The sequence below is a fragment of the Xiphophorus couchianus genome, chromosome 23, assembly GCF_001444195.1.
Source record: "Xiphophorus couchianus chromosome 23, X_couchianus-1.0, whole genome shotgun sequence".
In the NCBI taxonomy this organism is placed as follows: domain Eukaryota; kingdom Metazoa; phylum Chordata; class Actinopteri; order Cyprinodontiformes; family Poeciliidae; genus Xiphophorus; species Xiphophorus couchianus.
In genome coordinates, this window is record NC_040250.1 from 2,524,549 (window position 1) to 2,646,444 (window position 121,896).

At 37.9% G+C, this 121,896-nt stretch overlaps 1 protein-coding gene and 1 long non-coding RNA gene across 2 annotated transcripts; one reads left to right on the top strand and one right to left on the bottom strand.

Annotated features, from left to right (window-relative positions):
• The first annotated feature begins 14,115 nt into the window (after nucleotides 1-14,115).
• On the top strand, nucleotides 14,116-118,266 carry rxfp1 (relaxin family peptide receptor 1). The gene is made up of 18 exons (XM_028009831.1): nucleotides 14,116-14,470; nucleotides 23,729-23,866; nucleotides 73,670-73,753; nucleotides 80,661-80,766; nucleotides 85,159-85,230; nucleotides 85,703-85,774; nucleotides 90,185-90,256; nucleotides 90,412-90,483; nucleotides 90,656-90,724; nucleotides 90,865-90,936; nucleotides 91,152-91,223; nucleotides 96,793-96,864; nucleotides 97,375-97,446; nucleotides 98,080-98,151; nucleotides 100,118-100,347; nucleotides 108,519-108,929; nucleotides 109,221-109,439; nucleotides 110,889-118,266. Exons 1-18 carry the CDS (start codon nucleotides 14,428-14,430, stop codon nucleotides 111,314-111,316), a joined length of 2,376 nt encoding a protein of 791 aa, XP_027865632.1. The 5' UTR covers nucleotides 14,116-14,427; the 3' UTR covers nucleotides 111,317-118,266.
• On the bottom strand, nucleotides 25,894-26,426 carry LOC114139740 (uncharacterized). The gene is made up of 2 exons (XR_003594500.1): nucleotides 26,149-26,426; nucleotides 25,894-26,039 (listed from the first exon to the last, which is right to left on the bottom strand). It is a non-coding gene; the product is annotated as an uncharacterized LOC114139740 (long non-coding RNA).
• Nucleotides 118,267-121,896: the final 3,630 nt, after the last annotated feature.

The window sequence follows — 121,896 nt, forward strand, 5'->3', positions numbered from 1 at the left end:
ATCACACAATATGTTAACATGAAATACTTTTTCATCTTCAGTTTATATATATAGTGTCGCCTGCAATTGATGGATAGTTGGACTTATTCCAGAGTAAAAATTAAACTAAAAGTTGGAACTATGAACTTTTTTATTCTTGTTGGGACTGATGTCTTAATATGACATTCTTATATTAAATATTAATTGACTGTTTTAACTAAAAGTCAAACAGTTTATTGTGTAAAACATGTTAACATGATGGCTTAATTCAGGCACACAGTAGGGACTTTTGGCACACTGAATAGCTACAGAAGAATAAAATAAATGCTAACCTGACAGGCTGTATGTCTCTCTAAGAAAGTTATAGAAGACATCATCAGGGCAAACTCATAATGTCTTCTTAATGAATTAAGAGGAGCGATTTCCATCTGCGTCACAAACTGAAGTCTAAACATGCTAAATCTGAGACAGGAAAGCAAAATGTAAACTGCAGTATGTTCCGAATTTATACAACGAAGACCACGGTATTTAAACATTTACTGTTAACTTTAAAGTTACCTTTATTTATTACTCTTAATCATAACAACTGTTTAAATCTGTGTAAATAAATCTCTTTATGATTGTTTCGACATTAAAACAAGCTTCTTACGTTGAATAGATGAATGTTATTTCACTATGAAAACCAAAGATGAAATCTCATGATACTTTAGCTAACCACTGCATCAAGTCCATTAAATAGCAAATTTCCATCCAACTAAAAGTCTCCAGGTTCCTGGTGGTATCTGGAGCAACTCTGTGTCAAATATTTAATAATCTGATTATGCTGAAGTTTCGTGAATCAATTTCACAATGCCACGAACTGTTCTGTTGCTGGACTTCTGTGCTCGCCATGGATTGTCCATAACGAACACCATGTTCAAGCATAAGGGTGTCCATATGTGCACTTGGCACCAGGACACCCTAGGCCGCAGTTCGATGATCGACTTTGTCATCGTTTCATCGGATCTGCGGCCGTATGTCTTGGACACTCGGGTGAAGAGAGGTGCGGAGCTGTCCACTGACCACTACCTGGTGGTGAGTTGGCTCCGGTGGTGGGGGCAAAAGCCGGTCAGACCTGGCAGGCCCAAACGTGTTGTGAGGGTCTGCTGGGAACGTCTGGCGGAATCCCCTGTGAGACGGAGCTTTAACTCCCATCTCCGGCAAAACTTCGAACACGTCCCGGGGGAGGTAGGGGACATGGAGTCTGAGTGGACCGTGTTCCGTGCCTCCATTGTCGAGGCGGCCGATCGGAGCTGTGGCCACAAGGTTGTCGGTGCCTGTCGCGGCGGCAACCCTCGAACCCGTTGGTGGACACCTTCGGTGAGGGATGCCGTCAGGCTGAAGAAGGAGTCCTATCGAGCCTTTTTGGCCTGTGGGACTCCGGAAGCAGCTGATGGGTACCGGCGGGCGAAGCGGCATGCAGCTCGGGCGGTTGCTGAGGCAAAAACTCGGGTGTGGGAGGAGTTTGGAGAGGCCATGGAGAAAGACTTCCGCACGGCTTCGAGGCGATTCTGGTCCACCATCCGGCGTCTCAGGGGGGGGAAGCGGTGCAGCACCAACACTGTTTATAGTGGGGATGGTGTGCTGCTGACCTCTACTCGGGACGTTGTGGGCCGGTGGGCAGAGTACTTCGAAGACCTCCTCAATCCCACCAACATGCCTTCCACTGAGGAAGCGGAGCCTGGGGACTCTGGGTTGGGCTCTCCAATCTCTGGGGGCGAGGTCGCCGAGGTGGTTAAAAAGCTCCTCGGTGGCAAGGCCCCGGGGGTGGATGAGATCCGCCCGGAGTTCCTTAAGGCTCTGGATGTTGTAGGGTTGTGTTGGTTGACGCGACTCTGCAATATCGCATGGACATCGGGGGCAGTTCCCCTGGATTGGCAGACTGGGGTGGTGGTCCCCCTGTTCAAAAAGGGGGACCGGAGGGTGTGCTCCAATTATAGAGGGGTCACACTCTTAAGCCTCCCTGGCAAGGTCTATTCAGGGGTCCTGGAGAGGAGGGTCCGTCGGATAGTCGAACCCCGGATTCAGGAAGAGCAGTGTGGTTTTCGTTCTGGTCGTGGAACACTGGACCAGCTCTACACCCTCAGCAGGGTCCTGGAGGGTGCATGGGAGTTCGCCCAACCAGTCTACATGTGTTTTGTGGACTTGGAGAAGGCGTTCGACCGTGTCCCTCGGGGAGCCCTGTGGGGGGTTCTCCGGGAGTATGGGGTACCGGGCCCTTTGATACGGGCTGTCAGGTCCCTGTATGACCGGTGTCAGAGTCTGGTCCGCATTGCCGGCAGTAAGTCGGGCTCGTTTCCGGTGAGAGTTGGACTCCGCCAGGGCTGCCCTTTGTCACCGATTCTGTTCATCACTTTCATGGACAGAATTTCTAGGCGCAGCCAAGGTGTTGAGGGGATCCGATTTGGTGGCCTCAGGATCTCATCTCTGCTTTTCGCAGACGATGTGGTCCTTTTGGCTTCATCAGATCGTGATCTGCAGCTCTCGCTGGATCGGTTCGCAGCCGAGTGTGAAGCGGCCGGGATGGGGATCAGTGCCTCCAAATCCGAGGCCATGGTCTTGAGCCGGAAAAGGGTAGAGTGCCTTCTCCGGGTCAGGGGGGGTGTCCTGCCCCAAGTGGAGGAGTTTAAGTATCTCGGGATCTTGTTCACGAATGGGGGAAGAAGGGAGCGGGAGATCGACAGGCGGATTGGCGCAGCGTCTGCTGTCAAGCGGGCGCTGTACCGGTCCGTCGTGGTGAAGAGAGAGCTGAGCCAAAAAGCGAAGCTCTCGATTTACCGGTCGATCTACGTTCCCACCCTCATCTATGGTCATGAGCTTTGGGTCATGACCGAAAGAACGAGATCGCGGATACAAGCGGCCGAAATGGGTTTTCTCCGTAGGGTGGCTGGGCTCTCCCTTAGAGATAGGGTGAGAAGCTCAGTCATCCGGGAGGGACTCAGAGTAGAGCCGCTGCTCCTTCACATCGAGAGGAGCCAGTTGAGGTGGCTTGGGCATCTGGTCAGGATGCCTCCTGGACGCCTCCCTGGTGAGGTGTTCCGGGCACGTCCCACCGGGAGGAGGCCCCGGGGAAGACCCAGGACACGCTGGAGGGACTATGTCTCTCGGCTGGCCTGGGAACGCCTCGGGATTCCCCCGGAGGAGCTGGAAGAAGTGGCTGGGGAGAGGGAAGTCTGGGCCTCCCTTCTGAAGCTGCTACCCCCGCGACCCGACCTCGGATAAGCGGAAGAAGATGGATGGATGGATGGATGGACGAACTGTTTCATGTGTATTCGTCTTGAAAATTGGTCTGCAATCTTCTCTACAGAAGTTGCGGTCAATATTCCACAAAAAGCCACTGCTTTTCACCATTATTACTTCTGTAAACGAAGTGCTGCTGAGTGATGAATGTTCTTCTGCGCATGTTTGTCACTTTGGGCTCATTAACAATTCACACTGAAGTCTGGTTTTGGTTGCATTTAACTAGTAGTATAAAAAAATGGAATTGAGCTTTAAGACCTGCTGTGTAAAGATAACATGATAACTGACCTGCTGCAATTGAAAAGCACAAAGTAAAAAAGAAAAAACACAACTGTTGATTCAATTAAAAATTAAATTTGCTTTTAACAAGCATATGTTATTAAACTCATGAAAGACCTACAACATCATAAATATTTCCCAGCAGAATCAGACAGTTTTGGAAAACAAAAAGGTCATAATGATGGAAGACTTACTCATTAATTTCCCAAGTGTGCATACCTCTTTCTCTGTGGAGTGTTTAAGCCCGTCTCCATGGATCTTCAATGACCCTAATTAACGTTTCTCAGGCAGATGTCTACTAGACAGTTGAACTAAAGAACTAATTTTCAAGTCTCAAACTGTTCTACTGCCAAACAAGAGGAAACAATATCAACACCTCTCTCTGGCACATTTTTTAGTTCACTTGTGACACTTTTAATCATCCCTTTGCTTCTGCCCTCAACCTTTAAGCTACTTTATTCAGATGAATGAAAGTGGATGTGTTCCAGAAGAGCTGTGGCGTTCCTATTGTCAGCGGTTTCTCATTGTGACAGGCAGTTTGTGCTCTGTACGCGTCTATAAGAACAGTATTCGCAGTTCATTCAAATTAAGTAGTATTAGAAGTAATAGTAGTTTGACTTTATTGAACGTAGTGTAATAAAGGAACAAACAACACGTTCAAATAGCAAACTATGGCAAATTCAAAAATAAAGAAATATTTTATATGTGGAACTGAACTAATAAATTGTGTTCATCTTGCACATGGAGAAAAAGGAGGATTGTTTCCTGGAACATTTATTTCACAACAGTGTTTAATGGGTCTGGTGGAAAATGAGCTGTTATGAGGAAGGAAGGGTGTAGGACAGGAAACTTTGTCATTTAGGAAAAAAAACATTCTTACAGCTGAACGTTTTATTCTCCTTGCTGTATACAAACTAGCATGACTTGTATGATGGAATAAGTGTTTTCATTGCAGTTCTGTGAAATACACAAATTTTGATACTGCTGAGAACCCACCTCATCCTAGAGCAAAAACCTTTTCTTTTTTTTTTTTTAGTTGAAAAAAAATTGTAATTCTATTTCACACAGTCTTATGGTTTGTGGAAACACAGCTAATATACTGAACTCAGTCTGTCACTCCAGATTACCTTCTGGCCGTCGCTGCGGCCAGAAGGTAATCTATGCTACGTTAGTAGCACTTCACACTTTAGGAAACGTGCTGAACAAATCTTCCATTTCGCGTCATCCCTCTGTGATCAATCTGTCACTCCAGAGTCTCCTGTCAACAGCCAGCTGTTTGGTTGCTGTTCTCCTGTATGTCTCTCACCACTGCAGACCAGAGCAACAACCTACTTTTAGCTCAGTGCTTACTGTGTACTGTGGCTGAATTTCTGGGTCGTCTGTGTTGGGTAACAATTTCCTTTTTCCTGCTTGGTTATTGCACAGTGCTCTGTAATAAAGGGAGTAGTCCATAATGAGATGACTGCAGACTCAGATTCCCTCAAATTATAATTGATCGTTTCAATGGAAACCTTTCATCATATTCAGACAACTATACATTTTCTGAACACTTACCGCTGACTTGGACTTTAATAACGTATTCCTATTACTCTGCTGCTCTCCATTAATATTCATTTTGACTTTATTGTCTGTAGCAAAAACTATTATAAAATGTTATGTTCTTTACTTCATTTACAAGAGACATTTTTATCCAGCTGCAAACACAAAATGTTAACTACTGTATATTTAAGCAGCACTTTTCTTATGATCCAATGAATTCTGTTTAGTTGAGCAGAAAAGGTGATGGAATCCATTTTGCAGTTTTTTATTATTCAAACATCTTAACAAGAAAAAAAATAAGAAGCTATAATTTGTTACATTGGAACACCCTGGTTATGTGCAACTAGGGTTTAAAATGATTGAGGTGTGACAGACCAACACAAAGTAGTGCATAATAGTGAACTAATGAAAAAAAGTTTAATTGTCTTTACAGATAAAAGTGCATTTTTACTGCTGACAGCCCAGAACTACAGGGAATCCCACTGGAAATTTGTGGCATAACTTAATAAATGTTTACAGATGCCCTTAATCCATAAAGCTAAAGATAGTTAAAATTAAAAACATGAACAAGTTAAATTGGTATAGATACTTTTGCAAGGCAATAAGTAAATGTTTTCATTTAATTAAGGAAATTCAGATGTTTTTTTTACTAAGCACACAGACCCTCTAGTTTGGTGAACAAACAATTTCCTTATTAAATTAATCAAGTCATAAGTGATTAAAATCAATTTCCTGAATCTTGAGAGACTGTTTTCCTGGCTGCTCACTCATTTTCCTTAGCTTAACTGCTTTCCTGAAGTGTTTTTGTATTCATCACATGCTGCTGAACCAGAAGAGTTCTGAACTGTTGCTGAAGAAGAGAGGTTACAGCTGCTTTCCTCCACAACAAACCCATCTCCAGCAAAAACCTTTTTAACAAACTTCTGCTTCATCTAAACTTTGTTCTCCTCTACGAAGCTGATTTTTCCGCTGCACGCTACTTTTTAATTATAATTTTACAAAAGTGCAATTTTTCCTTTTGACGAAACTATAATCTCAGAGAGGATCTTAACAAGCAAGAAAGACCAAATTCACTTAAGTATTTAATGTTTAATTCTTTTTTTCTCTGAGTTTCAACATGATCTTCAATAGAATTTCAAATTAAAAGTACAGATATCAAAGTGAAATTGCTAATCATTGAAATGCTAATGCAGACTAGGCCTGTTCTGTATCTTTATAAACTGTTTCTCACACATCCCACTGCTGGTCACACATTACAATGAGAATACCTAAGTGGAAAAGCCTGCTGATACTTTGCCTTTTTGGGCTAATTAAAAGTTAATTTACTAAAAGATGCTTTCATCTTTTTGTTTCTGGTTTATTGTCTTTTTCTATCATTTCATAACAAATTGACAAGCTTCTGTAGGTTGCATGGAAGTTTCTGACGTCAGTGCATTTTCAACTAATACTGTTATGTTAATATGTTATGGTTGTAACTGAGTTTTACTCCAGGTCTGAACCCAAAGGCTGTATGGAACCAGAAATATTAACATTGTATGTAAAGTTATCTATCCCGCAAGTTTTCAGTTGAGCTCCAGGATTAATTTTCAGATTTTATTGCGCAAGTATAAGGTTTAATAGTTTTTTCTCTCTCATTTCCTTAAAAGTTCAAAGATGCTACAGAGACATGGTCATCCTGTTGGTAATACAGAGCAATGGCATAATCTATATTTTGTGTATATAAAACAAATTTCTGCTGAAATATTGAAGTTTTTCAAATTTATTTGTCCAACACAATCTTCTGTAGTTGATGATTTATTTATTTCCCAAACAGGAAAGATTCAAGTTGATCTAACATCAGATAGTGATAGGGGGGGGGGGGTATTTTTATATAGTATATATAAATATCTGGTTCCTATTATGCTGTCCATAAGTGGAGTTATTTATGTAATTTTTTTCAGAGTTCTGTAAATAATTAGAATAAATTTATGTATTTCTCATTTTTGTCATATATATTTCCTCTTTCATAGCTCACAGGCAGACTTCACTCCTTGCTATAAAACAGTGTTCACCAGTAGATATTAACTCTGCAGGACTGTATTAAGCTGTGGCATTAACAATATAACGGTAAATATGTCTTTGACATTTAATAAATACCAGAGAGCAGTAATAAAGAGAGTTTCAAGGACAGAAACAGCTGTAAACAGATAACTCTTTGAATCTGGGTACTAAACCAGCCATTAACTAGTGTTTTTACTTTCCAGCTTCCAGACGAATGCACCAACAAGCTTCTGAGGACGACACTGTACAGAAAGCGCAGGACTTCCCCGCAGTCTAACTGCATGGACAATTTAATGCAATTTCTTTTGTTATTAATTTACTGACTTCTTCATTTTTGTATCCAGTTGTTCTTGTAGTGAATCTCATAATAAAAACCACTCAGTTTAATTAAATCATGTGACTGAACAAGTCAGATTAAAAACTTGGTGTCAAAGATGACAAAGGAAGAAGAAGAGCTTCAGAGAGATTAAGAAAAGGATGGAAGCGTGACAGGAAAAGTGAAAAGTGAGTTTTGCCCATCAAATACCCCCTGTTGAATATTAGATACACACCAAGTCAGCACTACATTGAAAGTGGCAGATGAAGTCAGTGGTGGCATGGCAACAGTGATCCCTCAGCTGGACGTTGTGCACCACCATGCTGTGAAAACTACTAAGAGAACAACCTGATGCGGCTCAAAGAGCATGTCAAGATTTAATATGTGGCATTATTTTTCTGATGACATGGTATAACTCTTCCAAATTCTGTTATCTATCAATTGGACATTTTTTGTTTTGCATGGTTGCACTGTGTGCTGCTTAGTGACCTAAGAGGAGTTTACGAACAAAATAATCAATAATGCAAATGCGTATTGCGTAAAAATAAAATGTGATTTCATCTGTTTACTCTTTTCCCCGAAGCATCCAGCAGTTTAAGGAGGCTACTTCTTTGAAGAGCGAATTCTTGCAGCTGCTCTGGGGGATTTAAGATCAGGCAGGTGGTTTTAATGTTTCTTGGCTCATGGTGTGATGTAGCTCTGACCTATATTTCCAAAACCATTCCATATTTACATCAGGTTGCTTCAAGTTATGGCGTTATATCTCATAGCAAGAATGATATAATCTTTCTGACATTCCATATATTATATCTAATGAAAGAAAATTATTGAACTAGTATCTTCCTTACGGCGTAGCCAATGAAACATTTGGGAGAAGAGCAGATATCTGTAAGAGAAGGACGTGCAGAACAAAAAACTTTGGACTTCTTTTTTACTTTGTGATGGAGGCAGGCTGCATCGCAATCCAGACAGGACAATGTTGCTTCAGAGATCAGCTCCAGACCATGGATGCCCTTTGTGAAGCTACTTTCACCAAATTTCACACACTTTCCTCTGTGGTCCTACTGCCATCTGCAGAAATACACCACCATCAGAACCAACCAATCAGAGCCAGCAGGAGAGTGACAGTGAATAAACAGTTTTCCTGGAACTGTAAGTTGTTTTTATTTATTCATTTTTTGCGTGTCTTCTGCTTGCATTTTAAAAGCTCAACTTACGACCCAATTATGATCCAGCTGCATGAAATGCAAATATCAGATTCCTGTACCATCTGTCCAAGTGTACACTGAATAACTTTCCAGCAGTAACAGTAACAACTCTTCCCTAAATCTTCACCAACATTCTCTGTTAAACTTTCTAATTTCACATCCTTTTACTTTTTTTTCAAAGTTGGTACTACTGAGCTAAATTTTCCATGCAAACCAATTTTCTGTCTCCTATTTCAGTGACACTATGCCAAGTGCATAGCATGTGGTCCATCTGTGTGACCTTCCTCAGGTCCAATACTTCAACTAGTCTTGCTCTTTCTTTTTGAAATACATCTTCAAAACCATTTCCACCCTCTTGATAAAACCCACTGCCATCTGTCTTTTCTTATTTATGTTCTTGGCACCATACCTACTTACCTCACACCGCTTTCACCTTCTTCTTCACTGAAATCCTCTCCACCCGCTATTCTTTCTCTCCTGGAAAAAATGTCGCTCCATTAACTCTTTAACACCAGATGTGGCTTTAAGGATAATGAAGGCAATTAGTTTGGTGATTTATGAGATTGATGCAGTTTAATATTTAACTGCTGCTTCTTTCATTTATATTAAATGACAAGAATCATTACCTTCTGCAATGTTGAGCTTCCACAGACAGGTGAATGAGGACCTGCAATTTTATATGTCTTTTCACCCAAAACACTAATGTCCTCTCTGCATTAGGCTTCTGATCAGGTTTTAATGTGTAAAAGGCAACTTCAAGAAGCTCTTTTTGATGATGTTTCCTGTGGGACTGAAACTTCAAACTGTGAAAACCTTAATGTCAGTTTTGATCAGTGGAACGCCATTCATCAAATGTTGAGACAGTGGCAAATTCGCAATCAATACCAGGGATAATTTTTATTTGGTTCTTTCTGTACACATGATCAAATGTGGCAGCCACCTGGCGTAATCTCAAAGCTAGTTTCAGAAGAAGTCAAAAAATACTCTAATGCATGCTGATGTTTCAATTTGGGTTTCACTTATAGAAGTATGGTGCCCTGCTTTTTCACATTTCGTCATGTTACATCTACATTTTAACTGAATTTGTATCACTGCACTAGGGATAGCATCTTGTGAAATAAAAGAAAAAGATGTTTCTTCAACCCTTTTTACAAATAAAAGTAAAAAAGTTTATTAGCACAGTTAGTGCTTTCTAGAACCTCCTTTTGCTGCAGTTAAGACTGAATTTTACGATCCACTGGAATTCATTTTCATTTGTTTTGTTTATTTCCTTGTTTATTTCTGTTTTATAGATCTTGCCATTGGAGCTTAGTTGCCTGTGTTCATTGTTAGTCTTTCTTCACTAGTTATTTCTGTTGTGTTTAGTTTCTCAGTTTCTGCCTATGTTCTGTTGTTTGTGCATTTAGATTTAGATTCAGTTTTAGATCTGGCTCTACTGTGTTTCAAGATAGACGTGGAATGGTCAGGGTGATGTTTGGTTAGTTTTCCAAACTTAAAGTACGATTTTAGTCTCACCTGATCAAAACAGCTTCTATGGACGGTTTGCTGTGTCCCCTGCAAGGCTTGAAGTTCACTTGAAACTGAACTTCAAAGGTCTTTCTTTCAGCAAAGGCTTTCTTCTTTAAAAACTGGAGTTGTAGAATGCAATGCTAATCGTTTTCCTGTTGACATTCTCCCACCCTAGCTATGTACCTGTGAAGCTCTTCCATGTCATTCTGTGATTCCATTTTCATTTGACGGATAGAACAGTCCTAAATTAGATATACAAATTTTCTGTTATTTCTGTATTACTAAGCCTAAGTAGACTTCTCCACAATCTATATACTTTTATTCCTAACCTGTCTGCTGTTTTCCTTAGTTTTCAAAAGGTTGTTTGCTATGTGCTCGAAGATTGTGATTATAATGTGACAAAAGTTGGAAAAAAGCAAGGCCTCTGAAAACTTAAGCAAGGCCCTATAAATAGGTTGCTCCAAACCATTCTGTTGAAATCATATGGAAAAATTTCAAAGCATATTACGATTGATTAAAAAAGAAAAAAAAACCTCTGAGGTATTTTTAAATATTTCTTTACAGAAGCTAGTTCCTTTATGTTTAAAAACAAAGTCCAGTTCTGAAAAAAGAACTCACCCAGAGTATGGGAACGGCTTAATTGGACATGGTAGTAGGAAATCCCAAATCGGTTAATGAATCAATGTTTGCTGAAACAATATGGAACCAATTATTTACTACATCCAGGATTAAGTAAGAAAGGTCTGCAAGCTGTAAAAACAGTTTAATTTCCTATTCCAATGTGTAAACTAAATTGTGTGTTTGAAAGACAGAAAATTTGTCTGCTATCCAGCCTTGAATGAAATCTCCAAGTCTTGCAGGATAACCTGTTTTAATCTAATGAAACTCTAGAAGGGAAGGATTAGTTCTTGTTAGATTGAAGCAGACTTTTTGTCAAAGTGGAAAACTTATGAACAAATCTAAATACGAGTTAATTCTGACTGACCTGGCTGCTTCAGACAGCTGAAGATAAAGAGGGATTTTATTTTTCAGCATCACTCTGATTTCAAGCACACTTGGGAATTAGTGATAGAATTACTTAATCAAAATTGGTCTAGTTAGAGTTCAGAACAAAATCTGGCAAAAATAAATAAATAAAAGAAATCTGAAAGGTCACATAAAGATCCCTGTGGGTAACTGGACCTCCTCCTGTTTCGGTACTCTGCTCAAACATTATGAATACTGTTCCAAGTGATCTTTAACAGAAAATAAGCTGAATGTTGTTTTGAAAAAAAATAAATAAATAAAATGTAGTGCGTACAGTATCCTAATGGCTAGTTTACAAAAGTTGCAAAGATTCTGATTTGATGTCAGAGACTCTGACTGCTATGGGCAGGAGGGTTAAATGCCTGAACATTGGGGTGGCCACTAGAAGTGTGAAAATGAATTCTCATGCTCCCTGAACCAATCTTTCCTGGTTTAAGCCCAGAAAATCCTGCTATCAGCATTCCTTAAGAACTTGTTCCCTCCCTAAATAACCTTGTTGTTTAAGGGGTGAAAAATCCATTTTCATTTTCACTTTGAGAAAGATCACCTATTTGCTTTATCAAGGCTCTGTGGCGTTTTTAACCCAGGCAGTGAACACATACAACCCATTTTTACACCCTAATTTAAACTCTATTTGACTGATACCACACGGAAAATAGTCATTCAATCTCTGCAGAACTACACGCTTCACATGTCTCCGCTGCTCCGTCTGAATTTGAATCTGAGAAATCAGACCAGCATCATGCATCCAATCTGCATGCTTGCCAAGCAGAAAAGCCTAAAAATAAATATTCTACCTCATCTTCTATGAACAGAAAAAAGATTAGAGGGTGTGTTTGAGTGCATTTAGAGGTCGAATTCATCAGCTACCAAATACTGCAGCTTCATTTCTTAGCTAATCCCCAGCAGATCTGATCACACCAGGTTCCAAAAGCTGAGACTAAAAGTTGTTTAATTTTGTAAAAGTGAGGGACCAATTATTTGCATCTGTAAAATCTGTTATTATTATATTTTTAAGACTGTACAGCACATTAATTAAAGACTCTAATTTGTCAAACTGAGCCTTTTTAAGAGAATCAACCTGTGGCGTTGTATTACCCAGCTATCAGAACTGGAGATGAATAATTCTTAATGTGAACTTTACAAATATCTAAAATTATCTGAAATGGTGTAGTTGATGGAATTCATGCTTAATTAACTCAATACTTCAAATATAATTGGCATAGTTCATGGACTCTTAGATGAACTTTTTAATACCCAAAAGGATTTGATTTTCTTAAACTCTTCATGAAAATATATGAATTTACAAACAGCTCTAGTTAGGGGTTAAAGACAAACAGAGATATTTATGCTTTGAAAACAAACTCCCAACTGTTGTTTTAAACTTAAGAACAGATTTTATGTCTTTGTGTTCACCCTATGTTAGAAGAGGTTTTTGCTGATTCCCTGTATCTGATTTGGAGAAGAAAATGTCCCCTTGACTCGTTACATCACCAGATTTAGGTTTTTAGACAAACACAGACAGAGTAGATTAGTACTGTTTTCTCCTGCGGTGGCTATGAGCATCATTTTGCATTTGTCTAAAGTAAACCAAGAAAGATATTCAGAAAATGAGAGCAACTGAGGGTCAATGGGATGCTTTTAAATTCATTAGTGTGTGTGCATGTCTCAACAGTCTGCAGGTTTACTCTATAGCATTTTACTGTTAGTGACTTCTACCTTTGACCCAAATAGTCATCAAATATTAGATGTAAATGTTTTTACATCTTTTAAAATATTTTTTCTTTTACTTTATTGTAGTTTGTCCTCAAGTCAGTTTTTTTTTGTCCTTTTTTTCAGTCAAGATCAATATTCAAATTTATTGACGTTCATAAGCAGATTATACCACAGTGACGCATCCAAGATCCGTCACACAGACTGCATCTCAAGACATCAAGATCCAGTCAGTGATTGGTGCAAAAAGTCCAGTGGCAAGATTTCTTTGCATATATTTTTCCACACACATCAATAAAATCTCCAAATGAATATGACGGGTGATAATGATTGTATTGAGTCTTCTAATAGACATTGTTGTATATGATATTCTTGATTTGACTCAAGGCATTCTAGCCAATATTGTTGGACAGATAAAGTTTTATCCCAATATATTTCAGTTTGTTACTATGCCCAGAGGCCATTTATTATGGTGGGATGAATTCCCCTCTGACTGACGCTTACATCCATGTGAAAGGATAATGCTGACAGATAGCTCCTCCACTCTGAGCCTTTGAAGATACACAGAGTCCCATCAGTTACTAAAATTGGTTCAACCCCAAATACACTCGGTCAATTTAGGTTTAAATGGTAAAAGCGGGAAATAGTGAAGAAATTCTGCTATGTTCTCTGAGTTTATGAGGATGATGGCTTTGGGTCAGGTTCTTTTTTCCTGATGCAGCTGCAGGATAAAATGAAAGCAAAAGCCAATCAAAGCAACTGATCCTGTAATAGCATTGAGGTAAAAGAAGCGCCCAGCTTGTCTTATAAATAGCAGCTTTCCTTGATAATAGAAAGAAACCTGCTTACTGAACATAATGCTTGACTTTAGAAGACTGAAGAGAGATTGCCTTTAATATTCGATGTGAAACTGGAAATTTTCGAATCACACAGAGAACATGACAAATGCGACAGAAGGAGAGAAAATGAGAGAAGCTCATACGAAAAGTGTGAAACAAAGAATACCTGAACCCGAACTGAAATTATTCGGGTTTCAGTTCTTTACAGTCTGAATTTCAAGAGTGTGCAAAGAAAAAACAAAACAATTTCATTTGTGGGATGTTAAAGCAATAGAGTAATCAGTCCTCCTGCTCAGCACCGCACTGGGAGAGTTTGGTGTCCCTAATTAAACAGAGGTGCATTTATTGAGCGGCTCGCGCTCAGACGTGGTGGTACGTGAATGCTGCTTGTCTGCGCGCGCTGCCGCACCTGTGCCGCCCGCTTCTCCCCGCACGTCAGAACATGGCAACTCTTTAAACCTTTCCGCCACACGGGAGGAGGCTGCACACCGCCTCGGTCCTGTGAAGCGTTCACAGGTTTCTCCTGCTGCTGCTCTCCGGTTCGAACCGCCGTATTTACACCGTCAGCGCGGTTGATACCGCACAGCGTCTCATTTAAGAACTTCCGGTGAGAATTTGACACCTGGGAAGAGTGGGACGAGATAATTACTGCTCCTTTCTCCCACCAGCGCCGTTTTAACAGAGAACTTCCAGAGGCATCATGCAAGTTTACGTGGCTGTGATATTCGCTTGTGGAGTGTCTGGTAAGTTCAGCAACTTAATTGACCGGATTATGATTTGAACTCTTTTAGGACATTTCTTTTACAGTTTACATTTGCAATTTAAATAGTTTCACGTTTGCATTGATAATCAGACAGAACTGAAAAATTGGAACATGATTGCACCGAAGGGATGTTACTGTAAATGTATGTCGAGTTTTCATCCATCTCAGAGTTATGGTGTAAATTGTCTTTCATGTAACAGCTGGAGATTTACTGAAGCACTGCTCCATCCAATAATCTGATTTTTTTTTTTTTTAAATCGCTTATCTTTTCTTGATAATAATGTACATTCAGATGTTTGCCTTGTGTTTGATCCCATTTTTCTGTTATGTTGTGGATTTTCTGAGGTAGGCTAATCTGTGTATTTGAGGCATTTTTGCTGGATGTGTATGTGATATAAGCTTATTTATTCCATACTGTAGCATCAGCTGTGAAATGAAGCGTCTCTAGCCATGAAGGGAACCTTTTTCATTCAGTTACTGTCCTGCTGCTCCAGTGGGATTCTGTTACTGAGGGAAGCTACTGTTGTTAGATAAGGGGAAACCAACATACAATTTACTGTTGTATAATTTCACTTTAAGTAACAGCTTTGGAACAATTTAAAACTAAAACCACTAGAGAACTGAAACTCTTCAGTTTATTCAGTTTGTTATATTTTGTTCTTTTTTGTTATAACGTAAAGGAACCCATTGATAGAATCAACAGATTAAGTTTCTTTAAATAGTACAGAACTTATCAAGACAGTGGCAGTGGTTTATCTTGACTGGCAGGGGAGCATCTGTGGTCAGTTTGCCTCCGTAACTTGAATAATGTGCGCACCACGTTCCTTATCGGTGTTTACTAGGTTTCAGCATGTGCTAACAAAGGGAAAGGCTGTTAGTGGGGAGTTATCAGACTGGCCGTTCATCCAAGGAAGTCATAATGCAACCTGTTTTATAGGATTATGTTTCCATTTCCCTTTTACATATTTCTGTTGGAGATCTTCATCCTAAACATAGCTGTTTGGTTACAGTTGATCAAACAAACAGACCTTTTTCTACATATTTTTGTAAATTGGCCAGACATCAGAAACAAACGATGCTGTTTTTAGAAGCAAATTGTTAACAAACAGGTCAGAAACTGAAAAATGAGGGGGTGTTTTCAGAAGTAACATCTACTATTATTGTTTCTGATTGTTTGAATTTAGCGTTTTGCTGAAATGTTTCAGCTCAAATTTTCATATCAGTGAAAGATGAGCTGAATAAATAAAACAAAGGCCTTCAAATTATTATTTTTTTAATGAAACAACAAAGTGTTTCCACCCAACCTGCCCCATAGATAAATTTAACACATAAAATATCTGTGATTAATAGAGGTGGTAAATCGTTTTGAATTTATTTCTCACTAAACCAGTCCATTCACTTGAGTCATTTAGTGAGTGTTGCTTAGATAATTTGTCAGAATCAGTAAGTCAACCTCTTAGTGGACTAGTCAAAGTCCAGACTTCAGCTCAGATGTTCTGTTTATGACCTTAAACAGGCCATTCATATGTGAATGAAAATAATGTATCTAAAAAGGTTTGGCCAGTTTAATTTCTTTCAACACAATTGATTCAATTTAGTTTATTTTCTTTCCATTTTATGTATTCTATACTATTTTGACGATAAACAAGTTTGACTCCGTGACCAAAGACAGAACGAGTCCTATAATGGAAATCAGCTTTCTTTTATGAGGTAAAAACACATTTGGCACAATTTAGACACTTTTTGGCACAATTGTGTTAAAAATGACAGCTCTGCTTGGTACATCTTTCACTAAAACCTTTGTGGAGCAAATACGCTTCAGCTGATTCAGTCCTAATCTGATGATGTTTTAACCAATTTATAGATTTAAAATTCTGAGCCATTCTTTTGTGTCTGGACAAGAATTGTTATTGTATTTTGTAATGTTTACTTAGACACTTACATTTTTTCTAATTTACTGTTTAATTACTAATAAATCAGGTAGGGTAACAGCAACATTAGTGATGATGACACTATCAAAACATTCTTATCTTTACACATGTACCAAAAGTTTGCATTTTTGATCTGATAACTGTGGAGCTATTCTTAATTTTTTTCTTGTATTATTTTGTCTTCTGGAAATGACTTCTGAAATCCTTTAGCTTAAAGGGTTTCAGAAAAAATAAAGAGCTAAACTAAAACATTTATCGACATATTCAACTTAAAAGTTCAATCTCTGGCTTTTTTGTTGCCATATCACTTTAGGTTTTGTTTAGATAATGAAATCAAGGATTTACATTACAGCATTAGGCATTAAAAAGCAATAATCCTGTTGGATAACTGACAGAAAAGCATATATTTCAGGGAAAATAAATATTAATGTGAATCGTGTCACTTTAGCACCACAAGTTGTCTAGTAGATTTATCATCTCTCATATCAGCTAAGCCGTTAATATTTTAGGCATGGTTGGGTCTCAGGGTGTGTTCACACCTGGTGGTCCGGGTACCAAAATTGCAGCATTTGTTACACTTGCTGTCACTTTAAAACTGCAGTGTCAAATGAACCAAACCCTTTGAGCAACCTGTTCCCCCCTTTGCCTGTGGTGCACCAAGAACTACTGAAGGAAACGACATGAAAACCAGACACTCAGTCAACTTCCTTCTTCACAAAATGTAAACAAAAGTGAATTGTGTCACGTCAGATTTTAATTTCATATTAATGTGATGGAAACTTAAGACATCTATGCACAAAGACACTTTTCAAGGCTGAAGCAGGGTTGTATGTAAATAAGCCCCCAAAAAGCTACTCCAGCTTACAGTACAGAATGTGCTGCATGATGTTGTGTAGTTGAAGTTAAAACCTTTCAGAAGACCATGTAGAAGGCTTTCACATTGCCCTGATGCATTACATTTTTTTTAACTTAAAACTTCTATTGCTTTTATAAATGTTTAGAAATAAAATAGAACATTTGAGAACAGCATAAGTTCCACACATACAAACATGAATCTCAACTTACAGTAAATAGAGCACTATTTTTTATATACAATGTGAGAATGGAAGGCAGGGATGAGAAAACTGCGTCTGCTAAACAGACATTGAGGACATTTTGGTTTGATCTGTTTTCTGATAGCTACATTTCTTCTGCAAACGTTAAAACCTGACCAGCATGCTTCATTAGAGATGCAGTACAGACGGTAAATTACAGCTATTGAAATGGTTGATGATACTAATAACTCCTTAGGTCAGGACAAATCTAGCCCATAATGGTTGTTTTCTGTGTGCTGTGCCTGTTGACTCCAATATTCTTTTCTGTCATAAAACTACATAGTTGTAGCAAGATGAATTTTGCAGCTTTATTTTTGTTCAAGAAAACACTAATTGTATTATTAAATGATAATGGATGTTTAAAGAAACTTTAATAAGCCCTTTTGATAGTTAGCTGTGGAGGCTAAGGCTTTTAAAGCTGAGCCTCCATGAATTATTCTTTCCTTCAGTTTTATGACTAAGTTTTATAGCCAGTGCAGAAATGACATTTTAAAAGAAGAATTGTGAATTTGATTTAAATGGAAGCCAGTTGTTCACAACAATTCCTTGTGTTTTTTGTGATGTATGAGTTTTTGAGAAGCAAAAGTATTTTGACCTTTGTAGCAACATTAAAGTTTACTCTGGGTTTTCCTCATTTTATTTGCTTCAAGGGGTATTTTAAATGTCCCAATAGGTCATTAAATAAGAACTTTGTCCCTTTTTGTACATTTAGTATGCATAAATGTTTAAAATATCCTTAAATCAGGAGTTAAGTAAAAACAGAATTATCCTTTAGAATGTTATTTCCTGATGCTTGTATAGAAAATGAAGATTCAGCTTGCTCAGCATCGGAGCAATATAATAGCTGTTTCCCTGCTGTCTCCCTCAGCTCTGCCTCACATGTGGCTGCAGGTCTGTTGTAATTTTTAACATCAGTTCCTCTTAAGCTTAAAAATGCAGCAGCTCACATTTAAACAAGGTTGAGGATGCCATTCTCTTATAATTTTTCAAGGTACCGTATTTTCCGCACTATAAGGCGCACCTAAAAACCTTCAATTTTCTCAAAAGCCGACAGTGCGCCTTATAATCCGGTGCGCCTTATATATGGACCAATATTGAGCCACAACAGGTCTCGCAACTATGGTAAGCAGCCGCCGACTTCATTTTCCCCCGTGGAAGAAGAAACGGGAAAGCAGACGCCGACTTTATTTTCCCCGTAGGAAGAAACGGAGGAAAGCAGACGCCAACTTCATTTTCCCCGTAGAAGAAGAAACGGGAAAGCAGACGCCGATGCAGCCAGCGGTGCAAGCTGGGTTTTGTGTAAAGACCCCAAAATGGCTCCTATTAAGAGACATGCTTACAACGCAGAGTTTAAGCTCAAGGCGATCAGTCACACAGTAGAACACGGGAATGGGCTCTTTGCACCTGCCGCGCTGACGTCGCAACCGCATGCGCAAATGCGGCTCTCTTTTTTCGAGTTTGAGTAAAATCCCCGTTACTTGGTCTCTGACACTAACGACAATAAACCACGTAATATACTTGAAAACAAGGTAAAAACATTGTCCGTTAATGAATGATGAAAAATGTTTAGATACATTTTTACAAGAAAAATGTCCGGCATAAGCTAAAGCTAATGTTAGCCACAAAGTTTAAAGAAAGTAAAACTCACCTTCGAATCTGTGTATAACGAGGCGAACATCTTAAAACCTTTCTCCAGCTTATTGTCGGGGCTTCGGCTCGATGTACATCATTAAGCTGAGGTGCAAAGAGCCCATAGAGCAGCAGCGAGAGAATTTAACATGAACAATCAATGGTGCGGAAGTGGAGGAAGCAACAGCTGTTCATTTTGGGAATGAACGGAGTTTTCAGAACGCTGGTTTGTAATCTATTAATAAAGTTTGACTGACCTATCAGACTATTTTGTCGACATTCCCTTTATCGCAGTTCCATCTAACGGATGCATAACATAACCCCAGCCTCTACTGTAGCGTCTATTCTATGCGCCTTATAATGCGGTGCGCCTTATATATGAAAAAAGTTTTAAAATAGGCCATTCATTGAAGGTGCGCCTTATAATGCGGTGCGCCTTATAGTGCGGAAAATACGGTAGTTTAAAATCACAACAGCTTGTATAGTGCTCTGCGTTCTTTACAGGCAGTTTCTGTCTGGGGCCGACATGCGTCCTGCTTGATCTGATTACAAGTAAACAGCAGAGTACAGGTGTGAATGCATCCAGGACACATTGAGGACACATTCAGATTCCAGAGCTCAGGTCACATTTGGCATTTGGTGAGGTTTTGGACATATTCTGCAAACATAAACCACCTCTTTGCCTTTTGTTGCTCTTTACAAGAAACCAGGTTTCCATCAGAATCTTTTTTCTAGCTTATCTGTTTTTTGCAAACACATATTGTGCATTAAGTTAAGTCCAAACAAACAGGCGGTCTTTTCACAGAAACCCCCGCTGCTACTTATGTGAACAAGTAGATGTGGTTGCAGTGCCTCAATCCAGGAAGCTGGCTTTTTGAGTCCAAAGCTGTATATGTTATGTCATAACTTATTTATGAAAACATAGCAAAATCCAGAACACATCTTGTTTAGATAATTGAAGCGTAGAAGTAGTCATTACTTTATTGTGCAACATTATTCATTTATCATCCTACTTGCAAGCTTCTGACTGTGGAAATGCTGATTCTGAAATGATGTCCTTAAAACCAAAATATGATCCAAAATAATAAGTCTTTTTATAAATTTATCCACACTTTAAGGTTATACTTATAGACTCAAACATATGTTTATATTTGGCTTACCTTTGACAAAAGATTTAACAAGATTCAGAAATAATTCTTGATTAATACACAGTTTTAGTAGTATTAATAGAGTGTGTATTGGTTCATAGTTTCCTTTTAAGCCTATGTCTTGTTTTCACTGAGTAATATGGCACAGATGGATGTAGATTGGTATGTTTTTTTGTTTGTTTGTTTCTTTGGGGGTTTTGTCTGCCTGCGATGTAAAAGCGACCCGGACCCCACCATCCCTGGGTTGCCTTCAGTTTCAGGTCATGGTTAGGGTGGAGCTGCTGGTGTTACAGCACAGTCACATTGATAGGTGAACTGAACTAAAATCCTGCTTTCGATAAAGAAAAGACACGCTGGTGCGTCACGTTTGTCGTCGCGCTAACATGACGCAGCAGTAGGCGTTTGGGTTTAACCCCCTCCTGCCTGGTGAAAGTCTGGTGGTGGAAACATTATCCTGAGTTCCTCGACTATAAAATGGCGCCCTGACCCATACCGATCAACAGGAACGAAGCAATGGACATTTTTTAATGGAGTTAAAAATTTGGGAATGCTCGATGAACTAGTCAGTCTAATAGCGCTGTACTAGTGAAGTGTTGCTCCATAGCTAACGTTGTACCTGTTCTGACATGTAATACTCAGTCCCAAGGGTTTTGTTGGTTTGCAGATTCAAAATTTGGTGCAAAAACCCAATTACTGCAAAGTACCTCCAAATTACTCCAGATTACACTGCAACAACACGGACAGCGGTCAAAACTTGTCTCCCCTTCTGCCTGCTATTTGTTTCCCCTGATACACTGGAGCCTCCAGCCCCACCTAGTGACCAAACAGGGAACACTTAGCATTTTTTGTTTGAACTGATGCATTTCAGTTTCAGCTTTAACGTGTGATCTGGTCTTGTTTACTGCTTGGCACCTCTAAGTTTATGATGTAAAAGTTTTCAGCTTGTAATCATTCCAACTAAGTTAATAATTTCTTTTCATGTGAAGGCAACAGTTTGGGTTTTCTCTTGACCTTAGCAAAACAATCATCAGAATTATTCATATTCAAATTATTTTTGGCTGCACACTGGCGCAGTTGGTAGCACTGTTGCCTTGCAGCAAGAAGGTCCTGGGTTCGATTCCCGGCCGGGGTCTTTCTGCATGGAGTTTGCATGTTCTCCCTGTGCATGCGTGGGTTCTCTCCAGGTTCTCCGGCTTCCTCCCACAGTCCAAAAACATGACTGTTAGGTTAATTGATCTCTCTAAATTCTCCCTAGGTGTGTGTGTGTGTGCATGGTTGTTTGTCCTGTATGTCTCTGTTGCTCTGCGACAGACTGGCGACCTGTCCAGGGTGAACCCCGCCTCTCGCCTGGAACGTAGCTGGAGATAGGCACCAGCAACCCTCCCGACCCCATTAGGGAAACAGGGTGAACAGAAAATGGATGGATGGATGGAAATTATTTCTGAATTTGCAGTTCAAATTCTAAACTACTTTCTTGATTCCAAAAAGAAATTAAATAATTATTATTTAGACCTTCCCGCCCTGTACTGGATCAACAGGTTGGATGAAGTACCTAGCTTGAGTATTGACCAAGCTGATTAGCTATCTGCTAATTGCTAAGCAGATAGCCTCAGGCCCTGTCCTGTCTTTGAACATTCAGCCCTACTTATGGACAGATTTATATAAAAATAGTCATATTTAAGCTCATATATTAGTACTTTGTGTTGATTGAAACTTAGGAAGCCAATGAAAGATGTATAATCAGTCCTCTGGCAAACAAACAAAAAAATAAATTAGTTAATGTAATTATGCTTCCAGAATTATAATTTTTATTTACATAACCTTCTGACTTAAACTGCACTGGTGATACAATATTTCTAGGATAAATAAGGACATAGTAATGTCATCATATGTCCTATATAAGGATACATAAGGACATATCCTTTTATAGGACACATACTGTACATCTCTGCAGCACAGAAATGTATAGTATTTCTGTGCTGCAGAGATATTGTTAAAATATAAAAAGAGCTTCTTAAAAATCCCCTCTTTTATAATCAGATCTATCAGAATACTTCTTAGCGCTGGGTGCAAACAATCTCTTACGCACGCAGCAGATCAACCTTAATACTTCAAATTAATAACTGGTTTAAAAAATTGGCTGGTTATGGATCTTAGGCCCATTTGGATTATCATAAAAAGACTTATTTCTTCTCTCTGTAGCTCATAATCTGTTCTGCATCAAGACATTTCTAAACTTCAAGCTTAGAGCTTATTCATTTGCAGAACCTCAGCAACAGTTAATTTTCACTCACAGTCATGAGAGACATGGGCTAAAGTAAAATTACGTGATTATGCTGCTGTTTATGTGAAGATGTACTAATTAACCAGAATGTACTTCAAGCCAACTGCTGGAGGGGCATTTTAGAATGTTTTAAAATAATTTTTCATCTAATTGTTAACTAATCCAGGTAAAGAGTTAATCAAGTACTGTATTTGGAAATATTTCTTCAGCAGAGCTATTTCACACTTTCATTAAAAGTAATCAACAGTTCATGTTTTATTGTTAATGTTTTGGTGGGCTGTTGGGTTGTGTACATTTTCTCTGCTTTTAACCATAAACAGAACAGATTGATTGAAAAAAGCAGAAAAAGCAGAGACTATGAGTCACTACTGGAGGAGATGATTTATCTGTCATTGACGAAGCCTTTTAATTTATTGCAGCCGTTGCTGAACATTATTGCAAGTGCAGTTTCATTGTTGTCAATCTTTACTCAATTTTCTGTTATCTCTGGTTTTTCATGGCAGTAGCTGCATAAAACCTCTAAAATATGACATTTCATGACCATGAAGATTGCCATTGCAGTTGTTTTATAGATTTAACAGATAGTAGTCAACAGATAGTTCATCTGTTGACTACTGTTTTGATTAATCATTTGATATCAAAGGGTGCTTAATAGATTTTTCCTTTTTGTACAGAACTGGTTGAAGCTAAAATTGCCACTTGAGGTGTTTTGGGTAGAACATATTTACAGACAGAAGCTTTTTCATCTTAAATGCAAAATGTATATATTTTGGTTCAGTTTTAATTTATTTGCGGCTGTGTGTACGTTCTTTCAAGAAGTGGCCTTTTGAGTCTTCAAACACCAGATTTATTGATTACTTCACTAGTTGACAATTATTTCAATCTTTGATTAATCACAATTAATCCAGATAATTGCTTCAGCCCTACATGCATTTGTCAGACTTTTACTTCTTTTTGCAGCATGTACAACAGCTTGGCCAGACAAACTATAAGAAAAAACACAGTAGCTTGACAAGAGCTGCATAAAACTGAGCATTTCGGTTCCTCTACATAAACATTTTTTAGGAAAGAATCTTTAGAGCATTTAATTAAAACATTTTGTGAAAGCTTTGATTTAAGTCATATTTTTGTGACTTTCTGTTTTGATTACAGCACTCAATACCACAGAGGAGAAGGGTACATGCCCACTTGGATATTTTCCCTGTGGCAATCTGACAGTCTGCCTCCCGCAGCTCCTGCACTGCAACGGCATTGATGACTGTGGAAACCAGGCAGACGAGGAGAACTGCGGTGAGTTTTGTTGTAGTTTCACACTGACTGCCAAACGGCTTTTTTCCTAATGAATAATGGCTTTTATATAATCGCAGTATATTGATTAAGGAATTGAATGATGACTATGTCAGTTAAATGTCACATAGTCCATATTTTGTGTTACATCAGTCCATTCTGCAGAGAAACATCCACATAAAATGATGCCAACATCCACATATTTCACAAGTTGGATGATGTTCTTGAATCCTTTTTTTCTCCAAATGAAATGATTGGAATTAGGCAGCATTTCCAAACTGCAGTCTAGCTCACTACATTGGTTTTAAGGGTTTGTTCTTTCTGATCGGTACATGACGCTCAGCCTCAGGCAGAATCCTCTCAAGGTCTTTGGCTTTTGTTCCAGTCTTCATGCCTATGTTCTGCACCTAAACACATTCATCTATGGGATACGGAAGCAGTCTCCTTTGTAAACACTCTGATAGCTGGAATTTCTCAGGGTGTTTAGACTCGTGTGTAAATGTGACAGATGAACGAGAGACTCTTAAGGATCTGGAATGTTTCAGGATGAATCAAATGAACCCTGTGGAGGTCCACAAATCCTTTCTTGATATTTTAGCTGATTCCTTTAAATTCCTCCTTGATGTCACAAAAGGGAGCATTGTGTTTAAGGTGTTGCTTCAACATAAATCAGTTAAACTAGAATGTTGCGAATTAACCTGTCAAACACTTGCAAGCTGTGATATCATTGCCTGGGCTTTCCCAGCGTTATTAACCTTTTATGTCCCAAATGTAAAATCTCTGCCTGGATATTTTTGCTTATTTTAATTGTACGCAGTTATTTAAATGTCCTGTGAGTAAATATATTTGCCCATTTATCAATAACTCGACAGTGGCTGGAAAGTGCATCATCTCCCCTTTCAGAAACCATTTGAATTTCTCAGATAGCGCAAAGTGTGGCGGAATTACGGTTCTGCAAATTTGGCTGGATTGCCGCCGCTGCGTATAGGACATAAAGGGTTAATGGAGTTTTGGTAATCCTAAATATTAAGACTGATTTAATATCAGATTATGAGAGAGTTGTTGTTGATTAAAAAGTATCAGCCTGTATATTACTTACGACTTTTAATTATTAAACAGTCATTTCTTTGTGCATATCTTTCTTGATACAAAACAACAAACTCTTTTTAATTATTTGAATTTCTTTTTCATATTTATTCGTATTTATTTTAATGTTAATCTGGTTTTGCAGTGAAGGAGTTAAACTGACACTTGTTTCCTTTCAGCCCATTACTTAAAAAAGGGATTTGGATTTTTATGTTGAATTTGAACAGAGCTTATTGTAAACCAACATATTTTTTGTAATCATCTTATGCTGCCACATTTGATTTATAAGAACATTGCACTGAAATGAACAACTTTACTATTTGGAGCAGGGGTGTCGAACTCAATTTCACCAAGGGCCACTTCAGCATATTGGCCACCCTCAACGGGCCACATTGACCGTATAAATCAGGAATGCCCAAGTTCAGTCCTCCAGACTGCAACTTTTAGATATGTCCCTGCTAAAACATACCCCGGACAAAAAGTTGACTTCCCTCATTAGCAGCAACTCAGTTCTGTAGAGGCCTATGAATGAGTCAATGATCCAGGTGTGTTAGAGAAAGAACACATCTAAAGTTTCAGTGATAGGTCTGGAAAACTAGACTTGGGCAACCCTAGCATAAATGTATGGAAATACAATGTTAAAAATAAATTAAACAACACCTCATATTGTTAAATAACTGATTTTATGTATTCAAGTTTTAAATATTACATTTGAGTTTGCATGGATGTAAAATTACTGCTCAGTTTAAAAATTACAATATTTTTTAAACTGAGCAGTTTAAAAATATGCTCAGTATTTTTAAACTGCTCAGCTAAACTTCGCTCTTTAGCTTGTTAGCTTGTCGATGTTTCAGTTTTATTCGCTGGGAAAATTAATCTTTGTCTGCTTTGAAGATAAGCAGACAAAGAATAAAAACAAGTTTTGATATTAACTCTCAACTTCATTCACAAAACCTTTTCGTTATTTATTACACAACGAACATGTATTTCACATAAGAACCAAACAATTAGGTGATGTTGCCTGTCCTTGAACACAAAGCTGATCCTCTTCACCCCGTCACCAACTCACACATCCTGATTGTGTTGTGTTCTGTAAATAAACAAAACACAAGCAAAATCAATAAACTATATGCATATTCCAGTATACTGAGTTTTGGTTTTACATTCATTCTATTTAAATTTAGTTTCTTCATGCTTACCAATGTTTTCTGGCCGGATGTCTGGCACCGTTTTCCCCTGGTCAGTTCGTCCATGTCCGGTTTTAGTTCTATTCTGTGGTGATCCGCAAAACGGCGTGTAGGTTTTCGTCAGTAATGCGCGATCTGGTCTTGGTCTTGTTTAAATTCATTATTGAAAACATCCGTTCGCACAGATCGGTGCTTCCAAACATGGACAAAACACGAGCTGCGTGGAGTCGAAGCTGTGGCATCAAATCAGGGGCAGTAGACGGTAAAATTCCTCGATTGAAACATCACGGAACTTCGCTGTTTAGCTTGTTAGCTTGTCGATGTTCCAGTTTTATTCGCTGGGAAAATTAATAATCAGCTTGAGGTGACTCTGCTGCACTCTAGTGGCGAGAAGCCGTAATGTTGGCTGGTAAGAATCGGACGGCATTATGGGAGATGTAGTTTGTAGTCAATTCGTGCTCAAAACCTATTTTAAGTCAATCAATGGGGCTGTAAAACGGTGGTGGGGGGAGAGGGCCACATAAAATGACGTAGCGGGCCACATGTGGCCCGCGGGCCTTGAGTTTGACACATGTGATTTGGAGTAAAATATTATTTCAAAAATATATCCCTATTATTACCTGGGAGTCTTTTTTCATTTATGGTTTTTTCTGTCTGTCTTTGCTTCCTCTTACTGGCTTTTGATTAACCTATGACATGAATTTCAATATGAGAGCGTTATCCTCTATTAAGCATGTTAGCATCTTGGTAATTAGATGTAATTTATTAATTATTTTTCATATAGCCTTGCTTCTTGCAAAGAAGTAATATGAAATGCTGCCACAACATTAAACAGTTTTGAAACATGCAGTTTCATTTTTTTTTTTTTGTTCTATAGAAATCTCTTGACTTGCCAGTGATTGTGTGCACGTTCTCGCTGGCTCATTTATACCCTCAATTTGTTCCTGAGATTTACACAGAAAGAAAAATTTTATGTTTTTTTGCACAGAAAATCTATTCATTCTGGCCTTGGAACTTTTCCACTTTTGAAACATATGGTCTATATCTATCTGCAAGTTCCCATTATGCCTCTAGATGAAAAACTATTTCCTGTGGCAAAAGAAATCTTATGGTGAAACTTCAAAAAGATGGAAGATGAGAAGGAAATAATAATGATCAACCAAAATTCGGTGGAATTACACTTGTAGCATTATTCACCGCAAATGTGTACCACCTTCAATCTAAGCTGCTCCGACTGACCTTTTGAACTGATTCATTGATAGTATGTTACTGGGAAAGGGGGAATAGAAATAAGGCTCTGATTTATTGCTCAAACACTACGAAGGTCAGTCGCACTTTATGAAAACATATTTCACTGACAACTATTAAAATAATCCCTCTTGCTTTTTCTGCAGAAAAAAATCATATTTTTTTTAAGATATAAGGAAAATGTCTCATTAAGATTTGAAGCATTTCCTTTGGATGAAAGACAAAGTAAATTTGCTCAACTCAAATGGATCAGATGAAGACTTTTCAGGAGATGTAGTGGAGATTGTATTTAGAAATGGTGAAGTAACAAACTGGCTGACTTGGTTTTTATTTCAGAAAAAGGACAGTTTCACTCTGATGGCAATATTAAAAAAAACAAAGCTTACTGAAACAGGAAACTTGGTCAAACACGTTGCCCAACTCTGACCCAAGAGAACAGCTTTAGGATTCTGTTGAGGTAAAGAGTAGAGCAACAAAATCTTGCCACTGAATAATACAAATACATCCATCCTAAAATAATAATAATGCTGACATTTTCTATTTGAGCAGGGTTAAGCCTGGATGTCAAAACACTGAAAATAAAACATCTAAATTTCCCTGGGTGTTGGAGCCTGTATTTTTCTCAAGTGATCTATTGCAACACATCACTAAACAATCTAAGAGAAGCAGCTATGAATTATTGGACGTTTTTAAGTGACAGTTTGTTGGCATATGTTCCTGCCAATGGTTTATGTCAGGAGTGTCCTGGTCCCGTCTGGCCCGTGTCATGCCAGTTTTAGTTCCAACACAGTTGACGCAAATGGTCCAATATGTGTTAATGGGCCACGATCCCAACTTGCTCTGTGTTGTTGTTAGTAATTATTGAAGCTGCTGTCTGAGGAACTTCACTGATGCAATCTCTGAACCGACCCGATTCTCTGCAGCTTTCTGTGAGTGACAAGTTTAATGAACCCAGGATTACATCATTTGTGAAAGGATGAGTATGGAAATCAAATTGTTCTGCTGTCAGTTCTTCTGTGATTTAGTATTTTTCTGTTTTCTTTCTTTAACAGAAGTACTAGTACATTTAAAACAAATTGAATATTGCATGAAAATGAAACTCCCATATATATCCCAAGCCTTTGTTTCTAGTAATTTTGATGATTAGCGCCTAATCAGTTAATTAACACAGAATACCTGTAGAGTTTTCCAGAACCTTTAAATGGTCTCTCTCTGGTTCACAGTCATGGGGAAAAAGATGGCTGACTGGACACATGTCCAAACCAATCCCAGAAGAAAAATAAATATCTAAAATATTTACAGCAGAAGGGAGCATGGGTTGAATTGAATTTCATGCTACACTTTTCAAATTGTATTTGTGAAATGAATTTGGAAATAATGTAATCAACAAGATGTATAAATACTTTTGCTTGAGTACCTGATAATGATGCGATAATCTTGAGAATTTTTTCAGTGTTTGGTAATAGGAGTCCAAATTTGACAACCCAATTCAGAAAGTCATGGGGAGCTAAAAATGTTGCACCTGCAAAGCACAGAGACGTTAGATGACCTGAACCCAAATGCCATACGCTGGGAAAGGTACCGTGACAAAGGAAAGAGTGCTGAGTTACTAAGAAAGCATGATTTGAAGTTTATAGCACCGTTTGAAGCACCGTTATAAAACAAAATTGCCTGACTCTTTTCCTCATTCGATGGATATCGCTCTCCACCATGAAGACTAACCTTTTACTTTGACCTTCACATCTAAACCTTTAAAATCTATTTTTGTTGTTGGACCTTTTAATGTCTTTATTGTTGACTTGACCTAAAATGTTGCCGCACTGTTTGCTATACTGCTTTTGTCGTATGTCTTTATTGAACCAGAAAATGATATTTAGTTGGGGGTTTTTTACAGAATTATAAATGTAAAGGAGACATTATGAAGTGTTTTAACATTTCAGCATAATCTTCTCACCTGATCCACAACCTAAGTTTTGTCACATCAGGCTTATGCAAGACTGCTTTCCTGACTGTTATCTTTTAAAGGACAATCATCAGTCATGACAGCCTGTAAAGCAGCTCTCAGATTATAATACCTTTTTTCAGCCCGGTCGGAAATGAAAAAAGGTATTAAGCAGGCCAAGCTCCAGTACAAACAGCAGATTGAGGAACATTTCATCAACAACAACCCCCGAAGCATGTGGAGAGGCATTAGAACCATGACGGACTACAAACACAGCACTCAGCTGACCAGCCGCGACCCCACCCTGCCTGACACCTTAAACAGTTTCTTTGCCCGCTTTGACACGGCGGGCAGCAGAGAAGCCGTACATCTACCCCAACTGGAAGAGCAGCACCAGCCCCTCGTCTTACAGAAGCATCAGGTGACGTCCACCCTGAGGAGGATCAACACCCACAAAGCTCCAGGACCGGACAAGGTGTCAGGCCAGACGCTGAAAACCTGCGCCGACCAGCTGGCAGGAGTGTTTCTGGACATTTTCAATCTGTCCCTGCAGCTCGCCATGGTTCCTGAGTGCCTCAAGTCTTCCACCATCATCCCTGTACCGAAGAAGAGGTCCATCACCAGCCTGAACGATTACCGGCCCGTCGCTCTGACCCCGGTGATCATGAAGTGCTTTGAGAGGATTCTTCTGAGGTACATCAGAGACTTCATCCCCGCAAACCTGGACAGCCTTCAGTTCGCCTACAGAGCGAACCGGTCAACAGAGGATGCTGTCTCCATCACTCTGCACACAGCCCTGACCCATCTGCAGCATCCCAACACCTACGTCAGGATGCTAGTTGTAGACTTCAGCTCAGCATTTAATACCGTCATCCCAGACAAGCTGGTGCTGAAGCTACTCGAGGTGGGGCTGCCCGCTTCACTGTGCCACTGGATCAGAGACTTCCTCACCAACAGGCCTCAGGTGGTGAGAATAAGTGGCTCAACATCGTCCCCACTGGTCCTCAACACAGGCACGCCGCAGGGCTGTGTGCTCAGCCCAGCTCTCTTCACCCTGTTTACACACGACTGCGTGGCCATCCACCCCACCAACACAGTCGTAAAGTACGCGGACGACACAACAGTAGTGGGTCTCATTTCAGACAACAACGAGACCCACTACAGAGAGGAGATTCTGCAGCTCACTCAGTGGTGTTCAGCCAACAACTTGGTGCTGAACACAGGGAAGACCAAAGAGGTCATTGTGGACTACAGAAGGTCCAGGAGGACGGCTCACACCCCCCTTCTCATAGATGGAGAAGTGGTGGAACGTGTGGACAACATCAAGTTCCTGGGCCTCCACATCACTTCTGACCTCTCCTGGAACACAAACACCTCCCACCTGGTGAAGAAAGCACAACAAAGGCTCTTCTTCCTCAGGAAACTGAGACGGGCTGGACTTTCCTCACGGCTGCTCGTGAACTTTTACAGGGCGACGATCGAGAGCATCCTCTGCCTCAACATGACTGTGTGGTATGGTAGCTGCACAGCACTGGAGAGGAAACAACTGACACGGGTGGTGAGAACAGCACAAGGCATTGTGGGATGCCCCCTCCCAGACCTGGACTCCATTTACACAGACCGGGTCAAGAAGAGAGCTGGATCCATAGCGATGGATTCCAGCCACCCGGGCCACAGACTGTTTGTGCCGCTGCCATCAGGCAAGCGGTACAGGAATATACGGACTACAACAAATAGACTGAGAAACAGTTTCTTCCCCACAGCCGTCAGAGCCATTACTCCCTGCCGCCCCCCCCTCCCACACATATCATAACCTCGCAGTCACACATACACATCCCCCACCCCCACACAGCCATATTGTTCTGCACTTTGCACATTATCACATTATCTGTACTTTGCCATAATTGGACCTGCTGCTACTTCTTTGGTGTGGTTGAGTGCCTTTAGTTAATTTAGTTGTATATATTGTTATTATTATTATTGTGTGTTTGCTTATTTATACTGTATATATTTGACCTTTTGCACGGGAGCTGCAATGGAAATTTCGTTGAATTCTGTTCAATGACAATAAATGCTATCTATTCTATTCTATTCTATCTATTCTATTCTATTCTATAATAAATTAATCTTCCCTGTTGGCTGCCATCTGTGTCCCAGCTTTTATTCAGTCACAGAAAATTATGGTCTGATGTCAGATATTTGTCAGGAAATGTTTATGGGTTCAAGTTAAAATAACTTAATCTTTTTTTTATCCAGCCTGACATGTATGTTATAGGTCCATTCCAGACTCTCATAAAATAAATCCCCATAAAAATTTCCGTTTCCCATCTTCTTCAGTTTTTTGTGTTTGTCCTTTGATGTTCTCTTTTATTACTTGTGACGCCACGGATACTTTCTCTGTTCCAGTAGCACAGTCCACTCACACTCCATGTAATGAACATCACCGCAGAAAAATAACTCGGATGTCTTCAGCTGTTTTGGAAAAGGGGAAGTGGATGCAGTTTGACTCGTTTAACAGCCAATGTGAATCCACGTTGTACCAGGTTTTGGCAGCTTGCTGGTTTGTACCTGCTGGGCAGAGTTCCCAAATGCCAACTACAATTAATTTCTGCAAAGAAAGAAACAATCAGCAATAACCTCTTTGTTATTAATAATTCACTCATCACACAAATTCACTTAGTGATATTCTAATGGACTTCCTCTGGAAAATACGAACATTGTCAGCATTTCCTCTGTAGTTTTATCTGTAGTTTTTTAGATTATTTCATGGAAGTTTATGCCTCACTGAATTTAACAAAGACACTGCAGTGTGTGCTGTAAATGCAGAGGACAACTGTTCTAACTAAAGTTGTATCAGCATTTTTTCACATGATGGATTTCTTTAGTTTATCAGGGAGCCAAAGCCTCCTGAAAATCTCCCCTATCAATATGATAATCAAGAAATATTTAGGACTTAGTTTAGGATTCAATGATCAGGAAAGTTTTATAGCAGAAAAATAACTTTTTATTGAATGATCGAATTCTGACTACATGTAGCATGACCAGCCAAACTATGGGAAAAAAATTGTGGCTTATTGACTGGGAGAGATTGTAATTTAATGTCTGATTGATAACTGTAACACAAGTAATATATATTTTTTGTATAATTTTATATAAATTCAGACAATAAAGAGCAAAAATAACACCCAATTTGCAAATTGTTTTGGGGTAAATTGAAGAAAGAAATGTTGTCGCAGGGGCCGAGGAAATATTTCCTCAGAATATTTTCAACAGTATGAACAACATTTTGGTAACTCTTTGAAAATAGTTGCTGTGTTTAATACATGAACTAAAACATCTCAGTTTAGATCTGACCCTATTATTAAATTAATGAGAATGGTTTAAAAAGTCTGATTACTAAAAGATGAGCACCTTTTGCTGTACCTTATATTTTCCATTAATACAAGATTTTCATTTGTCAGTATTATTTTTCTCCCAATTAAAATTAAAAGTCTTCATCCACACAATTTGCACAGTTTGAGTTGCAGTCACACAAAATCAGACCAAGGGCATCAAAAGACTCCCAGGTCGCACTTTGGACATCCCTTATTTGGGAGTTTGTCTGATTCAATACCTAATGAGTTAATTTGCCGGCTTCCTTTTTTCATTAACACAAGCCAGACATAAAGTCTTTTAAGTATTACTGTGGGAACTGAAATAGCCCAATTAAAAGTAAAAGCTCTTGAACAAAATCACTTGCATAATAAGTCCTACTAACAGATAAGAGTATGAAAAGTATTATGGTTAGGCTGCTGTTTATTGTCAAACACCATCTGTATCACAATCTCAGCTGCCAAGGCTTTGTTACTGGCAACAGCTTGGAGATTAAAAATCAGCCCCATTTTATCAAATAAGCATAAAAAAAGAAAACTCTGTTTTGCAAAAACAGGTCACAATATATTATGCAGAAGGATTTTCCTGTAAAGCCACCCACTTTTCCCTGAAGTGTCTGTGGTCTGTACAGTGGAAAACAGAACTCATCCTCAGCCGTTTGAAATATGGTGTCAATACCTCAAGACGGAGATTTGGGACATTAATAAATGCTTAAACAAAACCTTTTACTTTTTAGCTGATTCTTCCCGCGCTGGAAGCATGAGCGCTGTTAAAAGTAACACTGACTCATGGTCTATTGTTTGGTTACTGTGGCCCATAGGGAACCAGTTGTCAGCTCTGTGTTCTAAAGGACTGAGTGATGAGAAGTGGTTTCTGTCTTTTGAACAATCCGTATCTAAACCAATGAAACTGTCAATTTTCTGGTACTCTAGAACCCCTAAATGGGCCGCTTTGACAACCGGATAGTGAAAACGACTTAGCAGCTACAAAGAAAACTTTTATTCTTATTTTTATTGTTTGATCAACTTGAATTTAAATTATAGAATATCATTTAGGCCCTGGTTAGACGGAGCTGATTTTCGGTGGAAGCGTAATATTTTTGTTACAATCCAGTCGCTTGTTTACACATCTCTAGTGATCAGAATCTCTGACTTCAGCACTTTTTGAAATGAGGTGCCAGAGTGAAAGTTTTCATGAACACCCCTCACAGAGGTGTGAGGTACTCTGCAGGTGTGAAAGTGAACATGTGCTGATGGCAGGGTTTGTTCTGCACATGGATGGACAGATGTCAACAAAAACAATGGAAGATAGCGTTGTGCTTTGTGTGCTACTTAACCAGTTTAAAATAACTCCTGATACAGAATGTATGCTGCTATTTTCTAAATGGGGTGGAAGCCTAGGGTCAAAAGCTTATGTGTGTTTTGACAACATGCTAAAATCACAGCGCCATACAGTGGCCTGGCATGACAACTACAGCAGACTCAATGTGTGTGATTTTGTCCAAACATGGAACTTTTTCCCAATCAGTATCTGAAAATACCGGCAGTTTCCAAACAGCAATTTCATGTACTTGTGAACTTAGAGGGAAATAATTAATAATGCCTCGCTTGACGCCTCTGTCGCATGCTTGCATTAGTTTAAAAACTGCAGTAAAAGCAAACAAAATTACAAAACCACTCATGCACAAAGCATACATTAAAATCCATTACACTGTGCATACAGATACTTATACCTAACAGCGGTTTTCTATTTGGAGTGTTTCTTGTATCAGCCTGAGGATATATATGTTGCGTAATGATGTTAAATAATTAATTCAATGTAAGAATCAAAACCTACAAGTGAAGGTCTCACGCAGATTTTCCCCAGTGATTTCCAGTAGTTACAGCCTCAACCAGCCACAGCTACACTGGAATATTTATATAGTTATTTATATTTATATAGTTAATTTTTAGGATTTCCACAGACCTTTTGGTACGCTAAATTGATTTCTGACCTAATTTTCTTCAGATTCTTGCATGAACTAAAGCAAAATTCTGCTCACTCTGGTTCTTGGTAGCTAATCCACAGCAGCAGTCTCTTTAAATGTGCTTAAAAAACAAGATGCCTTACTGATTACATGAATTAGAGAAAACCTTTCCTGTTTATTGTTGCAATGATGGCAACCTTTAATTATGTAGTTGATCATTTCCTGCTGCCATCAAACACCAAGGTTTACATGAAGTAAAAATCTGTCTGCTTTAAGCATTTCAAACTGAAATGGTCTGTTGATAAATTGACTGAATTTAATGTGTGGGAAAAATGAGTAAGGGTTATAGTATGATAGATCAAGGTTACTCTGGTACAAACGAGGAAAAATTAACTCTGTAAATGTAAAGAGTTAAACGTATTTCTGTAGAGCTCCTATTAAATTGACCTTAGTAGTGTAACATACAGCTCAGTTTTTTTATGAATTGTGCATCAGCTTTTTTTGACTACAGAGAAAACATCCAACAGTAGAAGAGTAAATATTTGAACATGGTGTTAATATAAGGCAACTTTTAGGGTAATATTGGACTTGAACAGTAGAGGGAAAAATAAGCATTCAGTTTTCCACCAAGTTTTCAAGTTTCCCCACTTACAAAGAATGGAGAGGTCTGTAATGTTCATCATCCCAATAGTGAGAGACAGAATCTAAAAAACATTCCAGAAAATCGTGATTTTTAAATAACTGGCATTTCATTGAATGAAATAATTTATGATACAATAGGAATATAATTATTGCAGAAACATTCATTTTAAATTCCAGACATCAGACGTTTCCTGTAGTTTTTGACCAGGTTTGCAGACACTGCAGTAGACGTTTTGGTCAGAGTAAACAAATATGGCCGACTGGGAAAAAGGTAACGGCGATACTTTGTGGACTATTTTTAACAGAGGGAAAAAAATGACCCAAAACAGAAATCTGATGTCAATGGGACTTTCTGGTGCGCCATGGGAGTTATGTTATCTTCTGTATTTTAGATTCGTAACCTCACTTTCTGATTGACTGAATGTCACATTCATCAGGATGCATTCTTGTTTGTCCTCGGGGGACACCCAAAACTCTGTGACACTGGCTCAAGACAACTCAACATGTTGAATATCTCAGATGAGATTTTAGATCGGAGCAGTCCCATCTCTCCAAGCAGGTTAGATCACGCTTATCGTGTGAGATATAGAGCAGGAATATCTCCTGATCATTTTGGACAATTAAAATTGTTAGAATAAAACAATCTGGAGAAAAATCAGCATAAATAGGTTTCTGAAATGACAGGTTTTAAGATCCAGAAGCAAAACAGACATTTGTAAAACCACCAAAATGTTGCAGAAGCAAACAAAAACCAATACTGACATCTTCATTTGTTCCACTTAAGATCAGCAACATTTGTGTAGCTGAACCAGCAGATTGTAAAAACAGTGTAGCTTCATTATGCATTAGACCCAGAAGACTTCTGCCTTCCTCGTAAATGTGCTGAAAGCTGCAGCCTTTTGTTTATACCTCTGTGTGCATCTATAATGCACACAGAGGTATAAATCACTTGTATTGCTAAAAGACTGAAATCAATTGAATACATGTGGTGAATATTTTAACATTAACAAGCAACCATTATAAAAAATGTACATTTTTGAATTATTATATATTTTATTATCATTATTAATTGTCTTAAGCTGCTCAGGAAGAGCTCTTCATAAATGTACAATATTTCAGATGCTCCAAAACTTTTTCTACTTCTTCTCTCCGTGTGGAGGGACAGACGTCATGAACTACAACAGCTGTGTAGCATAGCAACATGGTGCAAAAATGGTCAACACAAAAAAACAAAGCAATAAATCACTCAGCCTGAAATTAAGTATTACACAGAAAATCACCCAGTGGCTTCTTCTTCCATATTTAGCGGGTGATCCGTCAATAAGTTGTGTGTTTAGGGCTTAAGATATGATCTCAGAGTAGAAGCGGTATTACACAGCAATGGAAAAATAATTTGATCTGTAAAAGATTCAAACTAAAAAAAAATGTGATGGTAATTTGTAAATGGTGTAAATGAGCTCATTACTCTTTAGTCCCTGCAGGTGCAGGTTTCTTCCATTTCACAGATGTTCACTATTCCTTGATCTGTTGTGGTTTTCAGCTTATTTTAAGATGCCTAGCTATTTAATGTCAGCTGTTAAGAAAGAGACATTTTCTTCTCCCTCCTCTGGTATTCTTTTTTGCCATTGCCAGGTTTCTGGTGCAGATTTAGAGTTTGAGTGACGGAGCATATGCCCAGGAGGGGGTGGAGCACAGCATGGTCACAAGCTGTGATTTACATCTATTAGAGCCCCCTGACTTGCTCTGATTGGTTGCCTTTTTATATAGCGTAGATGGATTTATAGGAATCACATTAGACTACGACAGTAAGAAGGCAACTTATTGAAATGACTTATATAAGAAAGCTTATTACTTTTCAAGCTGCACAGTTTTATAACCATTCTTGTGTTTGAAGCAGAACTATTTTTGCTCAGTTTGTCTTTCTCTGTTAAATTCTCAACAACATAGCCTGACAGCATAAATATGATAAAGGGAGTAGCAACATCAATCTTGGAATGTATGCTCATTACAGCAATGTAAGGTGCCTTAGTAAGAGCATTGCTAGCAATTCTCTGACTGTGAAAGACTGGATCAGAAACTGAAGTCCTGATGAGATCAGTTTGATGTGAGTTGGTTTGAACATCCAGATCTGTTTATCGTATTTACAGTTTATATTCACCTGGTTACTAAAGGTTGGGACCCCTTACCAGAGCAAGCACTGCTGTGTTCCTTTTATTTGATCAATAAAACCAACAACCTGCTCATGTGGGTGTTAACCTTGAAAGTGTTGCTGCTGAATGTTCTCGCATTTTATTCTGGGGTAGAGCAGCATTTTAAAAATGATTCATTATTTAAATTTCTGGATAAATATAGACTCAGACCACAGGCAGATTCTGACCTTTTGAATTGTTTTTGTGCAGATGTCAAATTTTGGCTAAATTTGCACATGGGCGTATCACCTCAGTTGTACATGATTAGGAAATTGTTACTCAGCAAGAACACCATAGTAAGAGTAAAAGAGCAGTTTGAGGCGTTCAGCAAAAAGTTTGAAACAGCTTTGAAGTCTTAAAGGAGATGCTAAAAAAAGTCTCCAAAAATCCTAAGATGTCACCACCAGGCCTACAACTATATTTACACTAGAACAGGGGTCTGCAACCATTATAACCTAAAGAGCCATTTTGTTCTCAGGCCAGCCAAAGAAATCTCATTAAGAGCCACCGATGTCACATAATGTTTGGGAAAAAGACATTATGCACACCCTGTTCATAAAGGGAAATTTGTTATTTATAAATATCCACCATTTTATCAGTGTTTTTAGGGTTTGAAATAAAGATAAACATAATATTTTGCAAAGAGCTGTTGGATAGTTTTTTTTGTGTGTGATAGAAAATTGTGTAAAATAAAAAAGCACACAGATTTCAAACTGACCAGAAAAAAAGGATCTGAAAGCATACAATCTTTTGACATTCTTTGTGGCAAGGTGCACTAACCATTTTGAGGGAGCTCTAGCATGTTGACAAAATATTTATAAGTTTACATGTTAACTTTAATTGGAGATGTCCAAACCATTTGTACTGGGAAGAACACAAAATGAATTATTCACTTAAATTGAGATAAAACATAAATGAAAATTTCCAGCAGCTTTGCTTCCAAAGTTTTAACACAGAACATGAATAGACAAATAGGGAGTGAAAAGCCTCAGAATAAATTAAAAGTGCCAGACTGAAAACTTTGAGACATGTAGTCTTTAATTTAACTATATTTATTCATCAGAAAAAAATAAATAAAATTTTGAGAAATAATTGCTTTTGAAATTTCTACATTTCTTCTTAAAGTTATTCAGATGTTTGTCAAAACTTCTGATTAGAAATCCAGGAGATTGTTTTTTTAGGCTACAAATATGAAGAGACACAGAAGCTTGTTGCTTTTGGACTCCGGCAACAAGGCTGGACAAGGATCCAGAGTTATTTTGCCACCCCAAGCAGTGAACAGAATGTCAAATGAGGCATAAATATCTCAAACACTCAAAGTTAGAGAGCTGCAGCTCAAAGGAATGTTCAATTAAAAAAATTCCAGCTTACCCACAGTTGGTGCTACGCCATTTCTTAACCGGATCCATAGGACCAGATTCTGAGTCTCATCATTACTATAAAATGTCAACAGTGTACATTGTACTGGTAATTTAGTGCTACCAGTAAATTTGTTAAAACATTATTCTAGGGTTGCCACAAAATGGTATGTGTCTATACAATAAAGTTGACAGATTTTGATTACTTTCTTTCAAGACATATTAATCCAATCCAAGTTGCCACAAATATTTCCAAGCCAAACTATTAAAACAAAAGTAGCATTTATTTTTTGTAAATATCTCCAAATCACCCTTTAGACTGGTTTACATCCAGGGAACAATCACTTGACTCTGTCTTATTGTTTAAGCGACTGAGCACAAATTCAGTATGAGTCAGTTTTCTCCAAACATTCATGTCTTTCTTAAATTCTATTTATTTTATATCTGCATCCCATAAAGTGTCTCCTTAAAGAAAGTGATTTTCGTCTAAGGTAAATATAATTGCATACAAGAAGTCTATGAATATAATGTAATGTTAGCAGTTAATGTGATAATGCTATTTATGAGTTGAAGTTCATCTTTATCTGGTTTAGATAAAATGGTAAATCTTAATGTTTGTGATGGTTAACTAATTGTTGTGGAAAGTGATGCATGTTGTTTTTTTTCTCTGAAGCTTCTAACATTACATTTAAATTATGGTTAAGATCGGATGTAGTGGTGAAAAGTGTCTTGCATTCAGACTTTTCTGCTTTACAGTTTAATATTTTTTCAAGAAATTAATGCATAGAAGGAATAGAATAAAGAATTAAAAGATAAAACAGTTGCCGTAAGTCAGCACTTGCTCATTAAAATGGATTAGTTGGTCGTTGTCAGTCTTGCTGTGTCAGCTTAAATGAATCTTAATTCAGGGGCGAGTTACTGTAAGTTAAGCCTGAAGACCTTGTTCTGATTTCCTCTGAGCTGCTAAGTGCATTCAGGTCTTACTTAATTCAGCATTCTTTTGTTTTCAGAGGAAAAATAAATGATCAGAATGAGTCAGTCATCAAAGAAACTTTAGATTTAGCCAAAACCACAACTTTCTCTTTGTAAGAGAACATTCATACTTTCGTATTCTATAAAAAGAATCCTGGGTTTAGTGGGTATATCTTTAAATATGTTAATAAATAGAAATGTTTGCTGTATGAAAATGTTAAGTTCATAAATTATCTATGAAAATCAGTCTAAATAAACATCAAGAAAAACTACAACAAAGCAGATTTTAAACTGTTTTTTCCCTTCTAACAGGAAAATAAAAAATAGCCTACATTACCATATGTTTATTAAAAGATTTTTATTTTGGATATTAGACGCATAAATTGATAAGCAACTGTGATGACAAACCGATGTGGAGAATTGCTTTTTTTTTTTTTTTACCCCTTCAGGGGTCTTTTTGTGGGTTCTAGTGTCCTTTATACGAAAGTAGGCTGACAGGAAGGGGGAAGGAAACGGGGGAAGACATGCAGCAAATGTCGCCGGGTCCGGGAGTCGAACCCGTGCCGGCCGCATCGAGGATTCAAGGCCTCCAAATATGAGTCGCGCTAACCGCTACGCCACCACGGCACGCTCGAGAATTGCATTTTTAACTTTAGAATCATCTCAAGATTATAAAAATGGTTAATAAATGAATGCTTATATAACTAGATAACAATACAATTTAAAATGAATGACAACTGAACATGCTGGAACAAAACCTGTCTATTTTTATCAGTACCATTTTTATGTAATTATATTTTATAAACTAAATTTTAATCCCCCAAATATGAGCCATTACTAGAATTCACTGTTTATAGCAGTTTTTATTGAAGGTTATATCTATGTTCTTTTGTAAAATATTATATATAATACTTCAAATAGTAAGTATGAATTTGAACATTGAACATTATTTTAGTTTGATTTAACCATCAATGTTCTGTTACAGACCTACTGGTCTTCTCTCCATTACTTTACCTGCCAACTTATGGTTAAACATTACATTTTTATAAAAAAAAATAAATAAAAATAAATAAATAAAAATTTAAAAATCTAGTACCAACCCACATTTCTAAAATTAAAAAAATGTAATCACAGGTATCATTTTGTCAGATGGTTAAATTAACTTACATCAAAAAAGAAATCCATTAGGGCCCTTCGTTTGCAGTCTATTTAAAACTTTTGATATTTGCCAGTGTGAATATCTTTCAACTGTGATCTAGACATTTAAAATCAAATGTCTTTCACAATGAAACAGACATAACATGAACATATTCAGTTTAAAAAGTACAAGGATCCAAATGAATCCCTTGATGGTTGAGCAAATTTATTGTGGCCTGAATTGTGATCGCTAAGCATTGACAAAACTAGTTGTAAAATCAAATTGATTTGATTAAACTGGCAGTGAATAAACCACAGAGTTGATTTTACTTGAACATAAAATATTAACTCAAAAGTTTTGCTAGAACTAATTAAAAGTTCATGCAAACCCATTTTTAGGGTCCATAGGAATGGCTGAGGTTTAAATTAATTCAGCATCATTAATTATTTCTGAGTTCAGGTTATTATTGTAGCTATTAAACTAACTAAATAAAGAACTTTCTCTGACTAACTTTCCAAAATGGGATCTATGATTGAGAAAGTAATGTAAAAAATAAAATAACAGTCCCTTCAGATTATACACTATGATAAGGAAGTGCTGGAGACACCGACTTTCTCCAAGGTAATTGTTGAAGCATAAATTTGTAAGCAGAGGTTTTACTAAACATACAAAGAGCTGCACCTTGCTTTCAGCCCAGCATTTTCTTCCACAGATGTCTAACTTGCCTTTTTGTAAAGATTCATTTCTTGCCCTGCAGTCAAACAGTGTTTTTGTTTTTAGCTTATCCACGTTAGCTGATATCTATTTGACAGCTCATCCGCTCCGTCCTATTACTGAAACCCTCAAGGGTTGAAGAAGCACGAACACCCATGACAGTTTCTTATCTTGAAAAACTAACTCTGACAAGACGGGGAAAACATAAGAGAGCCAGGCAGGAAAGTTAAGAGTAAAATGCCTATATAACCACACCTCCGATAAGCATGTTATTGTACTGAGGCCTCAGTGATGGAACTGGAAGGCATAGGAACCATCCAAGACCAGAGCTTTTTTCTTTTGCAGACACTGATCAGTTATGAAGCAAGGTGATGCTAAGGGACGTCTCTAAATTAAGATGTTAATATTTTTATTAAAAGAAAAACACAAAGAAAGTTTGCAAAGACATTTTTTCTGTTCATGCAAATAAATCCTAGGTGAGCTGTTCCTCAATTTAGGGTGGTTGTTAAAACTTTACACACCCTAGTTAAAAAGGTAGAGATTTATGCCAAGAAAATGAGACTCTGAAAAGTATTTTAAAAAATGTTCCTCGACATATATAATAATCTAGTTGCAAATGGTAAATGTGCACACCCTTAAATAAAACTTGACAGACTTTTGGATTCCTAGCAAGCAGTCAGTCTGTTTTGGTACCAATATCATATCTAATGTTGGGGAAAAGATTGTCCACAGCTCTCCTCAGGGGCTCCACAGGTGTTCTGACAGATTAAGACTTTGATAGGACATTACTAAACTTTATTTCTTCCCCAGATGAAGTTTTTTCTTGATTTGTGTTCACAGTGATCCTGGAAAATGAGATGCCAAAAACTGACTGTCAGCCTATTGGCAGTTTTTCATTAGAGTCATTTCTATCAAGAATTTGCATTTTTTTAACATTTGACAAAAATATTAGTTATTTATATTACTGAGAATTTCTTGTTATATTTAAGCCCTAAATTATTCTTAAGCCTGACAAATTTAGGTTTAAATTTGTCATTTATTTTACCACAAATCTCTATTGCATGAGTATTAGTATTATTTATGATTTAGAGAGGGCCAACAAGAGTCCTGACTTATACCGAGCTCCATCAACAACTTGGATCTCATCACCAAAAATAACATTGTGAAAATACCAGTGAATTTAGAACTGCTTGGAAATTATAAGAAATGTTTGGTAGCTGCAATGCAGATAAAGATTTTTTAACGTATATGCTGTCATTATTTTTGGTATCCTTCTTCTAAGACCTTTCTACAGATTATTTTTGAACATTTGTAAACTTTCAGTAAACTATGGCCTTAAGAAAAAGCAATGGTCAGGAATATCCCATAAAAACTGCTGAAATTTATTTCAGGTTAACCAGATTGACTATCATTCATGTTAGTTTGGATATAAAAGATGAAAAAAAACTAAAATTAAATCAAGAGATGCAAAAAAACAAAGTATTTGTCTGAATCTGTGCACATGCATGCAAGAAAGGTGCTGTACATTTATTTATTTCTTACTTTTTTAGAATTTCCTCTTCTTTGGAATGAATATGTTTGACACAATTTTGAAATTTGTGATGATCTTTTAAAAATTACAATCATGCTAGCAGTTTGACAGGGATGTGAAGACTTTTGAGACCGAATGTATGTTGAAGGAAAAGAATTTTAAAAGTTATTTCCTACATCAAACCTCATGTGAATGGAAATGACAGTGAGGCAGCTGCAACACCCTTAATGAAAGAAAAACCTTTATCCAGTGGTTCCCAAAGATTTTCTGTGCCCCCTATGGATTACAATAGAGAATGTGTTCCCAGGGTGAGGTGGGGAGGGAGAGTCCCTGTTAAAACCTAACCCCCCCGTTCCCAAAACTAGCTTTGCATTTTTAAATTTGAAATATCTGCCAGTGGAAGCTCTTTTTAGACCAATAATTCTTGAATACTGACATAAATCCCATAGTGACCCATAACCTTTAATCTCAGAGGTTGAGAAATTTCCAAACCTAAATCCAAATGAGATTCTGCTGCAAGACATGAAAACTGACATTGACAGATGCTGTCCCTCCAAATTAGCTGAAATATAGCTGTTTTACAAAAAGGACAATGTGTAAAAATGTTTATATCCATGTGAAAAGATGGTAGAAACATGTAACGGCTACAGAAAGAGGCTCATAATGCATTGCCTCAGGAGGTTTAAACACAAATGAAACTTTCTATGTTCCGATTTATTAGAAAAAGAGAAAAAACATTGATTATTTTCCTTCCACTTCAGGATTATACAGTATTTTATATCACGTAAATACTACACAGAAGTTTGTGGTTGTAGTGTGAATAGTTATAGAAGACACTATAACTCTGGTATTTTCTGGGTGCTTCTCATAGATCTGACTGCTGACAGATTGATTGCACAAAGATAAATTTCACCATCGTGTTGTTTTTGTCCTTTTCACCCACGAATTCTGGAAACTTCAAAGCAGTAAACAGTGTATATGTTATTTCCATAGCTTATTGAAAAAACTACACAAATACACACTACTGCATAAGCAGGACCTGCTGGCTGCTGAAGATCAGAAGAGACACAACAAGGGTCTTACTTTCATTTTCACAAACAGACGTGGTCAGAAAAAGGTTAGGTGTTGACATCAGTTGATTGCTTTTTTGACAGAAGCTTGCAACTGAAAATCCTGACTGCTAACCTAAGAGGTTGCCTGTGTGAATAATCATGTAATGCGTTTCCTCCAACTTTGATTGACAGTTGTGATTAAAAGCTGGCAAAACTTTAGCTCTCAATGTCCTGACTTCTTGTCTTGTTAAACAGCTTTATTTGTTTGCACTTTTGAATTTTGTTTCATATGTGGAATGTTTAGTCTTTTTAGAAAGCCTTGACTTTGACTTTTCTTCATTCAGAAGTTATGAAATAAAAATTTTTCTGTATGGAAAGTTAACAGGAAAATGCTGCAAAAACAAAATCTGTTTTTTTTTTGGTGACGCTGGACTAATATTCAATTCGACATAAGGACACCATTCTAAATTTTATACAAAGCTAAAAACAATTTAAAAAAAGAAGAGATCTTCTCTTCTGTTTTTCCCTCAACTTCTTCAAAGACATAAATTTTCAGTCTTAATAACATGAACAAATTTCTAACTTTTCAGAAGCCTAACCTAAAGAGAAGTTTCATTCCAGTAGTCGGCTGCCTGCTCTTGCCTCATTGTATGAAAGCAATTGCAGATTTTTTCCCCTCTTATCTTTGTCCTCTTTAATCATCACCAAACAACATGCCTTTCTGCACAAAGCGAATACCAATGCAGTAAAATATCATCCCTTAAATTGACATTCATGGAAGTCCCTGCTGCTGTGACCTTCTGTATGAATTTGTCATGATCTGTGTCTTTCTGTGTTTATTTAGAGTTTTCTGTCCCCTTAAGTCTCTTTGTTGTCCTGTCCTCCCCTTGATTGTTCCCAGGTGTGTCTCGTTTCTATGATTACCCCCAGTGTATTTAGTGTCACCTGTGTGTCTGTTCTTTGTCGGGTCCTCGTCGTTACTTGCCGCCCTTGTCGTTTGTCGTTCCGTTCCTGAGTGCCCAGTCTATTTTTCATCCCTGGTTTACCGGTTGCTACCGGCGTCGAGCCCTGGCTTTAGCTCGGCCGTGCTGCCCGGCATTGGGACTGTTTTGGACTGTGTGTTGCATTATTAAATTCATTATTCATCTTACCTGGGTCCACTGCATCTGCCTCACCACTCTCACCACCCGCACTCGCTGACAGAAGGACCCGACCAAAAGTACGGTGAGGCACGCTAATTACATCATGGACCCAGGGGGCTTGCGGAAAACCATAAAGGACTATGTCGAAGAGGTGGCAAGGCCATACTCTGCCCGTCACCGCCTGAATATAGCCACACGCTTGGTGATTATGCTGGACGAATGGATCCCGCGACTTCCGCATCTGGGGCTAGCGGAGTTGCAACAGGAGGCAGAGAGGGAGTGCCTGACGGCGGCTGCCGTGCTGAGAGGTAACCCTCTGCCTCCCAATCCGCACAGTTTCTCCGCCAGCCCAGATCCAGCTCCAGCTCCGGGACCAGCACCCCCAACCGGCGCAGCCGGCGCACCCGAGGCCGTTTCAGCCGGCGTTCCAGCCGGCGCACCCGAGGCCGAATCAGCCGGCGTTCCTGCCGGCGCACCGGAGACCGTTCCAGCCAGCGTTCCTGCCGGCGCACCGGAGACCGTTCCAGCCGGCGTTCCTGCCGGCGCACCGGAGACCGTTCCAGCCGGCGTTCCTGCCGGCGCACCGGAGACCGTTCCAGCCGGCGTTCCAGCCGGCGCACCGGAGACCGTTCCAGCCGGCGTTCCAGCCGGCGCACCGGAGACCGTTCCAGCCGGCGTTCCTGCCGGCGCACCGGAGGCCGTTCCAGCCGGCGTTCCTGCCGGCGCACCGGAGGCCGTTCCAGCCGGCGTTCCTGCCGGCGCACCGGAGGCCGTTCCAGCCGGCGTTCCTGCCGGCGCACCGGAGGCCGTTCCAGCCGGCGCACCCGCCGGCGCACCGGAGGCCGTTCCAGCCGGCGCACCGGAGGCCGTTCCAGCCGGCGCACCGGAGGCCGTTCCAGCCGGCGCACCCGCCGGCGCACCGGAGGCCGTTCCAGCCGGCGCACCCGCCGGCGCACCGGAGGCCGTTCCAGCCGGCGTTCCACCCGAGACCCTGACCTCCGGCGTTCCACCCGAGACCCTGACCTCCAGCGTTCCACCCGAGACCCTGACCTCCAGCGTTCCACCCGAGACCCTCTGCGTTCCTCCCGAGACCCTCTGCGTTCCTCCCGAGACCCCGACTCCCGAGACCCTCTGCGTTCCTCCAGAGACCCAGACCCCCTACGATCCTCCTGAGACCCCGACCTTTTGCGTTCCCTCCGAGACCCCGACCTTTTGCGTTCCCTCCGAGACCCCGACCTTTTGCGTTCCCTCCGAGACCCCGACCTTCTGTGTTCCCACTGAGACCCCCTGTGCTCCACCAGAGACCCTGCCTCGGGGGGCTCGTCGTCGCCGTCTGTGGGCGGCCCCCGGGACTCTCCGTTGCCACCTCCGGCGCCGCGGACGGCCGCTAGACCGCCTCCGGGGTTCCCGCCTCCAGCGCCGCGGGCGACCGCCGGACCGCCTCCGTGGTTCCCGCCTCCAGCGCCGCGGACGACCGCCGGACCGCCTCCGTGGTTCCCGCCTCCAGCGCCGCGGACGACCGCCGGACCACCTCCGTAGTTCCCGCTGCCGCGGACGACCGCCAGACCACCTCAGTGGTTCCCGCCTCCTTTGCCTCCGCCCACCCTGTGGGTAGTTTTTTTTTTTTTGTTGTTTATGGACTCTTGGCCCTTCTTGTTTTTCCGCCCACGACTGTGGGTTGTTTTTTTTTGTTAGTTTGGACTCTGGCCCGCCGTCCGGCACCCCTCCACCCACCCTTGTTGGGGTTTTGGGTTTTTTTTTTTTTTTTCTTGGGCGTCTGGTAGCCGCCCTTGAGGGGGGGGTACTGTCATGATCTGTGTCTTTCTGTGTTTATTTAGAGTTTTCTGTCCCCTTAAGTCTCTTTGTTGTCCTGTCCTCCCCTTGATTGTTCCCAGGTGTGTCTCGTTTCTATGATTACCCCCAGTGTATTTAGTGTCACCTGTGTGTCTGTTCTTTGTCGGGTCCTCGTCGTTACTTGCCGCCCTTGTCGTTTGTCGTTCCGTTCCTGAGTGCCCAGTCTATTTTTCATCCCTGGTTTACCGGTTGCTACCGGCGTCGAGCCCTGGCTTTAGCTCGGCCGTGCTGCCCGGCATTGGGACTGTTTTGGACTGTGTGTTGCATTATTAAATTCATTATTCATCTTACCTGGGTCCACTGCATCTGCCTCACCACTCTCACCACCCGCACTCGCTGACAGAATTAGATTGATTTCTCAATGTCAAAGTCAGAAACTGAAGAGCAAACAACCATAACGGCGTAGATTCCTCCCTGCTGTTTCATGTTTTTATTGTAGATATTGCATATTAGCAAAATGCACAAATTATTATTTTTGTATGAATTCTGTTGCAGCCTCTTTTCCGCCTCCTGCACAAGCTTAACCTGGAAAACAGCCTGAGGTTATTTAAGGACTGGGATGGAGGGAGAATCAGAGCCGGCACTGATGTGCAGCTTTTTTTCAGTGTTCAAGGTATTGAGTCAGAACGTTTTTCTTTCAGCTTTATTCTAGAAGTTACGCTTTGTAAGTGGTGGGTTGCTGCACATTTGTGAACAAAAAAACATCTGAGTCAGTGTCTCATCAGCCTAACTGAAGCGCTGATGGATTTTTCAGGTCAGTGAAGCAATCATTTGGGCAATGAAGTATTATTTTTTATCTAGGACAACCCTCAGCCACATGTTATCTTCTTCACTTCAGATTTAACAATCACTGCAAAGTGATTGCAATCACTGCATTTTCAGGGCAAATTTGCAGTGATTGCCCTGAAAAAAAGGCACATCTCCTTCAAAAGGAGGTTTTTCTAAAGTCAGTTTAATCCTGAGGGTCGTGCTTCGTCATAATCTGACATCTCTTCATCACTGTAGTCTGCCTCCTCTTGCTCAGCTGGTTTGCCCTGAAAAATGCTTTTCAGGGCAAAGCATTTTTTATGTATGCAATGTTCAGGTTTGATAAAAAAAAAATCATACTTTCGTAGCTTACACTCAACGCCTTAAGATTTATTTGGTAACATAATACTGTCTGTTGTTCTGCAAATGTGAACAGAAATAGAGTATTAAAAATAGGACATCAGTATGTGTGCAGAGCAAAATATTAATACAGGAAGCATCTTTGTCCCCTTCTCCACTTTGGGTCATTTCTGGAGGCTCACAGTTGAGCTTAACTGCACACTTCAACCCAGGAAGAAGAATCTGCAAAGTCTGGTTGCCTTTAAGTCTGTTAATGTAACACAATAAAGTTTTTATTTAATAAATGTCGAGTCTAGCAAATCTCAATCTCGTAATCTGTTGATGACAATGACAAATAAATCTTATCTTATCTTATCTAAAAAACAAACAATTTGTAAATCAAAATTATGTATCCTAACAAAAGTGAGTGTAAGGTTCCTTTCCAGAGCTCAAAGTCTCTCTGTGAGAGATTCTGCATTCACTCCGTGCCAATTTAAAATTTTCAACTGGGTTCAACGTGTTAAAAAAAAACTGCCTGTGTCAAAATCAGCATTGACGTGTTTAACATGTCTTATTGCTGTGTATTGTATGTGTTTGTAAAGGTAAAACAATTTATTGTTGAGTAATGGTTTATTAGATTAAAAATGATTAAATTTGATTACCTGATAATGTCCGACTTTCTTTTAGTGTTGGTAGTGTGGCTGTAGTTGACTGTTGTAAAAGAAATAATCATGGCGGAGGCATCCCAGAAGAGGAAAGTGAAAAGATCCCAATGGAGTCCAGTGTGGGATGCAAAATGTACTTTAAGTTTAAAAATGGGAAAAAATTAAAACATTTTGTTTATACAGTTAGTGCTTAATAAAGCTTACACAGTTGCAATGAAACTGCGTTTTATTTTATTTATTTATTTTTTTACTTTTAAATTTCTCCTGATTTATAAAAAAAAAAATCTAGCCCTTCATGTTATGGAAACACAGTTGACCCTATAGATACAAGAAAAAATTGCTTCATATAAAATGTTTTGTCCAACAATAAGATCAATCCACTTCAGATTAAGTCATTAATTGATAAGTTGCATCCCTAGTTCATAAAAATGCCATATTAAGAACACCAAAAAGCAACAAACATTTCTAATATTCCATCATCAAAAAGCAATAAATACGAGTTATTAGATTGAAAATGAATCAATATCCCAGATATAACAGACATATTACTTCCCCTGTTTTGATTAATGTCCCATTTCTACAGTCCTCTTAGTGTGTTGTATATTTTCTGCTGTTATATATGTTAACCAGCATTATAAAAACATATTAAAGATGTTTCTGGAAGAATTTTGGGGAAATGGTTAATAAAATGAACATTAATATGGAGCGACAGCAACATGTTTGAGGCAGCGTTGTTCAGCCTGTGGGCTTAAATGACATTTGGTCCAGGATTAGACAGACTTTTATGCAGCGTTTCAGTGCTGCTTTTTAGTCAGAGGTTGTAAAGCATCAAAGCTGAGCTTCAGACTTCTGAAAGCTGAGCTGCTGTTTCCACTCATGTGGATTTCACAGCTAAGTGGACTGAAGGAGATCAGAAAACAATGTATTTTTGTTCTTATGGTGGAAAATGACTGTCAACAAAAATATAACATGACAAACATATTAGTCAATCTCAGACTCCAAGAAAAATATTGAATCATTCTAGTTAGGAACAAACACTGTTCAAAATGGCTCCCATAATACATTGTTTAATCTCTGGCATATAATGTTTAATACCTGGAGTCTGACTCCCTAAACGGGACAAATGAAGATGAATGTGAAGTCACTTCTGTTTCTGCTTTGTGTTTTTCTCTAACATTGCAAAGCAATGCAAAATAAACTGTACAAGCAAGAACAGACTCCGAATTTATCCTTTGGTTATAAAATGTTCGGTACTAAAAGTAAGAGCGTTCCATGAATAATCAGTGGGGCCTTTTAGAGCATCAAACACTGGACTTTATGAGCAGGATTTGTTGGGTGGTGACATTTTGGATGCTAAGCTTTTTACTGTACAATATAGATAGTCATTAAAGAATCGGTATCAGCTTTATTCGACCAAATTTGTGCACACAAACAAGGAATTTGAGTTTGCTTCGGCTTTAATGTTAATACGGACATTTAGAGAGTATGTATTTTTAATATTCTATATTTTTCTTCTTCTAAATGTGTAAAATTAGTCTTTGTGGCGGTTGGTTTGTACAAAAAGAGCTCTGCAGCACTGACCTGATGGTAAAAGTACAAACCGTTTGTATCCAGGATGTGTGGGATCTGCATAGCTGCCCTCCTCCTCCTCTCTGCAGGCCGTATTGTTCCTTGGAATCTGCAGGATATCTGTGGTGCTCCTCATCAATAAGACATGACATTACAATACCTAAGTGGGTAAGATATATCCAGACAGCAAGTAAACAGTTTGGTCAAAGTTGGTGTGTTTAAATCAAATAAAATGTGCAAGTGTTAAGGTTTCAGCGAGTTTGACAAAGGCCAGATTGTGATTGTTAGAGGAGTGGATCAGAGCATCTTTAAAGCTGCAGGCCTTGGGATGTGTTCCCTGTCTGCAGTCATCAGTCTCTAATGATTGTTGTCCCAGGAAGGCATAATGCTGAACCAGCGACAGGGTCAAGGCTCATTGATCCATGTGGTGACTGAGGGCCGGGCTCTGAGTCCGGTCCAACAGATGAGCTAGTGCAGCTCAGATAACTGAAGGAATTAATGCTGGTTCTGATAAGAAATTGTCAGAATGTTTGTTGAGTGAATCTGGTTGTTGGGAAGAGATCTACATGTCCACAGTGTCATTTAATAGCCTAATTCAGAGCTGTCTGAATAACAAAGAAAAAATAAATTAATTAAAGCATTAATGGTTCAAATAATTTGCTTTGTTCATCAGAACAATGAAACCATTTGAAGTTGTGCTTTACTGAAGTTGTGCCTTTTGGTTGACTTTAGGGTTGCTTAACAAAAAAAATGCTGGTTTGGTTTTTAGAGGGTATGTTAAGGTGAAAAGTGTCATTTTAAGGCAACACAAAGGACCAAGTTTTAAATGACTGAAAAACAGAGTTTGATGGATAAGGACATCCAAGCATGCATGCTAGCTTCCAATTTTCATCTCAACAAAAGCAAAACAATTTTTATTTTTCAAGTTATAAACTAATTTTTAACCTTTCTATCCATGTATTTAAGTGCTGTAAATGTGTAAAAGCAAATTAAGTGGAAAAAATCTGATGTGGACAAATACAAATCCATATCAGGTAGTTTTATAACAAGCAGCTGCTGCATTGCTCAACATTGAGGTGAGACCTATGCAATAAATTTGTCATCTTAATGCACTTTCACACACCTAAATACAACTAAAAGAAACTTACAACATGCCAACGTGTATGTTTGTAAAAGGTTGACAAAGTATAAAGTAATATCCATATTAATTTTTCATTAAATGCATGATACTCTGTTAAACTGTTTAGCCAGTAAAATCTGAGTAATAACTTTCAAATATTTTAAGCATACATAGAGCCAATACTTTTTTAAAATTGTTTTTATGTTTTTGTGATGTATGTAGCAGGTCTCTCTTGTAAATAACAGTCTCAAGAGATTTTTTCTCTACAAATAAATAAAATATTATAGAGAAAATTAGTGAAATTTCAGCTGCTTTTTAGTTAACTAGCATTTAAATTCTAACTTAAGATTTTTTTATTATTTAGGAATATAATGCTGATGAAACTTTGACAAACTTTTGCAATACACACTCAGAGGGTGAAGAATAAATGTTACGCTCAGACTAATATGCCTAGATAACATTTTTTAAAATTTTATGACTAGTATTTAATCATTAAAAAAAACTTTATAGTGCAAGTCAGTGACCAAACTGTGAAACATCCTCATGGTTAGAAGGAGCAGAAGAAGCGCAGCAACAAATAAAATTCTTTAAATGTTTCAAGAGATTATCAGCTACATTAACATGAGCACTTCCTGTTCCTGTTGCTGTTTTCCACAACGTTTTACTATGAAATCCGTCACACCGAGCCGAGTTAAATGTAGTCAGCTAGTCGTGTACATTGTTAGTCTATTTAATATAATAAAGCCTCTATTAAAATGATGGTAAATGTCAAGGCAAATGAGCATAATTTAATGTTCTGGTGTCACCAAGCATCATCTGTCCAGCCATGATGTGCACAAATACAAAGACTGTCCAAAGTGACAACGAGAGCCATTAACCCTTTCCTTAACAAAAGGTCTGCTGACCCCTACCGCTGAATCCAGTGTCAAAGCAAAGCTTGCCGTCTTATTCCGATGTGTGGAAACAGGGTTACATTATGACAAATGTAGACTACTTTTTTCTTAAGCCTGACAGTAAACTAGCTAATTTATTGCATGCGTGTCAGCAGAAAGTAAACCCTCTTTTCTCAGTCAGTTTCTCTGGATTAAAATAAGTGAGCAACTCTAAAGCTCTCAAACATATTTTGAAGGTGCATGGATCGAAACCTAATCTCCTAAAACACAATTCTGCTTGTGTTGAGTGCTTTGTTGTTTCGATAGTCAGCATCTGTAGATTTGTTGTTTCTGTCTTATTTTAGCTCCTTTTTTGTGTAAAATCTCCAGTAATAGCTTTTCTCTGTCTGCTTGTCTGAAGCATAAATGATGAAAGCTTCCATAAATGTTTTCAGTGTTTTAAAAGCTTTAGGTAGATTTGGCACTTTATGTTTATATTTTATTGAAATGATCTAATTCACTCCTCCATGGGCTGCCACCTTATCGTGGTGGAGGGGTTTGAGTGCCCCAATGATCCTAGGAGCTATGCTGTCTGGGGCTTCATGCCCCTGGTAGGGTCACCCAAGGCAGACAGGTCCTAGGTGAGGGACCAGACAAAGTGCAGCCCGAAGACCCCAATGATGAAGGAAAACTTTGGACTTGGTGTTCCCTCGCCCGGACGCGGGTCACCGGGGCCCCACTCTGGAGCCAGGCCTGGAGGGGGGACACGATGGCGAGCGTCTGGTGGCCGGGCTTTTACCCATGGAGCCCGGCCAGGCTCAGCCCGAAGAGGAAACATGGGCCCCCCCTCCCATGGGCCCACCACCCGTGGGAGGGGCCAAAGGGGTCGGGTGCACTGTGTGATGGGTGGCGGCCAAGGGAGGGGACCCTGGCGGTCCGATCCTCGGTTGCAGAAACTGGCTCTTGGGACGTGGAATGTCACCTCTCTGGTGGGGAAGGAGCCGGAGCTAGTGCGTGAGGTCGAGAGGTTCCGGCTAGAAATAGTCGGTCTCACCTCGGCGCATGGCTCTGGTTCTGGAACCAGTCTCCTTGAGAGGGGCTGGACATACTTCCACTCTGGAGTTGCCCAGGGAGAGAGACGTCGGGCAGGAGTGGGCATACTTGTTGCTCCCCATCTCGGCGCCTGTACGTTGGGGTTTACCCCGGTGAACGAGAGGGTAGCATCCCTCCGCCTACGGGTGGGGGGACGGGTTCTGACTGTCGTTTGTGCTTACGGGCCGAACGACAGTTCAGATTACCCACCCTTTTTGGAGTCCTTAGAGGGGGTACTGGAGAGTGCTCCTCCTGGGGACTCCCTTGTTCTGCTGGGGGACTTCAACGCTCACGTGGGCAACGACAGTGAGACCTGGAGGGGCGTGGTTGGGAGGAACGGCCCGCCCGACCTGAACTCGAGTGGTGTTCTGTTGCTGGACTTCTGTGCTCGCCATGGATTGTCCATAACGAACACCATGTTCAAGCATAAGGGTGTCCATATGTGCACTTGGCACCAGGACACCCTAGGCCCCAGTTCGATGATCGACTTTGTCATCGTTTCATCGGATCTGCGGCCGTATGTCTTGGACACTCGGGTGAAGAGAGGTGCGGAGCTGTCCACTGACCACTACCTGGTGGTGAGTTGGCTCCGGTGGTGGGGGCAAAAGCCGGTCAGACCTGGCAGGCCCAAACGTGTTGTGAGGGTCTGCTGGGAACATCTGGCGGAATCCCCTGTGAGACGGAGCTTTAACTCCCATCTCCGGCAAAACTTCGAACACGTCCCGGGGGAGGTGGGGGACATGGAGTCTGAGTGGACCGTGTTCCGTGCCTCCATTGTCGAGGCGGCCGATCGGAGCTGTGGCCGCAAGGTTGTCGGTGCCTGTCGCGGCGGCAACCCTCGAACCCGTTGGTGGACACCTTCGGTGAGGGATGCCGTCAGGCTGAAGAAGGAGTCCTATTGGGCCTTTTTGGCCTGTGGGACTCCGGAAGCAGCTGATGGATACCGGCGGGCGAAGCGGCATGCGGCTCGGGCGGTTGCTGAGGCAAAAACTCGGGCGTGGGAGGAGTTTGGAGAGGCCATGGAGAAAGACTTCCGCACGGCTTCGAGGCGATTCTGGTCCACCATCCGGCGTCTCAGGGGGGGGAAGCGGTGCAGCACCAACACTGTTTATAGTGGGGATGGTGTGCTGCTGACCTCTACTCGGGACGTTGTGGGCCGGTGGGCAGAGTACTTCGAAGACCTCCTCAATTCCACCAACATGCCTTCCACTGAGGAAGCGGAGCCTGGGGACTCTGGGTTGGGCTCTCCAATCTCTGGGGGCAAGGTTGCCGAGGTGGTTAAAAAGCTCCTCGGTGGCAAGGCCCCGGGGGTGGATGAGATCCGCCCGGAGTTCCTTAAGGCTCTGGATGTTGTAGGGTTGTGTTGGTTGACGCGACTCTGCAATATCGCATGGACATCGGGGGCAGTTCCCCTGGATTGGCAGACTGGGGTGGTGGTCCCCCTGTTCAAAAAGGGGGACCGGAGGGTGTGCTCCAATTATAGAGGGGTCACACTCTTAAGCCTCCCTGGCAAGGTCTATTCAGGGGTCCTGGAGAGGAGGGTCCGTCGGATAGTCGAACCTCGGATTCAGGAAGAGCAGTGTGGTTTTCGTCCTGGTCGTGGAACACTGGACCAGCTCTACACCCTCAGCAGGGTCCTGGAGGGTGCATGGGAGTTCGCCCAACCAGTCTACATGTGTTTTGTGGACTTGGAGAAGGCGTTCGACCGTGTCCCTCGGGGAGCCCTGTGGGGGGTTCTCCGGGAGTATGGGGTACCGGGCCCTTTGATACGGGCTGTCAGGTCCCTGTATGACCGGTGTCAGAGTCTGGTCCGCATTGCCGGCAGTAAGTCGGGCTCGTTTCCGGTGAGAGTTGGACTCCGCCAGGGCTGCCCTTTGTCACCGATTCTGTTCATCACTTTCATGGACAGAATTTCTAGGCACAGCCAAGGTGTTGAGGGGATCCGATTTGGTGGCCTTAGGATCTCATCTCTGCTTTTCGCAGACAATATGGTCCTTTTGGCTTCATCAGATCGTGATCTGCAGCTCTCGCTGGAGCGGTTCGCAGCCGAGTGTGAAGCGGCCGGGATGGGGATCAGTGCCTCCAAATCCGAGGCCATGGTCTTGAGCCGGAAAAGGGTAGAGTGCCTTCTCCGGGTCAGGGGGGGTGTCCTGCCCCAAGTGGAGGAGTTTAAGTATCTCGGGATCTTGTTCACGAATGGGGGAAGAAGGGAGCGGGAGATCGACAGGCGGATTGGCGCAGCGTCTGCTGTCAAGCGGGCGCTGTACCGGTCCGTCGTGGTGAAGAGAGAGCTGAGCCAAAAAGCGAAGCTCTCGATTTACCGGTCGATCTACGTTCCCACCCTCATCTATGGTCATGAGCTTTGGGTCATGACCGAAAGAACGAGATCGCGGATACAAGCGGCCGAAATGGGTTTTCTCCGTAGGGTGGCTGGGCTCTCCCTTAGAGATAGGGTGAGAAGCTCAGTCATCCGGGAGGGACTCAGAGTAGAGCCGCTGCTCCTTCACATCGAGAGGAGCCAGTTGAGGTGGCTTGGGCATCTGGTCAGGATGCCTCCTGGACGCCTCCCTGGTGAGGTGTTCCGGGCACGTCCCACCGGGAGGAGGCCCCGGGGAAGACCCAGGACACGCTGGAAAGACTATGTCTCTCAGCTGGCCTGGGAACGCCTCGGGATTCCCCCGGAAGAGCTGGAAGAAGTGGCCGGGGAGAGGGAAGTCTGGGCCTCCCTTCTGAAGCTGCTACCCCCGCGACCCGACCTCGGATAAGCGGAAGAAGATGGATGGATGGATGGATGGATGGATGATCTAATTCACCTCCACCGTTCCTTATATTTTTAAACATAATGCATGATATATTTTTATGTTGCCAGAAATAGGTCAGTTTTAAATTGAGTGTTATTTTTGCTTTTCTATTGGTTTAATGCAACTAAAAATTCAACTATAAATGTAATATTAACTTTAATCAATTACCACTTCCAGCATCATTTCACAAGGAAGTTAAATTGTTGAAAGTGTGAATGCTAACTTTTTCCGTTTTAAAAAAACTGTTGCTGCTGAAATGTGATCTTATTCCTCTCTGCCTCTGAGTGGCTCAGCTTGTTGCTGTAACTCCAATCACAAGAGGTTAATCCTCAACAGAAATATGATGCATGAAGCATCTGACTCATTTACAAGCAAATGAAATATTAGAATATTTCTAAAATATAGAAGAGCAAAGATTTTTTAGGAAGATGTCTTCACATATCAATTTCTAATGTTATTATTTTATCTCCCCAAAGAAAGTGATTCAATGTTATTTGTACAATAAATATTTTTTTTCTTTATATATTGAAACAGAACAAAGACAAATCTATGTTTTATAGCCAAGAAAAAAGTTGTTTTTTTTTCAATTTGATTGAAAAAAACTTCAATGAGTCTGAGGAAAGTTTGCCTCAAGCCTTATTTTTTTTTTAGCTCTGATATGTTTGAGCCAGTTTCAAGTCACTCCAGCATATCAGAGGTATATCTATTATACATGGGCTTTTACTAGACCCAGGACTTTTCATTTATTAATTCTCAGCTGTTTCTTAGTAGCTTTATTGGTATGTTTTGTGCATTGACATATTCCACCTTCCAAGTTCTGCTTCAACTTGTATTTTACTAACAATCACAAACTTTTCTGAAGCATCCTTCTGTGGTATAGTTTGACTGATTCTCTGCAGTAAAAAATCCCAAATTCATGTTGCTGCCAGCTTCTCATTGCTGCAGCTCCAGAGTTGTGAAATGCCATTCTGATATCTGATATTTAGTTTAATTAATTACATTTATTTCAACAACAATCCACAATAAATTACATATGATGACAATTTTCTGTCGGGTTTTGATGCCTTTACTCATTAGTGACTGAACAGAGAAAAGCAGAGAGAGGGGAAGACATGCAATGATTGGCCGGGGGCCAGGAAGCGAATCCATGTGAGAGCTAGCAGTCATTATCGCAGGGGTCTTTATCACTCTCTGTAAAGTCATTGGATAAACATCAAACTTCATCAGCATCTGGCATAATGGAAAGCCAATCAAATTTCAGAACTCCATCTCAGTTCATGAAATGAAGATACAAAAGACGGCTGTTTGTTTAGTTCCACAACTAGCAGATGATTTGGTCTGCACAGTATTTTGTTCTTGTTTTGTAGAGTGGCTATATTTAGGGATCAACTGGGCATCAGGGTAACACAGTTCAATGATGTCGTCAATCAGTTATTAGCTGAATAATTAATGAATTGGTGAAACATTTTTCACTTAAACTGTGCATCGTCCTACCCTGTGGAGGCACAAGACAGACATGCAACAGAGAGAAAGGATTATTTGAAGCTTTTATGTTCAAATTTCACCCTGTTCCTGCTCATCCGTTCTTGCAAATTAGTAATTGCTTGAATTTGGCATCAGAGGAAACAAATGATTTCTGATGGCTTCATGTTGAGAGCACCTGGATTGTAGATTAAGAGGCATCCCTTGTCAGTTTTGTGATTCCAAGCGGCTGCTGTGCCAACAATTTTAGGTCACACCTGTTGTTGGAGATCACATTTTATGTGCTTTTTTCTGCATCTGAAGTTAATTTATCTCATTTACTTTGTACTCGTCCTCTTTTGAGAGCTCTGTTTTCTTTTTCAAACTTTTGTGAAAGGCACAAATGGTTGAATGTGACTTTAGCAAGCAGAAAGTAAAACTTTGCATAATGCATCATGCCTCCTTGAATTAAACTTTAAATAGCATAGGAGCTACATCACAGCATTCCTGCAGACTGTCTTGCTGCTCCTGAATCTCTGAACCAGAATGCCATCATTAGTTTTCCAATTCTTGGTTTGATTGAGCATTAGTCTGTTGGTGCTTTTTGACTTGTTTTTTTGTAATTTTGAGCACACAACAGGCGCACGGTAATCTGCTTTGAAGCCAAAGTTCAAAGGGACTCAATAAAAATGTGATAATTTCTCCTTCACACTTTATCAAACCGTGGAATCACATTAATGGTTGCTGTCTGTTCTAATTAGACTGTTGACAGAAAATAATATAAGCTAAGTATAGATTTTCAACAGCAGGGATAAATGAAAAAAACGGAAATTAAATTCTTTAGAAAAGAAGTGGAAAATCTTTACTGCTCTGTGCTTTCAGTTCGTTTGAAAGTTTGCTTCACTTCACTATAAAATTTTACTGTTCATTTTTTAACTCTTGACAAAAAAAAGCAAACTCCTAATTTGTTCTTTGTCTTTCAATGCATCTGTGGAAACGTTGCAATCACCATTCAGCAGCACTAATTAGGCTCATATGAACCCATAGCTTCACATCTGAGAGTCATGAATATTTATTTTTCATTTTTAAAGCAGGTGGAGAGTCCCACCAGTCCTGCCCCATCCTGGTGCAAATCATTTTCATGTCTGAAAGTGTTTCATGCTTAGGGATACATACATGGAAGTCATGCTGGAGAGGGGGATTTTACATAATGCCATCCATATGAACCTGACATATTTCCAAAGTTTCACTTGTTAAAACATTTAGAAAATATTTTTACACGAATACCCCTATACATTAATATATGTATATATGTCTGGTGTTACCCACGTTGCCAGTTTATCTATGAGCTGTCATCAGCACATTAATTTTGCCATTAAGCAGATTTATGTCACTGCTCTCTGCACAGCCAGACATCGGACTGCTCCTTCTTTGGAGAAAAATTGGACATATTCTAAGACTGTGTGTCATGGGAAGTATTCTGCATTTTGTAGATGTCTGACAAATATTTAAATCAGTATGTCAAAATCTTCACATTTAAATATATGATCTTACACTGAACAATCTCTATGGAGATCTGTTTTCACATATACAGTGTTAAATTGAAACTATCACACCCTCTGCATGTTGCATCCTTTGCAAAACAGCACAAGAATGCAACAATCATTTTTTACCGCATAGTATATGGTGCGAAAATTTTAAAATCATGAGGATTTTTTTTCTGTGCGGAAAAAGAATGTACTATAGGCCAAAGACGGCTTGTCCTTCAGGTGTTCACTCAAACCAGAATGATCCAAGCCAGTCAACTTTCTTGCATCCCTCTCAGGTTTTGTTTTCCTATTCTGAGGGGCTCATTGCGTCATTTCCTCACGCATCACTGAATGCTACAAGGCACCAGCAGAAGGCTTTTCTCAGATGCTGCGACATATATTATTTTGATCGGCACCTCTTTGGAAGGAAGACCTTTGTGCATGAACAACAATTCATCATAATTCAGGACCAGCACAAGCTTGTCTGTTTGCCCATTCAAACTTCACGTGATCATCTCCACATGAGTGCTCTCCAAATCAGATACATGGCTTTTTGAATGCCTTTTTGTTTAGTTTTCAAGTCCTAATGCTCCCTGTGGTGCCTCTAGAACAAAGATGCATTGATTTCTGTGCATGCATCCTTCACAGAGCCATGCTATGTTTCTGCATGAAAAACTCTGTTGCATCATAATTGTTGGGATCAGTTATTCTTTGAAGTGGCTCTAAAGGTTGCCAACATTGTTGTACAAAAATCAGAGTCTTTTTAGGAAAAAGGTCTCTTGCACTTTGCATGTTTTTAAAACATATTTATGGTCCTGATTCTCTCAATATTACACAAATATTCAGGCTGTGTTACTATTTAGATCTAGAACAATTTGATAAAATAATGTTCAAATAACTTAATGAGAGGGTTAATCCTATATTTTATGACCATTATCTTTTTGGCAGCACTGTAAACATTCATTGGTTCAGATTTTGTGATTTAACAAATGAGAGAAAAAGATAACTTGTTTCAAAATGTACAAAAACTAGAGAATATATGACTGACAAATGAGCAAATGTTAAGAGAAAAAAGGTTTGAATAACTGTCAGAAACCCTGGACATCACTCCTGACCACAAAGCCTGGTGGCTTCAGATATGAGTTCAATACTTCCTCCTCTATCCTTCAGATATTTATGGATTTCTAAAACCGCAACTGCCATGGGGTCAATTTTATTCCCTGAAGGCTTTAATCTGTTTTCCTCCCTCAAATCCAGACTTTTGTGGTTCAAACTTTTTACTTTTTCTTAAAAGGTTTTCATGTAAAGTCGCTGCAGGTTATTTCTGACAGTGACCTAAAGACAAAGTAATTATTTAAAACCCTAGATGATTCAGTCAGTTAACTGTCATAAAACCAATAGATTTACTGTAATATTTGTGTTACTTAAATTTCAATATTGAGAGACATTCTATCAAGAAAAATTCAACAAAAAAACAAATTATATAAAAGTTAAAACTTTATTTTTGGTCATTATTGGTAATTGATCAATAGATTATTAATCAATTCTCAAAGTGTTATTAAAAAGTTACAAGGTATTGCTTCCACATAATAAAGTTATGTCTGTATTCCAAATACCATTTTAGGTGTTATTTGGAATACATAGCAAATCTGTAGATTTGTGTAACTAATTCTTAATTAATTTAGAGCAAAATGGGCTTACCAACTAAACTCTTCAATACAATCCATGTGTTTTGATCATACAGAGTCACGCTGGAATGTGTTACTATAGATCTTTCCTTAAGATACTTCATGTCCCATTCATTCTGTTAGTTTAAGCTAATTGATATACTCCAGATTCCTCATAACATAATTGGAGTTTCTCAATATTCACAATGAATTGTGACATCATTAATTTAATTGTTTTTGTTTATACTTCACTGTTGTACCTTTTAGTAGTTTTAATTTCATTATTCTTTTATCCTTTTGGAAAATAAAACGGACACTAGATGCATAAAATATGGATGCGTTACATATATTTTACTCTTTCATTTTTCCTGGATTATTTGCCTCCCAAATCATTGATTGAAAGGTGAATTCCAGAGCAGGCTGCCGTGGAAAGATCCTGAGACATGTTTGATGCTGATGTGAGTCACAGTAACGTTGATGGTTTTGTTTCATCTTTCAACAATCAACGCAGATCGATTTTTGGCTCTGTAGCACCTTTCAAACAAAACACTGTTCAACACACAACTTACTGCTCCTGGTTAAATGAAAGTATCGGTCATTTTAGGAGGCACTGTTGGAATTTGGAATATTTATAGAAACAAGAAGTTCACAGGTTAAACCTGGAAGAATCAATGTCTTGACATTGTTGTACAAAAAAGCTTTTAGCCAATTAACTAGATGTTGTTTGTGTCATTTTGTTTTATCTGCTTATCTTTGTTTATCTGAGAGAGGTGCTATATGAATAAAAGATATCTTGTAGCTTTAATAATTTATATAAGGCAACTTAGGCCTTGTTTACAAAACTTTTTTTTTTTTAATTATATATACATAACAGTAAAAATGCTCCATGTCCAGATGAAAACGTTGTTGTTGTCCCTGGACCTGAGTGCATAAGTACAGATAACATGACCATCATTACCGTTTCCAAAGGTTTTCAGTTTATGCTTATAGACATTCTTAAAAAGTTCCTATCTGAAACTCATTCTCAAACCTTTTTTGTTTTTGTTCTGCCAGAAATGCTGTTGCTGTGTAAGTGAGAGGCCAAAAATCAACAAAACATCTGATTTTTTACTGTCCTGGCATTGTCATGTAAAAGGGGCCTCTGTCACTTTGATGGCCCATCTCTGCCAGTTGTATTAAATAAAAGAAGAAAGATTACTTTGCCACAGTGATGACACAATCTCTCTGGGCTTTAACAACTGACAAATATGAGACATTTTCATGTCAATGGCCCTGGTGAGGATTAATCTGAACCCCTGGTCGTCTCTGTGAGACTTATTTAGTGCAACTGAGCATAACCTCAAAGACAAAATGTTCATGGACAGAGACACAGCCTTTATTACACTTTTAAAAGCCCTTCAGATTTTGACAGAACTAGGGTAAACGAGACAAAAGACAACCTGCTAGCTGATAGTCAAAAAACATGTCAGAAGGGACAACATGGTGAAATGTATCTGTAAGCTTCTACAACATACTCAGGCGTAGCAGATCATGCATCTCTGCTCAGCTACTGCCAACTGTTTGTCATCAAGAGAAGAAAAAAACCAAAATAAAATGGTATAGTATTTCTACTCCATTCACCCTGCAAATCTCTGTACCTAAAATATGTTTGAATCCAGAATCTTGTAAACATATTGAAGTTTTTTCACATTGCAACTAACGGACAACAATGGAAAGACACATCTGGCACAACTGCAAACCTACCTAGACATAGTTTATCATTACCAAGTTATCCTTGTGGGGTCATGGGAGGGCTGGAGTCCATCTTCATCAGTCATTAGGCAAGAAGTGGAGAGCAAACTGGACAAGTCATCAGCCCATCACAAGGCAACACATAGACACACAGGATAAACAGCCATGCACACACTCATAACAGCAATTTAGAGTAAACTGTTGACCTAAATTGTTTAGAGTAATGGTTTCCGCTGATTAGAGTTGGCCTAAAAGTCAAAAGTCATGTTTTTGAACTGAGAAGAAGCCAGAGTAACAGGAACATACAAGCTCCATGCAGAAAGACTCTAGGCAGAGATTAAAAACTAAAACCTTCTTGCTGCAAGGCAACAGGGCCATCAACTGCGCCCCATGTTGGGGCTACCATGTGCATCCCCAATATGGTAAATATCTCTACCTAAGCTAGCATGAAAGGTAGGGTACTCACCAGAGAAGCAGCCAAGGGGCCCATGATATCTTTGGAGTTGCTGCAGTGATCTCCAGCTCAGGTGGGATAATCTGTCCTGATGACAGATTATCAACTCTTATCATAGATGCAACAAACCTGGTCTGTATGTAAGAGCAGAAAAAAGAAGGCAGTAAGCCATAGCCTATATAGGGGAAACTGCTACATGAGGAAGATGTACTCCTAGTCAGATTAGATAAAACAACTTTTTGGTCAAAAAATAAACTGCACACCACTCTGAACACACCAGAGAAAGAGGACAGTGGCAACGTTATGCAGTGGTTTTGTTTTTCTTCAGCAGGGACAGGGAAACTGATCAGACCAATGCATACTAATGTGTTAGAATGACCCAGGCAAAGTCCTGACCTAAATCAACGGAGAATATTTTGTTAATTTTAACTTTACAGATCTTCTACACATAGTTTAAGCTTGAGTTATGTTGTACATGTAGAAAGATTGTTAAAACCCTGGTCTCTCTAGTTTCAAAGCTGGTTGAGACGCATCCTACTGGCCTTGAAACTCTAACTGCAGCAGCAGGCGGTTCTTCAGAATATTGACTTGGATAAGCTGAACAGAACTGCACACCATGTTTCTCAGATTGAGTTTCACAAAGACATGGATCACTTTCCTTCCACTTCACAATGATGCACTAGTTTGTGTTATTCTGTCATATTAAGTTCAAATAAAACACTGAAATGTGTGGGTGGAAAGTTCAAAAGTTGTAAGATCCATGTATAAAAAGAGTTCAGTTTTACTTGAACAGAAAAATATGTTTGCATTCTGAGGAAAAAAGCTTTGATTCCAAAGTGTCTGATTTGTTCTTAATGATAGGCTGAATGTGTTCTGCACTAGTTTTTATAACAAATTCACCCATAATCAATTGTTTCCATTTTAGAAACACCTACAGATAATATAAACAAACAGTGTCAGCTTAATAAACAATAACAACAATTTTCCCTTCTTATCATAATCACAAGGCAACTTTACTTTCCATCCGTGCAGCACATGCATCAACACAGCTTCTACCAAAGCTTTTCTTTGATGAAAGAATGAAGACAGAAAGAATTGTTTATAATGTCAACACCAATCAATATGATAATTGATCTGGAGAGCTGAGGCATTGTGATCTAAAAGGAAGTGATCATTTGAGACAATTATAAACCATCAGGAAACAACTTACTCCCAGATATTAGTGCTAACTTTGTAAGATTCTATAATTAAACAGCATCCTTTGGGTTGGAGCACAATTTAATAAATCCAAAAACATTTTTCTACCAGACTCCAAACAATTAATCAACAACTTGCTCATTCGTTTTCCATAAAATTGGCATCAATGAGTTGTTCTGTTGTGTTTTCAGGCTGATCTTTCACTTTCTGCAGTGCTGTCAGCTATAATCTTATATAAGGTTTTTCTCCCAGAAACTACAGAAATGCAGGTGAATCAATTTTCTGCAGTGGCTTCATAACGCTGACCGTGAAGCTGCAGTGCAAGTGGCAAATGAGCCCATAAATCTAAGTCCTACCCAAAACCCCATAACCAAAAGCCATAGTGTTCGATGACACCAGGAATTATCCACTGCAGAAAAACTGTTCCTGGCTTTAAATAGAAGGGAAGTCGACTTTATTTAGTTCAGAGATAATATGCTTCATTGTTGACGTATGCTTATGACCTGTCTCATCCAGAGTTCAGTGGGAGGTTTTGTCTCATCTGTTATAATAATGCACTATTGTGCAAGTTGGCCCTTAACACAAACTCAGAGTTCACAAGTTAATTTGTCGTTATGGTAACCCACATGATTATTCTGAGCTAAATTCAAAGTCCCAACAAAACTATTGCTTCATCATTCATTCTTAATTTAGTTCCTGACATTTTGCACCAATTAGCAAATAATTCTTGGCATCCTGAAGCATTTACAGCCTGACCTTTGACTCTGTATTTACATGTTTCCTTTTCTCTGTTGCTTTTATTCATATAAGCATGTTTTAGGTCAGGGTGCTCCAATCCTTGAGAGCTGCTGTCTTGCAACTTCCCTCCTCCTACCTACATGAATTAAACTGATTTGCCGTTGCCAGACCTCTACATAGCTGTATGACGTGGATGAGGGTATTCAGCCATTTGATTCTGTTGCATAAAATATGCACCTAAATGTTACAGGAAGGCAATACTGAATAAACAACCATGTCCACATTTGTTCTTAAGGGCAAGTTAGTGTTAGTATTTGACCCGAAAAAGATCTGTTTATTCTGCAGGAGGAAGATGGAGTACCTGGAAGACTTGTGAAACTGAATTTATCTTTTCTACAAAACAGAGTTTTTTGAATAGTCTTTTTCTCTTAATAAATGATATCAGGAGCTAAAAAGCTACATTTTTTCCATGTTTGCAATATTTTTCTCTGATATGACAAAAAATCAGAAACATTTAGGTGTGACAAACTTTTTACATTTTTACAGCACCGTTAAATAGAGCAAAATAACCGCAGTGAGGAATATAGAAAATGGATGTTGAGCCTCTTTCTTTTTATGAGAAACATCAGGATGAAAAATAGTTGAGGAGATGAGATTTGATCCCTGCATTGATTAATGTTTAAGATCAGTACCACCTCTCTATTTTTCGAAAAGTGATTATTTTTCCACTTTGGCACTCTTCTGGAAACTTGCATTCATACCATCCTCCCCTATACATTTTAGAACAAGATTTTATCCTTATTAAAATGATGCTAAATTCTACTCAACATCTCAATGTGGGTTTGCAGTGGTCATAGCTATTCATTCCCATTTGTTTTTGCATGTACAAACATCTATAAAGTATTTATTATAACAGATGATTTAAAAAACTTGTACAAGATACAGTAAATTTGTGTATTTTGGATTCAATGCAACATGAAGCTGTTTGAGTAGCTGCCACTGTAAATTCATCCTGCTGGTGTTCAGAAAGTAAATCTGGAAATTTCTGTAGTAAAAAAAAGTGTGGTTATTGAAATTTTAACATCTGGAGGAAAATTATTACCGCAAGATTACATTTTTTATTTATTTATTTATTTTACAGCAACAAGAGATCAGCAAGAAAAATCATCAAAACATCAAAGCAATTCATTAATCAAAGCTGATTAAGAATATCATTTTTTAGGACATTTCTATACAACTTAGAAATGTTTTCTCTGATTATATATTTTTGGGGTTGATCGCCTCAACCACAATCTTAATTTTGCTTTTGTTCTAAAGCATTCGGATCACAGCAAACCTGTTAGTGAGATAAGCATCAATTGTTTCCTCCAGGAACTTTATCCTATTATCACCAATGCTTTACTTACACTTAATGGAGCAACTGTGTTTGTGCAATGAAAGATTTAAATTTCACAGCATTACTACATTATCGTGGTTGTGTATGCAGCCTCTGACCTCCTTTGAAGCTCAGCTCCTTTCTGAATCATGAAATGCTAATTATTATTCTAGAGCGCAAAAGATAAAGGGTAAGGCTTTACCGTCAAACATGAGCAAATTGTTTAGCATCATTAGATATAATTGAATTATTCTTTTGAAACTAATTCTGTAAATGAAAAGATTAAAAATATAATTTCAGACCTTCTATTCTGGAAGAAACCCACATCGACATGTTGAGTAGAATTTCTTTCAGAATTATGTAATTCTGAAAGAAATACACAACTCTGTGTAATCCATAAAGTTTATCCATAAAGTTAACGAGTGTGTACCATAGATGAACGGATGGAAGACCCCTCATTAAAGCTCTCTACACACTCATGTATATCATCGCTCTGGTATGATGCTGCATTAGGAGTTTGGAGATAACACTGCCTGCACAGTGAGAAAAACTCTCCTGTATCCCTCACACCATAAAATAACCAAACCATTCAGTGGAAACAATGCATTATACTACTTCTGGAGGACAATGGATTTAACTTTGCAAAAATAAATGCTCAGCAAGCTCCAGCCCTGCTGAAACAATTCTGATTATCTTAAATTTCCGCCATGTTGGATCAGTCAGGGTAACTGTAAGAAAACCTTAAGACGTGTCCAAATGGTTGGTGCTAATAGTTTTAACCTCAAGTTGTTTCTATTGGTCTAAAATGGAGATATTATGGAATTTTCAGGCACATAGTGCCCTTTTCTAGCAGTAACTGTTACATTCAGTTATTGAAAACACTGCATATATCAAACATGACTTAAAAGAAATTTGACTTTGCAGTTTGATGCGTTTGAAATCAGGCCCTTGTCTCTTTAAGAAGCTCCTTCTCTTTCTGCCTTCAACACATCTTCACAACAATGTTACACTATTATAACGTTTACAACCGTTCTTGGAGCGTTGCACTGAGAAGTAGTTCCTATGATAAGTTAGGCAGACTCATAGGTGTTTGCTAGTTGCTGCTGCTGCTTGTCTGGAGGATCTGTGTGAGGACGGCAAGAGGGGAACGGTTGCTCTGTGAGGTGGAAACTTGGCTGGAATCTGCAGCTCCTAGGAGGAGCTTTGTGGAACTAGTCGGCGCTTTCTGTTGGCAAACATTTTGGCATCCCAGAGTGCGGCTCCTGAAGATTCAAGAATTCCTTAAATATGAAAGAATTGAAGCAACACTCCAGGTGTATTTTTTCTGATAACATAACATGATTGTTACGACCCGGCTCGGCTAGGGAAAAGGGAAGCAACATTAAAGAAACCTAGATGGTAAGGTTTAACAGTTTATAGGTTTATTGTTTGGGTTCAACAAAAATAAAGGGGGTAAAATTAACAATAGTCAAAATGTAGAGACTAACAAAAGGGTACTAAACAAAACAAAACCCCAAAACAATCAGTTGTAAATCAAAGAACTTAACCAAACAAAAATAGACTTTCAGAACAGGGTTCACAAAACAAACTACAAATCTCTAACAGAGAATCAAAGATCCCACACGGGGACAAAGTGAGTGGCACAAGCTATCCAAGCTAACAAAGGTTGTCAGAGCTAACAAAACAAGGTTACAGCAGTCAACCAAAACCCCTAACAAAGTGGCAAGCTGTTTCAACCAAGAAACAGCCGCGCCTTCTCCCAGGATGTCCTTGGTTCTTAAAGGGAGGCCTCAACAGTGATTGGTGGAGCCGGCAATTGATGACCCAATCACGGTAGGCCTCAGGATGTGACACAGGACAAGCAGGGCAGCACCCACTTCCAGGTGGAGTCAATCTGATTAGCCACTGAAAAACAACAAACACAGAAAGAAAAGGCCACTGGCCGTAACAATGATGTAAAGCTCAAAAAAGCTGATTTTATATAGTAACCCCCTTTAAGATTTACTATTTAAGATGCCACATAACATGAAACCATTAATTCCATTTGATGACCTGCAATTTAATTTGCAATAGCATGCATTACTTGGCATGAATTATTTTTATAATAAATATAATTCATAACCAGCTTCACATTATAAATTATTACTATATTGCATGGATGTAAAAAACCTCTGTGGCATTTCAGTAACTGTAATTGCAAACAGCTTTAGCCTGTAGTGTAGTTTCATTTTGTATATTTATTAGTAGATCATAAGCAGCACAAGGACACCGGCATCAAAGTTTCCCTTTTCTACTTTTAGAAGAAAAGTCAGTGATGTTGTTTATTGGGTACAAATTAGCCTGTTTCATATTAATTCTGCCGGACATCACCTCTTCACAAAGAGGACATCTCATTGATGAGACCATGATGAATTAGCATCTCAGTTGGAGGGAAGATGATTAAAAGCTTCAATAGAATTTTGCATGCATCCTCAAGAGCCTCTAGTAGCTATTCAGGCTGAAGACCCATTTGGAGGATGACCAAGTTTTAATTAGTACATCAGTAAATTGAACAAACATGCTTATTTATTCATAACACATATGAGATGTAGCACAGACTCATGAGTTGAATGAGCTCCCTAGTTCTTTTCTGTTAAAGCTAGGAGGGTGTCGGGCCTGGAAGTTTTCACTGTCAGCAAAGCCTCATAATTGTATTTCTGAGTTTGAATGGAGGCAGTTTGACTTCTTTCTTCTGCTTGTTGCTTTTTACTGAAATGCTCCACATTACCATAAAAATAAATAACAAAAATGTCCAAATGGAGCAAATCATATGTTTTGGCACTTACCAAATTCTAATCCAAACATGGATTTCCAATTTGATAGAATTTGTTGAAAGAAATCGTTTTTTACCTTTGAAAGATAAAGAGCAGTGGGAAACTTTGGGTAAAGTGGAGTTAAATTGTTGCAGCAGAATTATTTAATAAGCCAGGTTTTTATACATAAATGGCAGCCTTAGGATTGACACACAGGTCAGTCCTGTGGCAAAAACAAGTTTTTTCCAGACTTCCAAAATCGCATCCATTTTGTCCAGGCAGGATTTTGAAAAGATCATTTATGTCATTGTTGTCGTACGCTTTGAGTATTGTTTAAAACTGTATTCTGGTGTAAGAAAGGCTGATTTTTCTCATCTTCAGCTTGTCGAAAATGCAGCTGCTCATTTTCTAACTGGATCGCAGAGGCTCTCTGGGTGATAAGGAACTGGTTTTAAAATTCTCTGAAGTTTTTAAAGTGTTTAAGGGATCTGTTGGACTTGTCTCCAATCTGCAGCTTTGGAGTTGTAAGTTTGGACCTCCCACAATGGCTCTTAATTTCTAAAAATGATAAAGAACCACAAGAAAGAATTGCACTTTCTTGTGGTTTTGCTCTTTATAGAATATCCAGTAATAACTTTATTGAATTTATGCATCAGAAATCTGAGTGGTCTTCTGAAATAACTGTTGTTTTATACTGTGCAGGAAGACGTTACAGGTGTATATAGAGTATATAAAATTCTATATTGTTTTTCACAATATCAAGACTTTAGCTGACAGTAGTTGTTTTGAAACAGTGATCTTCTATCCCTTAGTAACCAAATAAAAGAGTAATCCCAGTTTAATGACTAAAGAAATAAATCAAACATAAAAAGATTGACGACTGAAAGAGAAGTTCCACCAGAACTGAGAAAGGAGCATCAGAGTAATAATATCTGATTAGGGGTTTGGTTTTTATCTCCAGATCTATCAGTGTCTCTGTAAGGATGTCTCTGAAATGCAAGGTTTTGCAAGTGAATTGAGTTCTTAATACCCGTCCTAAATCTGAGGGAAGATTTAGAGGAGAGGAAAAGGAGAATTCAAAAGAATTAATGAGCTCAAGATGATCCATGAGCTCTCTGCTCTGAACGCAGTTTTATCAGAAAAGCAAACGCTTTACTAGGTGATGGTTGTTATGATCACTTCTCAATAAACCAGACTGGATCCCTGGACCTTTGGTTCTCACTGTTGCCTTTTCCATCACCACTGACACTATGAACAGGCCTAAAGATAATTCTGGGGAAAGTAGTAAAGGGTGTCTTATCTGGCTCAGGTCTTCGAAGTTATGCAGAGTGGGAAACTATGCAAACTATAGATGAAGAAGAAAACACTCCTTAAGAAGTATCTAGGTGATGCTGAGCTTGTTGAAGTGTAGAGGAAAAACAAGAGAGAGCTTTGCTGTAGCTTTAAACAAAGATTAAAGTCTCAAAAAGTTCAGCAAACAAAAGCTAATTTTTTCTTTGCTGAATGCTGAACAGGTTGATCAGACTTGATAAATCCAAGTGGACTGTTTCTTGTTCTGTGTGGCTTAGTCTGCCCAAACTATAGTCAGCATTCGAGAGCTCACAGACGTTTCTCTGTTTTAATGTCATTAGGCGCTGATCCCAAAAACATATGCTCATGGGAAATTAGACAATCAAAGCTGAAAACCCTCCACCATTTTTTAGAGAGGCAGAAACACCAGATAATATATTTTTGGCTAAACAGCAGCCTATTTATAGGTCTAAATATGTTATTATAAGAAAAAATATATGCAAAAATGCATTCCTTTCAAAGCTTACTCTGTTTTAAACCAACAAAGAGATTATTAGCTTAGCGACTATTGTTTTGACTTTTATAGAAAGTCATAAAATTAATAAAATACTACATATTTGTCATAAACATTGCATTTGGACATGTACACATTCTCAGGAAATGATTTTGTGGAAATTTTCATGAATTTACAGCATCTGTTTAAAGTTAATTGGGTAAATGTTAAGCAGATTGCCATCATACCTTTATGTTATGTTAATTCATTTGCAGTTTGAAAATATAAAACAGAAGCTGTACATAATAAAATGTGTTTTCTTGTTTATTTTCTATTTTTTGTATCTTTCTAAAGGTGTTTATTGTACATTTAAGTTACAAAATTAAATGAGTTGACTGCTTTTTTGCATGTCCAATATTTCTCTTATTTATTTACTTTAGCAATTCAAATTATTTTGCTTCCTTCTGAGATACGGCTTCAACTTTGCAGCTTTCTGCATCCCTTAAAGGTAACAAGTAATACAGAATTTGACATCTGCATTTTACTCAGCAAGTTAAAAAAAACAGCTGCCGGTGTTTTGGCAAGGGAAGCTTATCAGGGAACATAAAACGTCCACAGGCGCTGAACTGGAACAACTCGGGTCATTATGAGTTCGGAAGAGGAAAGAAAAATGTAAAGTTAATATCTCCTTTTGTTTCTGAACAAAATCTAAACAAAAATGGCTTCAAATTTTATTCTAATTTTAAAAAATCTGCTCTTAATTTATAGTTTCAGCCCAACACTTTAATATTTACAAGATTTGCATCAGTTCTTACAAAAACACCAACTGAAACCATTTATTGAATCGCCAAGAACTACAAGAATAGTTTCAACTGCAGTAAAGAAATCTTTGCCACACTCTAAGGTTGCCACCAGTGCAGAGTTTGCTGATGAATGGCAGAGGACATGTGTGTTTCTGTTTCTGCACACACCCTGAAACTTTTACACTCTGGACAGTCAAGGAGGGCAGTAAAGAGTCACTTCTCTCCCAGAGTAAAACATAAAGGATAGACTGACATTCTGCAGAAAGTAGCCGGATTGCTCTGTGAAGGACAGGGATAAAATTGTTTTCTACAATGAACCACCCTTTAGACAGCTTAAGGCATCTGGAAAAAGAATTATCTGGAGAATAAAGGTGATCTCGACAACATAATGGAGCAGGCCCACAAAAAATGGCCTGAAAAGGATGAAAACATTCCCCAGCAGCAACTTTTCTCAACAATCCAGATTAAGTGATGAACAATACAGTAGTTCCTCTAGCATGATGCAGTACCTAACTTAAATGGTCGACTGAATAACAGACTTCTACAGCACCTGTGGCGAGCAAGTAACTTGAACCAGGTGCACTGGAGCAGAGACATGGCTGTCCCACACCTCATCCGAAGCCAAGCAGGCACATGGTTGTTAGATTTTTGTATTTTCACACGCAGAAATTTTATGTTATAAGCATTGTATGTAAAATCTCTACAGACAGCCTCTACAAAGGACAGCAACTCTGCAATTTCCATCCAGGAATGTTTAGCCATTTGGCAATCTTTGTGAGTATCTTGTGAAGAATTATGCAAATGTCCATAATTCCTCACCATGTCTCATAGACGCCCTTCAAAAGTATTCATGTCTCCTGCAGAAACATAAGCAAAACAGTGGAAATGGACAAGTTGAAGCAAAATATCATCTTTGCTGTCTGAGAGTATATCTGCATAAAGAATGGCAGTAAACTTCTGACCAATCACACAACACATTGCACAGAGCTCTGTGTGAAATAGTTTGACCCAGGTCTGGTGTCTCTAAGGAAGAGGAGCAGGATGGTTCCGCAGTTACACAGTTTTTAATGACATTTTGACTCTTTGAATGAAGTATGGGTTGTGTTCGGGACAGTGAATCCTGAACACAACCCATCTATTCCTGCTTATCTCTGCAGGGGCTGGTGTCTGTCTCCAGCAGTTATTGCAGGTAACATCCTGGACGGGTCGCCAGTCCATGACGGGTCAACACAGAGACACACAGAACAAAGATTCATGCACAGACATGGCTAAGGACAATTTAGATAAACCAGTTAAGCTCACATTAATGTTTTGGACTGTGAACTTCAAACTCCAAACCAAGACCAAGACCATCTCGCTGTAAGGCAGCAGTTCTACCAACTGTCCCTCCATGCAGACCTAAATCTCAATACCAGTGAGAATCCATTGTCCCTTTGCAGAAAGTTTATGTAACTTTCAATAAAAGTCTTTGAAAGGTATTACATTTTCATCACTCAACTTCACTATACCAGAACAAGATCTTAGAAACGCAGCTGGATGACAGGAAAGATGTGGGTTTGAATAAAACAAGATGAAAGAAAGAGGAATAATTTTATGACTTTCCTTAGCTGACATAAAAATTATTTTGAAGAACAAATAATGATTTCCATTTTTTTTTGTCGTTTTTCTTCTTTTTCAGGAGACAACAATGGATGGCCGCACCTTTTTGACAAATATTTTGGCATGCCGAGTCATAATACCAGGACCAAGTCCAACATATGCTGTAAGTATTCTCTAATGTGTTTAAAGCCATTCTTTACACAGAATGAGGTGAGAATATGGTGTTGGCAGTGTTTTTTGGAAATATGAAGAACACAATTATGTGTGTTATGTATTGTTTTAGGAACAGTATCGGTGTGTGTGTGCAGACAGGAAATTTGCTGGATTTTGGCCAGTTGTGAGAAATATTTACTCATATGCTCTGTTAATTTCTAAAAAGATGAGATACAGCCAGGTTCAGTTGTGACGCTCAGGATTTAATGATAGTTCTGCTGCAGATTCATTTTGTGTAGGTTTTCATTCTGTCTTTAGAGGCCACCCGTTGATGTCGGCTGTAAACAGAGTTTTTTTCTTTGCATTGTCACCAAAGTAAGTACTCAGTTTTTCACAATGTGATTTTTACAGTAGGAGGATGTTCTTTCTTTCATCTCTGAATGTCTCTGTTTCCTGCCACTGGCTTATTTGTGAAAACAAGCAAAAGAGGGGGGAAAGGATTTAGGGTGAGTAGGTTTGCTTTGGTGTTATTGAATGTAAACCCATTCTGAATGTGCATCATGCCTCAACCCACGTTATTCGCTTCAAAAAATCTCCACCAGCAGTGAAAACTGACTGCAGAAAACACAATTAACCAATCACAGCTCTGGTGGTCTTCAAAGCATCTCTTGTCATGTTTAAGAAGATGCATGTATAACACTTTAAACCCTTTCATTTTGTCCATTAAGCATGAGCTTCGATCCATTTTAAAGGAGAATTCTCATAAATGAGTGACAAAAATGTGCTTTGAGTTTTAGGATCAAATTTTATACAGTTGTACATTCAGAAAATCTGAACAGTTTAAGCTTTTTATCAGTAAAATTCATAGTCTGAGTCCCAGTTAACACCAGGAGCAGACTGGCAGTCTTTCTGTTCTGGTCAAGTCTATAACAGCTTTCCAGTGTGGTACAGTGGCCTGCCTGGTTCATTCATCAAAACCGTTAGAGTGCCTCTAAGAGCAGAGAGTGGGTCTGTGTGTCACAGCAGTGTGTGAACGCCATACAGTTACATTTAATACGGTAGAATATGCTTCCTGATGAGGCTCATTTGTTAAAATAAAAATACATTAACTTAAACTAACTTAAAGACTGTTGTTTTGGTCAATCCATGGCATCAACAAAAAGCTCTTAAGTCTGTGTAGCTCAAGTCAAAACCCAGCAGGACTCACTACTTTCCCAGGAGAGGATCAAAGGTTTGCGTCCGCTGAGGATAGCATTATGGCAGCCAGTGACACTAAAACACAGCGCGCTCTCTTTCTCCAGATCCATGCTTTCTCACTCTGTCTTTCTTATTCTAAAATAATTTTCAGCCTCACAGAGGTAAACAAGACTGGAAAGAGGGTTTTTATCAGGTGCTGTTCAATTCCTGTTTGAAATGTGGTTTAATGTGTTGGCTCTGAAGTAGCACCAAGTTTCATTCATTATGTCATTAAAGCTAATAATCGGATGTGCGGCCAGAGAACTGGAGTTCACAAACGTTCTCTACATCAATGACACAGAGTTGATTTCAACATGATAGCATGCAAGTAATTTTCAGTGTCTGGTAAGATTCTCAGCAGGCGAGGCTTTCGGTGTCTCACATTTTCGTGCTTCTGCATCTTCTGAGGCTATTAGAGGTCATTCAGCAGGCTGTGAAAATAATGTCGCCCACCACTCAAGAGGTCTCAGAGCTTGGCTTTGTTTGTGCTTCACAGACGCAAACTTGTTTGTGTCTCATATGAATGTGGACTTCCTCTCCTGGCTGGTAAAAGCGATCGTACAAAGAAGCCACCACAAAGCTCTTAAAGTTGAAGCACTTTGGACTTTCCTCTTGGGCATAATCCGAAATATACTGAAAGTGTTTGGGTTGAGTTGGTATGATTTATGTTGTATTCTAGAAGAAAACAAGCCCAATGCTTTAGCATGTTTTTATTTTCTTCTGTTCCTTCAACTATGTTTGTCAGAAAATCCTGACAAACACAGAAATTCCGTTTTTTGTTTTGTTTTATTATATCAATATGTGTTCATTAAAAAGCATTTCTCAGACTAGACATGTTAGAACCATGTTGACTCTAAGTTTCCTACTCTTCTCTTCACATTGCATAAAGTTGTGCAAATATCTATATAGTTGCAAACTTAGTAAAGTGTGCCACTGTTGTCAGATCTATATTTTTCTGAACAGTGACAACATTACATTTTTATCTGCTTGACAAAAAAAATCTGTTCAAGATTTACTCCAAACGTCTGGAGATATGTGTATATGGATATTAAAAAAAATGCAATTTACGTCTCCAGACATTCTTTTTTCAAATTTGTTTATCTAGAAGATAAAAAAATATAAACATGTTTAAATTGTGTTTGAATGTTTAAGTTGAGCTGAACTGAGCAGGTCTATATGATTACTAAATAACCCTTTTTGGAAATAATTTTTCATTATTCAGATGAGTCGTTTCGTTTTCTGCTGTGTCATGTTGTGTCATGACTGTAACAGAACATTTTGCAAACATGACTTCCACCATTTAGCATTTCGAGTCTGTATCATTGGAAGAGGTGAGTTGCTTATCACCGAGCAGGTCAACATGAGTCAATCTGCCATAATTCTAATACTTGTATTCAGATGAGGTGAATAGCATGTGAGAGATATCTTTCTCAGCTATTTATACTTATCTTAGCAGAGGGATTGTAAATTATAATATGCTGAATTTCTACGTATTTTTTCTGACCAACACAAAGTGCAACATCATTGACACATCTGGAGGATACTTATTTTTGGAAGAATATCATTCCTACATTGTCACAGAAGAAGAAAATATGTTGCAGTATTCATCATGGGTGTCCCTCTTTCCACATGTCATGTTGTTGAGCAGTTTATTGACACCTGTTTTCTGCCCTTTTCATTTCAAAAGGAGTGATGTGTTTGGTGAGTCATGTAACCTTGAGCCTCATTCAAACATAACTGACAATTTTTAAATTCAATTCTTCAGTGACTCTACCTTGACCCATCAAACTGACTTTATCAAAGTTTGATAAACATGACAAATGTAAAAACACCAACAAGGTAATTCCTAAAGATCTGTTGGCTAAAAGATGTAACAAAGTGGATGGATCTGTTTCTTCGTCTTTATGTTCTCTCAGATGGAGAGATTTAACCCCAACAGTCGTTTTGTCTAAACAGACATCACTCTGAAACTGAAAATCATGTTGTTCTCTTGCCACGTAGCTGTGGCCTCTAATCCCCAAGATACATTTATGGAATCAATATTTATTTGTAAACAAAAGCACAAAAATAAATAAACAGCGAGTGAGAGACATGTTTCCATAAACTCCACAAACATGTAGCTTCCAGACTCCATTGGTAAACAAATGGTAAAGTATCTTAGGTTTGATTTTTCTTTTTTAGGAGTAGAGTGTAAAACATTTGACTCAAGATTTAATATGGAGGATGGGAAGATTATAACCCATTTACCTTCTTTCAGATTGTATATTCTCAGTTGTTGTTTCATTTTTATTTATCCAAATTTCCTTATTTTACAAAGCAAACTGCACAATAGTTTCTCAAGACCAGAAAAATCCTAAGTAAATCTTAAATGGCCCAAAAACTATTGTTCAAGACAAATTTAATAAATTATAGTAAAATAATCAGTGTGCAAGACAGATAATTATTCAGAAATTGGTGGTTTAATATATATTTACAGTCGTTCAGGCATCCTGGATAATATGTGAAACACAAACAGAAATCTTTACAATACACAAACAATCTATTCCCTGCCAAGGTTAAAATTTTAACTTACAATGTGACACTTTTTTCTCTGGTAGAAGTAAATCTATCTTTCCCCACAGAGTATAACTAACTTCATATGTTTGTAACTTATTATTAATTGTAATGGATGGATATGCAGTGTCATCTGATGTTAAATTTACACTTCAGGAGTATTTTCCCAACAACACCAAGCCCAAACTTGTTTTTTTGTGTGTGTGTCGTGAAACCAAAATTAAATTGGCTGCCTTCCATCTGCGGCTGATCCACCGCAGCACAGTGAGGTTTGGGGCCATCACTTGTTTATTTCAAACAGCCAACTCATTTATTGCAAGTGAAAGATTCCCCAGCTGCTCTACCCTCAATTACTACTAGAACAGCTGTAATCTCTTATCTGGTTAGCGTGAATGGACCTCCAGCCATAATTGCTTACACTTATTTCAGTCAGGCCAGCGGCTGTTTGGACAGCGATAAAAATTATTGCATTTCTTTTTGCACAGTGAAGATTGGACTGACTAAGATAAAACATGTTGGAGAAGAATCTTTTTAGCTGCTTCTGTCTAACCATATATAGAAAAGTCTGTATTCCTGTGTGCTACCAGTTTAAGTGCAACTTATTTTAGGATCTAATTTATTGACATGTTACTGATTTAAAATCTTTCCATTATGAATTTTTAGCTATTTAAAAATCATGAAGATTATTCTGTATTCTGGTAGGCCATTTACTGTGTTTGTGCTGCTCCACCGTTTTAACACCATAAGCTTTGGTTCAGTTTGGTAAAACATCCCAGACTTTGATCCTGTTCAGTTCACACATTTAATGAATATAAATGCAGTTAGTTAACATTCCTTCACTAATAATCAAGAGTATCTCTTCTTATTGAGAATGCTAATCATGCTGGTTTGAGATGACTCCACGGCTTCTATTTTTTTTAAGTTGGAAAATTTGTGTAATATAGAAAATAAAACTTTGAACCATTTCAAAACTTTTAACATGTAATGTTACATTCATGTTTATTTAGATTAAATTAGCTGAAAAACAAAAAAACTTCCAATAACTTGATTATCCTGAATGTTGAGGCAATTATTTGTTTAAACACCTCCCAAACAGATTAGTCTTCAAAACAAAATGTTTTATTTTCAGACCTACTCTAAGAAAATTGTTTTGATATTTGGATTAGAGAAAATTTTTATTTTAACTTTCTTTTTATGTTTTTTATCATGACATAGATAAAAAACTACATACCTTTCTGTGTGTAGTTTCATATAAAGTGTTGCGTAACTTTACATAACTACTTTTTATATGAAACTACACACAGAAAAGTATGTAGTTTTCAGAAAAAAGAGTGAGCAATAGAAACAGACATCATGAAGGAACCATCACGTACTGAACATATATGGATTTAGATTTTAAAAATGCATCTACATCCTGTTTTACTTAATGTTTCTTTCTTTTGAGTCCTTTGTATTTTTAGCAATCGTTGCTTTGACTGACTTTTTCTTTTTTTGCTCTGGCTGGGGTTAGGGTTAGGGTTAGGGGTTGTTTCCTTGAAAATGTGAAGCTTAAGGGAGATTTTGGCTGTCTCTACCTCTACACTTTGTTTCATAAAACCATAATCTGAGCATATTTTTAGCATATAAGAAGTTTGTTTCTGCATTACCTTTGACAGATTTGGCCAAACCAGCTTATGCCCTTATAAAGGCATGTTGTGTAATCGGAGCATTGTGGAAACGGTCACAATAATTTAGATATTCATGTTGGGGATTTCTGCAGTGTTTTTCTCCAAGCTCAAAATAAAAATATCCATACATGAGATTAAGGCTATGGACATCGACTGAGGTTCTTTTTGTTTTATTTTGTTTGTTCATTCATTTTTTTGTTTCCATTTTGGAGCTGTTCATTTGCAGCTGTTTGTTTTTTTGCCCAATTTTTACCTCAGACTCTTCAAAACGTCCAGGCTGGATGCATCAGGCATATGGAGCTGAAATGGATGTTTTTTATTCAGAGCACATTTGCAACACGCACAATTTAAACCAAATACATTTGTCTAAATTTGTAATCAACATGTTGATTATCCCTGTGATTATTCGGCCTGACTATTCCTTTATTTATCTGCTTTAACTCACATGTGAGAATCAATAAAACAAATATGCTCAGGATCCACATTAATCTATTCAGCAATGCAAAATTGCATAAAAATTTTAACCTATTGCCTTTCAGCAACAACATATTGCATAAGCAGTTGCATACATTTTGCAACCTTTTTCCATCTTGCACCTCAAATGGTTGTTGCTATTTTCATACCAAGCAGTCAGGTGTTAAGCTGAACTATATATATATAACTGGCACACAGTATGAATTAGCTATTTAAAAAGCATGAAATGGAGCCAATTATAATAAAAGATGGGACATTTCCTTCCTAGCACTGTATCTCATTTTGATGACATTACATGTTTATTGGCAGTCTTTTTTAATGCTCTAAGAATTATTAGAAAATGTCACCAGAAATTAGAACTAAATAGAATTTATTGATTGAAGTCAGTAGAGGTTTCATAAAGCGACTAAGCCACAAAAACTCATCACTAAGGAAGTTTGCTGTTTAGAATTATTTGTCCAAGATCACATAATTCCTAATCAATAAATTAGAATACTATTGCTATTATTGAAAAGTCAATTTATTTGAGAAATTTTACCTCGAACTGAAACATATGAAATGTGCTATACAAATAAACTTGATTAATTGAAATGACTTATTGAAAATGTGTAATTATGTATGATAAAATCTGCTGTTCAAATAAAACCTTTCATCAACTTTTTGTGGCTCATGTTGCGCTCAAATACTTCCAGGTGTGACGGATTTTTACCCACTGAGATAAATAAATATCCTGTTTTAGTAAATTTCATCCTCCATATTTAAAAGGTCAAATCCAAATTGTAATTGTTTATAAAAGCTGGGTTAACCTTATAATTAAGGCATTTTTGTAAAAAAAATGTGCTTTACTTTTTTTTCCTCACCTGGTGGTTTAATCTATAACCTTTCGTTCTTCAGTAGGTTGTCATTCCTGCAAGCAGCTCCACTCATAGCTCTGCAGGATGACCATTTGATTGACATGTCCTCTGATGTCCTTTTCCTGTCTCGCAGTGCTGGGCGTCGTTCCTGAGCTCTGCCAGTGCCGAGACCTGGAGCTGGACTGCGACAGCGCTCAGCTCCGAGAGATCCCCATAGTGGCGATAAATGTCACCGTTATGTGAGTAGAAAATAACCCCTTCTGTTTTAGGGATGGTCTTTTTTCAGCTTCATAAAGCTCAACAAGTCATTCATCAAAAGCTTTCACTGTCATTTCTTATTGGAAATGTTGTCATGGATGTCTGTCCTCAAGGACCCCAGGTTGGGGGAAAAGGAGAGGGCCTGTCAATGCTGAAAAACTTATTCAAGAACAAAGAAGTAAAGTCTTACCTTGACAAGTGTTTTCACTTTTTCTACTGCTTAATAGAAAAAATTATGTTACCCAGTCGACTAAATTAACCACAATTGTGTGTACTTTCTTAATTGATATTCATATTATATAAAAAGATTTTTCTTGAGGATTTAACAGTTTCAGTGGAGAGGAAGCTAAACATGATCAGTTCAGTCATCTGAAAAAAAAAAATACACACAAACTTTTAGATTTAGGGTTTTACAAATCAAACTAAAGTTTTGCCTGCTAGAAATCAGCCCATTATTGAGAAATGATTGCTTGTTGGAAGTGTGGACTCTGTTGAAGTTTTAAACAATTAGGCCTGATTTTACCTAATTGCTTTTGGCCATGAGGTACTGTATGTAATTCACTATAGTGCAATGAAGCTTTGCAGCTAAAATGTTTTAAAAGTTTCTCATCCTCCAATTTTAATTGCTCAGTATTTGGAAGTGCGAACAACACGGACTGAATGGCTTCATTTAATTCCTCTGCTGCCAAACTACAGCCGTATAGACAGATTGCAATTTGAAAACAGCGCAAGAAATCAGCATCAATTGTTCACAACAACTCCTTTTGTTCATAGATTTGCCTAAAGAAATCAACCTCAATGGGAGAAATCTAAGATAGAGCACTGAAGGGAAATAAAAATCAGGTGGAATGAGCAGACTGACTAAAATGATTTATAAATCTAGTCTGAAATGCACAAAACACAACAGAATGTTGTTGTTTAACTGCAGTTAAACAGCAAAAAGGAAAAGTGTAAAATAATTATCCAGTCACTTAAATAATCACATTGGCAACAATATCAAAGTATCTGTATGACTTTATCATTGTGTTATGACTGTGTGGAGACTGAAAAGTTGAAGTTGACATGTGTTTGTTGCACGGCTCACTTGCGGTTCCTCTCCAGGATTTCATGGGTTGGCTAGAAACTTGACTGGATCATTTTTCAGCCATTCTGTTTCAGAATTGCTGCTGTGTTTAAGATCATTGTTCTGTTGTTAAAGCAGTTTGAGCCTGAGCTCAAGCTGGCAGGCAGGTGACCTCTGAGTTGACCCCAGAACATTTTAGTATACAGAGAAGTCCATGATGACTGCAAAGTACTCTGTTAGTGTGGCGGCTCATCATCAGCGCTCCTTCACCATGACTGACGGTTGGTGTTAGGTGTTTACTGTGTTTAGTTTTATCCAAACAAGGAGTTATCTATTTTGATTACGTCTGTCCTTTGGACTTATTCACTTTGTTACATTATAACTGCAAATCTTTAAAAACTTTTATTGGCCTTTTTGTAATAAAAAAACATAAAGTAGCATGTAATTGTGACATGGAAAGTAAGACATGCACGTTTTCAACACTTTATTTTACAGTTAAAAGTTTGAAAAGTGTGGTGTGTCTATGTAGTCTACCTAAAATCCAGCTAAACCTCTTACCTTCAGAAGTCGCCTAAATAAAGCGTTGTAATTTAATCTCAGTAAATCTAACTTTATAATTTTCAAATAAAATATACTTTGCTACAAAATGTGAAAAAGAATAAAAGAGCAAGAAGAGTTTTGGAAGGAACTACAGCTGCTGAGTTTTTGTCATTTTCTGAACATTGCTTGTCTGACCTTGGGGTGTATTTCCTGACATGTCCACTTTGGAGAAGATTGACGGCTGACTCTAATGGCCTCCACTTTGAAATAATCTATGTCACTGTAGAATGGTGGACTTCAGATTATTTGGAAACAACTTCATAATTCTCCCAGCAACAATTGCTTCCTAAATGTCACTGCTGGTGTCTTCCTGTTGGCAGTGTTTTCAGACAGCTGCAGACCAGCTACCTGCCAAATCTTCTGATTATAAGAAGGTTGTCACTGTGATCAGGATAAGATACTCAAACAAATTTGATCAGCAGCTAAATCTTTTCCATGCTGGCTTTTGTTTATATTATTGTGTGTTTTTGTACCCTTCTTGTTGGGTTTAAATAATCTTACCACCTAGTAAAAGCAAAGACTGTTTTCCTGATATGTCAGATCAGGAGGTTGTACAGCATTTCTCTGTAACTACCTCCATGTCTCTCTTGCCCTGAAGTCTATTTCTTTCCACAGTTAGACTGTAAAGGCTGAGAGGAGAGCAATTTAAGTCCAGATTGTGCCTCTGCTTCCATATCTTTATAATGACACAATATTGATCTGTTGATTCTTCCAGCTATGTACTTTTTAGCTTTCAAATCTCACTGATTTCATTCATGAAGACACTCACAGTGCATGAGGATCTAAACTCTGATTGCCTTCTTTTCTGTAGTTCACCAGATCTGCATTTATGTTCAAAATAATAGCAACCTATTTATCTTTTTAATTGAGTAATGTTATGGCTTTGATTTTCATACAAATGGGTTGGAAACTGTAAACATGAGTAAAAACCTACCAATACATAAAACCTTAGGAAATTAAACTGTTATCAGCATCTGTTTTTCCATCTCAAACATCTACTGGATAAACTTTTAAATGCTCAAAGATTTTGCTTTTTTCAGCTGAAATGTTTTACCATTTTTGTTAAAGTTGGTCAGTGTGTTCTTAAACAAATGGTAACATCTTTGGGTTGTTCTTTCAACAATAATGGTGCATTAAGGGGTTCTGGCAGATCCTTTACATGCTTATAGATTGAAGCAGAAATTATTATGAATAATAGTTTTTAATTGAATATTGATTTGATCAAATTGTGGCACCAAAAATTCCAATCAAATCTGATTATGACACAGTAAAAGACTCCAAGCCCTACTTAGTTTCTGTTTTTTAGATAATTGTATCTGGGAATGCTATTATGTTCTACACTTTTTTATGTTTTCCTGTCTTCAAATCCTCTTTTTAATTTGGGCCTTCTTTAGTTCTGAATTATATATGGAGAAACCAATTTTACTCCAGGGTTCAGAGAGGAATGTGCTATAACCACCAAGTACTGCCTTCCCCCTGAAATGAGAGGCACTTGTTTGACCCCTGCTGATTCACAGAATGAATGACTTCACTAATTGGTCTCTGTAATCCTGGTATTTTAAACACACCCCTTGTTAATTAATGATTTTATTATACAGAATCAGCACCATGCACGTCTGGTCTTTTGATTTTCAATGGCTCTGCACCTACTGGTGCTAAAATATGTACTTCTGCCATAAACAGCAGTCGATCTGGCTGTGCTGTTGCACTCTGAATGTTTTCAACAAAACTGTGAATCTGCAAAAATTTCTATCAGCTCGAGTGTGTAAACTCCTCTTTCAACATTTGTTGGGTTCCTGAAAAGCTGAGTCAATCAATCAATCAAATTTTATTTGTATAGCACATTTCAGCAGCAAGGCATTTCAAAGTGTTTTACATCATATCAAACACAGAAACACAAAGAGTGTGTAACTCCAGGATGTTTTTTCCAGCTGGCCTTGTCTCACATCATAGCAGATGTTGAACGTAGCCAAAAGCAATGGAGCATATGTCTTTGTCCATTCATCATCAATGCAGAAATTGTCTTTGGTCATTACTTTTGTCAAACAGTATCACACAGAGAAATTGTTGTTTAAAATAGTGGAGAAATGTTGCATTGCATTGGGAAATTGAAAAGATAAAATGTCTAAAGTGGCGTCCTATTCATGTTTGATAAATTACTTCCCTTTCTGTCCTTTCAAAAGCATGCCTGTTGGTGGTCTTTGTGTGAAAAAGTCAACATGCTGTGTTTGACTGTCAGCTTAAATTTTTGCAGTTTGCCAGAACAGAAGAGCAAAGAGGATTGTGTTATAATTTCCCCAGAGTCCACAAGTGAACACATCTAAAAGTCTGGTATGACTACAAGTGATGAAATTACACGTTAGTAACATTTTAATCCATTCAAAGCAAAAACTGAATCAACTGGACAATTAGGAGTCTCTTGATAAAACTGAGTTTGTAAGATAGATCAGCAGCTTGACCAGGTGTATGTGTTTTTTCTAAATAATGTCTCATTTCCTTCCACTTTGCTGACATGCATTACTTTATGCTGGTTTGCCACATAAAATCCCATTAAAATATGTTGAAGTTTTCAGCTGCTACGTAACCCAATGCAGAAAAAATCCCTGCTGATTAATAGTTTGGCAAAGCTTTAATTAATGTAATAATTTTTAATGATAAATATTAATTGGTCTGAACACTAACATGATCATAATTCCTTCCTATTTCTCAGGTCCTTACAAAGAAACAGGCTTCACAGACTGAAAGCAAAAGGATTCTTTAACTACCAAAGCCTTCAGAAACTGTGAGTTTCCATCATCCTCTCTCCATATACACATAAACTAAAGGTACTTAAACCATGCACAGGAGACGTTATGAGGCTTGGAAGGCTGTTGGGCATGCTGGCAGTGTTGAATGTTCTGTTGTGCGTATGCAGATGCATTTGCCACTGACTTGTGCTGCTTATCAAGCTTGCACAGTGTCACTGTGAGGGCAGGTCTAATCCTTTGCCAGAATCTGTTTGGCATTGTTGGGTTTGTGGGTTTAAATAGATTTAAAATGTCTGTTGTGTTTACATAAACAAGATGATTGAATAGCTGTTAGACAGTAAAATATAATACCAATATCCAACAACACTAGGATGTTACCCCTAAATTTAGGCCTTCCTGCAGAGTTCTTTGTCAGTCAGCCCAACATATTTTGGCAATGTGCCTGCGCCTGTTTTTGTTTGCTTATTAATTCATCAGCCTCAAGATGTTTCTGTGGTCCTTTTGCAGATATCTACAGCACAACAATATTCAAGATGTGAATCCTGATGCATTCAGAGGGCTTCATAATCTAACAAGACTGTGAGTAAAGTAATAATTTTTCTGATTACTAGATGTTTATTGTAATTAGATTATTGTAACTTTTAACAGCTCTGTCACTATTCTGATTCTAACCTCAGATCAGTGCTGTTGTTGTGAGAATAGGTTCCTTTGGATTAAAATCCAACTCTTATTTCATTAAACATGACCACAGTAGCTTGTCAGCTCTGATTCCTGGGAGGTAGAAATATTAAATATCACAAGTAAGAGACATGAACTCCTTTTTATTCTTGTTCTAATAGACTGTTTATTGATATTCCTAAATTTTCTTTAGCAGATTTGATATGAAGGGCAGCTAAATAAAAACAGCTACGGTATATGGGCCAAATAAGTTCTGTACTATTCTGTACTATGGCTATTAATAGATAAATTACATCACCTTGGCAACCACCGGTGCTCACAGCCACATTTTCTTGACAAAAAAGATATTTCTAACCCTGGGTTCTGGATGAATATTTACCACTTAATTATAACATAGTTAAGTGTGGAGTGAGCGCCCCTACTTACCCCACAGATTCAGCTACAGGGAAAAGGCTGAAGAGGTTCAGTGCAGTAAGGAGAGAAGACAATGGCACAAGCACCAAAACAGGATATTCTATTCAAAGCACTTCTTCTCAGTCACAGATTATGAAACAAACTGCTGATGTCAGCAGTATGACGGTGGAGAGTTTTTCTGGAAGGAAATATGTTGTTTTTACTTTTCCGTACTCTGTGACTGTACATCTGAAGATGTAGAAGATGTACGTCTTTTTTTCTGTCAGTGTCTGTGCAAAATAAACAAAACTGAATGTGCAGAGATGTTGACTGTATATCAAAATGTGTATATATGTTTTATTTATTCATTAAAAAAAATAAATAAAAAGTAAAACTGAAGCATATTTTAGTTGTGATTTGCATAAGAGCAGAGGGTAGATATTGTGAGCCTTGACTGTGACTGAATAAATAGTTGCTAGTGGTGTGAGTGTGGAGGTAACTTGAATGGCTTTGTAAATAAATAAATAAAAGTTGATAAAACTAAATGACTTCAGTGAGAGACAGTGTCCAGTAGATAATGACTTATGAAGTACTGTAGCACAAAAAACCCTCACAATTAAAACATAGGCTACATTTACAGCAGGCTTTAATAAAAAATCAATAAATAAAATGTAAACAAAAACCATTAAAAATGGAACAACAAACAAAATAAACAAAACTTCCATTCAAAAATATTAATCATAAGAATGAACATTATTGAGCTCATTTTAATTTATCATTTGATTAATTGATTATTTGCTTATTCCCATTAACAATACCGATCAGAAGTGGAGCATAAAATGATTTTATAACTTAGAAAATGGATTTTGTTTTTTAAAAAAGATTTTTGTGTCTGAAAAGGAAATAAATATTATTATTTTGATCTATGACACTGTAACCCATATGCTCAAACTATGAGGCACAGAGTCATTGTCTTGACAAACTATTCTAATAAATACAAACCTTTCAGGACGATTTTAAGTTTTAGCTGTGTGTAAATTTAACTAAACACCTCCAAAAAGGTTTGATTGTTTGAAAAATACCATCACAAAGAACTGAAGGTGCAGTCCAGGTTGAGCTGTAGAGATTTCCTGTGAGTCAAGGTGTCAGAGCAGGATTCCAAAAACTGAACTGGTGCAGAGCTTACTTTTCTGGTGGCTGTAGATGAATGAGCAGAGCCGACAGGCGACACAGGCTGGTTTTCACAGAGATAGGGAGGCGAGTAAGGGAGGAGCAAAGCTGGCTGGTGTTCAAAGAGGAGAAAGAGGAGAGGCTGGAGCAGAGCAGGGAAATTACTGAAAACTCTTCTAGACAACAAAGAGTAGCCAGCTATAGCGTAATCCCTCAAGAAATAACGGTCGAAAAGTTTTGGAGCTCAGCGGAAACATTTACTGCAGGGCTTGATTAGTTATTTAATGTGTAGAGGGCGTGAAGAAAAATGTAATGTTTTACCAAGACAGAAACAGAAATTGAAACAAATCTATGTATGTATGCTGAAAAAGAGACTTTTCATCATTAAATTTTAACTGTTTTAGATCAGTTAGGACCAGCAAACTTAGCCCTGTTTGCTAGATTTCATTTGGTAGTAAAACCTTTTTGTACTTTGCATCAAAGCACAGAACCTGACACAGAACCTGTCTTATGCCTAGATGTAGGATGGCTGGACATTCTCACATGGGTTTATGCGTAGGTTGTATCCATGGTCCACAAAAATCAGAAAATATAAAATAGAATTTAAGCTAAGCAAATATAATATCATTGAATAGTAAATAAAAATGAGGAAAAGTATTTGAAAATTTGAAGCTTCTTTACATATGTTGTAGCATTGTCAGTGTTTTGTAAATGTGGTCCTCACCCAGCTGTTTAGGAACTGTTGATGTAGAGGACTTTTCTGCAAAATCTTCTGTTAAATTGATTGTGATGTGGTTGAATTGGTTTTTAACACAAACAAAAAACATTTAAAGTCGTAAAATGGAAATGTTGCTAGGACATGAATCATCTTCCAACAGATTAGAGGGACATCATGTCCTGTTACACATCAACAGCTTCTTGTAATTTAGGTCTTTCTAGGGTTTCTTCATAATGTATGGAAAACTAGTTCATCCTTGCTGCTGGTTACCTTAACGTTACTGGTTATTATTTCAGGCGTACCCACATTCTCACAGCTTATTGTAAAAAAATGTTCTGTCATTATAAAACATTCTAAAAACGATTCAGCACCTATGAACTAACTTGGAATGCCATATTTTATCAAAGTTTGAAGACACCTTAATGTGACCTTTTCAATTAGATTTCAGTCACACAAATCACACATCTGTAATACTGCACGTTTTTTCAACCATGGTGTGCAGGACCTAACTTCTCGACCCTCCCCCCTCTGGAGGCGGATGACATTGATAAAACACTCCGTGTCAAATCCAAGGGGATTTGAAGATAAGCTGGACAACTTTACAGAAATCTGAGTTAACAAGAATATGCTGTAAACCTGCAATGACCTATCTATATGAAGGTGTATTTTCCCCACCTTTCATTATTTATTTATTTTTTGTATCTCACTTTGACATGTCCTTGAATAGGCCACAGAGGCCAGAAATTCTTGCTTTATTAAATGTACCTTCCTCAAAGAAAATGACATCCTCTCTTTTTATAACCCATTTGATCTGCTTCTCTTTAGTGATGCAAAACCTTATTCCTGTAATATAGAGATGAAGACTAAAATACATCTTAGATGACTGGGAAGTAGCGTTGTGTGTGAATTGTGAGACAGTTATTTTTTGTTTTTGGGCATGTGCACCGACTGATGGCACCCTTTGAATTTCGTTGTCTTTGTGACAATGACAATAAAGATTTATCTTATCTATCTTATCTTATCTTAAGTAAGATATCTTATCTTAGAAGCTTACTTAGTCTCCTCGTTAGTACAGTGGTGAGTATCCCTGCCTGTCACGCGGAAGACCGGGGTTCAATTCCCCGACGGGGAGTGAAGTTTGTTTCAGGTCCCTCTTGAAAATGAGATCTAGATCTCAACGGGGTTTACCTGATTAAATAAATTAAAAGTAATCGATATTGTCAATGTACAATATACAGGATGTGAATGATAAAAATAATTTGAAGGCTTGGGTAAAACATCACAGTTGTGATGTTTATAATACAGTTCTGGTTAGACCTTAATGTACATTCATTGTATTCATGCACATTTAGACTTTTATGGCTGCATTTGAGCTGTTCTTTTTCATACTTAATGTTTAAAAAAAAAATAAAAAGGAAATTGAATTATGATTTCTTCCGAATTCCTGCATGCAGACAGACTGAAGTGTATACATTCAGCTTCAGTAATATTTAAATAAATGTCTATTAGGAAGCTTCACCTTGACAACAACACGCTCCGGACGAGTTGGAAGAACTTGTTTAAAGTTCTTCCAGACACAAACTTGTCTGGAAGAACTGTGTCTGGCACAGACCTGACTTTAATTATAGTCCATATTTTTCTATAAAGTTCTTTAAGGTTTCAGAGCCATTGTGAAACCTTAAATGAAATATATTCTTTTGTCACATTTGTTTGTTTGATATGTACTTGCCACTTGCTCAATATAGTTTTTTTAAGAGAGAACATGGCAAGAGGAAAGATAACTTCAGTAAACAGTCTTCACCCATATATTCACCCATGTCAAACTACTTAACTAATTCTTAACAGAACCTTCAATACAGATGTTGAACTTTATTCATTATTGGAAGCTAAATGTGCTAAATGTTTTCAAAATTAGCAAAATGCTAATGACTGAGTATAAGCTTCTGACTGACGCTAAATACAGGCTTAGCTTTGCTTGTTAGCTTCATGTGTCATGTACAGAGTAAGGTAACATTTCTTTTTTTTTTCAGGTACCTGAGTTACAACAAGATAATAGTATTGATGCCAGGAGTGTTCAAGGACCTGCACAAGCTGGAGTGGCTGTGAGTCAGCGGCTTTTATGTTCTATTGTTTCCCGTTTCCTCTCTACCTCCTTTTCGTGTTATATTATACACCACACGTATCTCTACTGAGGCGGTTTTATCCGAATCAATGATCCGAAAATAAGGCGGAAACAACATCCTGTTTGTCTTTTCAGGATCCTGGAAAACAATAATATCCATCAGATATCTACCATGACATTTTCAGGACTTAACTCTCTTGTTTTACTGTGAGTTTCTGCCCTTACATTATATATTTGATCTTTTACTTTCATCTCATGTTTTTTGGACTATTTGAAGTGCTTGTTGTTTAGAGTTGTTCCTCCCCTGTTAAGAGTGAAAGTGTCTGAACATGAAGAAGAAATGTGCAACACTGTGTTTTTTTTTGTCTCTGATTGACAGGGTTTTGTTGAACAACTCCCTGACAAAGTTGGAGGACATCTGCCAGGAAATGCCCAGACTGAACTGGCTGTAAGTGGGATGTCAGAAAATATCACAAACTGTCCTCTCAAAAAAGTGACAAGGCTTTTGATGGGTTTATTCTCTGTGTGTTTGTATTTATCCCCACATGCTCTCTGTTTGTGTGTGTTTTCCAAAACATGTCCTTGCAGGGACTTGGAGGGAAATCTAATTGAAAAAATTGGAAATGCTTCTCTCCATTCATGCACCATGTTGACAGTTCTGTAAGTGTAAATTTGCATAATTTAATTCATAGCTAAGGCAAAGGTTTGCTCTCAAAATATTTACTTCTGACTTAAGCTTGCAAATTCTACCTAGACTTACTTAAAACTGAAGCCACGTTGTAGCCAGAGCATGAAGTCAATACAGCGATTCATTAAACGGAAGGAAGAGGGTCGAGGAACAGTGGAGTAATTCAGTGTTTATTGACTTTTTCCAGGGTGTTGCAGCGAAACAGGATCAGCTACATACACGAACAAGCATTCTCAGTCCTCCAAAAGCTCGGAGAATTGTAAGTCAAGTCCTTTCCTCGTTTATTTTATTTTCAAATCGCACAGAGAAACTATTCTCAAAATGAAGAGACAAAGTTTGAGATGCTTTTGAGAAAAAGGCTGAATTAAACACTTTAACATGCAGATCATTTAGAAAAAGCTTCACATATTGTGTCTTCCAGTTCCAAGGACATTATCAAAACATTGATGGAGTGTTTGAAGGAGTGTGTGAACATCAAGAGAACAGTACATTCTGAAGGAGAGCAAATTTTAAGGGCTGTGGAAAGGAACAACAGACTTCACAATGTCTAATGAGCTCACATGTTATGATGGAGGCTTCATTGAACAAACTCATGACTGCTTTGTACTACTTGCAGTTAAACTGAGGCTGAATGATCGTTTAGATTAGCTACTGTGTTGGGGTGCATTAATTTGCTCCTTTGAAATGTTTTTGCCGCTGCAATATATATTTTAGCTAAAGTTCCCATTTTAAGAGCTTTTATTTTCTCAACAGGAGGATTATTTTGATTATTATGAACTCTGTAGTTCTGTTTCTAGAACTACACATTTGTTCTCCTTCACTAACTTTCTTATCTGTCACAAAGTTTCACACAAAGTACATACAATGTTTTGATTGAATTTTCTCCAAATGCCTGAACCCAGAGGATATTTTTTCAGTTTTTCATTGAGCTCATGACTTTTCCTGTAATGTAGTTGTGATGATGGAATTTCCTATTAAAAAACAAAGTAAAAAAAAACAATAGCTCATCAGAAGCCATTTTCATTCCAGTGCTATACTGTATACCTCCCAAAAAAAATAATCCACAAAATACGTCACAAAACTAGTTTCTTCTTACATACAGGTCAATTTGAATAAATTAATATTTAATTAAAAAGTCTATTTTCTTTAATTAGTTAGATTGAAAACACACATTTATATAGGGTTCAAACACTCACAGTGATATATCAAGTTTTTATTTATCTTAATTTTGATCATTATGGCTTGCATGCAGCTTCTGACATTAGGAGTATTACATATGAAAAAACATTTTTGTTCTGAAATGGGATTCTGAGACATTTTACCCTGTACTACAGAGTATTTACACTCACTACTTGGTCAAAACTTCTTTTGCATAAATTACTGTAATTGAGCAATTACTGTAAAGGCAGCATGAAATGAAGGCAATCAATTCATAGCTCAAGGAAGTTTAGGGTTTTATTTAATATTTATTTAGCCTTTAGTTTACCAGGTAGAATCTTGGAAAAGTAGTTCTCATTTACAAACCTGACATGATAGAAAAAGTACAAAAATACATAGAAACACATGAAAAACGTTTGACCAGGAAAACCTCAGTAATGTTTCTTCTCTTTGTAACAGTGAAGTAGTAAACATCCTGGATGCCATCTTGGAAAAATATTTCTTTATTAATCTAAAAAATTTTGGCATGTGATTGTGTGTTTTTGTTAGCTGTAAAAGTACTTTACTCTGCTTTTTGGTGTGTAAGAACAATTATTTTCACTGTCTGAATTACATAATGAAGGAAATTAAATGAATTGGCTTTTTGAACTATTGTGATTTATTGAGATGCTCTTATAAATTGAGCATATTTAACCTTTACACACACGGCATTATGCCAAGTGTTTACATTAAGCTTGTTTTACTTTTCAGACTAGGTATTATTTGACCTGCTTCTGTGCAGAGGACACCATTCCACTTCTGTTGTTTGTATATTTCTGTCTTATAACCACAGAAGTGCTGTATTTGCCTGCAGACGTGAACCTTTTACTTCAGATTCTGTCTCCTTCTTGAGTTTTGAATAGTGCCCTCTTGCATTTATCTTCATAGCATCCCCCCAACTGTATGTTCCTTTCATCTGCTGTGCCTCACTGTTGCCTGTACAAAGCTGATAAACGCCTCATGAGTTTTAGCATCTCCTGTTCCAGGGACCTGTGAATTTTTCATGCTCCTCTAGCAGTAACTTCGATAGCCAGAGGCAACGTATTGTCTTTTCTCATTCTCCAGAACACACTGAGGGAAATATCCTTAAATTTTGCAGTAATGTCGCTTTGGACTAAAGACTGAACTACTTAAAATTAGTTGGTCATATCTCAAAATTACTGTGACACTTTTTGTCTTGCATAAAATATAAAAAATAGACTGAAGACATTTAACAGCAAGGGAGTAATTGAAGCTTTTATTTTTCCTTGCTGGATATTTGAGGGACATAAATGTGTTATCTGTAAAATTTAAACGCTAGCGCCGTTATTGTAACATCAGACACACCTTCTTTGTCTAGGCTGTGAAAGCTTCATGCTAATTCCTTAAGAATCCAGCTGTTTGGGTTTGACTTTGAGACTTTGGAATAAATTAACTTAGCGGGATATATTTTAGATAACGTCAAGCTCTTGACTTCTTTTTTCTTCTTGCAAATACTTTTTTTGTATCCTTTTGTCCAAAATAAGGCCTGAAATGGCTCTTTAATTATTGCTAAATCCCATCAAAGCAAAATAACCAATGTTGTTTTGTTTCTTCTTGACTCTGTAGCCAAAAGCCAGTTACATTTTGCATGACTTTATTTAATTATGTTGTATTCACAACATAATTAAACTCACCAGTAATGCACATTTCTGTAAACTCTAAGAATGTCTTTTGTCAACTTTATTAAACATACAAAGTGTTGATAATGGCTGCTGGTTATTTAATCAGATACCAGAAAAACAGAGAGAATGCATCTTGTAGCAGGAACAGCTCTGACTGCTGAACAAAAGTCAGTTTTAGTATTTTATACATGTTTTTTAGTTACATGCATTGAACTGTAAATTGCTATAACAATAAATCTTCACTACAAAGACTTCAAAGAATGAAGCAAAATTATGATGTAACATTAAAGCACTGCTTACATCTTTGTACCTTAATCAAGTTAAGATATCTCTCCTTGCAAAAACAGATGTTGCTACATCTTAAGATTCCTTTCAGTTTAAGAAGGTTGTGCATTCTCCCTGCTATATTTGTGGTGCAGTAGGTGATTTCAAACAAAGGTAAGCATGAAGACACTATAGCATTTTTTGCCAGTGTACTTGTACACTCATATGTTAGTGTTATGAGGAGTATCGAACGACAACAAAAGACGAAGGTTTTCTGCTGCTTGTGGTAACAACAGCGACAAAACATTTCTCAAATTTCTTGTATTGTGCTAGCCACATTGAATCCCACGTAGAAGGACAGCAAGCAATTGTCGCCTCATAGTATTTGTTCCATAGGAAATGAATGGAGATGGAGCGATATCACCTCCTGTGCTAAAGGTGCCTATCTTGCTTCCTTGAACAGGTTAGGGTATGTTTTCATGCTATACAAAACATGTTCATTGCATTTTTTGCACAAAATCATTCTTAGATAATGAGATATCAGTCTGCTCAGTTCTGCCTCTTTTCAAAATGAGCCATTTTAGGTCCTCTTGTCTCTTTAAATCCAAATAAGCTGCTGCTGGTCATGCCCCCAAAATCAATGTTTACACTTGCACATAAAAATGGTTGCAAACCACAATTATGCCACCGTACCTCTTTGAAAACCAAAAGCAGAGCCTTCTGCACAGTCAAAAAAAACGCAGCAGGTGGTTTCTGGATGATAAACAATAAATTCAAAAAAACAATAGCTTATTGCCAAAAACCAACTGTGCAGAAATGGAAGTATAAAAACTTGCAAAAAGGGAATTTTGCAGAATAGGTCTGCTTTAAGCCCATTAGTTTAGTACCCTTCGTGGTTAGCTCAGTTAACTTAGCCTCCTTCCCGCAGTTTCCCTGCCTACTCTTCCACGGATATGCAACTCTCCACTGATTAGACTCGTCTGATCCACATATCACTGATGGACCAACACAGAAGAACCACTTTATTCTGTCTAGTCTCAGGTTTTCATTTGACATCTGAAGGATAAGGGACAGTCGATTCAAGACATTATTTTAGACAGAGAAGATAACTAGGTTGGATTAAAAGAAGCCAATCAGGTCTGAAAAATTAAGATTTAACAGAGGAGGTGGCCTCAGATTTTGTCCAACACCAACTCTGCAGACTGCAAAAAGATTCTGCAAGACATAGAAAAGCCAGTAGGTTCATCTCCACTCTTCCTTCCTTCAATGACATTTTTGACATCCGCTTGGCCAGCATTGCTTGTGACACCTCTCACACCTCACTACCAGTCTTCAGCCTCCTGCCCTCAGGGAGAAGGGACCAGAACACACTCCCCAACACTTCTGAGCATCTTTAAACACCAGCCTGTCAGGACGCTGAACTCTGTCCACTACCTTCTCCCTCTGACCCCTGCCAATGGATTTTAAACTTAATCTTGCTTCAATTGTATAATTTTACCTTGTTTCTACTTTATTAATTTAAATGTTTTGAGGGAGAGAAATAGTATTTCCATTTATCTGTATCTTTTGCATATATGGTGAGTTCACAAAGAGGATGATGATCATTTCCTGATTCATGTCCTCAGGCAGTTTCACAGCAGTTCACACCATGGGACATGTGACCAAAGTCACTCATGTGTTATTGTTATGGACAAATAACATGGACTCAAGTACTGGACAATATGGAGAGCAGAACTGGTAACTTGTGTCCTTAATGACCCAAATGCTGTGACTACAGCATGAATAGGTCTTACTTCCAATCACACTGAGAACTGAAGAAGGCTTTTGGATAGAAGATGAGAGTTCTTCAAGGAATAAAAGAACTCCAGGGTCATTCTACTTAAAGCACTTAGAAACTCTAATGTATTTATAAAGAACACTCAGCTGTCTGCTGCAAGTTACACTCTGATAGGTGTTTAGTATTTCTTACAGACATAAGAAGACGACTAGCTACTTTAGTTTCCACTACAGTTGGAAACTGTACTTTATTTTTGTAATTTTTGTAAAAAATTACAAAAATAAAGTAATAAAATTAAAATAATAGTTAATATTTCAAGAATAGCCATAACATGACTTTATTCTACTTTTTTCTCTCTTAATATTTACACCAGTAGGAGTCAGGTTTGTCTTATGTCTTTGTAATACCTACTGTACCTATAATACCTACTGTCATAATGTCTGTTTGACAGGATTTCTTATTGGACATGTTGTGAACTATTTTTATTGAAATGAAGTGTTGAGTTTTTTCCTTGCCCTTGTTTTTTTGTGTGTTATTTAAAAAGTTTAGTTTAAAACAAGACAACCAAATGGAGATTATCATTTCTTTTTTGGCCATACTAGCACCTTCGATTGTTCCTGGGTAAAATCTTGCATTAATAATTGGATTTCATGTATAGATTTCTTTTTTACAAGAAAAATCATTTTTGTTTTTAAAAAGTTGCTTCTGTTTTCTATCATAATTTCTACAAATAAGAGACACATGTAAAGGAGAAAGTATTTGTCTCTGTATGTCAATCGGCCAAGTCTCTGTTGTTCATATTTTGTTTCTCAGCAGAAAATAGTTTGGAAACCAACAGTGCTCTATAAAAAGATCAGCAAAAATTAGTACATGATCTTACAGAGTCTTTTGGTTCTGAATGAGTTTGTTTATTTTTCTAATGCTTATGTGCTTGTGTCTCTGCACAGGGATCTGTCCAGCAACAGACTGGTGGCCATACCTCCCAATCTATTTGTCTTACTGGAGGATTTGCTCCAACTGTGAGTTCTTAATCAAACACGACAGTAAACAGATTTTGGTTTAACTTTGGATTGCTGCAGCTCAGAGTTTGTTTACATGTCTGCAAGAATCAGTTTGCACAAAACTCAATTTTAATTGGATTTAGTGTATTAGTTTATTTTAATATAATTAAATCAGACATATAAAGTATGAAAAGTAAAGTTTTTACGCTTGCGTCGAGATTTTGTGTTTATTACATAAGAATAGTTGAGCACAAGTTAGCTTGCTAACAGCATAATAGGTTTATATCAAGCTGTTATGCAGAGACAAACAAAATGAGGATGAGTCCAGCGTTTGCTGCTGAATCGTTTTGACAGCTTAATTGGAAGGAAAACATGTAGGAGTTAAAAAGAAACAGAAAAACATGTTATTGAGATGAAGCGCTGATGTCTCATGTGTGATCTCTGCAGGATTTACTCTGTAGTGTGAGATCAAGGATCAGTTGCATCTATATTTAATATTTTGTATGTTTTTTTTATCTTATATCGTAGAAACATATCCTACAATCCCATCGTGGAGCTTCAAATGGATCACTTTGACAAGTTACATAAACTGAAGTCTTTGTAAGTATTTGTTCTGTTCCTGACACTGACCGCTAACCTTTACTGTTGCAGATTTAAGGACAACAGCAGCTTTGTATCTGCTTTTGAAAGGGTAATAAAGTCTTTGATGATGTTTAAGATCTGCAAACAAGTTTTTTGTGACATGCCAAATAGGAAAAAAAATTAACAGTAAGAAAAGCTGGGCAAAAAGACCAGAAAAACACAAATTCTCACAGTTTTACAAAGTGTGTACCCAAATGTATTAGGTGTAAAACTAACCTGTCATTTCAGAAAAAGACCATCATGCCAACAGTAAAACATGGTGGTGGTAGTGTGATGGTTGGGGCTGCATTGCTGCTTCAGGGTCTGGACAATTTTCAATAACTGGTAAAACAATTAATTAGCTCTCTAGCATAAATTGCTAAAGGACTGCAGGGACACTTTGGTCATGAAGCAGGGCAATAATCCAGAGCACAGCACAAATTCACCTCCAAATGATTCATAAAACAATATTTTTGAAACATGCTTTTTTAAATCTATTATTGATAATAAAATTTGTTTGATCTGAATTGAAGTTTGACAAGAAAAGCATAGACAAAGGAAGTCTTCACTGTTCAGAATTTGTGACAAAATCTATGTTTTTATGTTTCTCAGGAGCATAGAGGGAATAGAAATTGATAACATACAGCGAAGGATGTTTGAACCTCTCAGATACTTGACTCACATGTAAGTACAACATTATCATGCTCTGTGGAGACCTTCATTTTTTCACAGATAATGTACTGATAAGACCGAGTCACAGGCAAACCTTACCGGGCCTCAGCTTTAAATCCATCTGGGAGATAATTAAACCAGCTTTAAGGTGATCCAACCTCTCAGAGGGTAAAGATGCATAATTCATGAATTCGTGGAAGGAATAAGTTCCTTTTTTACATTTTTCAGTTGTAGTTTTTCGTTTTTATTCAAGTGGGCCAAATAAATACCATTAACATTGAGAAAGATGGTGATCTGGTTTGTTTTAGTAAAAAAGGTGTTAAAGTTTCATTTTCAGTAATTTTTTTTTTTTTGCAGAGGCTTAGTGCCCCAAACTGTGGTAAGTAAACTGAAAGGTAATTTTGTAGCACCAAACAGTGAAAAGCAATTTCAAATCTTAATGACAAACACTTTGTGCTGTGGAAGGTTACATTGTGTGTGTGTTTTTTCTCTTAAATCAACCAGCCTGGATATAATCTGCTTCCAAACATACAATTTCTATGATTTTTCACCAGATTTTTTCAAATCTGGTGAAAAAGATTTCACCTTTGTTCACTTTGGGAACAAAGTAGAGGTGCGCAATACATCGGGTTTGGACAGGATTTTCTTCATTTTTTTTTACCACATTGTCTGATATATAAAACTTAGATTTGAATAAACAATGTTCTATTCAGTTTTGTTGGTCATGTGAGAATGATGGTGAAGCAGTGCATTGTGGGGTGTTCTCACTATGTGGAAAAGGTAGGAGAACATGATACGCCATCAGTTATCAGACACAACAGCAATATTAACATTAGACATGAATACTAACTCAAATTTACATACTGATGCATCACTTGGTGACAAAATTAAAGTTTTGTTGTTTTTTTTCTGGTTGAACTTTCAAGCTCCATCTTGAACGCTGCCCACCTTCATTTGAAATGACTGAAGATTTCGGCTAAAATAGCAACAGTTTATCTCCTATAATGATGCAGTCAAGTCCTTGAAACGTTTGACATTTTGACATGTAATCTCAAACTTGAATTTATTTAAATTACATTTTATGTGTCAAACCAACACAGAGCAGTAAACAATACTGAAGTGAAAAGAAAATGACCTATAAGTTGTTAAAAAAAAATGAAGTATGCATTCAGCCCTTTTAACCATAAATAAAACTCTAAACAACCAGTTGCCTATGTAATGTAATCTCAGTGTAAATCTAACTGTTCTGTGAAGGCCTCACTGGTTTGTTAGAGATCATTAGAGAAGAACTGGCATTATGAAAACCAAAGAACACATCAGACAGGCCAAGTTAAATTTACATTCTAAAATTTTTATTGAAATTTGGGTTAGTAACTTTATAAAAATAGACCAATTCATTCTGCAAATATTTGCACAAATGTAATATTTAGTTCATTATATACAGAACTCTGCATTGTTTTTTTTAAAATAATTTCAATCAATAGTCCAAATTGAGTAATTTGAGGATCTGAGAGGTAATCATTGATTTTCCTTTTGCTTTTCATTAAGGCCATTTTAACTGCTTCTAGTTACCATTCAGGCCAAAGTGACACGGTGAAGAAAGCAGAGCTGTGTCAACGCCCCACACCTAAAAGTAAATTAACCCAAAGCCAAATGCTTGGTTGGGTTTCAGTTCTTTTAGTTTTGATAAATGATTGATGTTAAATCTCTGTCAACTTTCTCCAACAAGATATTATAAGAACAAAATGACCAGTTTTAATCCAAATAGGTTTTTTAATAAGTCTTCCACCTCCTGAACGGCACAGTCTGACAGAAATGAGATCACTGTCCTTCTGTTCTTCCTTATCTTCCAGTTTAAATGCACAAATAGACAGTAAGGGTAATATTGTGGATAGACCACTGTAGGCTGCAGGTAAACACACACCCCATGCCTTAGCATTAGATTGCTTTTTTGATGTTGTTTTGTCTGTTTTCTTAGCTATTTCAAGAAGTTCCAGTACTGCGGCTATGCCCCTCACGTGCGCAGCTGCAAGCCCAACACAGATGGCATCTCGTCTTTTGAGGACCTGCTGGCCAACATCGTCCTGAGGGTTTTTGTCTGGGTTGTCTCTGCCACCACATGCTTTGGCAACATCTTTGTCATCTGCATGCGCTCGTATATCCGCTCTGAGAACAAACTCCACGCCATGTGCATCATCTCCCTCTGCTGTGAGTCAAACTGCACTTCCAGGGGAACAGCAGTCATTTGGGAGGGAGCGTTGTGCAAAGGGAGGGAGATATGGAGCCTTTTAAACTTCAGAAAGTACAAAGTGTCACTTGAAGTTTCTGCCTGAATTTTTATTTATTTATTTTTAGTCTGACTGTATTTCTATGACATAATGTATAGTCATGTTTCATTATGTTTCTCTGGTATAAAATATTTGATAAGTCTCACAGGGTTTATTATGAATTATATCAGGTTTATGCAAAGCATCAATATTTGCAGTGACTACTCATTCTATGTTAATATGTCTGTAATGCAGCCTGGCACTTTCACTTCCTAGAGTTTGTTTTTTGGTTGATCTGCCTAGAGGTTCTCGATGGGGTTAATTTCTTACCAATGAACCCAAGATGTTTATATTAGGGCCAGGAGTTTTAAGTAATTTCAGAAACTCTAATGTGTTAAAAATTTTCATGCAATTAATTATATTTTTATGGACAGCAAATGTTACCTTGTGGGAACCAGAGGTGGACAGTGAAGGATGATTTCTTAGACCACTACAGTCCATACTACACTTTTTCTGCTCAGATTTATTCTGAATGACATTGATATCAGTTGCCCATTTATTTGATCACTCTCCATATCAACCCACAAACAGTAAAAATTAAAAAAACACTACAGTACAGATAAAAAAACAAAGTGTATTCATATTTCTCAAAACTACAAATCTGAATGCTTCTCATGCTGTCATGACTAAATGGAAAAAGATAAATCACTGGTGGGATTTCTCAAATCATAATTTCATCAGCTAAATCAATATGGACTCTTGATTAAAATGTTGAGTGATGTTTCCAGAAAAGCTGAGATGCTTCGTAAAAAGTTTATATGAATGCAATGAGCATGCAAATGTTCAAACCATGAATGTAAACCAAGATTTATATTAGTTTTATTTTTAACTCGATGCCAACAAAATCTTTTAAATATATTCTGGATACATCTACCACCAAGGCTGTGTAAGTGAAAACTGTCCCTCTACATATCAAAATTTAATGTTTCCCCCCCCATGCACGTATGCTCCAATTTTCTACCACGTTTTGGCTTGATAATTTTACATGACCTTGTTAATATTGTATGAAGGAAGAGGAGTGAGAAAACAGCTGGGGGTAGAAAGCTGGCATCCGAGCAGTAAAAAAGCTAATTAAGTTATATATTACCCTAAAAAAGTAAAAAATATATCCATGCATCAATCAGCTCAAACATTTCACATTTAGATACTGTGTCACACAACAAATTGATTCAGTTGGTAATAACTGAATCAACTGAGGACAAGTTTCATAAAAAAAGAGCTCTGTACTGATGTCTAACAAAGTAAGCAATACATAAATATTTAAACATATTTTTTTATCAACATCTCTGCACTAGAAATATTCATATATAAGCTCTACAATCTCTAGCTGAATCTGTGATTTCAAGTATATAATTTGTCTCCAGAGCCTTTTGCTTGGCTAATGGTGAGCTGAGAAAAACTCTGCAGTTTCCTGACAAAAGAAAAGTTGGAGTCTTTTCAAAGCTGCAGCATCTAACGTTTAGAATTTTTTTATTGATTACTTAAAACTATGTTGTGACAGTACAATATGGATATAGCTGTTATAAATTTACATCAAAGTAAAAGTTGCTAAATGCATTTGCACTCACCACTTTTCAGAATTAGTGTAGTAAAAAAAATAAAACCATACAGGATATTTTCACAAATATCCTATGTTCATCTGCTCCATAATTTCCCAATAATACATTGTTATTTGTGGTTGTAATGTGACAAAATGGGAAAAATGTTTATAAGGGTGTAAATACGCTTATAATACAGAGTAACTGCACAGGAGAGTCCAAGAAGAGAAGATGCGTGGACATGAGTATGTCGCACAACATTAGCACTCACCATTATATGCAGTTCAGTGCAGTTTGCTGTTGTCTAGGTGACTTTTACAGCAACACGGTGCCAGATACATTTTGTGTTCCAGGTGGACGGCTATTAAACTAACATCTACTGTATATGGCAGTAAGTTAAAGTCTATTAGAAAAACAGAGAAAATGACGACACATTCAAAACTCAACATATTGTTCCTGACATTTTCAAGATGGTTAAAGCGCTTCATTAAAAGAAGAGGTGATGCAATGCAGAGGTAACATGCCCAACTCTTAAACATGTTCCCTGAATCCTTACAAAAATGAAGACATTTCTGTGTTTTGGTAGCTCTCAACTCAACACGGGATTTCATCAGAATGCTTATGAATGCAAAGGCATTTGTTATCAGCATCAGATGAGGACTCCTTGGGTGTTTCATGATTTAATGAGGAGAATCAGAATAGTTGTTTTTTAAAATGGCCATTTAAAATGAACTCCAGACTGACAACTGAGGAAAACGGAGTTGATGGTAAAGACGGTTTATTTCTCAGGAAATATTTGAGATTGAAGAGCAAAACTGCTGCTTGATGTGACACTGTGTAAACTGTCCATATAATTAGAAAACACATTTTACTTTAATCAAAATTTGTTACAGCCTTCAAGTTATACAATAAACTATGAAATCATAGGTTAGAGCAGGGTTTCCCAAACCTTTCCCTACCAGGGACACCCTTCCTCATCCTCAGACATTACTACAAAATATGTAAAGAAACTGGCCACTTTTAGAAAGTTTTTTTTCTACACTTTTATTCAAAAATTAATAGTTATTACATTTGTTTAGCATAAGTGCTGCCTCATATTTTCTGACTTTAGCTGGCCATAATTTCTGAGGGTTTTTTGAAGCAGTGTTCTCCACAGGCGGGCTGCTGGATGGTGGCTTCATTTTTTTCTATTCAGAAACTTGTCCATTTTGTATTTTTTGTCCTCATGCTTCCAATTTTCTAAGACCCTCCTAGCTCTTCATGGTGACCCCCCACGGGGCCACAGCTCCCACTGTGATAAACCCTAGATTGAAGGGCACAAACTTTTTTTCTAAATGTTTAATAGACCCATGACAAATGTACCATAAAAGGTGTCAACCAAGTTTGAATTTGTTTTCATTTCAATGCATTTGTAGCCTAGTTGCTTTAACACATTGATCTTTAAAACTTTATTCCTTTAGAGTTGGCTGAAAAAAGCTAAAGTGAAGCTTAAAGGGATGAAAAAAGAGATAACTGGCCTTAAAATGGTTTCATCTCTTTACCAGAAGTGGATTATCTACTTCTATATGCAAACACAGCATGTCCACAAAGAGCTTCTGGTCTGCATATAAAGGGATGGAACAGATTTAAGTTCACAGGCAAAGTATAAACACATTCAAGAGTTGAGTCATCTGTATTCAAATCTGGATCAAAAGTTAGTTTGAAAGACATTTCCATCTATTCAGCCACATTCATCTTTGACTGTAACCTTTTACTCACTGAAAACATTTCCCTGTTTGGTTTTTACATTTGTTCTTTTTCTACAAAAACATGTCAACAAAATGTCCTTGTACCTGAAGCCAAGATCCTCCTAGAGATCCCAGTCTGGCATGGAGCAAATCAGTTCTGCTGTTTCCCACTTTAAATCCTCACATCTCAATACTGCATAGAATCAATAATAAAATGTTGAGATCTTTATTTATTTAATAAATCAAATGTATTGTATATCATTTTTAATAACTTTAATGAGATTAATTTTGCAAAATTATTCGAGAGGTATATTTTTTAACATTTCACAAATGTTAATATATTTCATCTAAATTTTACAGACAGTAAGGTTAAAGGTATTTTGAAAAGAATGGGAAAATATTTTGTTTGCAAAGTTGCAACGCTGGTAGAGACTTATCCCAAATAACGGGAGAATTTGCAACAGAAGCTGAATACAAGTGAACACTAAACTTTTCAGATTTGAATTAGTACAAAATGTTTAAAACTAGGCATATTAACAATTATGGACTACTTTGTGTTGGTGACTCATATAAAATCCAAAAGAAATAGATTAAAATTTGTATTGGCACTGTATTCAGGTGATATTTTATGTAAAACAAAGGGTAAAATGACAAACGTGGTAACATTTTCCAGTTGGATATAAACTCCACATTTTGACTGATGCCTTTCAGATGCCAGGAAGAACAGCAACAGATGGAGGATATATGAGTAATTAGTTTTCACACAGCACCAGTGGATGAGCATGTGGGACTTGAATCTAAGAAAAATGAGACTACTCTGCTTGGAGGAACCTGAGAAAGAAAATAGGTCAGTTATCAACATCATTCCCTAAGAAAGCGTAAGAGGAGCTTAAAAATATGATGTATAATTATGAGGCAACAAGAAGAAAACTGTGCTTCACCATCTGTAGTGGCCATATTTAATGCGCCGGGTCAAATGTGACCTGCATAATTTCATCCATGAACTCCGTGGATAATTACACATTGAGTTGCTCTTGGCCCAAAGTAATAGGCTCACAACCTGCTTGTGGAAGGTGGTGTACATCTCTATCAACCCCCAGATTCAATTCTTTGTGTATCCATAACTTGTTTTAATAACTGCTGCAAGTCTTCAAGGATATGCCAGCTTTGCATACCTATGACAGCAATCAAGTCTTGCTACAATTTTTTATTGGATTTTGTTTGAGCTTTGACTGGGCCATTCAAACACATTGATATGTTTTTATCTACAGCATTTTGTTTTGGCACTTTCTTCATATTCGATGCAGTTTCTCCATTAAGAGACGAACCTTCACCCCAGTCTCAAACCTTGGTCAGTGTCCAACATATTTTCTTCCTGGACTGACATTCATGAAGCTCCATCCACCTTCCTATCATCTCTGTTTCCTGTTGAAGAAAAGCAAAAATACACAAAAACATTTACATTGATCATTCTAAGCTGCTATCAGTGCAAAGGCACAACCTACTGTGAACAGAGCTCCAATGGGCAAGATGAATTTAGACATTTCCCTGGCTATGTCTGTTGGGAGCCGTTAGCTACTGTGGCTAACAGTATCTTATTGGTTATCTAGTCAGTTCCGAACTTGATGTTTTCAGCTCTGGATCAGGCTGATATGGGCACACAAAGCTGTTTCTCAGTTCTCAAGCAGTATTTGGCAGCTTTACTTTACTTCCTCGGTGGGGTTGTGTACTGTGTCTGTTGCTGACAGAAATCTTGGAGGAACCTGTAACTACAAGGTTCCTTCTGCAGAAACAAACCGACTTTGTCCAGCCATCCTTCTACTGATTTCGTCCGTGTCTGGATGCAAGTGGCTTGTTTTGGCCACTTGCATCTTTCATTCTTGTTCCATATCTCATGACCATGAGTAAGGGTCTGAACTTTGAGGAACTAGTATATTGAGAGCTTTGCTGATCTGGTCAACTCTTTCTTCACTAGAACAGATGCTCACATTACAGTAGGCAAAGACCCAATCTGTCTGTCCATCTGCGGTTCTTAACATCACTTGTGAACAGGGCACCAAGTTGCTGTTGTGGGATTTTACATTCATTTGAAATATTGCATCATTTGGTATTCAACTATCATTGAAGATATTTAGCCGTCATCTGTGATAGCTTATGGTGTGCTGACATAATGAAGGAATTACTCCCAGAGGGTCATTTTTGTTGTGCATCTGAACATTAGAAAGTGACTGACGAGACATCTATAAACTTATTAGAGAGTATGACTTGTAAATTTGCAATTTGTTTCTTGATCGTGACAGGAAATCTTTTTAATAAATTGCCAAGGGCAATGAGGAGTAAACACGGATGGAAACATTGTCCAGGGAGGTAATAAGACACTTTTGATCAGATGGATAGTCCTGCACTAAAGAAAATGTCAACTCTCTGTATGACACCGGTACACTGCATATAATTAAGTATTTCTACCACAGGAGACCTTGGTTCTTTGCTATGATAATGTGCTTATGTGCTGAGTCATTAATACTAATATGTTGACTGCTCCTTGGAATAGCAGCTCAACTCAAGCTGAATCTGCAGACATCCCAGAGGGCTTATTGTTTATTATTTTACTTTTTGTGCAGTAGAATTCATATTTAACCTCAACAACACAAGAACAAGTTTCAACACAGAATATAAAAACTGCTGCTTCATGTTTTAAAAAAATTAAAGTAATATTTGTATTAAAACAAAAGCAATTATTATTATTAGATTTTGTTTTGGTATAGACCAAGAATAACATGGTTTTCCTGTTTTGCATTTTGGATACAAAAAACATTAACATTAGCAACCTGATTTGCCTGGCTTGCTAATATGTTTGCATCTTTTTATGTCCTTTTGCATACTCATTTATGTGGAATGGAGGTGTGTAGAAAATCAACTTGTCTCTGAAACATGACATAATACCAGTAACTAATTAAGATTAATGGGTGACTAACAACAGAAGCCAGACCTGCAGCTGTACATGGACCCTCACATTCTGTATGTTTTTAATGTAAAACCTTCAAAGCCCACCACTGAACAACGCCCTTTTTCCTAGCTGCACTTTCTCTGACTAATTATTTGCTTTTTTGTTTTTCAATCAAATTAAAAATATGCCATGAGCATAAGTAGAGACTGCTGCTGAAGATTCGAAAGTATCTTTGCAAAACTGACTTCTTATGACCTTCTTTCCACACTGACCTCATCCTTCCTGACTTCAGTCTGTGAGAGTTTCCATGGGAAGGTTTTAAGTTTTGAGCTTTTGTGAATCACTAAGGACTCTGTTCTGACTGCATTCTCTTACTCTAATACATCCTTTGATCTTTTCAGCAAGATAACAGGTTGACAGTTTTAATTTATTCTGAATAAAAAATGCTAATTATCTATAAAGGGCATCCATTTCTTTGTCATTGACATTTCAGCAAGTCTTATAGTGGATAAGGTGGTGAGTTGTATGAAATAACACAGAGAAATTTAGGACACCCTCTGAAAGCCTCTGTTTTCATTTTTATTTTACAAAATTAGATGTACTGGGGAAAAAATAAAAAGTAAAATAATTATATATATTAGAAAGAAAGTACTCAAAAGAAAACCTCAAAGTACTCACAACATGGACATCTTCTGCTTATAGACAAGCGGACTCTATATGTAATATTTTATTCTTTTCAAAATCATTGGATGAGGGTTATGTTCAGGTGGTCTCTATAGTTAGGAAGTTGCAGTATGGGCATCTAATATCAATTTTAACAATACTTAGAAATTAAAGTAATCATTAACAATAAAAATCAAAGAAATTTCTGTAAAAGAAATTAATTAGAACATCCCCTCATTTATTCCCACTTCAACACAGTTGTCCAGAATTACATTGCTGACCTTGGGACACTTCCAGCACGCCTTCCCCCCTGCTCTTTCTCTGCCTGTTGTCTGATTACTATGAGTAAAGGTCACCAGAAGCACAAAAAAAGGCTAAGGTAACCAATCAGGAGTGTTTTGATGGACCTGTGCCCTGTTCAAACTTTAGACATTTACAACCTTTTTCCACTAGGATCAACTCAGCACAGCTGAACCCGGCTCTATGTGGTCATAAGGTTTTTCTACTACTGCTTAGGTTCAAACATGTGGAGTTCGGTTGAAAACATTACGTCAAGTCTGTCGGTCACTGATTGGCTAGGGAGTGGAGTCACTCTTTGCATTATGAGAGATTCTTACAATAATCAAACATTTAAAAAACTCAAAACAGTGACTGACATAGCTTCCATATTGTGTTTGTATCATACAGATCCATTTGCACCACTTTTCAGACTCTGGGACCGCCCAACTATTTGACACCCACCCACTAGAGCTGTTTCTCAAACTAATGGAAAATCACTCTAAGTGTGTAAAGTAGAGTTTAGCTGAGTTTAGCCATGCTGTTAGGTGCTTGTGGAAAAGTCATTTGTGTGATGTGTTAATGACTGTTGAAAGGACAGTTAACACCAGGGTACAATCAAAACAGCAGACTTCAGAAACTGGATTGCAGCAGAGGATTGTCTGAGTCTGGTAAGAGAACTAACAAGGTCTCATAGGACTCTGAAAATTTGCCATTCCACTGTCTGGAACATAATCTGCAGATGAAGGATCTTTAAAACAGCTGCCAACATGCCCAGGTCTGGGCAAGTCCACCCTAAAAGTGGATAGTAAATGCTAAAAAAGACTACAGAACCACTCAAATGGCAGAATTTGGGAGTTTAATCAGGCTTCGCTCTAAAGTAAGTTGTTCTTTCTTGCAGGTGCTGATGGCCTGATGGGTATTTATCTCTTCATGATTGGTGCGTATGACCTGAAATTTCGTGGTGAATATAATCGTCATGCTCAAGCCTGGATGGACAGCTCTCAGTGTCAGGTCATTGGCTCTTTGGCTATGCTGTCTACCGAAGTGTCCGTGCTGCTCCTCACGTATCTCACCTTGGAGAAGTACATCTGTATTGTTTACCCTTTCCACTACCTGACTCCCGGCTGGCGACGGACTGTCAGTATCCTGTTCGGGATATGGGTGTTTGGATTTGTCATCGCCTTTTTGCCTCTGGCCTGCAAGGGTTTATTTCGCAACTTTTATGGCACCAATGGAGTCTGCTTCCCTTTGCACTCGGAACAGCCAGAGACGCCCTGGGCGCATGTGTACTCCATTGTTATTTTTCTTGGTGAGCATTTGTTTTCATGTTTGCTTTTTCCTATTGCATAACCATGTTTTTAACCAATTTTACTTAATACATATATTACTCCCATAACTATTTGGAAACACATACATCTTTTTATTTGGTTTCCCATGAGTTTATAAATGTGTCCCTGCATAAAGATCTGATTCAAATTTATAGTATACTTGTGTATTTTGTATCAAGATTAAGAATCCTACAGATCATCTTTGACAATTACAATGTTAAGAAACCCTGTGCAACCCAGAAGTAATTCTGAACTCGGTACTCTCTCAACAGGTCTCAACTTGGTGGCATTCCTCATAATTGTCTTCTCCTATGCAAGCATGTTCTATAACATCCAGAGAACAGGGACTCAGACCACCAAGTACAGCAACCACATAAAAAAGGAGGTGACCATCGCCAAGCGGTTCTTCTCTATCGTCATCACTGATTCCCTCTGCTGGATCCCCATTTTTGTTCTCAAGATCCTTTCGCTGCTGCAAGTGGAAATTCCCGGTAATGAAAAGATTCCCACTTAAAGTCCACTTAAATATGCTCTTTCAGTACAACATAAGTGGCTGGCAGCTTGTGTCTGAAGTATTTTTTGTGGTGTTAGTGTTAGTGTTAGCACTAGTGACAACAACAATTGGCAATTTAAGTTCCTGAAATAAAAGTTTTGCAAAATAATTTCAAGGGTAAAGTGTATCTGTAAATATCACCTTCAAAAGCAATAATAATATCTAACTGCTTAGTAAAAGCTGTATTCACAAGCCTCCTTGAATTTTTCCTCACTTTTGGTGTTTATTTCAGGTGTAGTTACAACCTGAACAAAATCATATTGAATGAACAGAGATTCTTGGAAATAAAGCTTATATCATTGGCAGGCCTGTATATTTTCCCTTAAATTGTGCCACATTTGTAAGGACGATGCATTTCTGGGTAGTCTACTGAAAAAATAGCCAAATGCCTTTCTATCCATGCCAGACTGCTTATCCTGCTCATCCTGCTCAGGAATGTGTTTTGGTGTCTGTTGGACTGGGTAATGGATGTTCAGAGAAACAAGTCATTTTGGCAATTTAGCAACATTAATTCAACATACAGGAGCCTTGATGGTGTGTGTAAGAAACATATGTAACCACAACAGTCTGGCATCTCCTTATGCTAGTCACCAGCTCAGTTACACACTGCTGTGGGATGATATCCCATTTCTCAACCAGCAGCTGTCGCTTGTGTTTATCCCTCTACATAAACAGCAAACCAAAGCTGATCCTACAAGTGTTTAGTGGGGTGGAGGTCAGAACTCAAAGCTGGTCATTCCAACCTCTGCTCTCAATCTGATAAACCCTGCTGTGTTGGAGGAGCATTGACCTCTTAGAAGATAAGAGTTCAGTCCTGGAGAATGGAGATATGGGATTCTCACTGGTTAAAACTCATCTCGATATCTTTGTGCACTGAGATGATAAATAGCCTTATTTTCTCCAGTATAGGAGATGCCACCACACACATCACATTGCCAGATGTTGCAAGGTTTACTGCTCAAATCACATGTATTTTCCTCATAAACATTGTCCCATTTAAGGGGAAATAAACTGACTTTCCAGCACCATTCACAAAGAATTGCTGGTAAAGGGCCAATATTGTGTATTTTTCAGGCTGAAAGCCCAATCAAGTAACTATATTACCTTCAGTTGTTATGAAAATGTATCCAAATATAACTTAAAAGAAGGTGGTGCATATAACTTTGCATTTGACACCTTGAAATTGGCTTCTGCAACTTTAAGAAGTTCTTTCTTTTTAACACCCGCCTTTAGCACATCATCACAGCAATAATTCTTTTCTATCTCAGTTTTTCTGCTATAAAAATGATAAAAAGCCATCAAAATGATTTTTTTATGAATATTTTTGTCATGTTAGGTTGTTCCACATTTATGTTCTCCCATCTTTTTTTTCTCTGTTTCCTGGCAGGTACCATCAGTTCCTGGGTCGTCATCTTTATTCTCCCCATCAACAGTGCCCTGAACCCCATCCTCTACACGCTAACCACGCGGCCTTTCAAAGAAACAATCCTCCAGGTGTGGGCAAACTACAGACAGAAAAGGCCTCTGCTCAGCGGTCACCCGCCACATCATCCGTCTCTCACCTGGCAGGAAATGTGGCCCCTCCAGGAAAACAGCCACGGCGTCTCCCCAGGGTGTCCGCTGGAGGCGAAAGACACAGCAGCCAAACTTACCCCCGTGGAGAACCCGGATGAAGCATACAATGACTTTAATGCGAGCACGAAACAACAACAGCAGAAGCAGCATGCCGTGTTATCGGTGTGCTCGCAGAATAAGACGGTACCCCAAACACTCACACATATTCACACCTTCACACAAACAAATGACCTCCTCTAAGTGACTAAGAATTGATCTGTTTGTATGTCTGTATAATTCTCCTCAACCACATTAACATTTCAGGTCCATTCATCTAAACTCTTTTAATTATTCCCTTAACAATGGAACTTAGGCCACAATCTGTGCACAGATTTCTCATTTAAAGTGAAAAACCATGCCAGTAGTATCCATGATGCTTAGCAGTAAACACAGTTATCAAAGATTTGCAACTACCTTGTTAAACATTTTATTCTGCATTTTCTCTAGAACTCACCTCACTTACAAATCAAAGATGAAGACTTCTGAATTACAAGTTTGTTTTTTTAAATACAAGTTAGATTCTTTTCTGTAAATGAGAATGTAATTGAAAAGTTTATTTATCTCAGCAATTTAATATAGAATAAGAAAGTGATGCAAATTAATCACAGTGCATTTCAAGCATTTTTTTGATACTATTTATTTAATCATTCCTTACAGCTAATAATAATCCAAAATGTAGTTTCTGAGAAAGTCACTCGACACTAATAAAAAAAAGGATTTTTAATACATAATCTAATGTTACAGGCAAAAAATAATGAAGAACTCTTGTCCTTGACATTTGCCCTGCAGACAGTGTTGACTTCCTCCACAAGGATAAGCTGCTAAATGTCATTGCTAATAAAGCTAGCTTTATTAAGTGCTGAATATAAGCAAATTAATTCAACAGCATTGTGTGTATAAACTTTACAGTACATGAACATACTTTTCAGTTATCCAACTTAAAACATTTATTTAAACATGCAGGACTTTGATAAAGAGGATTATGGAGAATTGGAACAGCAGAAGTAAGAGGGACTTAGTTTCATATTAGTTGCTTCCCAAAACTGCTTATTCCCCAAAGTTCTTCTAAAAATTCAAATATTTTTACAATTAAATGAGAGAAATGGTGAGCTCATTACAGCAGTTTGGCAGGAATCATTATCGCACCATATTCCAACTAAATAAAGTGACTGGTTATGATGACAGTGATGCATTGAGTCTCTGTGTAATGGCTTAAAGGCTTCACAGAAGCGTTTCTGTTTATTGTCGCTGTGCTTTGCTGTATAACAGATTAGTGATTCAGAAGTAGCTCCCATTCCCTGCTGTAGCCTCTGGTTCTGGTGGTGCAGCTTTTGTTGACTGCAGCAGCACACAGATAGAGAGATGTGTAGCAGAATAATTAGGCTGTTAAGATGCTTTTTGTTTCTCATTATCTACTCCTATGGGTTCTTGACTTGCAAAAAGAAAGATAAAGGAATGAGTAATAATAATGTGCCTCGGCTTTCCTTAACATCTAATCAAGATGTCTCACCGTCTGATGAACATAAGTTTTGATTTTCTTTATTTAATTTCCAAACGGTTAAACAGTCAACTCAGACGGAATGTTCTCCATCTCTATGTCTCCATCTTTGTTTTGATATTTCTTTATTCTTATTTATGTTTGGGTGTTGGGTTCATTTGCACCCAACACCCAAACTAAGTCTACAAGATACACATTTACTGTGTCTGAGGTTGCATAGCTGTTCGACCAGTTAGGGTACCTGCAGTGATCCCTGTCACTGCTGACAGCACCAACATGTAGACTCATGAGTATCAGAACTGGATTATGGAGCAATGAACGATGATGTCCTGGTCTGATGAATTATGTTTTCTCATCATGAGCCATCAGAGGAGACTTTGTTGTCTTATCCATGCATTGGAACATCAAGCGTCTTATATTTGGCAGTGGCTGTATGCTGCGTTTTGGGGAGCTTGTAGTCAAATTCAATTTTTTCTGAAATTGTAATTTCAGAAAAAATTGAATTTTGCATTGCCTCCGGCGATGCAAAAAAAGTGTTTTCATTGCATTTCATTACAGCTAAAAAGATAAACAAACAAAAAGATTACGGTACTTCAGGCTAGTGCAAAAACTTTTTTTTTCAAAATTGCCATGTTTCCAGTAAAGCAAATTTATTTTCAGAATTCCAATTTGTCCAATTTTAATGCCAATGACAACTAGTGCTGCCTGCTTTGTCCAGGTTATACTAAAGCAATTGTGATGGCATCAACTCCCAAAGATGGTGATAATGCTATGCCTCATTGTTGTAGAAAAATCCATTTTATGAACAGACATTTTAAGCTTCTGCAGCTGAGAAGGCCATTACCAGACTTTAACAATTAGTTCTGTAAAACCTGTCCAGTGAGATTTCCCTCCATTAGTTTAAGCACTCAGGCAGAGAAGTTACGCACTTCAGGATTATTGTAGCATACTCCAATTACACCCACTGTCTCAGTCTTGGGTAAAAATGGAAGCAAGATGGAGTGATGCTAAATTTTAAACCCTTCTGTTTATCTAAAATAAGTTTCCTGGAGACACAGAGGAGGATTTGTTGGTGCGAATGTGAGAAGCATACAAATAAGCTGATGTTTAGCTTTAAGGCAACCTGTGTGATTATTCCAAGCATGTACTGTACATGTGCCACTGCTTTTCATGCACAAGTGGGTCCCCCTCACATCAGCAAAGCTTATGTTGCTCCACAAGTGGGTTTGTGAATCACTGTGGATGTAAAAAATCCATTTCATTTCATAGATGTTAATTTTTTCTGCCGTCATTTGTGGCTGCACTCTATTTCTTCAAGATGAGACATTTCCCTTGAATTCACTGATGTAAAAATTGACCTGTTTTTTTCTTAGTGTGTGTGGCAACACTTTTTCTGCTCCCAGCAGGAAGCCTGAGCAAAGACAGGCACCCTGGCTTCACACACATGAAAGGTCACCTGAAGAGGAAGTACAGCAGATAGATTTTCAGTGTCATTATTGCAAAGGCAGGGCAGCTAAACTTGTTTGCTGGAAGAGCCACTGTGATGACAGCTATATTCCACCTGCTGTTATCTAACAGAAAATATATAATTAAATAAATTATTTGCTGAATGGATGGCATTTTTGCTGCCTCGGGTTGCTACATGTCTGCTGCATTCCTATTTTATGTAGGATTTGGTAATTGCAAAGGTACTGGATTGTTTTACATACATTTACTCTAAACAGAAGTGACTTTTTGTCCTGGAGATGGAAAGTTCTGATGTCAGTCTTCCATCCAGACATTTAATGTAGCAACAGCCCAAGGTTGACATTCTTGACTGTTTCTGAAACATTTTGAGAATAACACATTCTCCAAACCTGTGCTGATGATTGAAAAAACCACAGTGCCATCCGCACAGCTGAAGGCTCTTGGCCGTCTAAGTCTGTGCTTTTAACTGTTCATCTTACATTTCAAACCTGTCAGATACTCTGAGAGCAGTTCTGACAGCTCCTGCTCATGAGTTGAATACATGGAGGAAGAACCAGAAAGGCCATTCATTTGTCCATGCACAATCCAATTAGCAAAGCAATCAAAATGATCTGATTTATTATGATTATAAACTTTTAAAAGAAATGAATAAGTGAGCGTCTTAAAATATTGTCACCCTGTTTCATTTCAAGGCTTTTATGTCTGAATGAAATTCATCTGCTCACCAGCTTCTAAATGTATTTAAATCTACCATCAAGTATAAAAAAATGTGAACGAAATTCCTCTCTGTCATTATTTATGAACCATAAAGCCAAAATGGAAAAGTTATGTTTGAAAAACTTGCTCCCCATGGTTTAGTCCCTTATAAAACTACCTTAAGCATCAAGAAGTCAGAAACACTTTTAATTTATGACTTTTACGCTTTCTTATAATTTAGTAGATGAAATCTATTTTTTTCTTTATAATGTTACTAAAGTCCACTGAAGTTTGCAAACATTTGATTCTGTACAGCTTCTTTTAGGTTCCACAGCTCCTTAGTTGTTTTCATTTACAGCCTTTCATGGTTATGTTTGCTTTTATTATTGAGATTATTCTCCAGTTTCATGACTGCATTTCAGCCAAACTGTCAAAGAGAGATGGCCTTAGATTTGACCCATACAGTGGAGTTCCTAGTCAACTCAGGCCCTGTCCACACTAATCAGTGTTTTGGGTTAAATTTTTAAAAATGTCTTTGTTTAGATTTTCTGTCTGCACATAGCCAGAATTAAACCATAAACTCTTTTTGCGTTATGAGCTGTTCTGTGTCTGATAACCTGAGCAGGGAGTACTCTGGCTCTCGCCCCATGACGGATAGACAGGCAGAATCTGCCCCGTGATCCTGCATGTTTATGATGCATAAACCTATTCAAAAGCATGATATAGAGGCCAACTTAGCACAAGCCTGCTCTTGCTTTCTCTGCTAAAAATCACAACAGTGTTTTTAGGTTATCTTCCCACTTCTGTTTTGCTTTGGCCTGACTGTTTATTTGAATGAAAAGTGAATGACTGAGAGGAAAACATGGAAGAGAGTCAAAGAGAAGACAACATATACGTTGCAGAAGAGTCCATAGTTCATCTCTGATTTTATCCATCCCCAGGATCTTCTTCACTTGAAATTAAATGCAGTTAATGAGGACATTATTGCTCTCTGACTCAGTTTAGGTATTAATGCCATACCTTAGATAAAGGAAAACTACAACTGTAAGCACTTATGAAAGGGTTCCAAGTCCCTAGTAAAGGTTCTAGCCCATTATGTCTGTGCCTCATCAACCCATCATGCAACAAGTATGTAATAATACTGCCAACTTCCTTACAGATACATTCAGACCTTAATTACAATGTAATATTGCTATTTAACAGTATTCTAGGAAAGCTCAAAAATCAATTAAAAATCTAAAGTTTCTCCTAAACTTCTCAAGATATTCCTAAAGAAAAAGAGTGATATGCAGTAATCATGTACTAAGACAAATGACTTTATAAAAATGAAAATAATTCCAATTTTTAAAGAAAAAAACATTCAATCTAAGCTCACTAATACATTAAAAAAATTCTCAAAATATTTTCAGAGGACCATGTCTATCTACTACAAAGCAAATAAAATATTGCTCTGAAATTGTTGTGGTTCACATAAATGTAACTTTGCAAACATAACTGGTGCTGCCGCAGTATTTTAAAAGAAGAGAGACACTTTGCCTAAGCCATTTTCAAAAAGTCAAGCTTGTTTTTTATGGGATATCCACTCCTGGAAAGGTTAGCAATTGTATGTTTCTGCTTGTGAGTAATCTTTTACTGCATTATGTCATTCCAGTAGTTTAGAAATGCCTTTAAAACCTTTCCCAGATTGATAGGAAGCAGCAACGGCTCCACTAAGATCCTTGCTGATGTTTTTCCATATTACCTGTTTGCTCCAGAATAGTAAAAGTTCTGCTCTTATCAAAGTGACTGCATGTCCTGATGATCAATTAATAAACTGGCTGCAACTTTCTTTTAAAATGTAAGAAGTAGGAATATATTTATATTTACAAACACCTTTTTATTTAGGTTTTATCTTTGTTTAATAACGAATTTAACGATGGAATCGTACATTTGAAGTCACAGTTAATTCATTCCAGAACCTTTAAAGATCAGATCATTTGTGTGTGCTGATAATAAAAACTCCAAGACCTGAAAACGGCGGCTGCTCTGTTTTCTCTGCTATGACTGTATTATATCTACATCATTAATCAGAATTGTGCTGAGCTTGTTAGGTATGTTTTATCCAGTATTTATATTATTTTTCTACCTAATCCTGCTATGAAAGAACTAATCTAGAGCTCACATTTACCCAAAACTTGAAAAAAAAAATAATTTGCACCTCTTCCAATTCTGCTCAGCACACATGCACACTTAGGGTGTCCAATCACAGCTGCAACACTGATATACTATGGTTATTATTGTTTTTATTTGGAGTGCACCTTATCAGTCAATAGGAAATCATATCTTCACATGTTGACCATACATTTTATATTTATGTCAGCAAGCCATCCAACAAACAGTACCAACAACACACCTCTGCCAGGGTGAGAATAAAGAATCTCATTATTTTCTATCCTGCAACTCTGTTGGGTGTTATAAATAAAACAAAAGTCACAGCAGTTTGTGTTCATCTGCTGCTGTTCATTGTTTACCTTTAAAGCTGGGTCAAACAGGCAGATATACTGAAAACTGGTAGGAAAATCAAAGCGCATCTCCCTTTATGATGTGCAATCTAAAAATGTTATTTGTGGCATCAAAAAAAAGAAGAAAATTGGGATTTTTTATTATTTTCAGTTTGTATTGAGGAATGTTGTGCTTTTGTCTGATTCCCGATGTATTTGTCACACTTTTAATACAAAAAAGACATTTTTTCTTTTAATGAAATGATCCCGTTTATGGCTAAGATAAACATGCTTATATGTTTCACACATTTTGTACTGTATATATGAACAGACTCTGTCCTTTGAGTTTTTGCTGTTTATTCATGTCTTTTATGGCTGTCTCGGTGTTTTGAATAATCATAACTACAGATGTTCATTCTGTTACAAACAAATGTTTAGAAATTGCAAGTGGACATGCGTCAATGATTCATTAAAAAATTATGCTTAGTTTGACAATTAGATTCTTCAATCACTCTGAAAAGTTCTATCAAACAACTGAAAAGGTGAATCACTCAATCAAGTTCCCTTTTCAGAATGAACCGACTCTCCACAATGCATTTCATTCGCAATTTTAGAGAAATAAGAAAAACATTTCAAAGACTTTCTAAAAAATAATCAATGCAGCCATTTCTAATATTTTATGCTCAGTTTGCAGAAAGCTTTGTTTCTCCTTTCATGCTATTAATTACTGGAAGTATTTTCCTGAATGTAATTTAACAGTCTCTGTGTGTTCAACAAGGAATGTATTTATTTTGGACAGGAATAAAATTAATAAGTTTTATGTGCCAGTTGTTGCAACACAGGAAGCATTTTTTTACATCTTGTTAAGATAAACGCCCAGCTGGTCTGGGGGTTTGAACCTCGTCTCACAAACCCCAACATCACAACACATTTTTTACACTGTGAAGTAACATACTGGCATTTGTAAAATAACTAGTGCTGTAAAATAAAATACAGTTGTGAACTCCTAAGTGAATTTCTGCTTTTTATTTCTGTGTTGACTTAGATTTCTCAGTCTTCTTCTTTACTAAAATGGAAAGCACGCATCCCTCAAAGCACAAATTATATTAGGCTGCTAAAAGGTCATTTAACTTTGGATTTTGAAGCTGAAACAAAGTGTGGAGTGATGTGAAAAAGTAGGATGATTCATATGAATCAATTAGCCTTTCTGACACATTTGGACACATTGAAATAATCCTTTTTCACAAAAGCAGACACTTGGATATTTAATCTTTTGCATAAATATGTGCTTTTTTTAAAATTTTCTTTACTATAAAAGCTACCCCATCCCTAATAGATCATAGAGATCAATAGCTTTTTCTATTAAGAATTAAAAGGCAATTAAATCTTTACATGCAAGACGAGGAAGAAGTTGAGTTAAACCAACAGAGTAAAGTGTGGATTTTGATTAGAGTATTTTAGAAACATAAATTGACAAAAGTGAAACAAAGTACCAAAGAATAAAAATAGAAAGCAATACACATTTTGTACATTCAACATGAGATTATTACTGAAGGGATTGCTTCATGTTTACTAGCAGTACTCCAACCAGCATTTCAAAGCAGTTCACCCCAGGAAAACATATATGTAGTTTAAATCACGTTTTTTTTTTTGCCCCCCAAGACTTTTCAAAACGATGTTGACATTACCAACATGGAAAATCCCAAATGCTTTGCAGCTTTCTCCGATTGCAGTTTTGAGTAGATTATGTAACTTGTTAAATTAGGGGAAGTTTTTATTAGAACACAGATGCTGTCAAGCCCACGGGGCATCTGTCCCACTACTGAGCTGACCCAAAAAATTCATTTTATGTCTTAATGAAAATCAGCACTGAGAGTGAATAATTAGAGATAATAAATGAAAATAGGTTTTCTGTAAGTAATTTGTTTTAAGCATTAAAAAACTGAAGAGTTTAGCATTACAAAATGCAAACCCCACATTTGAGGACAACTATAGCAACACAAAATTTTATATAATTTCATAAATGAATGGCTACTATTAGAATGCCAGGTTAGTAGCAGTATTTTTCATGCTTACTGTGGAATAAAATATAGTGTAATTCATTTAATCTTTCTTTGACACAATCTAATGCATTTATCACTAAAAAATATGGTTTTACCGCATGTAAAAATGAAAAACGTTAAGAACTTTGCTGCAATTGAAAACACAAAGAGGTTATCGGAAAAGTAAAATCTTACATATGAAGCTAACATCATGTGGACCAGATACAAGTGGCTGCGTAAACTGATAACAAGCTTTAAGGGCAAGTAATTACTTTTCATAGTTAAAAAGCATTTCAATTTGTAAAGTAACTGCATTTATGGTCATGTTATATTCTTATAAAATAAATTACAGTGAACCCTCGTTTTTCGCGGGGGTTACATTCCAAAAAAGAAACCGTGATAGGCGAAATCCGCGAAGCAGAAACCTTTATTTTTTTACAATTATTATACAATGAAATGCTCCATAATATATTGAAACCAAAGAACAAAACCTTTTTACAGGCCCAAATATTTGTTTAACAAATAAAAAGTACTGTATAAACTTTCTTTTTTTTTCCTTTTTTTTTTTTTTTTTTTACAAATAACTACTGTACTGTAAAATAATATTTTTAATACTAACTGAAGGCAGATTCCCGTGCCCGAATTGCGGAGTTCAGCAACCCCATCCCTACTCCATACATCCCCCACCGCGACCTGAGTCATTGGATTATAACGGGAGAAAATAAAAAATGATAATGAAAAAAAACAAAACAAAGTACAGTAGGACAAATAGTGACTCCGCTCTGTAGCGGGTTTTTTCTTCTAAAGCCCGCGGTGCAGGTGTGTTTTTTCGAGAGAAGAACATAGTTATCTGTAGTTGTTGTCACTCTTTTTAATTCTGGGCAAAAAGATTCTTATAAACCGACATGCCGCCATCGATTATGTTAAATTTGGCAAGCTGTTTTACGTATGTGTACATATTAAACCGCAACGTTGTTGACACACAGGTAGAGAAGAAGCGGAGAGACTGTTTAGCCAATCAGTATGCAGAACACAATGCAAGATGCAAATCCGTGAAGCAGCGAGACCGCGACAGGTGAACCGCGATATAGCGAGGGTTCACTGTAATACTATAATACTGAGACAGAATCCGAGAAAAAAATAGATCTCACTACACATAATGGCTTTTAGGCTCAGATCTGAAACTTTTATATAGTAAAACCTGAAGTCTGTAAAGATGAGTGTTATCAAAATGTCCTCCTTGCCAAACCTTCCAATTAATCTGCTGTAAATCCTGTGTATTGAAATCATAGATCTAATTGATGTCTATGATCATGTAGTTTAGAAATGTCTTCAAAAGACTAAGTGAAATAACAGAACAGGGTGAGTGGATGCTGAGGTCAGAGATCAGCAACTTTCTGGAGAATTAAATGCTGCAGACCTCAAAGCTCCATGTGGCCTTCAGATTAGTTCCAGAGCTGCGTACAGAGAGCTTCACTGAATGTGTTTTGACTGAACAAGAGCATCAAAGCCTTAAATCACCAAGTGCAGTGGAAAGCACACTGCTGCTGGACTCCACAGCAGAAGAGACGTGCAGTGACTAATTTCACCTTTATGTCTGGCAGTCAAGTAAACAAACTAGACTTTGGGAATTGTTAGAAGGACAAACCACATTTGGTTGAATGCATTGTGACAGTAAAGTTTGGTGCAGAGAAGAATAATTTGTATAGCTGCTTTCTTTGGTGGAGTTGGGCTCAGACCCTTAGTTCCAGGCAGAGAAACTCCTTCAGACCAAGAAATGTGGAACAGTTTTATGCTCTTACCATTTTGGGAACAGTTTTGGGGTTGCTAGCTTTCTGTTCCAACTGCACACTACTGCATAAACCTAGAACCTAGAATATAGATGAGACAGTTTGTTGTGAAAGATTTTTACTGACCTGGCCTGACCACAACCCAACAAAGCACCGTTGGGATGAATTAAACGGGTCTGTTTCCTTTTGTCCAACATCTGTGTCTGAACTCACAAATGAACTCTTAGAAGAGAAAGATCAGAAATTTCCATAAACATACTCCTAAGCCTTGTGGAATGCTGAGGTTTTAACAGCTGCAAAAGAGGGGACATTATATTAAACCCTATGGATTAAGAATGGGATGTCACTCGAGTTCATATCTGTGTAAAGATAGACAATTATGTTCAGCTAAACTCTGCAGTGATAAGTCTTTTTATCCAATCCATTTAAAGTGTGTTTATAAATCCCTTTTTACTTTAGTGTACTTCACTAACTAAAATTAATTATATTATTCCTAGTGTTCTTACAATTGATTAAACTTTTAACGAACATTTTTAAGATAAAAAGTTTTCAAAAGTATGTGTACTTGAATAATTTGAATAAGAAAAATGGCCACCAGCCAAGGTTGGTAGAATTCCATAAAATTATTCTTAAAAGTAGCACGACTTCAATCTATTTCATTCAAAAGTAAAAAAAAAAATAAAAAAAAAAATAGCCCTCCAAGAAATTACTAGTGAAACAGTCTTTGGTAAAAATGCTACTTAATACTAATGAACATCTCATTTTATATTTTAAAATGCCATAAGACAAACAAAAATATAAAGTTATG

Coding starts and splice junctions, on each gene's coding strand:
- rxfp1 (XM_028009831.1), top strand. CDS start 14,428: ATGCAAGTTTACGTGGCTGTGATATTCGCTTGTGGAGTGTCTG. Junction 73,754..80,660: donor GACCAAGTCCAACATATGCT/GTAAGTATTCTC, acceptor CCTGTCTCGCAG/TGCTGGGCGTCGTTCCTGAG. Junction 109,440..110,888: donor GCTGCAAGTGGAAATTCCCG/GTAATGAAAAGA, acceptor GTTTCCTGGCAG/GTACCATCAGTTCCTGGGTC.